A 144,179-nucleotide genomic window follows, 5' to 3' on the forward strand; every position below is an offset into this window, starting at 1 on the left:
ACTGTACTACTAACATAAAACAGATCCTAATAACTGCCTGCATGTAGAAGCCATTAGGAAAGCAGGCCGTTAAGTAAGATGTCTGGAGCCAATTAAACCTTTCTAGATTATTTTATGTAAAACAGATTAATGTTTATGGCTTGTCTATGGTTACAGTTATACAATAACACATCATCGAGGTTTTGTAAAGTAGAAGACTGAACATTTAACATATTCAAATTGGAATGAAGAAAGAATTGGAAGTTCCACACCATATAACGACCTGAAACATTTTTTTCTTTGCCTAGTGCTTGGTTTTCCATCGGTAATGGGAGGTCAGGGGCTTTACCAGGAACAAACTTTAAGCATTTCTTTTCATCTGCAATGTTATTATTTTATGTCCAGATAAAAAAAACAATTTATATTGTTTTCCTAAATATTAACACTTTTGAGGAGCTTCTCATGCTCATGATGGTGGTTTCTTCTACATGCATAAATGTGTGCAAGCCATAACTTACTCACAGTGGTGCTAAATTAGTACTTGGGCTTGGGTGTAGCACCCCTTGTGACCATGGCAGTTGTTTATTGAGCATCCTGACTTTCTTGCTCAACCTATACATTGGGGTTGATTTACTAAAATTGGAGAGCACAAAATCTGGTGCAGCTGTGCATGGTAGCCAATCAGTTTTTAACTTCAGCTTGTTTAATTAAGCTTTGACAATAAAACCTGGAAGCTAATTGGTTTCTATGCAGAGCTGCACTGGGTTTTGTCCTCCCAAGTTTTAGTAAATCAACCCGATAGCCTCAGAAGCAGACAGGGTGATCATACACAGGCAGATCTCCTAATAAGAATGACAGGAAGTTAAAAAAATGCATCTGTTGTCATCCAAACCACAATGCCATGACTAAAGCCTCATACAGACTACTAGCTTTTTTATCGTTCCACCCAGAAAAAAAACTGACAGCTCAGGTCGGAGTGCCTGCATTAACTATCCGGCGTTAGTACAGTGATCTCCCCTGCTGTGCTATTGTGTTTTAAAAGGGGGATAGTAGACCTTTTTTGGTCATGACCCCTCAACAGAAGCCGGCCTGGCTGCCATACACACGGGCCATATGTCAGCCGATTTATATTGAACCAGCCCATGTTGCCTGACATTCGGCCCATGTGTACTAGGCTTTACAGTGACCACTGGGCTGACATGATAGAGTGAAAAGATAAAATGACTGTTACCTTTCATACAGTCACAGAGATTTTCCACCATGTTCTGATATCAAGGGCTAATTTCCTCCCAGATCTTGCAGATCATTTATGGTCACCCTTGGCATGTGTGCTAGTCAAGGTGTCCCATATGGATGACAGTGCATTACCATAATTTTTGTAGATTACTACACCCCACCAATCCCTCATCTTCCACCCAAAGGAGATAAATTAAAGGAGACAGGAAATAAGTAGTATTCCCCACTTCCCGGCATTCTGTACATACAAAGAACTTAGTGAGACTTTCCCATAATCTTAGCAGGCACTGAAATCTGGTGGCAACATGATTGATGACCCATTACTGCAGATTAATTCTTCCTGATTCCTAGACTGGATAGCAGCATAAGAGGTGGGAAGGCAGACATGAAATGAATAAGCATATATCCTGCAAATTTATATGGTTTCCTCTACTACAGATCAATATCTATCCATATATAAACCTTTAAGTATATACATTAGATAGATAAAACAATTTAGATAGATGTGCTTATAGTAGACCTATTTACTACCAGTAGAACTAGGAAACACTCAACATTTTTGTATTGACATACTGATACTTAAGGCATTTAACAAATATTTTGTTCTTCAAAGAGCCGTATCTTCAGAGTCATTTCTTGGTCCAAAGAGCTTCTCAGACACTATTCGTCCATCATATTTTGGCAAATTTCCTCCAAAGTCAGCGGGTAGTATGTCAGCATCAATTTCCTTGTAGAAACTCTCCAGGTCATCCCCATGCACAAACACCTAGGCAAAATAAAAAACATTAAACTTGAATTTAGCATGTTTGTGTGTGAACATTGGCTGCCATTGTTGAGCTTGTTCTAGAAATAGGAGCCACATTAGATAATTCCAGGAGGCCCTGGGCCCTCTTATGAGGGCACCACATGCTAATTATATTAGAAATCCTTATGTTTAAGAGCCAGATTAGATCATTTTGGAATGTTCTAGATATTCTATTCACTGGCTGCCTCTAGCTGCTGTATTTTCTGAGAAAAATTAGGCAGTTGGCGAAGTCCGAACCTCTAGTCTGCATACTTGTTTTGGGTCAGTGTTTCAGAACGGAGTGAAGAACAAGCAAGATAGTCAACTAGAGTTTAATAGAGTTCTCTCAGCACAGTTTATTGTGAAAATTCCCTCACCAAAGATCAAACTCCATCAAGACTTCACATTGAGAGCCTTGTTCCACCAGGGCTAGTTTCCAGATTTAATTTCTAATGACAGATTTTCAAGCATTACACAATGTGGACACTAGCTCAGTAAAGTATTCTTTCTAAAAACAAGTCTAAAGTGGGGTACGCACTAGTAGAAAATCTGCCGAAAATTCCCGTCCGAGGTAAAATCGTACGATTTTCGGCTACTGTGTACACCACTTTCAGCAGCCGATGCCGACATTTTCAACGAAAAAAACGGAGGGACAAACACCAAAATTTTTATCGTCCGTCCCCAGACAACTAATTTTCGTTTAATGTGTATGCAGTACGTCCGTGAAAAATCGGATACGAAAGACCACGCATGATCTGAAGTTTCTGACAAAAACCGGAAGTCTGGGAACAAATGTCCCAAAAAAAAAAAAAAAAAACGGACGAGAAATTTCTTGAACATTATGCACTGTCAACTAAAAATGGTAATGAACGCTGAGCAAGAGAGAGAAAAATCGGAGGATGTGTGTACGAGCCTTTAGACTCATTGGCGGACCTCATATACCCATCTCATCTCATACTGGCCTAAGAGTTCCCCTACGTACATCAGCAGGCTGACACTTCTCAGATTTATACATCATTGCCATGAGCCACGAAGCCTACTTATTTCCATAATCACTTTCCAATGTTGGCCCTGTTCACACTAAACTCTGTTTGAGAGGGTGTGGGTGGGACAGCCTTGCACTTGTTTTGTTTTTAAAGCCCAACTCCAGGAAACGTGACAGTTTCCCTTGCAGTGGGACTGCACATGCACTGCAAGGGTTAGGCTGGCCATACATGGAGCATATTTCTTTCCTACAATCATGAGTTGCGAGAAAGAAATTCACTTGATTCCCCATCAACACAGAGTGTCGATGCAGGAATCCCTCCTGCTGGGCAATTGTCTTCTGCTGGTGGGGAAAGCCGATCTCACTGGAAGAAAACATTGATTATTGCCAGTGGCTAGCTATAGCAGCCCCTAGCAATAATCGCAAGAGAATCCAGCAGGCTGGTTATACCCAAGTTGAACGATCGATCAACTTGGTACATTCAGCCTGCCCCTCAACAGTTTGAATCTCGCCCATTTCCTGCTGAAGCGGCCAAGATTTGAACCATGTATACCTGGCCTAAGTTGCTTGTTTAGTCTAGGGGAAGTTAGGACCACTTTTATTGCTCCCCTGGCAGATGGCGCTCCTCCACACTCCGACAGTGGACTTTCCTACAGTATCATCATGTCCAATGCAGTGCTATGGAGTCTACATTGGTCTTAATGACGTTAGGACCTTACAACACTGGAGCAGGAGGAGAAAATGCTGTGGGGACTGATCTGCCAGCACAGATAATCAGGTAAGTAGGTCATCATTTCTATTTCCCTAGACCTAAACTTTATTAAAAGAAAGGTACTCAGTGGGTGATAAGGGATCACAGCATACAGACTGAGCATGTAGAGCACCGCTGCACACCAGACAGCCAGCCTGATGATGTCACAGGCCAGACCCATCCAATGCTTTTCATCTGCAAAAGGACATCGTCAGGGAACCGGATCTGAGACTTGATCTCTATGCTGCGTTACCTTACCACCCACTGTGGGTACCTTTGTTTTGATGAAGTGGTTGTTTTTAAATGGTATTACACAATGTGGTCTAATCTTGTTCTCCTCTTTTACCACCATTGATGTACATTGTGGCTTGGCGGAAGGAGTGGATTGAGTCCATTAGCTGGAAGGGGTTTCTAAAATGCTGCAGATCTCTTAAAACTTAGATCATTAATTTCTGGTAAGACGCTGGAGCACATATTGGTGGCAGACACCGAAGGAGGCACTGAAGTGTGGTTGTTTATTGACACATCACTTGTGTGTTAATAAAGACTTTCAAATTCACAGAAAATGTGTTTGTTTCTCACTTTTAATGAGTTACAGATATGTCACTTTTTAGCAGATGTCACTTTGCATTTTGCACAGATTTGATGTTATTTACTGAGCTGGTCTTAAAGTGACAGCGCATCTATTGTGTATAATTATTGTTTTTGTCTTCTATTCAGACTGTTAATGTGCTGCTGTTCTATCCAATTTTATTTTTTTGCTGAGTGCAAAATAATCCTCTTTGGTTTAGGTTTTGTGATATAGCTCTATGTTAAAACAACTAAAGAAGCAAAATATATTAATGATTAGGGTCAGATAAACTAAGCTTACAATCTTAAGGCCAATAATTTAACTATAAGAAGGGTATGTGAGCTACAATTTATGGTTTGAGATAATATTCACAAAGACTTGGTAAATTCTTGCTGACATCATCTTATTATTATGACCATTCCGGAAAACGTTTGAAGGCCACTTGCACTGCTGCTATAACTGCTAATTTGTTTACATGGTAAAAGCAGAAAGTATTTCTACTTAGCTATCAAAAACCTTTAACACCTATTTTAATAGAGCACAAAGGCCAGTTTAAGTAGCAAGTGGAGAAATTTGTGATTCCTACTGACTATCAAAAACGTTCAAATTTTGCTGCCTGTTTGCTTTTTATGTTCCCATTGGAGACTACTAAACTAAACACACTTCTGTGGGTGGGGGTTAACACACCCAGTTGGGGAGCCTGGAACAAGCTCTCTGTAGTGCCCTTCAATGCCCAAATGGCAGGCTGAGGCTGCTGTCACGTGAAATCAGTTTTAAGGCAGAACTCAATCTCAAAAGCGAGGCTACTCCACATGTCCTAGAGGCTCGTGGGCGAGCGACATAGCTCTACGTTGCTTTGCCCAGTAGGGGCTGACCGCCGCAGTAAATAGTAGTGCGGCGGTCGGCAAGTGGTTAAACTCTTTAGATTCCATCATAGACAGTGTCCCTTCAATGCTCCACACAGATTATCCCTTGATTGATGCAGCATTTCTTGGTTGGTGCCACAGAACCTCCACCCAACCCCACCAGCACAGATTCCAGTCACCTAACTCCAAATGACTTGGGCCCACACTAAACTTAACAAACAAAGCTAAACCATAGGAAGCTCGTTCTTACTTCACATACAAGTTTTTAACCCCAATGAATCACTCTTTGCTCCCGCTGTGACATACAGGCCGGGTCCCTAGGACATTCCATGCTGTGATATCTGACCCGGGATGTGGGATACTGAATGCTAGGGAAAAAGCCAAACTCATAAGCTCCTTCACTACCAGGGCACCCATTACCTAGGCCATGTCTGTCACTTTCTGTCTGCCTGGCTGCTTATACACCTGACATTGTTTCCGTTGTCAATCGCAACGTCTCTGCAGCTTCCGCTGAATAGCTATTAGACATGGATACAGCTCTTTCCTCTACTCCTCCCTTTCCCCATTTCAAGCCCTAGTTCTTTGAGATACACCATTCACGCACCCCTGTAGTGACTTCAGACCAGGCAGTTTAAAGCAGCAGTAAACCCATCAATTTAACAATTTCTAAAAACAGTTACATTTCCGGCACGTGAGGGTAATGTAACTATCACATTGGTTGTACTCTCAACCAAACCGTCAAATCATCCAATGGCTGGTGTCATAACTGATCACATGTGCAGTAGCATGGCAGTTGAAGATTAAACAGAGGCCAAGATGACCGCTTCCTAGGCTAAAAACAATAGGAGGGCTATCTTCCACCTTAAGTAAGAACAAAGTTCTTTTATTAAAGTGGTTAAACATAATACGTGAACACTTTCTTAAAGCTATCTTCCATACACATACCTGTACAGAGTCCTTTAAGTGCCTTTTAATGTATCTCTAGGTGCGCCATTGTGCCCCATGAGGTAGTCATGCATGAAGTAAGTGAAAAAATCCATATCCTTTGGAACCCCGACTGGACTTCCACAAGGGGTGGTTGTGACGAGACCCTTGCTCGCCCTGTCCGCTCTCCCGACACTCCTCTGTTTCTAGTCAGTCAGCTTGCAGATCGCATCGTCTGATGGTTCGGTCAACCAAGGATCCGGGATCCGAACTACAGCTATGTGCCGTTAGGAATCCATTAGAACAAACACCAAGCAGGCTGTATGTAAGTTCAAGCAGGAAGACAATTTATTGGAAGAACACAGCACACTTTATACAGAAAGTGGAATATCCATGCAAATGAGGGCTTGAAATGAGTCAACAGGGATTGGTCAGATAGCTTTGACCAATGCAAATGAGGGCTTGAAAATGAGTCAGTAGTGATTGGTCAGATAACTTTGACCAATGCAAGGAGACAGAACCCCAGGGGGCAATCAATGTACACAATAGTCAGACACAGAACAATGGTTGTCTAACGAGCCCTGAATACACATTACTCTGTGTCAATACCTCCCTTAGCAGACAACAGGTGCGGTCATTAGCATTAGCCCACCTGACAATAGTTGAATGGGGAGCCACCCCAGACAGTCCGGCTCCTCAGAACTTCCTGGGATGACCATATTAGGAGAGGGCTTCCTGCTCAGAAACCTCATGGCAAAGGGAACAATTGACCTTGCTGACAAAAATGACGCAATTCAACCCCTCACCCATCTGTCTTTAAATTCCAGTGATGGTGAACACCATCACATATCTTCCCCCGGGTAAACAGTCCAACAGCCACAGTGGGACCCCCAACGGGTCAACTCGAGGATGTTGGAAAAGTAGTCTTAAGGTTCTAGGTCTGTCTGCCGGGATAACCCATCCGCATTCCCATGTATATTCCTGGTGTAGGGGTGTGGGGCCTTTGTGTAATTGAGAAATCTACACGTATGTGTCTTCCATCAAGTTCCATGCCATTTGCATGTTCTTTTGCCTCCTTTGCGTCTTCAACATTTTCAAAGCAGACAAACGCGAAACCCCTGGAACGCCGAGACTGCCGATCATACACAATGGATACATCAGCCATTGGACCATATGTTGAAAATACTTCTCTTAGATCTCGCTCCGTTGTGTAACGACTTAGGCCAAACACGCCCAAACAGAAGTTAGGATCAGGATTTACCGGACATACTCTACTTCCTATATGCCGCCTTCGATTTGACATGGGAGAGCGACTGTGGCTGTGACGTCTGGTGGTCCCGGCCATGGTGGCCTCTGGGGCATAAGAGGAAGTTAAATGGCCCAAATTGTTTCCCAAAAGTACTTCTGCGGGTAACTCGCGTAGCAATCCCACTCGCACATATCGCTCCCCTGAGCCCCAATCCAAGAGGACTTGGGCGGTGGATAAACGTAGCACCTGGCCCCCTGCTACCCTGACTGCAACAGTCTGGCCGGTCCGGGCTGACTGGGGAATCATGTGAGGCTGGATGAGGGTAATCGTAGCCCCGGAATCGCGGAGTCCCTGGGCCGGCTGCCCATTAACCCATACTGCCTGGCGATGGTGCTGCCGATTATCTCCGGCAGCAGCTTGGACAGGATCCGCTTCGAAAAGTTCGCCGCACTCTTCCTGAACATCTCGATGGATGGGCTCATTCTGGTAGCAATGAGCCGCTGGTCTGGATGGATGATATGTCTCTCGATACCTCGTGGATTGGCTAGGGCAATGTCGTTGCAGATGACCAGTTTGGTTACAGGTATAGCACTTAGGTCCGGTAGGAGGGTTGGGTCGGGCTGGGGATCTCGAGGCAGACCACGGAGGTACTGAAGTCGGCTTAGAGGCTGGTAAACTGGGCCGAGATAGTGGATAGCGCTCATTTTCGCCTGACCTTCGAGAGTCCAGATATTCATCGGCCAGAGTAGCCGCTTGTTGTACCGTCTGTGGTTGTTTATCTCGCACCCAATCCCGTACTACCGGAGGGGTGTGGTTAAAAAACTGTTCTAATAGTACTAGCTGGGTGATGTCCTCTATGGTATGAGCGTGGCTTCCCTGGAACCAGCTCTTAAGGTTCCGCTGCATATGATGTGCCCACTCCACGTATGTTGTGTTGGTTTGTTTCCGGGATTCTCAAAACTTAATCCGGCTGGCTTCGGGTGTAATGGCAAATCGGGCTAGCAAAGCTTCTTTTACCCAGTCGTAGTCTTTAGCGTCTTCGTCCTCCAGGGCCCGAAATGCATCCGCCGCTCTGCCAGTTAAATTACTCGCCAGTAAAACGACCCAATCTTGGGACAGTACTTCATGTATCTGGCATAGTCTCTCAAAGTCCTGCAGGAATGCGTCAATTTCCTCCTCTCCTTCCTTAAATAGTTTGAACGCCCAAAAGGGCAACTTACGGACAGTCGCTGCATCTTTAGGCGTTTTCTCCGATTGACGTATTTCTGCCATTTTCTGCTCATGTTGCCGCTCTCGTTCCCTCTCTTGCCGTTCTCGTTCTTTGTCTTGTCGCTCTCGTTCTTTCTCTTGTCGCTCATCCTGCAGCTGGATGTCTCTAATGGCATTCTGTATGGCGGTCTCTGATGGGTTAGCACCATATAATGCCAACCGCTCCCGAACTCGTTGCTGAAAAAAGTCTTCAACTGACCGGGGTCCTGCATCACCATCCCTCTGATCCATCTCGGCTAGCTCACTGATCAGGGTGGCCTTGTTCTTTGTCCCACCGGTCCCTCCGCGGCTCTCAAGTAAGTCTTTCAGCGTGGCTCTCCTGCATGCTGCATAGCTGGTCATTGACTCTGGTGGTTTGGAGTGTCCCGGTAACTGGAGAGCAAATCCCACCGCTGCCAACCAATGTGACGAGACCCTTGCTCGCCCTGTCCGCTCTCCCGACACTCCTCTGTTTCTAGTCAGTCAGCTTGCAGATCGCATCGTCTGATGGTTCGGTCAACCAAGGATCCGGGATCCGAACTACAGCTATGTGCCGTTCGGAATCCATTAGAACAAACACCAAGCAGGCTGTATGTAAGTTCAAGCAGGAAGACAATTTATTGGAAGAACACAGCACACTTTATACAGAAAGTGGAATATCCATGCAAATGAGGGCTTGAAATGAGTCAACAGGGATTGGTCAGATAGCTTTGACCAATGCAAATGAGGGCTTGAAAATGAGTCAGTAGTGATTGGTCAGATAACTTTGACCAATGCAAGGAGACAGAAGCCCCAGGGGGCAATCAATGTACACAATAATCAGACACAGAACAATGGTTGTCTAACGAGCCCTGAATACACATTACTCTGTGTCAATAGGTGCAGTCATTAGCATTAGCCCACCTGACAATAGTTGAATGGGGAGCCACCCCAGACAGTCCGGCTCCTCAGAACTTCCTGGGATGACCATATTAGGAGAGGGCTTCCTGCTCAGAAACCTCATGGCAAAGGGAACAATTGACCTTGCTGACAAAAATGACGCAATTCAACCCCTCACCCATCTGTCTTTAAATTCCAGTGATGGTGAACACCATCACAGTGGTAATGGTAGCAAAGTAGCAATTACATCCTCAGCATCACTCTCCTTCTCTTCCCATGTAGAGAGCAACCAACCACACTGACCTAGATAGAGTTTTTCTTTTTTATATGCTTTGCCTTATCAGAAAAACCTGGGAATACCTGAACAGCAAGGTTGACCCTTACCTCTCAGGGAGCACCACTTCTGATGGGCACTTTAACTAAATATTGCAAGTTACCCTACATAAAATACATTTAAAGTGTTACTAAACCCAGGAGCCTGCATTCACTATATCTGTCTCCCACAGTACACAGAACATGGAAAGGCAAATATTTTAGTAAAGATAAACTGCTAAAGAAAAAAATGAGGTTGAAGGATTATAAGAGGTGCATGAAAGTCAGCCAGCCCCCAGTCTGTTGATGGGGGAGGTTGGGCTGTCTCCCTCTCACCTGTTCCCCCATCCATCCATTAGCAGCCATGTGCTCCCAGTGTGGAGACACTAAATTAGAAAGTGTTAGGACTGCAGATAAAACAGGGTGCCGTGTAGTGGCTCTGCAGCTTACGCATGCGTTTGCAAATGTGTGTCAACTAAACCCCTGTTCTTTGTATCATGAGACAGGTCTACTTGGTTGGTGACAGACTGTAGGGTGAGTACATCAGGCTGGGGGCTGGCTGACTTTAATGCACCTCTTATAATCCTTCAGCCTCATTTTTTTTCTTGATACAGGGATGGAGACGCCGGGCACCACCTGCTGGGGTCTCACTTAAAGTCCTACCTAGCCTATTGTGTTTATATAAACTGCTAAATACCTTTTCTCATCAGCAATATACAGCAGTCTTGTGACTTATATCAGTGTCTGGGTAAAGCTTGTAGGAGGAGTTTTCATTCTACTCTGACTGTCCTATGATGCTGCAGGACTCCTGACCCTCTGTCTGCACAGTGCTGATTGGCCCTGTGCTGATCACATGCACCTTCCCAAGAAAAACAAACTGTGCAGAGTGCCCCAAGGGAGATGGATTGGGGACTTTGGAAGGAGGGGAGGATCACAGAAGACATGATCAAATAGCCCTTTTACAATGCATAACCCCTTAGATTCCACAGTGAGTATTACAAGCATGCTTTACTGCATTTACAGCATCATTTTACTGTTGGGGGTTTAGTAACACTCTAATTAGAGAAATAATTAACACAAACAACACAATAATACCTAAGTAAGCACCTGCTTACACGTCTGATTCCAGGTGCCACGAAATGTGAGAAACCCCCTAAAAGGGCCGCAATCAACAAAAATGAGTTGACATCATTTATAACCCTTCCACACTATTCTAAACCTATTTTAATTTATTGCTGTCTATGTTCCTTTTTTCCTACAATTCCTGACCCTGAATAGAGTTTAAAAAAAGTTTTAATACAGCCTAACCTTTAGCGATTTCCAATTTTAGAACTAAATCGCAATAATAATTTTCACAAAGCTTCAACAGAAACACTTATCTCTCAAGGTTACTTTGTACTATGCATATAAAAGCAGATTTATTTTGGGAATATAATATCAGTGGTCCTTTATTGGGAGTCCCCTGTAATTTCTATGAAATAATGCATTTTATTGTCAATATAATGACCTTAGTGTTGTTTATCTCAAATTATGTTTAAATTAGCCTTGTATGCAGCCACTGAGTCATAGTAACATAATGCATAAGCAGCTATCAGTCCTGAGAAAAGTTTTACTTGCTTTTCACTGACTCACCCTTTCAAGGAGTTTACTCTTCAGAAATGGTTTAACGACATTGTAGGTTGTGGTGAAGTACCAGGGCTGGTGTATGAAATGAACAGCTTTAAACCTGGCAGGAAAGGAGTCCTGTTGGTAACAAATGTGGACAAAATATGAAGTTACACAATGCATACCGACTTTAGAAACAAAACCATATTTGTATGAAAGAGACACGGCTATGGCAGCAGGTGCTTAGGATTGAAAAGCAGCAGTGCACAATGGCTTAGTGGTTGGAACTTCTGCTATGAAACACTTAAGGTCATTCGTTTAAATCCCAACCAGCCCACTACCTGCATGGTGTTTTGATGCGGGGGTTTCCTCCGGGTACTCCAGTTTTATTTTTTACACATTTCAGTGACATGCTGGTAGGGTAATTGGCTCCTGTCTGAATTGATCCTAGTCTGTGTATGTAAGAACCTTGGATTGCAAGCTACTTGAGAGCAGTGACTGATGTGAATGTACAATATACAAAGTGAATCGTAAATGTTTGGCACTGTATAAATACCTGTAATAAAAAAAAATTAAAAAAGCATCAGAACAGACCTATACCTAAAGTGGAGTTCCACCCAAAAGTGGAACTTCTGCTCATTTGCTCCCTCCATCCCTCCGGTGCCACATTTGGCACCCTTCAGGATGGAGGGTGGAACGGGTACCTGTTTTTGACAGGCACCCTTCCCCACTTCCGGGAGATGGCGCTGCGGTGCTGTCCCTCGGAAGTTTGGCCCCCTCCTCCTTACCCTGCCGCCGAGCCAATCCGAATGCGCAGTGCGCTTCGCGCATGCACATTAGGGACCCGCCCGTGAAGCCACAAGGCTTTACTGTTGGGCTCCCTCACCGGCAATGGCGGCGGCAGCACCCGACAGCAGATGGAAGCATCGGCTGTGGTGCCGACATCACTGGACTTCAGGACAGGTAAGTGTCCTAATATTAAAAGTTAGCAGCTACAGTAGGTGTAGCTGCTGACTTTTAATTTTTGGAGGGGGAGAGGGGAGGCTGGAACACCACTTTAATTTGCAATGGTGCTGCTATATCTGAGTACTTAGTGCAACTTCATATGGGCCTCTCTGCTTCCCTCTGTATTTTAACAGAATGCCAGAATGAAATACTGCTCATGCACTTCTTTTACACAGGTACCCAGGGGGCAGTTGATCTACGTTTTTGCCGCCCCAACATGGTGCTGCTCAAAGGAGTACACATTGCCACAGTCGCAATGCTTTGCATCCTGGTGTGGCAATTTTAATGCTACTTGCAGATTTTGACAGGCAGCACGGTTACACCGCCTATCACGTAAACTAATAGGGCCTTGTCACGCCTTAAGTGACAGCCAAATGATTGTCTCGCAGGTAAGCATGGATGAGCATGCATGTTGGACATTGAGGTTTTGGCACCTAATTGACTATTTAAATTTGTACTGACGTTCAGAAGATTGTTGAGTAGTTGTCAGCTTCTGTGACTTGTGACCAAATCCTGTGTTTGTATCTGTGCTCTGACCCGGCTTCATCTTGACTCTGTTTGATCCCAATGTTCTGTTGTGACCCCAGCTTGTGACCCAATCCCGTCTTCTGTCTGTTGAATAAGTACTTTCTCTGCTCATCTGATACCGACCTTGGCTTGGCCCTGACTCTGATTCTGTTTCCTGATTCTGCACTTCTACTGCCCCGTTGTGGCTGATTCCTGCCTGCCTAACTATGCTTTAATATCCTGCATCTGCTAGCTCCTAGATTGCCTTCTGTATAGATTCCAGTCTTGTGCTCGCCGCATCTCCTGCACTATCCAGAGCATCTTCCAGCTAGTATCTTCTACAGGCACCTGTGCCACTCTGTGCCCTGTTATACCCTTAACTCCTGGGGTAACGGGATAGGAGGTGTAAGGGAAGCCCTCTCATCATCTTGACCTCTGCCAGGTACAAGACATTACGTCAGGTAGAATCTATTGCACCCTATGGTTTCAGTGTATCTCTTTTGAAAAAGTAGAGAACAATAGACAACCAATCAAAATATTCTAATTTCCAATTCCTACTGCCAGTGATCTGATGTCTCCTAATGTGACATTTTGTGGCATAAACACAGTGAGATTTTCAGCCTCAAGATTGGCATATAATATATTAAACAGTTTGGCCTTTCTCTCCTTCTTCCTTTGAATGGTCAGCTTTCCATAGCACTATAAATATACAGTATGTTGACTTCAAACCTTACAATGTTGGTACAAGCAGATGAAATTAAAGCGGACCTTTGTTTAAAAGTGATAATGCCACTATTCCTCCTCTCCCCCCTGTCCATAACACCTTTGGTGGTTTTTTTTTTTTATACAGGGATTGGCTACCATTTTGATAGTTATATACTCCTAATTTCTCAATTCTCACTGAGGTAAGAATGATGTCCACTTTGGCCTACCCCCTGCCCACACCCTCTGCCCGCAGCCTCCTGGGACTCATCACACTTCTGAGGAGGATACAGGATCAGTCCCACATTGCCACGCCGGCTGTGATTCCTCAGCAAGTCTCAGTCAGCTCCCAAATTCAAGGTGGCAGTGCTGGGAACCTGCAGCAAGTTTGAAGAACCACCTACGGGAAGACAGCACTGGACTCCAGGCATTGGTCCCTAATTTTAAAAGTCAGCAGCTCCACTATTTGGAGATGCTGACCTTGAACCCTCATGCATACTGGAAGGAAAAAAGCAGCATCAAAAGTGTGCTCAAAGCCAGATTTTTGCAAATGTGTTTAGGCACGTCAAGCGCTTGAGCATTCATTCATTTTATTATTTTATTTATGTTCATTTATTCTGGCCATTAAAATAAATATTTGCTTAAGCGCAAATCATGTTCACGCACTTTGGGATTTTTTTTGCAGCAAAACGCTTCTCTCATAAATGCCCTGGCTCTGGGGTTTTTTCTGCCTCTAAACGCCTGTAAATGACTATGTGTGCATAGGTTAACATGAAAGGGCCCTAATGCCAGAAAAAAAAAGTCAAACGCCCTTAAAAGTGGTGTTTTTGAGTGTGCATGAGGCCTAAATGTTTTTAAAGTGATTCTGTAAATGTAATCTCTTTTCAAGTTCAACCTGACCCCAAGACTTTCTGAACAATGTGAAGCACCTATTACATAAAAAGACCGATATGATGCTTTAAGAGGGGGAGGGCAAAGCCAAGCACATTTTTGCAGCCTTTATTTTAGCTGTCTATATTTCTGAACCTTCTGATTTTTTTGACATGTAGTTTTTACCAAAGATAGATAACTTTTGCTTATGTATTTTTATAACATGCGCCATCTGAATTGCCAAGGTTTATGCTAGGTTTACTTAAATGCCGAATAATGATAATTTTTTTGCAGGTGTTGCTGTTTTTGTCGTTATCTGCTGTCTTTAAATACTTCACACTACCAAATTTGTGAAAGGTTTGCAATGAGTGTATCAACCATCCAGGGTTGTGGCCCCTGTGAGGAGCCTACGGTCATAAAACCACCAAGAAATGGGACTTTGAAGGCAGTGATTAGTCTGGCAGAAAACAGATATTCGAGACTAATACAGTTAAAAAGATACAAATTGTATTACATATCAAATTGATCAAACATTAGGTCATGGATGCAGAAAAGCATCAGCTAAAAAAATAGTGTACATAAATTACACATAGTAATAATCAGAAACTACCAAATATTGCAGTATTCAGTGTGAATTTACCTGCAACATGTCCACCATCTTTTTCAGTTCATACGGTTTAATGCCAGAAGCCTGTTGCATTGTGAATCCTTTGAAGTTCTCTATAATACAGAAGCCATTGATCTGTGTTTCTTCATTTTCCAATAGATGCTCCAGAATAATACAGTAGGCACGTAAGATCTGAAACAGATCCAAATACAGAGTTTAAAATATCTGCTAGAAAGTTTGGAACAAAGTGCATATCTCTACAAAGGTAGCCAACTAAATACATACAATTTGTCTTTAAACACCATAAATATATCTAGAAGGTATATGCCGAAAAGGTTATTGGGTGGTGAGCCATATGGAACCAGGGAGCCCTCCACTGAACCAGTTTGAGGCATAGTGGGGCCCTCTTAGAAGAGAAGATATCTGCATGGTTCACTTACATCACATATACCATAAACAATGGGATTATTTCTCATTTTGGGGATACAGGGCATAGCTGTGCAAATCATTCCTTTTGCCCCTTGGCCAACTGCACATCCAGAAGTGCTAGTTTTACTTTTTATCATACACAGTCAGTGGCTGTTGGTGAAAATGTACCTAAACTACATTGGACATTATATAGAGTACGTCTGCTTGTTGTTTCTGTAAGTAACAAATGGTAGACCCTATGGATTAATTAGACCCTCTGCCAGGTATAGTTGCTGTATGAGTCCTCCACAGGAGAGATTTAACCTCTCTAATTGTCCTGGTGACCATCATCCCTTAGATAGAAAGTGGGAGGAAATCCAAAATTTTACACTTCTCAAAGGAACAGTAGGCGAGAGGAAAGCTAATAGGGCATCCATTCTGGTGTCAAATAATACAGGATTTCCCTTTGGTTTGGAGAGAGATCTCTTACTACTTATTGTACTAAAAGTGAAGTAAAAACTCCCCTATCATTCCAGAGGATCTGTGAACATCTATGTCTGTTCAGTTTTGTCCTCCCGGAGCTTAACGGACCCATGTTAGGTCAATCAGTAGGCAGAGTTGTATAAAGTACTCGAAACCCATACTTGAGTAAAAGTACTCGATCAAAAAGTGACTTGAGTAGAAGTGGAAGTACTCGATCAAAAAGTGACTTGAGTAGAAGTACTAAAGTATTCAGCATTTTTTGTACTTAAGTATTGCAAGTAGTTTTTTTTTTTAAATTTTGCTACTCAAGTACTGAAAGTAAAAGTACCAGTAGTTTTGAAAAAAAAATTACTACTCAAGTACTGAAAGTAAAAGTACAAGTACTGTGTTATGTAGTTATTAAAGAAAGAAGTCAAAAGTTTGAGCATCATATTTTTTATTATTTCAAATGCAGCTTTTATTTATACATACAGTAGCTTTTATTTTCATATGCGCTGATAATACACATGTTTTGAGCTTCATGAAACCTGCCATCTACTGTTCTGGCAGTGGTAATTTTTATAATAGTAACGAGTAACTATGCAGCACAAAAAAAAATATCGGAGTAGAAGTATTGAAATCATTGAAAAAATGTAGTGAAGTAAAAGTGGAAGTAGGAGAAAAAAATTCTACTCCAGGAAAGTACAGATACAGTAAACCCCCGCTCCATCGCGGTTCAGTTTTCGCGGTCCCGGTATATTGCGTTTTTTTCTGTAATGTTATTTTACTATATAAATCATTACAATTTAAATATTGTTGTGTTTTCCATAGCTCTTGCTCTGTCTCTCAGTATCTTTTATGTGTTTAAATGAGTTTCTATGGTTTTAAAAGTGTGTTTAAAGACCTTAAAATGCTTTTAAAAGTACAGTGACAGTAAAAAAAAACCATGCCTACAGTGTATTTTAATAGGGTTTTTCTATTTTGCGGATTTTTAATTTTTGCGGCTGGGTCCGGAACGTAACCCCCGCAATGGAGGAGGGTTTACTGTACCGTCTTTCGGTACTTAAGTACAGTAGTGAAGTAAAAGTGGAAGTCGGAGAAAAAAATTATACTCCAGGAAAGTACAGATACCGCCTTTCCGTACTTAAGTACAGTAGTGAAGTAGTTCTACTTAGTTACTATACATCTCTGTCAGTAGGTAGATGTACATGTACATGCAACCATTTATACCCAACTGCCTCAGATCTGTAAGGTTTATTTCCATAAAAAATGGAAGAGGGCTCAGGATTTTTTTATTGTTTTATTCAGACCTAGATGGACTCAGAAGTATTCAGATGTAAATGGACACACGTTCATTTACATCTGCCTGACGATTAACTAACATTGATCTTCTGTTCAGATACAAAATACCAATAGAAAACGAAGTTGGGACTTTATTGGTGTAACCTCAAGAGGAGTGCACATATAAGAGAATTTGTTTAAAATCCAAAGATTTTTTAATCTATTTTATTCACAAAAAGCAAATAATAAAAGTCGAGAGGGGTCTCACCCACCAGTGAAGTGATCTGTTATACTAGGGTCACAGACTAAAATGTATATATTTCTCTTTTCATTGTATATGCATTTACCAATAGTAATTCATGACTGTAGGGGACAGGCCCCATCTAGGGTATTTACAGATGCCTAATTATATTATGTTTTAACTGTATTTTAGTACTTTCACTTTGTGATTAAAACAAATACAATTTTTTGATTTTATGCAAATTCTCCCATGTGTGCCTCTTTACACTGATAAACAGAGGCATAGTTTGAAGCTTATGGGCCCCGATGCAAAAGTTGACTTGGGGTCCTCCACAAACACCCGCCGCTTCCAAAAACTCACTGGGCCTGGAATGGGCCTGGGTGGGCCCCTGCCCAGCTGGCCTGGAAGCTCTGAGTTTATTGAATCACCTACGCAGGGTGATGCAGCTTTTCTCTAGAGATACAGTGTAAAACAGGGGTAGACAATCTTTGAGAGGTGGGGATCTACCTGAACAACATGAAAGAGATCAAAGATCATCGGTATTTGGTGCTCCTTTTTTTTTTTTTAACTAGCAAGGCCTCACTAAATATCAAGGAAACTATAATAAAACAGATGTCGCTGTAAACCTATAAACTTTGCCTACCTTTTTTTTGGCAGCCCTGTCGGGGTCTTTAGTGAAATATCAGGGGTCTAAACAGACCCCTAATCTATCACTTTTGAGACAGAGAAAGAGACTGAGGACAGAGATACCCCAGTCCCTTTCTCTGCAGCCTCAGCTGCACTGGACGCTAAATAAATGTCAAGTGTTTTGCGCGGCTTCCTGTTTATTCGCAAGCCAAAGCATAGTAATCACAGTTTACTATGCTTCAGTTATGAATAGACACCATACTGATCACTCACTGTGTTCCACTGCTCTCCTTCCTGAAAGCATCCCCTGCAGCAACTGGCAGTAGAGGAGAGAAAAAAGGCAGCAGCAGCACGGAGTGGCGGGCAGCAAGAGGAACTGGAACAGGAGGGGCGGCAGTGGCAGCATTTACTAGACCCAATCAGCTGTACTTTCCTGCAGCACCTGAATGCTGGCAGGATTTGGGGGGAGGAGAAATGGGCTTTCAGCAGCTGCAGGAAAATACGGCTAATCAGGTCTAGTACATAATGCCCCTGCCGCCCCTCCTGTTCCTGTTCTTCTTGCTGCCCGGGCCCCCTGGAGCATGAGCAGGGTCACCGTTGTGACTCCTATAGCTTCGCCAATGCTGATAAAGTCCCATCTTTATTTTCTATTGGTATTCTGTCCTGGGCTGATTCTGGGCTGTGATGTTTTTGTCCACAGATCACCTTAGTATCTTTTTGCTTCTGTTCAGATCCATCTGAAAAACTGGCAAGTGGATCTGATCAGGCTGCTCAGTTGAAAGGTCCCTGAGGTTTTAACCATTCCTTACTCTTTTTGAAACAAACAATGCAATCAGTCCCAAATATAGCTCAATTCTACACAGCACATTACATATATATGATACATCCAGATCAGTCCCTGCCCTCAAGGAGCTTACAATCTAAGGTCTCTATCTCACATTCATATATACACATACTAGGGCCAATTTAGACATGATCCAATTAACCTACTAGCATGTCTTTGCAGTGTGGGAGGAAACTGGAGTACCCGGAGGAAACCCACACAGGAAGAACATGCAAACACCAGGCAGGTAGTGCTGTGGTTGGAATTCAAACAGACGACTCCAGTGCTCCTAGGCGGAAGTGCTAACCACTTAGCCACTGCTCTGCCCAAGTTAGGAAAATCCTAACACTAGTCAATACGTTTGGTCTGAATAGAGTGGGAAGGGGTCTGAACATCTGTAAAAAAAATGTTGCCATTTGTGTGGTAACATTTCCCTTTTACTCCTAGTGACAAAGTGTTTCAGGGCCTGAAAGTGATAGATAATCACAACAAGGCAAAAGCATAAACTTTTTTTGTGTTAAAAGGGTAACCATTTCTCCTCATTTCTGGGGAACAGTCCTCGTTGTGAGAAATTTGCTCCTCGGAAATGGTTGTTCCTAGGGAGCCCGGCGAGTAGTGCAAACCTTGCCTTGTTTCTAACTGGTGCCAATTCAACATTCAGTTAAAAATGGTGCCTCTGGACAACCTAGATTGCCCCACATGCAACTCCAGCAGCGCTGTTTTGGATTGACACATTTGCACGGTGCAACTGTTGAATCGGCACCTGCACCCTGCTTGGTTTACTTTATGCTGCTGGTTGCCCCTGGGACAATGCCAGGGGTGGCCACCATTAGGGATGATCGAACTTTTGAAAAGTTCGGTTCGACCAGAACACCCGAACTTCACGAAAGTTCGGTTCGGATTTCAGAACCCCATTGAAATCAATGGGACCCGAACTTCTGTAATCAAAAAACACCATTTTTAAGCCCTAAAACCCAATAAATGCCCCTAAAAAGTGCCTAGGGTTCTGGGTCATGCCCCAGGGACTATTAATCACACAAAAAAAAGTTCTTGAAAATTGTCGTTTTTGATAGATAGCCAATTATTGAAAAAATTAAAAAAAAAAAAAGAGATTTCTTTGGATTTAGTGTCTGGGGGGTCTAAAAGGTGTACCTGTGACGTTTCAGCTCTGTAGCATGTCCAGAACCAGAATTACAGCATACCAAACCTTCAAAAATGACTTTTTTGCTTAACCGCACCTTTCTTTTGCTCCTAATCAACGGCTCAGCCAATGTGTATGATGGGGACATAATGCAGTGCACTGGGAACAAGATTAGAGGTTTTTTTGGAAAAAGGTGCTGTCTCTTTAAATGTGCATATAATTAACGGGTGTATTTCCACAATGGGGCTTTTATTACCAAATGTTTCAAGAAGTCCAAAGATGTATGTAATTGCACTTTATTTCATGTAAAATGGTGTTTGGTGCACTTTAACTTGAATTCTCACAAGAAACAGACATATATGCACGGATACATTGAGGGTTAGGGTTAGGGGTAGGGGCCACAATGTAGTGCAGAGTGAACAAGATTAGAGATGTTTTGGATGAATACTGTTGTCTCTTGACTTTGAATAGAAGTAAAGGATGCTTAAAAATTGGGCCTTTGGTGGTGCGGACGATGCCTTGACACCATATCCCTATGAAAGTGCTGGTAATGAAAGCAATAATTGCCTTTGTAAGGAAAAAAATTACAATGATATGCATCTGTGTGACAGGTGCGCAAAAATTGTTGTTTGGGTGTTGGCGGAGCCATACCACTGTAAGCCCAAAGAGCTGGTGTTGAAGAAGGCGTAAAAATTATGAAGGTGTGCACCTGTGGAACAGGTGCGCAAACATGGTAGTTTTGGTGTTGGCGGAGCCTCCCCACCATAACCCCAAAGAGCTGGCTTTGAAGGAGGCCCAAAAATTGTAAAGGTGTGCACCTGTGGAACAGGTTCGCAAACATTGTCGTTTTTGTTTAGCATAGCCTCCCCACCTTAACCCCAAAGAGCTGGTGTTGAAGGAGGCCCAAAAATTGTAAAGGTGTGCACCTGTGGAACAGGTGCGCAAACATTGTCGTTTTTGTTTTAGCATAGCCTCCCCACCTTAACCCCAAAGAGCTGGTGTTGAAGGAGGCCCAAAAATTGTAAAGGTGTGCACCTGTGGAACAGGTGCGCAAACATTGTCGTTTTTGTTTTAGCATAGCCTCCCCACCTTAACCCCAAAGAGCTGGTGTTGAAGGAGGCCCAAAAATTGTAAAGGTGTGCACCTGTGGAACAGGTGCGCAAACATTGTCGTTTTTGTTTTAGCATAGCCTCCCCACCTTAACCCCAAAGAGCTGGTGTTGAAGGAGGCCCAAAAATTGTAAAGGTGTGCACCTGTGGAACAGGTGCGCAAACATTGTCCTTTTTGTTTTAGCATAGCCTCCCCACCTTAACCTCAAAGAGCTGGTGTTGAAGGAGGCCCAAAAATTGTAAAGGTGTGCACCTGTGGAACAGGTGCGCAAACATTGTCGTTTTTGTTTTAGTATAGCCTCCCCACCTTAACCCCAAAGAGCTGGTGTTGAAGGAGGCCCAAAAATTGTAAAGGTGTGCACCTGTGGAACAGGTGCGCAAACATTGTCGTTTTTGTTTTAGCATAGCCTCCCCACCTTAACCCCAAAGAGCTGGTGTTGAAGGAGGCCCAAAAATTGTAAAGGTGTGCACCTGTGGAACAGGTGCGCAAACATTGTCGTTTTTGTTTTAGTATAGCCTCCCCACCTTAACCCCAAAGAGCTGGTGTTGAAGGAGGCCCAAAAATTGTAAAGGTGTGCACCTGTGGAACAGGTGCGCAAACATTGTCGTTTTTGTTTTAGCATAGCCTCCCCACCTTAACCCCAAAGAGCTGGTGTTGAAGGAGGCCCAAAAATTGTAAAGGTGTGCACCTGTGGAACAGGTGCGCAAACATTGTCGTTTTTGTTTTAGCATAGCCTCCCCACCTTAACCCCAAAGAGCTGGTGTTGAAGGAGGCCCAAAAATTGTAAAGGTGTGCACCTGTGGAACAGGTGCGCAAACATTGTCATTTTTGTTTTAGCATAGCCTCCCCACCTTAACCCCAAAGAGCTGGTGTTGAAGGAGGCCCAAAAATTGTAAAGGTGTGCACCTGTGGAACAGGTGCGCAAACATTGTCGTTTTTGTTTTAGCATAGCCTCCCCACCTTAACCCCAAAGAGCTGGTGTTGAAGGAGGCCCAAAAATTGTAAAGGTGTGCACCTGTGGAACAGGTGCGCAAACATTGTCGTTTTTGTTCTAGCATAGCCTCCCCACCTTAACCCCAAAGAGCTGGTGTTGAAGGAGGCCCAAAAATTGTAAAGGTGTGCACCTGTGGAACAGGTGCGCAAACATTGTCGTTTTTGTCATAACCAAAATGAGGTTCTGTGAACGTAAAGAGAATGAGAGGAGGGTTTGAGGGTGGCACCATGGTCCAGGCTTAAACTGAGGCTCAACTGCCACATCACAACGATAGCCTAGTCTACAAGGTCTGCATCAGGTGCATCAAAGCTTGATATCCACGACTGATTCATCTTAATGAATGTCAAACGGTCGACTGAGTCGGTGGAGAGTCTAGTTCGATGGTCTGTGACGAATCCTCCTGCTGCGCTGAATGCCCGTTCCGATAGGACACTGGAAGCAGGGCAGGCCAACAACTCCATGGCATACTGGGCCAGTTCTGGCCAGTGGTCTAATCTTAAGACCCAGTATGCCAGTGGATCGGATTCGTCACATGAAAAGCCCTCTGTGTCACTTTGTGCCCTCACGTAATCGTCCACCATGTGATGCAGACGGTGTCGATGCGATGTGGCAGCTGAGAGGCCTGGGCGGTGAGGACTAAAAAAAGACCGAAAGGCATCCGTCAACCGCACGCCTTCTCCAACGCTCCTCTCGTGACCACCAGTAGAATCCATGGTAGGTTGTCCCCGCCCCTGCACCCTACGGGAGTCGGGGAACATGTTCACCAGATTCCTCTTGAGACTGTCCTCAAGGGATTTGATCCTGTGGACTCTATGGGTGGATGGGAAAAGCTCCGAGACTTTACACTTGTACCGGGGGTCAAGTAGGGTGGCCAACCAATAGTGGTTAGTCTCTTTAATGGCCTTGATTCTGGGGTCCTTTCGCAGGCTCTGGAGCATGATGTTTCCCATGCGTCGCAAATTAGCGAAGGCCTGAGAAGCTGACTCCTCGGGGTCACTCATAACGACATTATCTTCAACGGGCTCCTCCTCCTCCCAGCCACGTACTACTCCAAAGTGTCCCGAGGGAGTCAAACTAGGCCTTGCAGATTGCCGCATGTCTTCCTCCTCCTCCTCCTCAAACCCTGCAAAAGTTCCCGCAGAATCGTCCTCCTCCTCCTCTTCCACCCCTGGATCCTGCTCGGGCCTCTGGGAGCTAGGCATAATGGGGTCAGGATTCTCAGGATAAAGGGGGCCTTGAGAGGCAAGGAAGTCCTCCTCTTCCTCCTGCTGCTCTGCCTCCAGTGCCCTGTCCATAATGCCACGCAGAGTGTGCTCCAACAAAAACAGTACCGGTAGGGTGTCACTGATGCATGCGCTGTCCCGGCTGACCATCCTTGTGGCCTCCTCAAATGGCGAGAGGACAGCGCATGCATCCTTAATCAAAAGCCACTGCCGTGGTGAAAAGAAGCCCAGGCGCGCAGAGCCAGTGCTGGTGCCGTACTCGCATAGGTATTCATTGAGGGCCCTCTGCTGCGTGTACAGGCGCTGCAGCATAGCCAAGGTGGAGTTCCAGCGGGTGGGCATGTCACAGATGAGGCGGTGTACCGGCAGGTGAAACTCGCGCTGCACTTCGGCCAAACGTGCAGTGGCACTGTACGACCGCCTGAAGTGACTGCACACCCTTCTTGCCATCCTTAGCACATCCTGCATTCCCGGGTACGAGTTCAAAAACCGCTGTACCACGAGATTCAGGACATGCGCCAGGCATGGCACATGGGTTAACTTTCCCTGACGAAGGGCGGCCAGGAGGTTTGACCCATTATCAGTAACCACCATCCCTGGCTGCAGCTGGCGTGGTGTCAACCACCTCTGGGCCTGTGCCTGCAGAGCCCCAAGAATCTGAGGGGCAGTGTGCTGCCTGTCCCCTAGACACACAAGCTGCAGCACTGCGTGACACCTTTTGGCCTGAGACATAGAATAGCCCTTTGAACGTTTACGTGGTATCTCATCATATTCAAAGGACCATTCTGCAGAGGAGGGCATGGAGGAGGTAGAGGAGGAGGAGCAGGAGGGGGTAGAAGTGATCGATCTACCCGGATCAGCGACACCACCAGCTGTTTGCAGACGTGGGGGCAACACTGGCTGCAGCACCGAGCCCTGGCTACAATCCCTTCCACTGGCAAGCAGTGTCACCCAGTGAGCAGTGACAGAAATGTACCGTCCCTGCCCATGTTTGCTTGACCAAGTGTCAGCCGTCAAGTGTATCTTACGGCTGACTGACTTGGCCAGGGATGACACTACATTGCCTTCCACATGTTGGTATAGGGATGGCAGGGCCTTACGGGAAAAGTAATGCCGACTTGGCACCTGCCACTGTGGAACTGCACATTTTGCGAAGTCACGGAAGGGAGCAGACTCTACCAGGTTAAATGGTAATAGTTGCAGAGCCAGTAGTTTAGCCAAACTACTGTTTAGACGCTGGGCATGTGGGTGGCGGGGAGTATACATTTTTTTTCGTTCCAGCATGTGTGGAATCGAAATTTGGCGTCTAGATGATACAGCTGGTGGTGTGCTGGAGGTAGATGCGACACTGCCTGCTATATCATCATCCCTGCCAGTGGAGGCTGCCAACAGGTGACGAGTGACTATAGCAGGGCCAGGAACAGACTGATGTGCAGGTGGAGCAGGTGGAGCAGATGGAGCATGAGGAGGAGCGCGAGGAGAACTAGGAGGCCGACTGACCAATCTTTGGCCCTTTTGTGGGTTCTTTAAATGCTCCTGCCAACGGGCCGAGTGGTGGGTTGTCAAATGCCTGTTTAGGCAGCTTGTACCCAGGTGGTTGACATTTTTGCCACGTTTTATACCCTTCTTACAAATCTTGCAGATCGCAACTGTTTTATCTGCATGGGATGTCTCAAAAAAGGCCCAGCAAGATGAGGTGTGTATAGTGGCCCGGGAGACAACAGGTGCGGCCTTAGATGGAGTAGGCCGTCTGCTCTCCCCTCTTGCTTGCTCTGCCTCCTCCTCAACCTCAGACCCAACATCTGACTCCATCAAAGACTGAGCATCAGGCCTGGCCTGGGAGACAACAGGTGCGGCCTTAGATGGAGCGGGCCGTCTGCTCTCCCCTCTTGTTTGCTCTGCCTCCTCCTCAACCTCAGACCCAACATCTGATTCTATCAAAGACTGAGCATCAGGCCTGGCCTGGGAGACAACAGGTGCGGCCTTAGATGGAGCGGGCCGTCTGCTCTCCCCTCTTGTTTGCTCTGCCTCCTCCTCAAACTCAGACCCAACATCAGACTCCATAAAGGACTGAGCATCAGGCTGGAGTAGATGGCCGACACTGTGGTCAAACAGCTCAGCTGACTCCTCTGCCATGTCTGAAATTGGGTCTAAGGGAGGACATGAGGTGGACATGGACTCATCTGTATTTGTTCTGACAACTGCAGAAGACTGACCACTTTTCTCTGCCTGGGTCACTGTAGTTGCAGATGATGCCGATGATGAGGGTTTGGTCATATAGTCCACCACCTCCTGTACATACTGTGGACGTATAGCTTGGCCACTGCCGGAGAACAATCCAAATGGTGGCCTGGCTGAGGACTGACCACCACGTCCACCCCTGCCTCTAGACACCCTAGAAGCTGTGCCCCTTTCCGCAGCAGGGCCACGTATGCCTTTTCTTGGTCTACCAGGCATATTTCTCAATGATGCGTTGGCAACTGTGTGCGGTGAAAAACGCACACTGCTATGCGACCCACAGTTGTCGCTGGATACAGCACAGCAGTTGCGTGTCACGCACAGTTGCAAAGGCTTTTGTACAGTGCACCTAACGCTTTGAACAACAGGCGTTAAGTTGTCACTGATGCGTTGGCAACTGTGTGCGGTGAAAAACGCACACTGCTATGCGACCCACAGTTGTCGCTGGATACAGCACAGCAGTTGCGGTTCACGCACAGTAGCAAAGCCTTTTGCACAGTGGACCTAACGCTTTGAACAACAGGCGTTAGGTTGTCACTGATGCGTTGGCAACTGTGTGCGGTGAAAAACGCACACTGCTATGCGACCCACAGTTGTCGCTGGATACAGCACAGCAGTTGCGTGTCACGCACAGTTGCAAAGGCTTTTGTACAGTGCACCTAACGCTTTGAACAACAGGCGTTAAGTTGTCACTGATGCGTTGGCAACTGTGTGCGGTGAAAAACGCACACTGCTATGCGACCCACAGTTGTCGCTGGATACAGCACAGCAGTTGCGGTTCACGCACAGTAGCAAAGCCTTTTGCACAGTGGACCTAACGCTTTGAACAACAGGCGTTAGGTTGTCACTGATGCGTTGGCAACTGTGTGCGGTGAAAAACGCACACTGCTATGCGACCCGCAGTTGTCGCTGGATACAGCACAGCAGTTGCGTGTCACGCACAGTTGCAAAGGCTTTTGTACAGTGCACCTAACGCTTTGAACAACAGGCGTTAAGTTGTCACTGATGCGTTGGCAACTGTGTGCGGTGAAAAACGCACACTGCTATGCGACCCACAGTTGTCGCTGGATACAGCACAGCAGTTGCGGTTCACGCACAGTAGCAAAGCCTTTTGCACAGTGGACCTAACGCTTTGAACAACAGGCGTTAGGTTGTCACTGATGCGTTGGCAACTGTGTGCGGTGAAAAACGCACACTGCTATGCGACCCACAGTTGTCGCTGGATACAGCACAGCAGTTGCGTGTCACGCACAGTTGCAAAGGCTTTTGTACAGTGCACCTAACGCTTTGAACAACAGGCGTTAAGTTGTCACTGTATTTTGCTGCCTAGCAAGCACGTATACCTGCTGTGATAGAGCAGCACTGTGCCACGTGCTCACTAAACAGAACCCTCACACTTTCCCTACAGAAACTAAATTTTCAAATCTAACTAATGTAGTACAAAGTTCCCTAACTACACTAGATATCCCTTTCCTCGCACTAAATAGAAAGCTCCATACAGCAGAAGACTGACACTGTCCCTTAAGTTTTTTTTTTTTTTTTAACTCTAAGAACCAGCACAATCGCTGTATCTAACTACACTGGCTGTAAGCTAAATACAATTCTGCTATATGGAGCTTTAGAACCACTCGATATGTAGGAAATGTAGTGTAGCAAGCAGGAGTCAGACAGAACTGCTTCAACTCTCTTCAACAGGCTCTGGATAACTGTGCTAGGGGTTAGGCGGGGCCATCTTATATAGTGTGGGGCGTATTCACTCCTGATTGGCCTCTGGTCCCCGTAGTCACTCCAATCACGTTCCTAGGAGACTCCTGCCCCCTCATTGGCTTTTGCAGACGTTTCTGGGCCAATCACGGGCTTTTAAAGCCCAGTTCCTGTCCCAGTGCATTTTGGGCGGCTCTGGTGGCCGAATACCGAACTTTTGCCGCAAAAAGTTCGGTATTCGGCCGAATATCGAACATCCAATGTTCGGGTCGAACCGATGGTCGACCCGAACCGTTCGATCATCCCTAGCCACCATACAGTGGGTATATAAAAGTAGTTAAAATACTAGATAATTATTAAAATACTAGTAGTTAAAAAACTAGATAATAATAAAGTAGTTTAATACCCCATTAAAATAGTCAATTTTGTTGCTTTGCAGCCTGAAATGAAGACAGATATGCAGCGTCCCACTCAGGACACGTGGGAACTGCAAATGTATTACTACTTTGTCATTGCTATATTTTGCATGTGCATTGCTACACCTGTTAATCCCTGTTCATAGGCTGGTCAAGTGTGCTTCATACTTCCCACCACAAGATGGGGATAGCACCACCCTGGGATATCTATCCCAGCTCAGGTTTATCTGTGGTCAATTGTTCAGTTCAGGAAGTCAGTGTACAGAGAGAAGCACCATGTAGAAGGTTAGAGAAGGTCAGTCCAGAGAAGGGACAAATTGGAACTGCAAAAATCAAAGGGTAAAAGCCACCAAACGGCAGCAAAGACCTTTGAGAATAAAGGTGAAGGAATTCCTTAGCCACTGGCAACCTCACCAAATTTCACTGGATTCAAAAGGTACCAGAAGCCAGATCACAAACAAGTAAGCATTACACTGAATCACAGCCTGAGTCCAGCATTACTAAAGCCTATTAACAGTGGATCAGCAGAATTCCTCTATTTACCCAGAGACTGTATTCTAACTGGATGTTTGTACTGCAACCAAAACCAGTCACAGTAAAAGTTGTGAGTTGTATCCTACCACTGTCTACCTCATTCTTCACTATTGCTATCACAACTGGTTGTACCACCATTAACGGTACTGGCGTCACGACAAATACCATCAAGGGACCCAGCCACCACAAGCACTCTAAACACCCCTGTCATCACGGGCACCTCAACCACCATCTTGGCTGGCGTTTCCCTATCACAGAGCGTGCCCCGGAGGATTTCGTGCTGTCTTCCTCTTCACTGTGCGACCAGCCCAGGGAGGCTTTCTGCTAACCGTGAGTAAACCGATGAACTGTATTATTGCTGTCTCTCACCGGCCCACCGTGCACCTCACGTGTCACCCCTGTGGTTCTGGCTCGTCACATAAAAATTTGGCGTCACGAACAGGATATTAACCCCTGCGCCTTATCTAAAAGACTGTCGCATCAGAATAAGCCCCTTGCTTTATTGAGAGACTGTTTACTTATTGCACGCTGTGTGGGGCCACAGAACTGTTTAAACTGTTTCAAAGTCGCATGGAAGTGTTATCCCAGTTATCAGCATAAAAATCGCAGCATCCAAAGAGAGGAAATCAGACATTTGTGTGTCAACAAAACTGCTTGCTGTATTTGAATTGACTGTTTCTATTCACTTAAAATGGCTGCTGGAGGCCTTCCTGTTCAAAAATGTCTGTGCCATCACTGTGGATAAGTTAGTGACACGCCCTGAAGAGCGGGAAATTTTGTTGCCACCCATTTATGCAAAATTGTCCGGCCAGCCAGCCTTACCTTTGCTGTGTCAATCCTGGGTGGAGAGTGTGACAAGCGCATGAGCATGCGAGCAAAAGAAGAAAAAATAATCGCATTGCTTGCCGTCCGAGCAGTAATCGCAACCTGGCAGTTGCCTCTACTAACCATAAGGAGCACTAATAGCAGGAACTCTGCCAGAGACCCAAAATCAACATTGCTGCAGCATTGTATTCAGCTGACATTAAATTCTTAAAGGGCCATACACCCGCAAGACAGCGGTTGTCCATAGCAACACTGCACAAAAAGTGTCTAAAAACGCATTTGACTTACCTAACTAGAATTCACCTACTGTTACCATGTCTGTGCATGAAGATGACGTGCAGCCTGACCTCAGCAGACCCCCTGCAGCAGCCGCAGTCGGTCCCAGTACAATCCCAACCGCTGCAGCACCAAGCTTAATGCCTTTAACCATGCCTTATTATTTTGGGGCCCCCTGGTTCCCACGATATTCTGGAGAAATTCATACTTTAAGGGACTTTAAAGAAAAAATTCTTGCTGTGTTCAGATTGTACCCTGTATCCTCAGAGCAACAGATGGAGATTCTTCTTGCGCAATTGGAAGGAGCTGCGCTCAGAGAAGTGAAATCTTGGCCGAGCTCAGAGAGAAAGACCATTGAGCAGATTTTTGAACGTCTCTACACCACCTTTGAACCCAGAACCGTGTCAGAGGTCAAGATGAGGTTCTTCAGCAAGAAACAGCAATCTGGTGAGTCACTCAGAGACTTTGCATTATCTTTGCAGGAATCCCTTAGAGCTGTTGTCCAAGTAGACCCCCGTGAGGCAGAGAATCAGGACAAAACCCTGAAAGAACAATTTATTGAAGGCGTCAATACAGACAATCTAAAGAGCCAACTAAGAATGTTAGCCGCCCAACATCCAAGAGCTACCTTCTTAGATTTCAAAGAATTAGCTATCAGCATACTGGGAAAAAACCCACCAACAGAACCTGTTAGATCTGTTGAAGTGCCTGTATCACAGCTGGTTACCCCTGTAAAGTCTTTACCTATAGTCAGTCAGGCAACCCAAGCTCCAGTTACTGACGCAGTTGCCGCCTTGACTGAGCAAGTCCATTTCCTGACTAAAAGTCTGGAGAAAGTCCACCAAAAGTTGGAACAATGGGAGAAACCATTAATGCTAGAGGATGAGAAACCTGTATCCAGAAGACTCTTCCCCTCTAATTATAGAGAGACTTATTCCAGAAATTCTGGCGGACGCCCCCCTGACCGCACTAGTACCCCTAAGCGGCCTATCTGCACGTACTGTCACAAGCCAGGCCATACAGAAGCAACCTGCTGGCAGTTAAACAGGGAAACCCCCGAGGCCAAGGACCACCCCTCGGGAGTTAAACCAATAGGTCCAGAAGATCCCCACTGGATGCCAAGATACGTTGGATCCCGTCCTGAAGTGGCACTTCAAATAAACGGTGTTCCTTTTGTTGCCCTAGTTGACACCGGATCCCAAGTCACCACTATCCAACAAGCAGCCTTTGAAAAATACTGGGATCAAAATCAGCTTACCCAGCCTCCAGAATCCTGGCTGAGTCTCATAGCCAGTAACGGCAAACCCATACCAGTCCATGGTTATTGGGAACCTACCATTCAAGTAGGAGGAACTACACTACCTCGACAAGGCCTTATTGTGGTACGAGTCAAAAGCAATAACCCTAACCCTCCAATAGTCCTAGGAATGAATGTCCTCAGGAACTGTTATGTTGAGATGCTAGAAGCCTTGCACCAGTTAGTGCCTACTGCCTCTCTTGATTCTAAGAAGGTGATCCAACAAACCATCCGTGTACTAAATGCGCAACAGAGATTCACCAACGAAAAAGGAGAAATTTGCTGTGTCCGCATCCGGGATAAGCAACCTGTGATCCTCAAACCCAACACCGAAACTCTCTTGTGGTGCCGAGCTGTAGTCGGAATTCAAGGTCAAGACTACCAAGCCCTGGTAGAGCCTGTTGTTTTGGAAGACTATCCTCTAGTTAGAGCTGCAAGGAGCCTAGTGACCGTCTCTGAAGGTAAAGTGCCTATTCGACTCCTAAACTTGAGTGATAGCAGTGTAACACTAACAAAACACCGTCCTATCGCACAGCTAATCCAAGTCACTTTTCAAGATGTCATCAGTGTGGCTACAGCTACCACAGAGCAAATTACCAAGAGACAGAACCCACAGGACCAACATGTGAACACATCCTGGTGGAAAGAACTTCATGTGGGAGATGCTTCCACACCAGCAAACCAAATTGAGGGAGTACTAAAAATTGTGAAGGAGCTTCACCATGCCTTCAGTAAGCATTCTACAGACTATGGAGAAGTGGATATCATCAAGCACTCCATCCCTACAGGTTCACACCCACCGATCAAGGAAAGATATCGGCCTATACCACCAACTATGTACCAATCTGTAAAGCAAATGATCCAAGAGATGAAGGACTCCAATGTCATTAGAGACAGCCATAGTCCATGGGCTGCACCTCTAGTCCTTGTCCGTAAAAAGGATGGTAACATCAGATTCTGTGTGGATTACAGAAAAATTAACCAAATCACCCACAAGGATGCTTACCCTTTACCACGCATAGAGGAATCTTTGACAGCTTTAGGATCTTCAGCCTACTTCTCTACCCTTGATTTAACCAGTGGATACTGGCAAGTACCAATGGCACCTGAAGATCGTGAGAAGACTGCATTTACCACCCCTATGGGCCTATTTGAGTTCAACTGCATGCCTTTTGGACTTTGCAATGCGCCCGGAACTTTTCAAAGATTAATGGAGCGTTGCTTAGGACACAAAAATTTCGAAACCGTCCTGTTGTACTTAGACAATGTCATCATCTACTCCAAATCTTATGAAGATCACTTGAAACATTTGGCCGAAGTTTTTCAAGTCCTCATTAAACATGGACTCAAAGTCAAACCATCTAAGTGCTATCTACTGAAGTCAGAAGTCAAATACTTAGGGCATATTGTAAGCTCTGAAGGTGTTAAACCGGATCCAGAGAAGATAGCCGCAGTCCGAAATTGGCCTACTCCTTCTACAGTGAAAGAAGTGAGGAGTTTTCTCAGTTTCGCAGGATACTACAGACGCTTTATTCCTCATTTTGCCCAAATTGCGGGGCCAATACTAGAACTTCTGAGAGGACATCCTAAGAGGTACCAAAAGTCTCCAATACCAGTTGAATGGAACACAGAAAGAGAAATTGCCTTCCAGATCCTGAAGAAGAAGTTAACAGAACCACCAATCCTAGGCTATCCAGATTACCAGCAGCCATTTCATCTTTACACAGATGCTAGTAAGAAAGGTCTGGGAGCTGTCCTGTCGCAAGTACAAGAAGGTAAAGAAAGAGTTATTTCCTACGCTAGTAGATCTCTTAGAGGTACTGAAAGAAACGACCAAAACTATAGTTCCTTCAAATTGGAATTCCTCGCACTCGTGTGGGCTGTTACAGAAAAATTTAAAGATTACCTTGCCGCAACACCATTTGTGGCCTTCACAGATAACAACCCGCTAGCACATCTTAATACCGCTAAGTTGGGAGCATTGGAACAAAGATGGGCCTCACGCCTAGCTAACTACGATTTCACCATAAAATACAGAACAGGAAAAGCAAATGAAAATGCGGATGCATTATCTCGTCTGCCTACCCAAGAAGACCCTACTACACAGGAAGATGTTTGGGAAGAGGTAGAAATGCCAGCTTTTTACAAAAATTTTGCCCAACAAGACATTATCACCATCCAAGGAAGAAAAGTCCTCAACCTTCAACAACAAGTGGATCCAAGATCCCAAGTGGACAAAGAAAAGTGGATCAAGCTGCAAAATGAAAGCAGAGTGTTGGGAGAACTGCAAGATTTCTTCACCAGCGGAAGAACACCTGAAAGAATTCGCAGAAGAAATGCTGATCCAGAATTGTCAAAACTTTGGAGACACAGAAAACATCTCTTCCTACAGAAGGGCCTACTATTAAGAAGAACTTTAGACCCAATTACCTGGGATCGTCTATACCAAATCTTAATACCACGCCGGGATGCAAGAATCATTCTTGAGATGTATCATGACCAATCAGGACACTTTGGCGTGCAGAAAACAGAAGCCACCATCCGAAGAAGATTCTACTGGATCGGGATGAGAGGAGACATTCAAAAGTGGTGTCGAGAATGTTCCACCTGTGCTGTTGGAAGAAATGAAAAACATGACCAAAAAGCACCCTTACATCCCATTGTAAGCAGAACACCGCTAGAAATAGTTGCAATTGACCATGTGAAGCTGGAACCAAGTCGCTCAGGTTACACATACGCCATGACCATCATTGATCATTATACCAAATTTGTTGTAGCCGTACCTGTCAAGGACTTGACCTCTAAGACAACTGCAGATGCCTTCTGGAAACATTTCCTATTGCCATATGGATGCCCAGAAAGAATCCTTACAGATCAGGGATCTGCCTTTGAGTCGCAACTCTTCAAAGAACTGTGTACACTTCACAATTGCCAGAAAATCAGGACCACAGCCTACCACCCCCAAGGGAATGGACTTTGTGAGAAAATGAACCAAACTTTAATTGAGATGTTAAGAGCAGTACCACCTGCTACAAGAAGTAATTGGCCTACTCTATTGCCTCAATTGATGTACACCTACAATAACACCATTCACTGTTCTACTGGGTATACACCTTATTATCTCATGTTTGGCCGACAAGGTAAACTACCTGCTGACCATACTTTGGGCGTACAAGTGCCTGATGCAATCAACCCTCTACCAAAGACTGATTGGGTGAGTGAACACCAAAGACGTCTAATTGATGCACAAGAAATTGTTCAACATCGCATGGAACATGCTCATGAAAAGCAACAAAGAGATTATAACCAATCTGCCAAAGCAGAACCTCTCAAAATTGGTGACCATGTATGGTTAAAAAACGACCATCGCACCAGCAAGTTAGATAGCAAATGGGAGAGAGAACCTTACACCATTACAGCTATTCTCAATCCAGAGACTCATACTTATGAGTTCACCAAAGAAAACAAATCACGTGTAGTACATCGCAATCGCCTTAAGTTATGTCTCAAGGAAAGTACTCAAGAAGAAACTCTTCAAGAAGAAGCTGTCCAAGAGGAAACTCAATCCATAGAACCAGAGCCTACAAAATCATCTGATTCAGAGGGTCCACTACAGTCTTTTGGAAAAGCATTATTAGACTCTGATCCTTTACAATGGTTCCTTACACCATGGCTCAATATCTTAGTGCCTGCCAAGACCAATACAACCACACTTCAACCAGAGGAGCTATCTCAAGAAGTGTCTACTAGAGCTCAAGAGACATCAAGTTCCCTTGAAACAAGGCCTGTAGAAACTCAGCCGCTACGAAGATCTGACAGGACTACAAGAGGACAACCACCTGTCCGTTATAAGGATTTCCTACACCAGCAGTCGAGAAGACAACTACCAGCCCTGCCATCTCATCGTTGAATGCATCCTTACATCGTCTGAAGTTCCAGAGTGAGAAGACTGACTTTGTGATGTCATGTTCATTTCCTTTAAAGGACTTTTTAAAAGGACTACTTACCTACTGTTTTGCAATGTGCACCCGGAGATAGACTTTCACGTACCTGAGCCTCTGTGATATTCGTCTGTTGACATTTTCCTGTGCCCAGGGAACGGACTCCTACCCTGTGAGCCTCCTGAGATGTTATTTTTGTTTTGTTTTTCCTTTTTCCATCTCATCGTGGACTATTCTGGTTTTGCCATACATCACCAGTCTTCAGAGGAAAAGCTACACCCCTTTTTGTCACCTTTTGACACATTTCGTTGTTGCCTGAGATATGTTTACCTAACCCATTTTACTTTCAGATACAAGAAGTACAAGAATGGGGTTATGTTGTTATTTCCTATGCATGCATGCTTTTCCCTTTCTCTTATATCTTACAGGAAGACACAACATCGAGTCAAAATGTGTCGAGGTCGACACACGTTTTACCATGGGGGAATGCAGCGTCCCACTCAGGACACGTGGGAACTGCAAATGTATTACTACTTTGTCATTGCTATATTTTGCATGTGCATTGCTACACCTGTTAATCCCTGTTCATAGGCTGGTCAAGTGTGCTTCATACTTCCCACCACAAGATGGGGATAGCACCACCCTGGGATATCTATCCCAGCTCAGGTTTATCTGTGGTCAATTGTTCAGTTCAGGAAGTCAGTGTACAGAGAGAAGCACCATGTAGAAGGTTAGAGAAGGTCAGTCCAGAGAAGGGACAAATTGGAACTGCAAAAATCAAAGGGTAAAAGCCACCAAACGGCAGCAAAGACCTTTGAGAATAAAGGTGAAGGAATTCCTTAGCCACTGGCAACCTCACCAAATTTCACTGGATTCAAAAGGTACCAGAAGCCAGATCACAAACAAGTAAGCATTACACTGAATCACAGCCTGAGTCCAGCATTACTAAAGCCTATTAACAGTGGATCAGCAGAATTCCTCTATTTACCCAGAGACTGTATTCTAACTGGATGTTTGTACTGCAACCAAAACCAGTCACAGTAAAAGTTGTGAGTTGTATCCTACCACTGTCTACCTCATTCTTCACTATTGCTATCACAACTGGTTGTACCACCATTAACGGTACTGGCGTCACGACAAATACCATCAAGGGACCCAGCCACCACAAGCACTCTAAACACCCCTGTCATCACGGGCACCTCAACCACCATCTTGGCTGGCGTTTCCCTATCACAGAGCGTGCCCCGGAGGATTTCGTGCTGTCTTCCTCTTCACTGTGCGACCAGCCCAGGGAGGCTTTCTGCTAACCGTGAGTAAACCGATGAACTGTATTATTGCTGTCTCTCACCGGCCCACCGTGCACCTCACGTGTCACCCCTGTGGTTCTGGCTCGTCACAGATACAGTTTATATTTTATCCAGCTGTATTTATTTAGTGAAACTTACAACATCCAAGTGAAACATAAACCACCAACATGTCAGAAAAACATAAAAACTATTCAAAAACAGAATTACAGAGTTGGAAAAAGGATACCCCCCCCCCTTTAAAAATTACTTGTAAACTCTCCATCGGGTGTAGTTAATCACCTTTTCAATGGCACACAAATCCATTTGCTGTGGTCATTTTGATTAGTTCAGCATGGAAAAAGCTTTCCTGGAGCATTTCAGTTCCTGGTAGGGCAAGGCACTGTCAAAAGATCTCCAGGATAAAGTTGTGGACAGACACAAGTCAGGAGATGGATATAAAAAAATGTGAAGGCTTTATGAATGCCTAGAAGCACAGTGAAGTCTATTATTAAGACGTGGAAGGTATTTGGTACAACACAGGCCTTCCCTGAATCAGGATGTCGCTCCAAACGGGATAAAAGAGCCAGGAGGAAGCTGGTCAGAGAGGCTACCGAGAGGCCTAAAGCAACTCTAAAGCATTTGCAGGAATTTATGACAAAGAGTGGTGATTGTGTGCATGTGACAACAATATCACAAATTCTGCACAAATGTGGCTTGTATGGGAGGGGTTGCAATAAAAAAGCCACCCCTCAAGAAAGGCCTCATGCAGTCACGACTGAGCTTTGCCAAAATGCACCTTGAAGATTCTGAGGTCACGTGGAAAAAGGTGTTATGGTCAGATGTGACTAAACTGGAATTATTTGGCCTCAACGTCGAACGATATGTCTAACCAAAATCCAAAAAAGTTCACCATCCAAATAACACCATTCCTACAGTAAAGCATGGAAATGATAATATCCTGTTATGGGTTTTTTTCTCTGCAGCAGGGACTGGAACACTTGTCAGGATAGAGGGAAAAACGGATAAGCAAAATACCATCAAATTCTTGAGGAAATTCTGCTGCCCTCTGCCAGAAAGTTGTCAATGGGAAGGAGGTTTATCTTTCAACATGACAATGACCCAAAGCACACAGCAACAATGACCACACAATGGTTGGAGGAGAAAGAGGTGAATGTCCTTGCATGGCCTAGTCAGAGCCCAGACTTAAACCCCATTGAAAATCTGCAGAATGACTTGAAAACTACTGTCCACAAACAGTCACCCTCAAATTGAATTGACCTTGAGCAGTTCTGCAAAGAAGAGTGGGCAAATACTGCAAAGTCTAGATGTGCAAAGTTAGTAGAGACATATCCCAACAGACTAAAGGCTGTAATTAAAGCAAAAGGTGGTTCAAAAAAATATTGACACAAGGGGGTGATCCTCTTTCCAACTCAATGATTCTGTTTTTGAGTTTTTATTTTTTCTGACATGTTGGTGTTATATCTTCCACTTGTATGTTATAAGTTGCACTGAGTAATTACAGCTATATAAAACAAAAACTGTGTCTGTCTTCATTTCAGGCTGAAAAGCAACAAAATGTAATTATTTTAAAGGGGGAGTGATTATTTTTCTTTACCCACTGTACATTCTGGGTAACGGGCAAGAGCCAGACTTTCACATGGGGGAAATCAGGAACAACAAGTGAGTCCCCAGGCCAGATGATGAGGTATATTTTCAATATACTTCAGTTCAGTTGCACTTATTACCCTGCAACTTGTGTGTTACTTGCTCCTGGCCTGAACACAGCATTCTCTGATCTCAGCAGTAAGTGTGTTACTTACGTTACTCCTATTGTCTGCTCTCCATGCAGTACTTACAACAGTCTCCTGCACTCTGAGCATTACTTACCTCTGACCTCTGCACTCTGCTCATTACACACTCCTGACACCAGCACTCTGTATTTTACTTACACCTGACCCCTGCACGCTGTGTGTTACCAACTCCTGGCCCATAGCAGCATAGGATTAGGTTTTATTTACCCATATCCCTTTAAAGGAGAAGTATAGCCAAAGCTCGCTTGGCTGTACTTTGTCTGTGGATCACAGGAGTGCCGTTTATTCTGCACTCCTTTGACTGGCTGACGACACAGAGTCAGTCCAGGCTCGGGCAAGATTGCGACAATGGAGTTGGGATATGCTCACATGCTTGGACTGGCACCCGGCTCAGCCTTTCAGTGAGCCATTGGGAGCCTGAGCTGGCCGCTCCCCGCCCCCTCCAAAGCCCATGCTCCATTGAGCGCGGAGAGGCAGAGCAGAGAGAGGTGAATGACAGTCAGCAGCTCTCTGCTCAGGGAGCTGTGGGAACCGAGCAATCAGCGGTGTTCAGTTGCTCAGTTCTCAGTGTTAGAGCCGGCTGAGGACAGATGCAGCATCCACCTAGGTAAGTATGATTCCAAAAAAAAAAAAAAGAAGCTATACATCTTTTTTAAGCCCCCCCCCCCCTCTGTAACAGCAATGTGACCACACCCACAATTCACTGCTGCATGCCACCTTCTTTGTTCCTTCCTCTGTTCATGGTGCTCAAGGCATTTTGTCTTTATACCTTGAATGCCTACCTTGTTCTACAAGTCTGACACCAGTTGTTTCCATGTGTAAAACAAATAGGTGCGCAACCCAAAAAAGTAATATAGGCCAGCGCTAAATATTTAACAAATAACTCCATATACAGCATCTCACAAAAGTGAGTACGCCCCTCACATTTTTGTAAATATTTTACAAAATTTTTTTCACGTGACAACACTGAAGAAATGACACTTTGCTACAATGTAAAGTCGTGAGTGTAATGATATCCTGCACTGGATATACGAAAAGCTGTTGCAAGCAGCCATGTTGTTCAGAAGCAGCTATGGCAGTCTGGCAGACCAGATATACACACACTGATATTCTCCCCCCTCTCCACCTCAATCAACTCATGGAATGCATAGGTTTTACACTTCAAAAGAACCGTTATCTCAACTCAGAGACATAAAACCACTAATTGATCTCTGGCAGGATGTTGTTTCTAGGGATGATCGAACTTTTAAAAAGTTCGGTTCGGCCAGAACATCCGAACTACCCGAAAGTTCGGCCTGGATTTCAGAAACCCATTGAAATCAATGGGACCCGAACTTCGGTAATCAAAAAACACAATTTTAAAGCCCTAAAACCCAATAAATGCCCCTAAAAAGTGCCTAGGGTTCTGGGTCATGCCCCAGGGACTATTAATCACACAAAAAAAAGTTCTTAAACATTGTCATTTTTGATAGAGAGCCAATTATTGAAAAAAAAAAAAAAAAAAGAGATTTTTCGATTTTGACTTTGGATTTAGGCTCCGTTCACATGTTAGCGTATGGATCGCGTGCAGAACCGCCGCGGTTCTGCCCGCGATCCGGAGATTATTGCAAATCGCAGGACGCCTGTGCGTTGCCCGTTGATTTGCAATAGACCCCCAAACGCTGAGCGATGTTGCCGCGATTTCCGCCTGCCGAATCGCGGTAACATCGCGCAAAAAAAAAACGCGGGACGCATTACGACCAAAAAAGTACAAGAGCTTCTTTGGAGCGTATTGCGTCCCGCGATTTTTTTGCGCGATGTTACCGCAATTCGGCAGGCGGAAATCGCGGCAACATCGCTCAGCGTTTGGGGGTCTATTGCAAATCAACGGGCAACGCACAGGCGTCCCGCGATTTGCAATAATCTCCGGATCGCGGGCGGAACCGCGGCGGTTCTGCCCGTGATCCATACGCTAACATGTGAATGGAGCCTTAGTATCTGGGGGGTCTAAAAAGTATACCTGTGAAGTTTCAGCTCTGTAGCATGTCCAGAACCAGAAAAAAAGAGATTGTTTGTATTTTGTCACTTTCAGAGCACCAATATGGCTCCGCTCCCGTCAGCATTTTTTTTTGCTGCAGGCGTTAATAGTGCTTTTTTGAGGACATGATTGGAGTCAGGCATGACATCTGAACATGTCTATAGGGGTATATATACATACACCCATGTCTGTATATATACACCTGCACATATATAGGTGTTAAAGGCGCCAAAAAAAAAAAAACGCCCAGGTGTGTTGTTGCAGGCATTTTTTGGGGTTTTTGTGGAGGCAGGCAAAACATCTGAACTTGTGTAGAGTGGTATATATACACACATACTTGCATGTATTTTTACACTTGCACATATATAGGTGTTGGGAGCATAGCCATATTAGTGCAAATGATTTCATTAGCAAAAGTATAGTGTTCTGCTCCTTTAACACCTATATATGTGTATGGGTATATATACATATAAGTGTGTGTTTTGCCTGCCTCCAAAGAACCCAAAAAAATGCCAGCGCCAAAAAAAAAATGCCCAGGTTTGTTCTTGCAGGCATTTTTTTGGGCATTTTTTGGGGTTCTTCGGAGGCAGGCATGACATCTGAACTTCTGTATAGGGGTATATATACACACCTACACATATATAGGTGTGAAAGTAGCACAACACTATACTTTTGCTAATGAAATAATTTGCACTAATATGGCTAGGCTCCTAACACACCTATATATGTGTAAGTGTAATATACATATAAGTGTGTGTGTATATATATACCCCTATACAGAAGTTCAGATGTTTTGCCTGCCTCCAAAGAACCCAAAAAAATGCCAGCGCCAAAAAAAAAATGCCCAGGTTTGTTCTTGCAGGCATTTTTTTGGGCATTTATTTTGGGTTCTTTGGAGGCAGGCAAAACATCTGAACTTCTGTATAGGGGTATATAGATATATATATATCTATATACACACACACACACACACTGATATGTATATTACACTTACACATATATAGGTGTTGGGAGCGTAACCAGCAAAAGTATAGTGTTCTGCTCCTTTAACACCTATATATGTGCAGGTGTATATATATATATATATATATATATACAGACATAAGTGTGTGTATATATACCCCTATAGACATGTTCAGATGTCATGCCTGACTCCAAACATGTCCTCAAAAAAGCACTAGCAACGCCTGCAGCATAAAGAATGCTGACGGGAGCAAAGCCATATTCCTGCAGCGAAAGTGACTTCAGAGAAACTAGCTTTTCTCTATAGCGGTCACCCTGACATGGAAGGGTTTGGTCACCCTGCAATAGCAGTCAGTGTCAGTTCACCCTACACTACATTACGGTCACCCTACACTACATTACGGTCACCCTGGCACTTAACACTTTCCCTACAGAAACAAATTTTTTGCATCTAACTAAAGTGTAAAGGAGCACTCTAACTACACTAGATATCCCTTTCCTCCCACTAATAAATGCTAAATGACACTTTTGAAGCACATTTAACAGAACTGCTTCCATTCTCTTCCATGTCCCTGTATTACAATGCTAGGAATTTGCCGGGGCTATCTTATATACTGGGGGGGCGTAATCACTAATGATTGGTCTAGGGACCCCCTAGTCACTCCAATCACATTCCTAGCATTCTCCTGCCCCTCAATTGGCTTTTACTGATGGTTCTGGTCCATGGGCTTTTAAAGCCCATTTCCTGAACCATTGCATTTTGGTCGGTTCTGGTTGCCGAATTCCGAACATTTTGGGCAAAAAGTTCTAAATTCGGCCGAACCTCGAACAGCCAATGTTCGGGTCGAACCAAACCGTTCGATCATCCCTAGTTGTTTCTTCCAAAACAAGCCTGTCGTAAAGCTTTGAACAAATACATTACGGATATCCAGCTGTTCATTAGAAACTTAACAAATACACACACGATTCATAAATGCAGAAAGGAACATGACACATTAACATTAAGTATATATTTGGATGAGAAATGTCATACTGATCAAATTAAGACCATGCATGACCACTCTATCATATATAGAATAGCAGATAGCTGCCAGATATTCCTTGGGTGACAAGTTTATCTGACATATTCTGTGTTTGGTATTCCTGGATGCAAAATTACATGCTGAATGATAAACTATCAGTTTAAAGAATGTAACCAATACATATTTCGAGATATGAATAGTGGTATAAAACTGTCCAAAGAGGAAGGTCCTGATATTGTCATAACCCCAGAACAGCCCATGGCCACTCCATTTTAATTGGTCAGGGGCATCTGTCAACACCTCTTTGATCTCAGAGAGAAAAAGGGAGACTCCTACCCAGTTATCAGAGTTCTCATGGTAACATCAAAGAAGGAACATCTATCAAGTTTGAGAACCGATCACAACTGGCTCGTCGATTGAACTCTGATAACACCCAATACATTGAATGCAAGTATTCTTACTTCTCAATTCTACCTTATTTTTCTAATTGCTGAATTGTGTCTCTATTTCTTTGAAACACCTTTTTTCTGTAAATATTTTATTTGCACCAACTTTGACCTTTTCATTATTAACCGCTTGCCGACCGCCGCACGACTATATACTGCGGCGGTCAGCCCCTCACAGGCAGAGTGACGTATCGGTACGTCACTAGCCTGGGAGGGTCTGGGGAGCGAGCGCGCGCCGCCGGCGGCGCGCTCCAGCGCGGTCACGGACTCCCCCGCGCGTGTGACCGGTGGACCCGATGTCCTCCGGCCACTCTGCGATCGGCGGGGGAGAGGGAGAGGGAGAAAGTCAGGCAGCTTGTGTAAACAAGCTGCCTGTCATTCTCCTTGGTGTAAAGACACTGATCACACGGATCTACTATGTAGATCCGTTGATCAGTGTCCTTACAGCTCAAGCCACAGCCAATCACAGTAGAAAGCACGCCCCTAGGGACACACACAGCCCCTCCCTCCCAAATAAAGTTAACCCCTTCACTTCACCGCAAAAAAAATCGCAGATCGCCGCCATTATGCGTTAAAAAAAAAACAACAAAAATGACAAAAATCTTTCCCTTTGTTAGTAAACGCGATAACTTTTGCGCAAACCAATCAAAATACGCTTTTTGCGATTTTTTTTTACCAAACATAGGAAGCATAAAACAAATTGGCCGAAAATGTTAAAAAATTTTGATTTTTACATTTTTTTGGGGGGGAATTTCATATAAAAAAATGTGAAAAATATTGCTATTTTTGCAAAATTGACGCTCTTTTTTTGTTTATGGCGCATGATCAAAAAATCGCACAGGTGATCAAATACCACCAAAAGAAAGCTCGGTTTGTGGGAAAAAAAGGACGCCAAATTCGTTTAGGTACAGCGTCGCACAACCGCGCAATTGTCCGTTAAAGTCACGCAGTGCCGAATCGCAAAATACCCCCTGGACGTTTAGCAGCCAAATCCTCTGGGGCTTAAGTGGTTAAACTTTTTTTTGAAAAGTGTTAACCTTATCCCTAAGCGCTTAATGCAAGCTAACAAAGAACCTGTCTCTTGAAGAGTGCTACTGTATATAATAAATCCTATGAACATTCCTGTCTGTGGTGACAGTGTGTGTTACAGACGATTATTCTAAAATCATAATTGGTATTTCTAAAATTACGAGCTTCCTCTGGGCTCATAATAACGCAGAGGTGGTGGCATTGAAAGGGTTAATTGCTTAATTAGCCCGGTGACAATCGCTCTCAGCCTGCTGGCACCTAGATTGTGGTCCCGTAAGCTGGAAAATCTTTGTGCAGGGTGCAGCTGAGAGTGGCATTGTTATGTAAGTGACGGCAGAGTGTGAGATTGGCTGGTCCTTTGTTACTAGTTAGTGAGAAGGGCAGGGATCTGATACCCACGTTCGTCACAGCAAGTGCCTTGCTAAAGAAGCTGAGGGTAAAGATGATGGACTGGCCAAGCATGTCTTCAGACCTAAATCCTATTGAGCATCTGTGGGGCATCCTCAAACAGAAGGTGGAGGAGCGCAAGGTCTCTAACATCCACCAGCTCTGTTATATGATATAAGTGAAGAGTGATTCAGAACAACATCAGTGCTTCACATGGTGCTCTGCTCTCTCCCACAGAAACAACTGCACGCTTCTTACCAGAAAGGCTGGCAAGTTATAGGGATCTATCTCGCTTGTGTCAATATAAGCCAGCTGGAGTATTCCACTCCCAAAGCTCAATGAGAAACATTTCTTCCTGGTAAGGTGTCAACTTCACTCAAGTGGGTTGTATTTTTCAAATATCCCCGGCTCCAAGGATGATTCTGCCACAGATATTCTCTTCCGATGGCAAAGGCACTGGATCCTCTTCATTCACTCCTGCAAAACTGCTGTGGTTTCTGCCCTAATTGCTGCCATGCATGTAAAAAATGGGAGTGTGCTTTTGTGGGTGTCATTTAAAAGTGGACGTGGTCAAAAGAGTGTCTCTGGATTTCATTTTTGAAAATCTGATAACCTCAGTACTTGCCATCTTTTCCAGAAACATGTGATCCCTTGTTTCTTGTTCTGACATTACAGAAACAGAAAATGTTTGTGTGCTGGGGAAATCTCTATAATTGAGATGCAGATGGCAATTAAAAACAAAAAAAATAAAAATTCTAACTCTGACAATTCAGGAACAGAAAGCATTTGTGTGCTAAGAGAGGGAGTCTCTCAATAAAGGTACAGGCAGCGATAAAAAAAAACAATAGAAGTTCTAACTCCTTCTCACTCTACCCCAAACTAAAACAAAAGTTTGGGTTGTCAATGGGGCTTACAATTTTATTAAAAACCACTAAGAGAAAAGAACCTACTCCAGAGGAGACATCTAAACTCCACTGTTGATCATCACTAAAGAGTATAGTAATATATAAAAACATCAATCTTCAAAATACAATTTAAAATACAACCTTGAAATATACAGGTCATAAATGAATTTCACAAAGGAAAATAAATCTATTGAAGTGGCTACAGATCAGTTTTAATCAAATGTATTCAGGTTCATTTTGAAAGAAAATTTGAAAATTGCTATAACCATGGCAATCAATGGGAAGTTAAAAAATAAATAAATTATTTGCTATTTCTGAATAAACCAGTTATACGCTGCACTACAAGTTAAAAAAGTGTATATTTATCCTTTCAATAAAAGTTTGTATACAAAAAAAAATGTATATTTAACAATATTTCTCTATAGCCACAAAGTATATAAATCCACTTTGTGTGCGCCAAATGCCTTTCCAAACCCAGATATTTTCTAATGTGGCATAATCATTGTACAGCTCCACCCACTACAGGCTGCCTGTGGAAAACTACAGGAGGGGGCAGAGACATGACCAGTCAGCCTGGGCAAGGAGAGAGATCAACAATGACTGGTCTTTATTATAGAAAGCTCCTGCATAGATCTGGAAGAAATACACAATGCAAACCAAGATTTAGCTAATGATGTGCATGCCACAACATTTGCTTATCCCTTGGTTCAGCTTTAAGTCTCTTATATTACTCATTCAGCTTGCCTCTTTTGTTATATTTTACTGTCAGACAAACCTCATCGAAGGTGATCTCCTCATAGTCCCAGTTCTCAATGTTAAAAAGAAGAATGACTCTTCCGTTCTTGTCTCTACTGGTCAGAATTCCTGGATATCCAGCGTCTATTGTGCTCCGTACTGCCTCTGGGGTCAGGTTTTCAAACAGCTCTGGATATTGTTGACGGAAGTTGACATAACCTGCATGAAAAAGTATTGGTAAGTAGTCAGTATAGCCTCTGGGTGACCAAGTGTAGTAGCTCAGAGTTAAGGGCTGAATCTAATATGGGAAAGAACAACAAGTTGGTGCCTGTGTAAAGTACTGACAAAAATGTTCTTTAAAAGATCTACAATCTGGGATGAGAACACAAAAACCTGCATGTACTTTGGGCCATGTAAGGCTTTCCTGGTGGATGATAACGAGCTATCCCAATTATTGGAGGTGGTCATTATTGCACATTGCTTGCTGAGCTTCTATAAAGGCTTGAGGAGGATGTGCCTGTTCTTACGGGTGGATAGATATCTGCCTGTCTCTGATCAGTCTAAAGCTGGCCTTACACCAGAAGAATTTCTTTCCAAAAACATTTTTCAAATGTGTGCTGTTAGTGGAGTCAACTTGACATTTATTTCCTCGACCACAGTGATGAGAAAATTTAAAAGGATCAAAATGGTATTTTTTTTTCTTGAACAAATGCAACTCTAACTGTGAATGTGGTTTTCGTTTGGGAAGAATCGTAATGCACATGTTCTAGGCACAAAAAGAAACCCTTGTAATACATCTGGCATTCCATTCAAGAAGCAGCTCTGGACAAAATATTAAGATTTGTCAAACAAAATTGGTTGACTCAACAACAGCAAGATCAAATGCTCTGAGGAAAGATCTTTCAGAATTTCCATATGAACATTCAAACCAAATTCTACTGGTGTATGACCAGCTTCCATGACAACTGCTTAATCTTATTTTAACCTCCAGATGGTAACAGTTGTGTTTATATAAAAACAAATCTGTTTATTCTTTAAAATATGACTGATCAAAACTTAATTAATTTAAAATTTAGCTAAAGCTAATTTTTTTAGAGTAGGGAATGGTTAAAAACCCATCATTTTTTTTCTCTTTTACCATTGGGGAGAATTACCCTGAATTCCTGTTCCAAATACACCACAGGAATTTAGAGGAAATCTCTCCAAAGTGAGGGAAATGCCCTCAGTTGTCAATTGAACAAGTGTCCCATTTGGAAAAGTTCTGATTCAATAGGAACTCAAAATATTGGATTTTTCACTCACTTTCAGTCCTTATGACAATGATCATTAGGTCCAATTGAGAGGGTGACTTCCCAAAGCCTCGTACATACTACTAGGTTTTTTTTGGCTGAGAGCCCTGATCGGGAGACGATCGGCAGACTCTTTCCAGGCAGGACTATTCGACAGAAGCTGGCTTCTGTTGGACCAGCTGCCGTACACACGGGCCGAATGTCGGTCAGTCTCTTTAGAACCGGCGGATGCTGCTTGACATTCGACCCGCGTGTACTAGACTTTACAGAGCAATAAAAACCTGACAGGTGTTCTTTAATCATGTACATCGGTGGGAGCCAGCCCTTTAAGCAGGGTCTGACATGCATGGCTGGTAGGATGAGCTCCCTATTATGCAGCATTGTGATTGGCTGCACAGTGCCTACATCATAGGGAGCCGTCCTACCAGCTCCCAATCATTAATTGACCATAAGCTGTTCATGACAACTTGGTGACAGTTCTTTGGGCTGAGAGAGAGAGACACCAGGGTCACATGGTAGCATGTATTTATTAGCTGGATCAACTGCGGGTAAAGGGTTCTGTAAATGGAGGTTTTCTAATATATATATTTTTTTCTATTGGTTGAACTAAATGGACATGTGTTTTTTTTTTCAAATGGGACAAGTGGAACGTCCAGGGTCCAGGGGAAAGGGAAATCACAGTCCAAATGGGAGACAGGGCAAATGGACAGGCGTCTTAATGAACACCTCAGGAGCACTCCATAAGAGAGAGGCAAAATTCTGGTAAAGGTAGAACTTGAAAAGAAGGTGCTTTTAAGTGCAGTATAAAAAGATGGTCATGAAGAAGGAGCTATTGAGCATGCCCTGAAATGCATCACCGCCCCCTTTGACCTCACACCGGAATATATGCGTTCCACTCTGGTCCTGGCAGCACGGCTGTCCTTCCTGGATATTTGACACGCAGCTCCCCACCAATGGTCGACCGGGATTTGTCACCATTTCTGCCATATCTTTTGGGAAACCTTCTGCTGGACATCCTATGTGACTTAATAAGCCTGTGTACATTTTATTTCTCATAAGAGCCCATTCACACTAATACGACTTGTCAGGCGACTTGTCAGACAAGTCGCGGTCCCTTGCGGTCCCATTGTGTGGTACAGGAACCGTTCTAATAGGAGCGACACAAGTCGCTCCGACTTAGAAAAAGGTTCCTGTACTACTTCGGGGCGACCTGGAGCGACTTGCATAGACATTCATTCTATGGGAGGAAGTCCGTGCAAGTCCCCCTGAAGTCGCGCTGCACGCAACTTCACAAGTCGCCCCCGAAGTCGTGCCGCGTTGGTGTGAACCGGCACTAAGTGTTTTATTTATCCTTTGGGCAATAAAAGTCTTGTTATTACTGCACATAGGAGCACCTTCTTTTTGTGTTCCTTTTTTCAACTGGACTATGTAACTATGTAAAAAAAAATATTGGTTTTAAAAATGTTCTATGACTGATTATAGGTACCCCAAAAATCCCATTATTTTCTATTTTCTTTCATATATTACACCTAGATGTTGGTCCCATCAGCCAGATGATTATATTGAGACCATACACTATATGTTTGTAATGAAGTTACAGACTTAGCACAATATTCTCCAAATGCCCCCCAGCTTACAGGCATGTTATTATTTCTAACAAGGGTCATCTGTGTGTCAATGATAATTTCTTGGAAGTAAAGTTAATAGTAACTGTCTATTCCCCCATGCTTACCCCACCGCTCTGCTTCCTGAGAGTCCTGCTACCCGTGTGGTAGAGCAATAATAAAATGGAAGCAACGGAAATTATTTCTGAATGAGGAAATCCTTCAGAAGTTGGTTACAAGATGGTAAATGCCTCATTTTTTTTTAGATTTGTGTTTGGTTAGTAAGGGGAAACTTTGGTCCCTGGTCTCAGAAGGGGGATTTGTAGCTCCCCCAAGAACACAGTTCACAGTCTGTATGGAGGGACTGTGTCCTGCTACTGCCACTTATATAGTGAGCTCTTTATATTCATTGAGTCAGCTTCTGTTTTATTATGTCTAATTCACGAGATCTGCACGTAATAACGGTTCCTCTGGGTTTTCAACATTAAGACCTCGTTTTTAGAAAGTTCCAACTTTTCAAGGAAAGCCATTCAGAAACCCGTTATTTTAATGGAACCATTAAACGTCTCAAATGCTTTGATGACTCAACTACTTTTATAAAGAATTTAATTTTTTTAGGTGTTTAGATATTCTTCCCATTCCTGATCTACCGTGGGTATGAAAATTGACGTGGAGGCTGCTTAAGTTCATAAAATGTATTTCTTTTTACATTTCTGACATTTTCCAGCTGGTAGAGAAGAGCTTTATAAAAAGATCCAGCCAGCAGCATTATGGCACAGGTATTACTTCCATAGAGTGCCATGTGTTCTGCCTAATAAAGTCACGTTATATGAAAATTAGATGTAAATAAAACAGGTGGTTTCTTTTACTTTTATTAAGATGGCAGCGTTCCAAGATGGAATTTCTGTGTAGCAAAATGAATAGGGTAGTTCTCTGCATTTGGGAAATTCAGTCATAACCTTTTTTTCTATTTTATTGTCACAATCTTGTTTGCAGGAGAATTTCAGGCACAATAAAAAAAAAAAAAAAAGCAGTCATAAATATGTAAAATTTATAGCAATTCATCTGTGTCTGCTTGCTATTGTTGCAAACATAATTTTGGAGAAAGGAATAAAGGTAATATACTGTAAGTCATATTAAACTCTTCTTTTTTTTTATTCTCTGCAGCAGAGTTCCTTACTTTCATCAGTTGCTACTTTTCTTTCTTCTAAGTGCGGGTTCACACTGAAGCGGCATGACTTTCGGGGCAACCTGTGAAGTCGCGTGCACCGCGACTTCGGCGCGACTTGCACGGACTTCTTAAAATTCATGTCTATGCAAGTAGCTCCAGGTCGCCCCGAAGTAGTACAGGACCCTTTTTCTAAGTCGGAGCGACTTGTGTCGCTCCTATGAGAACCGTTCCTGTACTACACTATGGGACGCGACGGTGCGTGACTTGTCAGGCTGACCAAGTCGCCTGACAAGTCGGACTAGTGTGAATGGATGTAGAAAAGTAACACCTAATAAAGCGTACTCCCCGTGCCTAGGAGTTAATATTTTTTAAAAACTTTAACAAAATGTGAAAAATTGTGAAAATAATAGCAGCAGCAGTAGTGTAAGGTTATATGTGAAAAAAAGTCCTGGTAGGGGCTATCTACAGCGCTTGCTAAAAATTATCTAAAACATAGATATGTGCAAAAGTGAGAAAAATTGTGCAAATGTGCAAAATTACTAAATATGAAACCGTTGAAAACGTCACCGGATGTGACGAAACGCGTCAGTCCGTGGACCGCACAACATGACACTTACTTGGAACGCAACCCGGATTCACCTCCGCTCGCCACTCTGCATGTTTGTATCCGTTTGTCACGAACGTTTCCGCAAATATGATCCTTTGTCGGATCATTGCAGGATTTTATTGAACAGTGCTATTTTATGGGAATAAAACCCTTTTTAAACAATATCACACCATCTGGAGCTTTTATCTTTCTTCTCCCAAAAACCACATTACATGCTGCCTTATGGAATGGTGAGGAGGAAACCACCATCAGCACAACCAGGAGGATTTAAAGGGGACCTACCAATAAGCGCTATTGGTCTCAATACTGTAAGGTATATGAGATCCACTTCATTTGGTAAGTCACCCATTTCATAAATAGTTTCACGGGAAGAAGGCATTCAGCACCTGCACTTTACCAGTCACTATTGGAGTGTTTATTTTGAGCACCAGCACAGTTCTTGAAATAAGGAATAATCACGGAATATTGGATTTTGTCACATTTTATTTTATTTATAATATGAGATGAACTTTAAGTAATCGGCCATTGGAGTGTTTTACTTTTGAGCACATGTAAAGTTCCTGAAATAAGGAATAATCACGGAATATTGGATTTTGTTATATTTTATGTATTTTAATATGAGATGAACTTTTAGCAATTAATGTTTTCATATTTAGTAATTTTGCACATTTGCACAATTTTTCTCACTTTTGCACATATCTATGTTTTAGAGAATTTTTAGCAAGTGCTGTAGATAGCCCCTACCAGGACTTTTTTCACATAGTGTGAATGGACACTAAGCAGTGTTGGGGGTAACGAGTTACAAAGTAACGGATTACAGTAACTACATTACTTTTTTTGGTAACGAAGTAATGTAACTAGTTACAATACTAATATTGGTAACTACACTACTTTACTAGGCTATAGGAGGTAACTACACAGCTTTACTAGGCTATAGGAACGCGCTTTCCTGCGTTACCCAAGCCGTGCGATACAATCGTTATTTCGAAGAATAGAGAGGGATGAAGTTTATGACTTTTTGTTGCACTTTATGTTTTATTCAGTTTTTTTCAGGTTTTGTTCTCATGTTTCCCAAAAGCTGTGTTTATACAATAAACTCTATGCAGAAAGAGTGTCATGTATCTTCTTCTACACGGTCAATTAGGAAAGAGGAAAGTAAAGTAATAAGTAGTGAAGTTATTTTTCAAATGCAGTAACTAGTAAAGTAATCACGTTACAATTTACAGAAGTAACTAGTTACATTTTTTGAGTAACTACCCCAACACTGACACTAAGGCCCCATGCATGCTGGGCTTAAAAGGGCCTTTTTTTCACAGGTATTTGATGTTTTTTTTTTTTTTTTTTGCCAGTGAACTTACCACTACATTAGCCCGTGCGGCAGATTTACTAAAATTGGAGAGTGCAAAATCTGCTCTAGCTCTGCACAGAAACCAATCAGCTTTCAGATTTTATTGTTAAAGCTTAATTGAACAAGCTGAAGTTAGAAGCTGATTGGCTACCATGTACAGCTGCACCAGAGTGCTCCAGTTTTCTTAAATCTACCCCTATGTGTCTATGTACAGTACACACAGGCATTTAAAGTGTATTAGAAGAGGATCGTTGCAGGCAGGAAATAAAAACCATCACCAGCGCATTCAGGAGAGGAGCTTTTGGGTAGAAAAACCGCAGAATGTGCATAAACGATAGAAGCTTTTAGGCACATTTGTGCGATATCGCATTTTATCAGCCAGATTAATTGAATATTCTGGCCAATAAAATGCATTTGCACATTAACTTGTGTGCAATACATAGCTTTTGCTGCGTTTTTTAAAATGCTTTTTTCAAGCCAGGAGAAAATGCATTCAGAGGGGCTGAGTATATGCTCTGTCTCAGGAGTCTCCAAACTATGGCCCTCCAGTTGTTCAGGAACTACAATTCCCATCATGCCTATTCATGTCTGTGAATGTCAGAGTTTTACAATGCCTTATGGGAGGTGTAGTTCCGCAACAGCTGGAGGGCCATAGTTTGGGGATTCCTGCTCTGTGTGCATGAGGCCTAAAGCATTCCTTTCATCCTTGTCTAACTGGTAGGCATCATTGCTGTACCACCTTTCTTGTTCTTGAGTGTCTTCTTGCTCTAGTAGTGTCCTATGCAGACACCCGTTCATGCCTGCTCCTGTGCTTGGATTACAGCCTAGCGTGATGATGCTACCTGTGCCGACATGCAAAGTCAGCTGGAGAGAAAATCTAAAAAGTGATATCCTTTTTTTTTTTTATTTCTCTGCCACAGAATTCCAGACGTACATCAGTTGCTACTTACCTTTCTTCTTGAGCAGGGGTCTACAAACTTTCTAAACAAAGGGCCAGTTTACTGTCCTTCAGACTTTAGGAGGAGCCAGTTTATGGCCAGTGTTAGGGGGGGGGGGGTGGAAGTTTAGAAAATGTGTTGGTGTGTCAGTGTGAGTAAAGTATACCTCAGGCTTGGTGGTCAATGGGAGTAAAAAAAATTGAGGGGGAATAGTGCCTCATCATTGGTGTCAGTGGTAGGAATAGTGCCTCATCATTGGTGCCAGTGGGAGGAATAGTGCCTCATCATTGGTGCCAGTGGGAGGAATAGTGCCTCTTCATTGGTGCCAGTGGGAGAAAAAGGGCCTCATCATTGGTGCCAGTGGGAGGAACAATGGCCCATTATTGGTATCAGTAGGAGGAATAGTGGCCCATTATTGATATCAGTAGGAGGAATAGTGGCCCATTATTGGTATCAGTAGGAGGAATAGTGGCCCATTATTGATATCAGTGGAGAGCCAGTGTCCCATCACTGGTGTCTGTGGGAGGTATACTGACCCATTATTAGTGTCAATTGGAGAAATAGTTCCCCAATCGCCGGGTACAGGCTGGCAAAGGGACGCATCTAGCCGAGGGTGGTGGGGACTACTGTTCTAAAGCATTCCTTTTTTTCTTGTCTAACTAATGCACTTAATGCTGAACCCTCTTTCCTGTTCTCGAGTGTCTCCTTGACCTAGTAGGTCCTACGGAGACACCAATTCATGCGTGCTCCTGTACTTGCACTAAAACCTGGTGTGTCGATACTCTCTATGCCGATATGCACAGGCAGCGGGAGGGAAAAGCAGGCTGAAAACATCCCTGTGCTCCTCATCCAAAGAGGTTATGGACAGCGCCTCCAAAGGCAGTGTCCTCACATACATTTTTTAACAAATTGGCAAATTGGTGCAATAAATCATGGGACATGTGGTCCCAAAGAATGCTTGCCCCCTGACTGGAACTTCAGGGAAGATGCACTGAGAAAGCTCTGTACTGTGACTGGAGACTAATGACATTCTGAGTTTAAAGTGATTATAAAATAAAAAATAAGTTATACTTACCTGCTGTGTGCAACGATATTGCACAAAAGGGTCTCCTACCTCCTAATCTGGAATCTCCTGCCCCTCTCTCTAGCACAGTGCTAGGGGAGCACCCATGCAGGCATGCTCCTGAGCCAGTTTGTGTGCCACCCCTCCCCTTCTCACAGGATTTGATGGACAGCAGGAGGAACCTATCGCTCCCACTGCTCTCAAGAGTCTTCTGTGAGACAAGGAAAAGGGAGCAGCAGTGCTACAGACGGGACAGTACTAGATCGATGGAGTCAAGTAAGTGTTTGGAACAACAAATAGTGTTAAATTTTTACCTTAATGCAGGGAATGCATTAAGGTAATAAACAATTAGACTGTAGAACCACTTTAAATGGACTGTGCTGTACAGAACATTATATGGCAATGGGCTTTTCGAGTCAGACTGATTGGTGGGTTTAGTACTACTTTAAAGTAAAAATTACCCATTTCAAGGTTACATTCTCACAGGAGCAGAGCCCCATACAGGGTGAAGAATCATTTTTTTATATTTTTGGAGTAGTAAAGAGCTGCATGCAGGCATCCTATTTCAGTGAATGGAGGCGTGATGATTGTACAGACTAGCCCCACACAGCCAAGTTGACAGCTTTGCAGGGACAGGTGCAGGGCACTGGTTGCACAGTCTCTGTGTCAGAAACCATGCACCCATCCCTGTGTATATGTGCAACTTTACTGTGTGGGTGAGTCTGTATAGCCACCACGTCTCCATTCACTTATATAGGCTGCCTGCATGCACCTCCACACTAAAAGGTAAACAAATGTTGTAAGGGCCCTGCGCCCATGTGAATGAGCCCTTAAGGAGGAATTTCACTCTGCCTAACCCCCCCCCCTCTTGAAAAAAAATCCCTATCACTGATCCTTTTCTCAAAACAAAATAATTTACTTATTAGGCAATGGAGTCCAGCCTTCCCTGGGCTCTTCCTTCGCCCCACTTCTTCAACTCCAGCATCTCTACTGGAGATCTAGACACATGCAAACTAGAGATTGACTGATTATCGGCAAAGCCGATATATCGAGGGCCGATCTGCACTTTCCCCGATATATCGGAATCAGCCCCTGAGGTTACCGATATTGCCGATATTTCGGGAAAGTGCATGTAGCGGAGTGATGCCTGCAGCTAGAGGCATCACCCCAGTACCGGCGTCCATAGCCGACGGTCAGCTGTCTTGTAATAACAACTGATGCGGCTGAGAAGCCACTCGACTGTCATTACAAGGAGTGGGAAGGGACGCCCCCCCTCCCACCACCTTCCGCGGCTCGCCCGGGTCTCCCGTCCCACCGGGAGACCTGGGGCAACCATCCTGCACGGCCGCTGAAGAGAAGACCCCATCAAAGCCACATTCGATTCTGATCGGGTCTCCATGTAAAAACCCGAAAGTGATGTCATGACATCACTTCCGGGTACTTGGCGCCAAATTAAAAAAAATGAGAGCATTCAAAACAGCCAAACTTGGCGTTTTGAATGCTTTTAAGTGCAGAGGAGGGGTTTGGGGTCTTTTAGACCCCCAGATCCCTCCACAAGAGTACCTGTAAAAAATAAAAAATAAAAAAAAAAAAATTTTTTTAATGTTCGAAAATATCGGCCGATATCGATATGCGAAGACCAAAATATCGGTATCGGCAATAAAAAAAACTATATCGGTATATCACTAATGCAAAGCAATGCCCCAAGAACCTGGCAGAGATCCTGCAACATGTCTGCGGGGGGGAATCACAGCCAGAACAGCCAAAACTTCCTACATTCAACAGGAAAAACAAATTGTTAGCCCAGCTCTACTGCTAATGTGCAAGTCCATGAACTGTAATCCGGTGCTCGAGCCATGGCGTTCAGGTCCTATGGGTAGAATCCTTGAATCAGGAAGGCTGGCAACTCGGATGCTTTTAAATAAAAGTACTTTATTTGTTACATGGGTAAACAGGTACAGGCTATAAACTGACGCGTTTCGGCTATGGACCCTTCATCAATGCATGAAGACTCCATAGCCAAAACACGTCAGAATATAATCTGTACCTGTGTACCCATGTAACAAATAAAGTACTTTTATTTAAGAGCATCTGAGTTGTCAGCCTTCCTGATTCAAAGATTCCTACAGTAAACATGGCGGCGCTGAAGACCTAAAGACCAGGTGAAGAACTGCCCTGGGTGAGGACAGCACTGGATCTCTGGACAGGTATTGTCTGTTTCTTAAAAGTCAGCAGCTACAGCTATTGAATTTTACTTTTTTTTAAAAAAGCGACTTAAAGCAGAGCTCCACCCAAAGGGGAAGCTCCACTTGTTTGCTTCCTCCCCCCCGCTTCACATTTGGCACCTTTGGGGGGAGTTTTGAAAGGTACCTGTCCCCACTTCCAGGAGACCTCGCCGCAGTGAGGTTCCTCGGAAGTTTGCCCCCTCCTCTTTCCCCAGCCACCAGGCCATTCACAAAACGCAACACGCTTCACGCATGCTTAGTAGGGAGCCGGCTTGACGGTTTCTCTTACAACGAATGGTGGCGACAGAACCCGAGAGCCGATTGGAAAATCAGTTGGGGTGCCAACATCGCGGGATCTCCTGACAGGTAAGTGTCCTAATAATAAAAGTCAGCAGCTACAGTATTTGTAGCTAAGACAAGAAGAGAGGCAGCGCCATCTAAGAGTAGCAGTATGAGACTTTAATAGCCATAATAAGTAAACAACTCACAAGATGATGGTAATGTAAGTGCTCGTCAAAAGAATAGGAGTCCCCGCTGTGTACGACTGGATGGTTGGCAATCCTAGTCCGGGAGGCCGGATAGAACCTTCGGCTATGTTGTATTGGTAGCTGGCGTCTTTAAATTTTTGGTGGGGGGGGGGGGGTGCAACTCTTTTTTAAGATCATCTTTAACCACTTCCTGCTTTCGGCTATAGTGCGGGCTTAGTTTGCCGGTAGAGCGGATATAGACGTCCTCCTGTGATCGCACTGCCCGCGCGCCCCCTCCCCTGATCAGAACAATCACAGATCGGGCTAAAGGGCCACTCCCAGCAGCCCTTTACCACGTGAGCATCTGTGTCCAATGACAGCTGATCACAGGATGTAAACACGCACTGTCCTAATGCTGACGGTATGAGGAGAGAAAAAGAGAGCCGATAATTGGCTTGTGTTAAAGGGATATCAGTGCAGTACCACCAGAGCTGCCAATCAGTGCCTGTCAGTGCTGCCAATCAGTGATCATCAGTGTCACCTATCATTGCTGCCTATCAGTGCCCATCTGTGTCACCTATCAGTGCTACCTATCATTGCTGCCTATCAGTCAGTGCCCATCTCTGTCCCCTATCAGTGCTGCCTATCAGTGCAGCCTCATCAGTGACACCTATCAGTGCTCATCAGTGTCACCTATCATTGCTGCCTATCAGTGCCCATTGGTGGCCCCTATCAGTGCCGCCTATCAGTGCCCATCAGTGCAGCCTCATCAGTGCCACCTACCAGTGTCCATCAATGCAGCCTCATCAGCGCACGTCAGTGAAGGAGAATAATTGCCTGTTTGCAAAATTTTATAACAAACTGAAAATTGTTTCTTTTTTTTTCAATTTATTTTGTTTATTTAGCAAGAAATAAAAAACCCAGGCGGTGATTAACTATTACCAAAAGAAAGGTCTATTTGTGTGAAAAAAATGTTAAAAATTTCATTTGGGTACAGTGTTGCATGACTGCGCAATTGTCTTTTTTCAAAGCGTGACAGCGCTGAAAGCTGAAAATTGGCCTTGGCATAAAGGGGGTAAAAGTGCCCGGTAGGCAAATGGTTAAGTTGATCAGCTGCAATATTTGGGGAAAACTCAGATCCCTTCTTCAGACTTCATAGATTGCATACATGCATGTATTATAGCCTGACAATGGAATCTGAGTTATCCAGAAAGCTTGCATCTTCAATAACTCAAGTTAGCCAATAAATGGAATTTCTTAAGCGCCAAACTAAATGCTTTCTGTTCTGTACAATTCGTTTAGCTGTAAAGTCTTAGTTATACAATGTAAGTGATGGCTGTAAATCACTATGTGCAGCTTCTTGCACAACTTAAAGAGCAGCCGGGGATCACATTAGCAGTTTACTGATCTCTAAGCTGATCTGCAACGCCTCACCAGCCCACCAGTCTCTGCACACCGCTGAGAACACCATAGGTGACCAGGGAGCAGTAATCAGTATGCTGGCCAAGGTCAGGTCACTTGTGCAATCCCACTACTTTTACTTGTTATTTAATTGACTGACAAATCAATATCAGATCCTACAAAGCACATCCTGACTTGAGGAGGAGAAACCCATCAGAAACCAATGGAGGCCAACGGAGAGAAATGAGAAACCAAGGCAACTGTACAACTCACTGGAAACCAGAGAAGTAAGGAAACCAAGGCAACTGTACAACTCATTTATATTTTATATTAACAATGTCTGGTAAAGCGAATGAAAATACAGTGCCTTGCGAAAGTATTCGGCCCCCTTTAACTTTTCGACCTTTTGCCACATTTCAGGCTTCAAACATAAAGATATAAAACTGTAATTTTTTGTGAAGAATCAACAACAAGTGGGACACAATCATGAAGTGGAACAAAATTTATTGGATATTTTAAACTTTTTAAACAAATAAAAAATTGAAAAATTGGGCGTATACCCCTTCATGGAAATGGTATTCCCTGATGGCAGTGGCCCCTTTCAGCAGGACTATGCACCCTGCCACACTGCAAAAAATGGCTTGAAAATGGTTTGCGGAACACAATAACCAGCTTGAGGTGTTGAGTTGGCCTCCAGATTCTCCAGCTCTCAATCCAACCGAGCATCTTTTAGATGTGCTAGAAGAACAAGCCTGATCCATGGGGGGCCCACCTTGCAACTTAGGCTTAAAGGGTCTAAGTACCAGCATACCTTCAGAGGTTTAGTGGTGTTAAAAAAATACCCAGGATTCCCTGCAAATCAGAGGAGGAGATAGTGAGCTTTTCCTGGGCAATTATGCAGGGATCTGAAAAGAACAGTACAGAGATGCAGGCAGTGTGGGCCTGCGCTGGGGTGCAGACACCAGAGACACAGCCAGGGAAGGCTGCTGCATGGGATAGAGGCTGAGGACTGAGCCACTGGAAGCCTCTTGTGCTGAAGACTGTGGGGTGCGGACCTGCTGCCCCTATCAGTCTGTGCCTGCACTCTGAGGGACTGAGCCTGAGAGAGGGAGCCTTGGGACTGCACCACAGAAAGGTCTTTGGCTGAGCTGGGGGCAGAGCTGGAGACACTTGTTAGCCCCAACGTTAGCCGGCTAATAGTGACAATTAGGCGCCAGGTACTTGTAGTCACCTCCAGGGGTATCCCTTTTTCAGGAACGTATACACCCATTCACTACTGGGGCAGTATGCGCAGTGTGCACATAAGGAACTTTATTTTTGGGTTAAATAATGCCGCTACTTTTAACCCTGTTTGCACCAGTTATAATTGTGTTTAACATTACTACAGTTCAGTTTCCATCTTATAAGTCAGTGCTCACATTGTCTAATACAGCATCTGTTTACAATGTGAAGGCTGTGATTAGACACAACCGTCACGTGATTTGGAGGGTCAATCAAAGCGCCCATATCCCAATCTCGTCTTGGCTGTGACCTTCACAGGTTTGTCGGGAACGTCCACCTGGCCGTTTATTAAAGTGGCAGGGTGGGAGGAGGTTCAACATGTTTGACTGTCTGTTTATAAATTCATGCCTTGTTTAACTACCTTGCCATAATATAGGGTTATTCAAAAAGATGGAGCAGATTTCAACTTTATATTTCAAACAAACTGTAAGGAATAGAAACTCATTTGGCACATCACTCGATAGAGGAAGGTTCAAAATGTTATGGTCCTTGAGGTTGCATGCATTCAATATGAGCACCATGTGCTGTGGAACAAACATCAAAATGGTAGACCATTTCTTGCCACACACAAACCAACTGGTCACTAGTTATTGAATTTTCCAGCTTCAACAATTCGATGTCCCAGATCTTGAAGAGTAGCAGGCATAGGTTGGACAAACGCCCTTTCTTTTATGTACCCCCACAGTTGCAGGGGGGTAGGTCTGGTGACCTGGGAGGCCACAGATAATGAACAAGATCTTGTTGTCCACCTCTTCCAATCCATTGTCCTCGAGTGGTGTTGTTCAGATAATGCCAGACCTCCATGTGGAAGTGAGCTGGGGCACCATCTTGCATGAAAATGAAGTCATTTGAATCTTCTTGAAGTTTGGTAGCATGTCCAGATATTAAAATCCTGTCACAGTTTGCTTGACAAAAAAACAAAAAAGGTTCATAAACTTTGCTTACAGAAATGGCGCAAAACACATTCAACTTCGGTCTTCAGTCTTTTTCATGTTCGACAACTAGACAAGGATCTTCACTACCCAAATTCTAACATTGTTGCTATTTACCTTACTAAAGAGATAAATCATTGATTCAGCTGAAAAAAATGGCATTACCTCTTCCATATCCTGCGGAATTGCAGCGCAAAATTCAAACTTTCTGTTACAGTTCCCAGGATGCAATTCCTGTAGTAACTGAAACTTGTATGGCTTGCAGGCGGTTTTTAAGAACACACGATAATGCTGTGTGGCTTGTTTGAAATTAAAAGTTGAAATCTGCTCCATCTTAATGAATAACCCCGTACATCAGGGGTCAGCAACCTTTTTTCCACTTAAGGGCTGGATTCAATGTATGTGAATGCATGAAGGGCCGCATTCACCTGCTAATAAATGAAGATAATAATAATCCTAACATAGTAATAATAACAGTATAGGTTTACCCAGGGCTTTTTTTCAGCGGGAACGCGGGGGAACGCAGTTCCGGCACCTCCAGGATTGAATGTATGTAATGGCAAGGGGTGCTGGAGGTGTTATGCAGGGTCTGTTGATGCTGGTTGCTGGGGATCTATTGTCACTGGAGGGAATCTATTATTGCAGGGGGGTCTGTTGCTGGGGAGATCTGTTGTTGCTGGCAGGGGATCTATTGTTGCTAAGGGTGGGTCTTATGTTGCTGGGGGGGGGGTCAGTCGTTTCTGGGAGGGATCTACTGTTGAGGAAGAGGTCTATTGTTGCTGGCTGCTGGAAGATCTGTTGTTGCTTTCGGGGGTCTATTGTTGCTGAGGAAGGGGGTGGTATTTTCTTGTAGGTGGTCCATTGTTGCTGGGGGGGAGAATTTATTCTTCCAGAGGGTCTGCTGATGCTGGCTGCGAGGAGATCTGTTGTTGCTGCTAGGGAGGGGGGTGTTTTGTTGTGAGTGATCCATTGTTGCTGGCTGCAGGGGATCTATTCCACTGCTTTTCTTGTTATCATTACCAAGCTCAATACAAATTAGTTAGTACCACAAATGTTACTGTATTATCTAAAAGGGGTGGTCTTGGGAGGTGGGTAATGGGTGGAACGAAGAAACGGTGCTCGGAGGTGGGTAGGGGCGGAGAAAAGTGGTGACTTGAAAAGGGGGAGTTCCTGCACCTATTCTCTGTGAAAAAAAGCCCTGGGTTTACCTCACTTTAAGGTGCTTCTTTAACTACTTGCCGACGGCTCACAGTAATCCTATTGCGGCAGTGTGGCTCCCCTGGGTCCAGCAACGTAGACCTACATCACTGGACTCCTAGTGATTCTGGGCGTCGCGCTCGCCAGAGGTCGGGCCAGAGTCGGGCCGGGCCGGAGGAGGAGAGGCAGCGATTGCCGCCTCTCTTCCCCGATCGTCTGGGAAAGTGTGAGAAGATCCGCCCGCTTGTGTAAACAAAGCAGGCAGATCTTCTCAGTGACAGACAGGGAGAGATCACATGATTCAGCATAGCTGAACCTGCTAACTCTCTGTCTGTGTCACAGAACCCCCTCCCCCCACACACGTCAGTTAGCATGAGGCGTACATCTAACCCTTTGACCATCCATAGGGTTAACCCCTTCCCTACCAGTGTCATTATTACAGTAACAGTGCATATTTTTAGCACTGATTACTGTAGTAATGTCACTTATCCCCCCAAAAGTGTCAAAAATGTCAGTTAGGGGTCCGATCTGTCCGCCGCAACATCGCAGTCCCGCAAAAAAATTGCAGATCACCGCCATTACTAGTAATAAAAAGAAAAACAATAAATATGACATAAATCTTTCCCGTAGTTAGTAAATGTGATAACTTTTGCGCAAACCAATCAAAATATGCCTATTGTGATTTTTTTTTTGCCAAAAATATATAGCAGAAAACAAATTGGCCGAAAATGTTAAAAAATTGTGATTTTTAAAAAAAAATTTTGGGAATGTTATATATCAGAATGTAAAAATATTGTTTTTTTTTTTTTTTTCAAAACTGTTGCTATTTTTTTGTTTATAGTGCAAAAAATAAAAATCGCACAGGTGATCAAATACCACCAAAAGAAAGCTCTATTTGTGGGAAAAAAAGAACGTAAATTTTATTTGGGTACAGCATCGCACGACCGCGCAATTGTCCGTCAAAGTAACGCAGTGCTGAATCGCAAAAGAGGGCCTGGTCAGGAAGGGGGTCAAATCTTCTGGTCTTAAAGTGGTTAATACAAAGCCAGATCACCCTGAGGGAGCATGTGGCTGGGGATTCGGATTTTACTGCACCCTACCCCATCCTGTCACCCAAGGGTGGCTGACGCCAGCCCTGCCAGCCAGTATGGTCTGGCGATGGGGTTCCTGTCCCTAGGGAAAATGTGGTTCCTGCCCTTAGGAGAGATAGGGTCCCTATCCCTAGGGGTGGTGGGGTCCCTGTCCCCAGGGGTGATGGGGTCCCTGTCCCCAAGTGAGAAGGGGTCCCTGTCATCAGGGAAGATGGGGTCCCTGCCCTCAGGTGAGAAGGGGTCCCTGTCCCCAGGGGTGATGGGGTTTCTGTCCCCAGGGGTGATGGGGTCCCTAATAGGGTTCCCCCCATTACAGTGTCCTCTGTACCCCCATAGCAGTGTCCTCTGGCCCCCTTCACATCACTCCCATAGTGTCCTCTGCCCCCTTCCCCCATAGCAGTTTCCTGTGCCCCCAAAAGCAGTGTCCTCTGCCACCCCCCCCCCCCCACACACACACATACACACACCACACACACACACTGTGTAGGTAGAACTCTCCTACCTTACACAAGTGTATAGCAGAGATTGGCTGGTATCACAGGGCTAGATAGGGACAGGAACTGCTGAAGTTAAATTTTCACATTAACAGGCTGGTGGTTGGTTGCTAGGATCACTTGGCAACCAATCACCTGCTGTCTAATGTGAAAAGTTACCTCCAGCAGTTCCCGTCCCCATCCAGCTCTGTAAAAACAGCCACTGTCCAATGAAGAGGAGAGTGGCGAAAATGTCCATGGGCCAGGTGCACGTGAATTAATTATGGGCACTGATGGGCCGGACATTAAGCGGTGGTGGGCCGGGGCGGGCCCACGGGGGCCGCAGGTTGCCAACCCCTGCTGTACATCCTTTCAATCTACCATCCACTTGCTTGTGGCCTAATTTCTGTGCATTATTATAGAGTGGTAGCATACTAACCTAAAACGTACCCAGGTGTGTTGGTGGGGAACGTGCAGCTTATAGAGTTGTGGCAGAACAGAGAACCCATCATACCAAGTGGTTGCTGTGGGGGTAGTGTTACATATTTCCCTGGGGGCTCAAAGCGCTTATCAAATTAAAGCGGAGTTCCACCCAAAAATGGAACTTCCGCTTTAGGTATTCTAACCCCCTGACATGCCACATTTGGCATGTCATTTTTTTGGGGGGGGAGCGGGTACCTAGTTTTGACAGGTACCCGCTCCAACTTCCGCTCGGAGCGCCGCGGCGCCCTGAACGGAAGTTCTCCTCTCCCCCTCCCTCCCTGCAATCTTCTGGGACATGTCAGAGGTCCCAGAAGATTGCCGGCCAATCAAGACGCGCAGCGTGACTCGAGCATGCGCAGTGGGTACCCAGCTGTGAAGCCGCAAACTGTCACAGCCAGGTGCCCACAGCAGTGATGCCGGCGCTGAGGGAGAGGATCGAGGCTTCGGGCAGCCGCATCGCTGGACCGTTGGACAGGTGAGTGAAATGGCTGGAACTCCGCTTTAATGTTAGAGTTTTTGAAGAGAAGGATTTGTCAATGTATTACTACAAGCACGGATGTGTTTTGAGTCGCCTTTTCCGTTTCAATTTGTGTTATTGGACATATCAAGAATAGTGATACAAGTATCCATCAATATAGAGTTTCACAGAGGTACAGCGATGGACCGTAATATGCAATACATATGTGATAAACTGATATATGAAGGTGCGCTAATAGAAAAGGTGATCAAATACATAGACTATATAGTGATTAAATTGATACAAAGCAAAATACAAATAAGAGAAAAAGTGTTGCAAAAACAACATATTTTCAATTAAACCAAAAATAGTAAAGAAATTAAGTGCTGAGTGAGCTGAAAAAAGTCCAAAGTAAGAAGCCTCTTAGAATGTGAAATATTCAGGCAAGTCCATAGGATTTCAGACTGCAATGAGGGTAAAAAGGTGGTTCACTTATTTAACCCCTCGAGTGCTGCATGCAGATCCCCTGTGTGCACACAATAAGGTGGCTGCTTATCAGATACGAGTATCAATGGGCTAATAGAAACATAGCCTCGATAGCCAAGCTGTGGGATGTTCATCAATACAGCAAGTATCGCTCAGAACTGCAGGACGAAAACGCCACTCCTGCACCATGCCGGGAACCGGCAGTAGCTTTCAGCGTCAGCCACAGACTCTCCGCAGTAGCACCAGGAAAACCAGATGGAATGCAAATAGGAAACAGAGAAGCCGATAGTGCATTACCTTTTAAACATTTATTTAAAACATAAACGGTTACACTTACATTCAGATGATGAAAACTTCGCTAAACAGACAGAATATTGTATGGATTGCTCAGGCGCCAGCAGTGTGGACTGAGCAGTGTGACGGTACAGCCCTCCACCCGACGCGTGCTGTGTTTCTCCAAAAACCGGCGTCCACTAGGATTGTACCAGGAAGTGACGTTACAAGCCATACTCCAATCCCCCAATGTGATGTCTTGAGTCTGGGAAGCATACAGGAAGGATGCTTCCCAGACAAATGGATGGGAGTGAGTTCCATATTGTGGGTGCTGTATAAAAGAGTACGATCTACCGTTATTACACTCATTGCCTGTTGTAATGAGTGCTCATTTGTCCTGTCCTGGGCCCTCGGAGTGACTAGAAGTGTTATTGATGGTAACTACATTAATGGTTTTCTTTTTTGGTGCATATATAAAACTATGCTATAGCAGCTAAAGAAGTCTGTCCTTTGCACTTGGAGGAACTTATGCTACCAGTTACAATATTGAAACTGTGTCATTGCTAATAGTTTACTTTACTTTTACAGCCTTATGGTCGTTCTTTTTCTCCTGCCATCATTTTCTTTTTCATACTATGGGAGATTCATGTACTCTAATTACCTGGAATGTTTGGGGAGTGAGTAGTGGAGTGAAACATCTAGCCATTTTTAATACCATTTTGCCTATACAGGCCTGCTGTTCTATGCTTGCAGGAAACTCACCTGTCTAAAGATAAAGATTGTGGAAGGTTAACCCATTCTAGTTTTCTCTTTTTCCAGAAACTGACAGGGTTCCCGATGCCCTGAGCCTGTTCCTTCAACAAAACAATGGTTCGGCCCCAGTTGGTGTAATTTGGGAGGCAAGGCTCACTTGAGAGGACTCATCATTAAACAAGTAACATAAAAACCTCTACTAAGGCATGTGAGATGCAGGTTCTTACTAAGGCTAAGGAGTTGGAGGAGGCTTATGTGGCAAACCCAACAGCCAATACAGAACGAGGATTGTTGGATGCCTAATCCCTCTATGCACAAGTATCTCTCACAATTGCAGAAAACAAATGGCTCTTCACACAACAGAAATATTTTGATCAGGGGGAAACTACGGGTCATCTTCTTTCTGGAATCGGTAGATCTCAGCAGGAAGTTTCCCATATTGATGCTTTAACCGATTCTACTGGTAGCCTGGTACATCAGCAAGATCAACTTTCTGAAGTATTTTGCCAATTTTATGCTGACCTGTACTCTTCTAAAGTATCGCCTGCCTCTGCTGAACTGAGCCAATTTTTAGATCGCTGCCTTCTCCCACAAGTTAACTCTCAATATCATAACATGTTAAACGCCCCTCTAACCCTGGAGGAACTTTGCTTAGCGGTGTATGGCATGGCCAATAGCAAATCCCCAGTTACTGATGGACTCCCCGCTGAAACCTACAAACCTTTAATGCAGCTCTAGATGCGGGTAAACTTCCAACTTCAATGAATAAGGCCATCATTGCAGCAATTTCTAAACCTGACAAGTACAAGTTATACCCGGACTCTTACTGCCCGATATCATTACTAAATACTGATGTTAAGGTATTGGCCCGTGTCCTGGCTACCCGAATGGCTACTACGGTATTCGAAAATTAATACATATAGATTAATCGGGTTTCATCCTCACAAGATCTACTGCCCTAAACATTAGCCGTCTATATCTAAATATGGAACTTCCTCTTGACAACCCGGGTAATAGAACGGTCCTTTCCCTTGACTCTGCTAAAGCATTTGATAGCTTTGAGTGAAATTATCTATGGGCTGTGCCTAATTAAATTCTCCTTGGCCCCAGTTTATAGCCTGGATAAAAATACTTTATGCAGAGCCAGTGGCAAGACTACGTATTAACAGCTCCCTATAGGATACTTTTTCTCTGGGCCGGGGCACTAGGCAGGAGTGTCCATTGTCCATTGTTGCTTTTTTCTGTTCCTGGAACCCTTAGCAGCACTGATTAGGGCCTCCCCCCGTATAATAGGTTTCAAAAGAGGAATATGGGAGGATAACATTTTATTGTACGCAGACGATGCTCTTTTATATCTGGGAGACACCGCTGGCTCCCTGGAAACAGCAATGAACCTTATTGAGGATTATGGATCTTACACTGGATTTTCAAAGGGTTGGAACAAGTCTGTTATCCTACCATTGGATCCTCTACCTGCTACCCTGCCGGCAAGAACCTCCCAGATATATGTAGTATCCTCCTATCCTCCTTTGGATATTTAGGTGTTGTAATCACGCCCGATCTGCAAGATTATCTTTTGTTAAATCTTAAACCTATTCTACAAAAATTTAAAGGTAAATGTGCTAGTTGGTGCAAACTCCCACTGTCAGCAAATGGCCACGTTAACTTAATTAAAATGGTGTGGTCACCCGAATGCTCTATGTTTTGCATAATTGTCTTTCAAAAAATATCTGGTTCTTGCAAATAGATTCGCAGTTCAGAGAATTAATTTGGAAAAAGGGACCTGCTAGAATCAAGCTCTCTACCCTACAATACCCCAAAGATTAGGGAGGTATGGCAGTGCCTCATACTCAAACTTATTTTTTATGCAACTCAGCTTCAGCATTTGGTGGGTTGGGTCTTGCCTAACACCACAGATCCATCTCGTAATCTGCTGAAAAGTTAAGACACAGTCTATTCTGCTTTCTCACATTTAGAAATGGGGGAGCCTGCTGTCCCTCCCCATTGTCTCACAGTGAATCTGCTTCTCTATCTATGGCGAGTGGTCAAACGAAAATTAGGGTTGACACGGTTCTTCTGTTGTACCCCTATTTGGGGCAATAGACTCTATGCCAAATTGTACAAATTGACAGACACTCAACACTGGGCACTTGCCGGAATTACATTTATACCTCAACTCTATAGGGGAAATGTTCGGAAATCCTTTGACCAGCTAGGGGAAGAGTACAACATTCCTAGACGCTCCTTTTACCAGTACCTACAATTACGGCATGCAGTACAAACACAGGCTGGGGATTTGGCTTTCCATCTGACCGAGTCTAATTTTTTTAACTCTCTTATGTCGGAAACTGATAAAAGGGGAGCCATAGCTAGAATCTACTCACACCTCCTGATGAAGACTCAGTCAGGACTCGGCTTTGCTGGGGAGTGGAGGGAAGTGGGATGTGGATATAGGACCCATAGATGGAGAAACTTAGGAGGCAGCGTTGGGGGGCTGTGCCATTGGTGTTGGTGTCAGCTGCACCAAAGCTGTCGCAGTTGATTATTTTGCACCTCACTTATCGTACGCCAAAACAGTTGTTCACCTGGGGAAGAAGAGAATCTCCTATTTGTCTTAAGTGTAGAGCTCATAATGGAGACTTTATACATACAGTATGATCTGTAAATGTCCCAAACTTGTATGTTATTGGGGAGAAATACTTACAGTAATTAACCAGACATATGATGTACACCTCACTATGGATCCACTCATCTGCCTTTTAGGCGCACCTTTTGAAGAACAATACACCCCAGGCACCTATATAGCTGTTACCCGGCTCCTATAATTGGCAAGGAAGCTTGTTGCACGCTTCTGGCTCTCCCCCTCCACACCGAGCCACACACAATGAATTGAACATATAAACCATATCCTTATTAGGGAAAAGAACTAATAGCATAGACGTTCGCCCAATAAATTCTAGTCCATATGGCAACATTGGCTTCACGTTCGGGGCTTAGCCCCTAAACAGCTTATTTTAGATTGCACATTTAAGGTTACCAATTTCTTATGGTTCTAACTGCTTATGATTATGATTATACTTTTGTCCTGTAAAGTGGAATATGTACCAAAGGCTTACCCCATTCTGGCCAAAGGCTAACTTATTGAGTGCCTTTTTGCTCCTTTGTTTCACACTCCAACTGTTTGTTGCTCTATAGCATGGGTGTCCAACCTTTTGGCTTCTCTAGGCCACATTGAGTGTAGAGAAATTTTCTCGGGCCGCATAAAAAAAATATATACTATAGTTAAGCCAGGTATATAAGTAATAAAATGGCGCTGCGCCCTTCCCGAGCTGCTGCGCCCCCCCCCCAGCACTAATTTAACACAACTAGTGGATGATCCCCTCCGAGGCAGCCTCTGCCTACACTTAGTTGGAAGCCGCCGTGGCCATGCCCCTGACTCAACTTCCTTCCTCCCCAGCAAAAAAAAAAACAATTGTCAGGGGGCAGTGGGCCGCATTGCCTGCGGTTCTGGGCCGCATGCGGCCCCCAGACCGCAGATTGGACATGCCTGCTCTATAGTATGTTAGTTGGTTTTTATTCCTTTTTTTTTTCTTACTTTTTTTTTTTCTTTCATTTTACCACAATTTGAAATGAGGGATATTAGCTCTGTCATACATTCTTCATTGTATGACATGTAACATACTTGATGAATATTATAACCCTTTATGATATCAATAAACCTTTTTTCTTACTTAAAACAAAAAAACAAAAAAAAAAACAGAGGCCCCAGGGGTAGCACAATAGGTACCAAAAGGCCGCATGCGGCTCCCAGGCTACAGGTTGGGCACCAGGGGCCCCAGACTATCATTTACTTTACAAGTGCTATGAATTCAGCCTGTGTTATGCATCAGGAAAATCGCAAGCATTGCTAATGGATGAAAAGTAAGATCACAAGCCAGTTAATCTCTTTCATTTGCTAAGCCTTAGACTATCTGTGCAGCGATCACATGCTCCTGGCATGACCTTATCACAACAGGAAGAGGAGTTTGTCATTTACAGTGTTACAATACGTTTTACTATACACTTGGAGTTGGATTTTACTAGTTACGCATCACATGTGGTGTGCTTGGTGATTTTCCCAGGAAACACATGGAATATCTCCCCAGACCGTTGCAGAGAGATGGTCCTGACTCCTGGCTTTATTTCTGAAAATTTGTAACTGAGGCCCAAACAAATCTCGCACATGGGGCAGTGATGCTAATAATTTCACATACACGCAAAATAACGCGTTTTTCACTACATAGGGTATACACACGCAGTGCTTGTGTCATTATCTACATATCTAACATTGCCAGGTATTCTGACTTTCTCCGAAAAAGAAAAATATGCAATAACACATGGAATAAAACATATAATTATGAACCAACCAAACTCAATATGTTCTCTGAAATGTCATTTTGGAGAACTGCGGTATTAAACTGCTACAAAATGTTATAGTTTTATGCTGGTACATTAGTGCCATCTAATGGTCAGACATTTAAGTAATTAGATCCACCTTTATGCTAGAAATTGAATGCATGAAACCAAGTTGTTTAACCACTTAAGCCCCAGGAGATTTTACCCCCTTCCTGACCAGGGCCTATTTTGCGATTCGGCACTGTGTGACTTTAACGGACAATTGCGCGGTCGTGCGACACTGTACCCAATCGAATTTGATGTTATTTTTTTCCCACAAACAGAGATTTCTTTTGATGGTATTTGATCATCTGTGCGATTTTTGATCATGCGCTATAAACAAAAAAAGAGCGTCAATTTTGCAATTTTGCAAAAATAATATTTTTCACATTTTTTTTATATGAAATTCCCCCCCAAAAAAATGTGAAAATCAAAACTTTTTAACATTTTCGGCCAATTTGTTTTATGGTACATATGCTTGGTAAAAAAAATCGCAAAAAGCGTATTTTGATTGGTTTGCGCAAAAGTTATCGCGTTTACTAACAGAGGGAAAGATTTTTGTCATTTTTGTTGTTTTTTTTAACGTGTAATGGCGGCGATCTGCGATTTTTTTTGCGGTACTGCGACATTGCGGCGGACAGATCGGACCCTTGACTGACATTTTTGACACTTTTGGGGTTACCAGTGACATTACTACAGTAATCAGTGCTATACATATGCACTGTTACTGTAAAATTACACTGGCAGTGAAGGGGTTAACTTTTTTTTGAGAGGGAGGGGTTATTTGTGTACCTAGGGGCGTAATTCTAACTGTGATTGGCTGTGGCTTGAGCTGTATGAACAGTGATTAACGGTCCTACATAGTAGAACCGTATGATCACCATTCATACACAGGGGAGAATGACAGGTGGCTTGTTTACATTAGCCGCCTGCCTTTCTCCCTCTGCACCGACGATAGCCGAGTGACATCGGGTCCGCCGGTCACACGCGCGGGGGGGTCCGTGACCACTCGGGAGCGGGAGCGCGCCTCCGGGGGCGCGCGCTCGCTCCCTAGACCCTCACAGGCTAGCGACGTAGTACTACGTCACTCTGCCTGTGAGGGGCTGACCGCCGCAGTAAATAGTCGTGCGGCAGTCAGCAAGTGGTTAACAACAAATGTGTATTTAGAATGTTATTTTGCATTGAAACCTGCATACAATCGATAAGGGGGTCACAGGCAATACTCTGGATCCTGGAGACTATTCATCCAGCTGCAGGTCCACACCAAGGTACGGACCTTCAGTTATGGGGCTGGAGGAAGAAGACATTTATTTTTATTTATTTTAGGTACTTATATAGCGCTGTCAATATACACTTTACATATATATATATTGTACATTCACATCAGTCCCTGCCCTCAAGGAGCTTACAATCTAAGGTCCCTAACTCACATTCATACACATGGTAGGGCCAATTTAGACAGGATCCAATTAACCTACCAGCATGTTTTTTGAGTGTGGGAGGAACCGGGAGTACCCAGAGCAAACCCACACAGGCACAGGGAGAACATGCAAACGCCAGGCAGGTAGTGTCGTGGTTGGGATTCTCACCAGCGACTCTTTTGCTGCTAGGCAAAAGTGCTAAGCACTACACCACCCAAGTGGAAGCATAGTGACATTACCCCACTCCTGCTCCATTGAGCGCTTAGTCCCGATTCACACTGGGGCCGTCTGACAAGTCACGCTTCATTCAGTGCAATGGAACCATTCTAATCGGAGCAACTCAAGTCGCTCCAACTTAGAAAAAGGTTCCTTCACTACTTTGGGGGCGACTTGCATTGATTTCTATTAGAGAAGGCATTTGCAAGACACGCTGAAGTCACTCTGCACGGGGCGGCTTCAGAGTCGGGCGACTTTGAAGCTGCCCCAGTGTGAACCCCTCTGCCACAATGAAAGTTGGGTCATGTAGTTCCCTTATTTGCAGATCTCTATATATAAATCTTGTAGCTGTGTGGGCAGAACCACTCACAGTCGTATGAAATTTGAATAATGACAGGAGCAGGTGGGGACATGAACCCCCAGATTCTGTAATTGGGAGCAGTTTAGGGGGCGGAAGACTCTGACCATGTGATTGTAACATTACTCATGATAGAAAAGGTGAGCTTCTCTTTTAAGCTGTGTTCTTACAGAAAAACTATTATTTGCGTAGAACCAATTTACAGAATAAACACTGATTATGACTGAGAGTTAAAACCTAGGAGTTTTGGGGGAAAATCCAGTTTGTTTTTAGAAATATACAAAAGCCTGTGATATTGATAATACTTAGAGCCATTGTATACCCCGCTGGTGATTTTTGCCCACAGGTAATCTTATAATAAGTCTTACCTGTAGGTAAAATGAAGATCTCCTCAGTGTGCACAATTTAGGAGATATTCACCCTGCATGCAGCCACTGACATCAGCGGCGCATGCACTCTGAAGGTCCAGCGTATCGTGCCGGAACCTTAGAGTTCCTTGTCGGAACAAAGAGCTCCCGCCACTCACAGCGCCGGAGCCCACAAACCCGGAAGAATCACCGCAGGAACATGTCAGCCCCCTAAGCGTTGACAGGGCACCGCTGTGGGGGCTTCGTTCTAAGGTAAGTATGTCATAATGTGCTAGTATGCAATGCACACTGGCACCTTATGCTATTGTCTTGCAGGTTTTTTGTTGTTTTTTTCCAGCGGTTTACTACCGCTTTAACTTCTGCATAAATTAACTAGAACTAGATGAGGGCGCGCTTCCCTACGCACCAAAAGGCCACTTATCTAAAACTTAACCTTTATTATAAATCATAAAAGGTATGTAAATGACCATAACAGGTATCCCTATAGGGTGAGGTCAATGTCATTATACACTATATTACGAAAAGTATTGGGGCGACTGCCTTTACACGCACATGAACTTTAATGGCATCCCAGTCCTAGCCCGTAGGATTCAATGTTGAGTTGGCCCACCCTTTGCAGCTATCACAGCTCCAACTCTTCTAGGAAGGCTGTCCACAAGGTTTAGGAGTGTGTCTATGGGAATGTTTGACCATTCTTCCAGAAGCTCATTTGTGAGGTCAGGCACTGATGTTGGGGAGATTGCCTGGCTCGCAGTCTCCATTCTAATTCATCCCAAAGGAGTTCTATCGGGTTGGGGTCAGGACTCTGTGCAGACTAGCCAAGTTCCCCCACCCCAAACTCGCTCATCCTTGTCTTTATGGACCTTGCTTTGTGCACTTGTCCAAATCATTTGGTGGAGGGGGGATTATGGTGTGGGGTTGTGTTTCAGGGGTTGTGCTTAGCCCCTTAGTGCCACTGAAGGGAACTCCTAAGGTGTCAGCATACCAAGACGTTTTGGACCATTTCCCACTCCCAACTTTGTGGGAACAGTTTGGGGATGGCACCTTCCTGTTCCAACATGACTGCGCACCAGTGCACAAACAGATCCATAAAAACATGGATTAGCGAGTTTGGGTTGAAGCAACTTGGCTGGCCTGCACAGAGTCCTCACCTTAACCTTTGGGATGAATTAGGGTGGAGACTGCGAGCCAGGCCTTCTCGTCCACATTAGTGTCTGACTTCACAAATGCGCTTCTGGAAGAATGGTCAAACATTCCCATAGACACACTCCTAAACCTTGTGGACAGCCTTCACAGAAGAGTTGAAGCTGTTATAGCTGCAAAGGGTAGGGTCTTTATCCTGGTTTGTTTTGGCGAGTAGACCTTGAGTTTACATATCCTCTAAATAAACTGGAGCCTTTATATTGAATGTAAGAGGATATAATAAGCCTCATATTGTCTATATGTCTGTATCAAGAGAAGTTTAACCAATTCACTTGGAGGATGTAAATGTTACCACATAAAGATAGAACTTTGGTTAATAAATAATGGTGTTGACCTCTATAGGACTAACTGTTATGGTCATTTACATACCTTTATGATTTATAATAAAGGTTACGTTTCACATATGTGGCCTTTTGGTGCGTAGGGATGCGCACCCTTGTCTAGTTCTAGTTCAGTTTGGCTTAAGGTAGCATTTAGAGGAGATTAGCTTTGTCCATTCTGGGAAGAGTAACAAGACTGCCGATAGCCCTCTACTCCCCACTTAGGTATATTTAAAACAACACCTCTTGCCCACCACCCTCCTTCTCTTATTCTCTCTGAACAGTGTCATATGGGTATGGTGGTGTAATAGGTCAAGGACAGCACTAAGTGAAAAAAAAAAACCTTAGTCCAAAACCTTTATTTGTTCATCTGGTTACAACAAGCAATAGTACTTACAACTGCTTAGGGGTACTTCTAAGTCTATTTACCATTCTGCTATTTCCCCCAGCCTTGATGAAGGGGCATTGTGTGGTGCCCGAAAGGCATTGAAGGTCCTTGGCCTTGCTGTTGTAACCAGTTGAACAATAAAGGATTTGGACTCCTAAGGATTTTTCATTTAGCGCTCTCTAGAACATATTACACTTGGATTTCTCAAGTCAGATGAAATCCTCCCCTGGGCTGGGGGGGGGGGGGGGTTCACGTCTTTGTAGTAAGATGCTGAATACAGGTCAAGTAATGACTTTGTCCGCATTCTGATTATCTGTGAAAATCCATTCTCAGCGCTGCTCTACCACTACCACTTGGCAGACATGGGAGTAAGTCACACATGTGCAAGTCACAAGCAAGTTTTAAGTCTTAAGCTTCAAGTCTCAAGCAAGTCCCAAGTTACTGTGGCGAAAAGCAAGCAAGTCAAGTCGAGTCCCTGCTAGAAGTCAAGCAAGTCAAGTCATTTATTTTGGTCAAGTCACAAATCAAGTCAAAATACTGATCTACCCCAATTTTCACCTTTAAATCAGTTAAAAGTCAGTGGTCAGAAAAGGTTTTGTTTTATTTTCAACATTAACAAAACTGCTTAGTGCTTTTTTCTTGGCATATTAAAGAAAACTTTGAATGCCCAAACAGCTCAAAATCCTTTATCCGGTCATGTTTCAACACCGCAGTCACTAAAAACATGTTAAGTATTTCCATCGTTAAACAGCCAGTGTCCTAAAAATCAGAACACACTGAGGTGTTTTAAGTGACTGTGGTGTCAGAAACATAACAGGCACATTAATTTTGCTTTAACACATCTTGAGAAAATGCAAATATTTAATAACTTAAAAAAGTAAAGTCATTTCGAGTCATATGTCTCAAGTCAAAGTCAAGTCTCAAGTCATGAATACCAAGTCAAAGTCAAGCTGAGTCTTTTATTAATTTTAGTCAAGCAAGTCTCAAGTCCTCAAACTGGTGACTTAAGTCAAGTCATGTGACTCGAGTCCCCCCACCTCTGCCACTTGGATATGGGTACAGGGGGAACAGTGATGTTGTCCACCTGTTTGAGCTCCAAACCCATCAACATCAAAGCTTACTCAGGTCAGGGAGGACTCCTGGGAAGGTGACAGCATCTTTTAAATTGTAAATAATCTTACCAATGTCTGATCATGTATTGAACACCTTATAGTTTAGTGATCACAATTCAGCTTCTTGGATGAATATTATCCTTACCTTTTATAAGGTCATAAGCTCGGCTGACATCATATTTTCTTGCCCGTATGAATCGCAGAAAGAAGCCATCTGCCTTCCCGGCCACCTTCTCTGCTACAGCTTTACAGAGGTCATCTCCAGTGTTGGCTTTCTCCTTTACTATTGACCGCAGCTCCTTCACTGCTAATTCTTTGCTCTCATCTGTCTCATTTAATTCATCTTTAGCCTTGCATAAAGAATACAAAAAAATTAATCATACATAATAAAATAATTATTCTCCATGCTGCTAAAGATTACTTTTACAGGTGTGTATAACTTTACAAACAAAACTATTCATATTATTTTTTGTTATTTGTGATAAGTTATAGCGTTGTCAACAGACGCTCTGTGTACACATTTTACACAATTCTTTTAGGCTCCATTCACACTTGTGCAACTTGTCATGCACCTTTGGACACTAAAGTCACATGACAAGTCACACCCCATATAGTTTAATGTCAAATGTTCAAAGATGTGCAACTTAAATTTGCAGAAACCTAAAAAAGGTTCCTTCAACGCTTTGGTCCATGAATAAATTAAAAGACAGCTCTTAAAAGATGAATACCTCTAAAGTAAGTGAATAAATGAAAAGTCAGCTGCGCTTTCCCTCTATTCCGCTGGAAAACCACTTACATGTATAAAAAATTAAACAACCATATAAATCTACAAACGATATTATACAAATAAATCAAAACGCATGTCATGCAATGCTCAATTGTGTGTACCAATATTAACCACTTTACGTCTGCTCACAGTAATATTACTGCGGCAGAGTGGCTCGTTATCGTCTGACGACGTAGTACTACGTCGTCAGACACTCCCCCGTCTGGGCGGCGCTTGCGCGCCGCCGGAGGCTCGCTCCCGCTGTTTTCATTCACAGCGGGAATCGAGCCAGGGGAGGAGCAGCGGCGATCGCCGCTGCTCTTACCCGATCGTCGGGGATCGAGTCTGGAGATCCGCCCGCTGTGTGTAAACACAGTGGGCGGATCTCCATAGTGACAGGGAGTGACAGATCGGACTGTTCAGCATAGCTGGACATCCGATCTGTCCATGACTCACTCAGTCACCTCCCCCCCTACACGTCATACATTAACCCCTCCCTCTCCAATAAAATTAACCCCTTCCCAGCCAGTGTCATTTTTACAGTAACAGTGCATATTTATAGCACTGATTACTGCAGTAATGTCACTGGTACCCCCAAAAGTGTCAAAAATGTCAGTCAAGGGTCCGATCTGTCCGCCGCAATGTCGCAGTCCTGCAAAAAAAAAATCGCAGATCGCCGCCATTACGCGTTAAAAAAAAAAACACCAAAAATGACAGAAATCTTTCCCTTTGTTAGTAAACGCAATAACTTTTGCGCAAACCAATCAAAATACGCTTATTGCGATTTTTTTTTACCAAACATATGTAGCATAAAACAAATTGGCCAAAAATTTTTAAAAAAATTGGTTTTTACATCTTTTTTGGGGGGAATTTCATATAAAAAAATGTTAAAAATATTGTTATTTTTTCAAAATAAACGCTCTTTTTTTGTTTATAGCGCAAAAAGTAAAAATCGCACAGGTGATCAAATACCACCAAAAGAAAGCTCTGTTTGTGGGAAAAAAAGGACGTAAATTTCGTTTGGGTACGGCGTCGCATGACCGCGCAATTGTCAGTTGAAGTCGCACAGCGCCGAATCGCAAAAAGTGGCCTGGACGGAAGACAGCAAAATCCTCCGGTGGTAAAGTGGTTAAAGTGCAATAAGTTCATAAAGAAAGTGCAAGTGTCCAATAGTGCTGTGTGCCAGGGCTGCTGTTAGAAATCACGGGGCCCCGTACAGACTACCTGGCAGGGCCCCCCCCAGAAAATATTAACAATATATTTAGCTAAAATTACAACAGAATCACTATTAGCAGACACAAATATAACATAACTCACATAATTCCTGCTAAATCTAAAAAAAAAAACTATGTTAAATAAAAAAGAAGTTCTGCTCGTTCACAATCGGGTACGCCCCCTTTCTATTGTATATTTGAATGTATACAGGTGTGTCATTGGCTGATTCTCTTGTGTCATGTGACTGTACATTTGGAACTGATTGGCTGATGTTGTATAGCCATCGCTTCCTGCTGTTATCCCTGTGTTATCCCATTTATCCCATAAATAAACGGAGCTCAATGCTTTAGGCAGGGCATTCTATCGAGCATCCAATGTGATAACAGCCCCTGTGTCTGTATTACTGGGTACTGCTGAACGCGCTCCATTACCTTATATAAAAGAGCAAAATTTAGCCCAATGGGATTAATTGTGCTTGGCGTATATTAATATCCAAAAGTGCACTTATTAGCGCAACAGAGTTACTTGCGCATCAAGCGTACATTAAGATCCAGGACAGGCTTTAATAAATCAACCCCATAGAGTATGTAAACCCAACATTTCATATTCATGATATGGGCCTTGCACATGTATGAAAAAGTATCCTGCTCTCTTTGTATTGCTTCTTTTGTATGTAATCCCTGGTGTTCCTGCTAGTCCCTCTGCTTTCCTATCAAAAACTGATCGCACTAGGCATGAAAACACACTATGGACAGTTCTCTAGCTATGCTTGGAACTCAGCCTACTCTCCTCCAATGATCAGACTTGTCCCCCCCCCCCCCCTCCCACACAAACACACACACTCGCACAGCCATTCACTGGGAAGATCAGTGTGCTGGTGATTCTCCTCCCCTAGCTCTTACACTTCTAAGAACAGGGGGAATGTGATCCCTTTTAAAAAGGGGGGGGGGGGGAGACATTTATACAGTTTTCTCTATCTATACGCAAATGTTTAGTCTTTTATTTCTATTTTAAACTCAATAGGTGCTTTTAAAAGGTGAAGGTTTACTTATACAGTACCTTAAAGATGAATTCCAGATATTGATATTTTATGCATAGTTACCTTGGTCCAGCTTGGCCGATGCCCCTGGAAGCTGGAAATCATTGATCACTAATTGTCCTGCTGCATTATGACCACAGGAGGTTGGCTGCTCGTCCCAGGTTCCATTCAGAGAATGCTTTGCATTTCCTGAATGAATACAAAGCGCTCTCTGATTGGATGAGGCGGAGAGCGTAATGTCAGCGCCCCTCCACTTTAAAGGTGAATTTTCAAAATTTAAACTTTCGGGAAAAAAAAGGTTTCCCTTGCAATTGGGCCCTGCCGTAATGCTAAGTCTGGAGGTAGAGGAATAGGGTATAATAACCTTACTCCTTGCTTTGGAGCTCCCTGACACTCGGGATTGTGGACAAGCCCTCGCCATCCTCACATACAACGCAAAACCACATCCGTGTGGAACCATTGGCCACAGTGTCGAAGAGAAGAGGCTTTGTTGAACTGCTTGTACAGGGAATCCTGCCGGAGCGAGGTATAAGGTAAGTATTACACCTTATTCCTCTCTACACCTTGACAAAATGTAGCATTTAATCCTCGCAGAGTCAGGGGAAAAAATGTGGTTGCTGTCTGAAGTGGGGCTTTAAATGTTATATTAGAGCAAATCAGGCACTAGATTTGGCAACAATCTACATTTAGGGAGTTCTTTATAAATAAACTTTATAAAAGAGACTGTGAGACTCCATTCACACCAGCGCGACTTGTCAGGCGACTTGTCAGCCTGACAAGTCGCACTCCCTCGCAGTCCATTGACTGGTACAGGACCCGTTCTAATAGGAGTGACACAAGTCGCTCCGACTTAGAAAAAGGGTCCTGTACTACTTCGGGGCGACCTCGGACGACTTGCATAGACTTCCATTATGTGAAGTCCTTGCAAGTCGCTCCGAAGTCGTGGTGCATGGGAATGCACAAGTCGCCCCCGAAGTAGTACAGAGTCGTGCCGCCCCAGTGTGAACCGACTCTTAATAAGGTTGCTCCTGGGGACTAGTTAGATATATTTTCAAACAGTCTGAATGGTCACCATGGGCAACCTCACAAATTTTCCACAGTCCCATTTTTTATAAGTAGACCTCCATGGTCAAGGTTTCAGTTTTTTTCTATCTACAGCTTGCTTACCTTCTGCACTGTGTGTTCTGGAACCTTCTCACATTTGCCAAACACTGGGCCATGGTCTTTGGTTGTCAGACGTTCCAACTTGGCACGGAGGGACTGTTCCTCCTCAGTTACTATACGGTATGTTCCTGTCTGGAAATAGAGAATATACATCCTCAGTGCAAGGCAAGAAACATTTTATTAGGAAAAGGCAGTACTGGATGAAGTTACATAGTGGAGTTCTGAACCCCAGTTGATTGCCTTTTTGGAACATATAATACAAGCATATAAAAATACATAATCTATATAATATCTCTTAGTTCAGCAAAAAATAAAAACACCTCTCTTCTCTGGCACCTTCTAAAATCTGTTATTGCATTTATCTTGCGTCATAGGGTTAGCGTGTTAATGACTTGCCATTTTCAATTGACATGATCACAGTGCTGAAGGACACGTACCATTATTACCTGATTTATAGTTTGTATTGTTCTAGGTCAGTGGTCTCCAAACTGCAGCCTGGGGGCCAGATCTGGCCTTTTGCTTGCCTTTATCTGACCCTTGGGGCACTATTCTTCCTGATGGCACCAACAACGGGGACACTATTCCTCCCACTGACACCAATGATGGGGCACTATTCCTCCCACTGACACCAATGATGGGGCACTATTCCTCCCACTGACAGCAACAATGGGACACTACTCCTCCCACCGACATCAATGGTGGGGCACTATTCCTTCAACTGATACCAGTTATGGGGCACTATTCCTCCCAATGACACCCTTGATGGGGCACTATTACTTCCAGGGGCACCAATGACGAGGCACTATTCCACCCAATAATACCTATGATGGGGCATTATTCCTCCCACTGACTCCAGCAATACCACACTATTCCTCCCACTGACACCAATGATGGGGCACTATTTCTCCCACTGACACCAATGATGGAGCACCATTCCTCCCACTGACAGCAACAATGGGGCATAATTCCTCCCACTGACACCAATGATGGAGCACCATTCCTCCCACTGGCAGCAACAATGGGGCATAATTTCTCCCACTGACACCAATGTTGGGGCACTATTCTTTCCACTGACACCAATGGTGGGGCACTTTTCCCTCCACTGATACCAGTTATGGGGCATTATTCCTCCTACTGACACCAATGATGAAGCACAATTCTTTCCACTGACACCAATGATGGGGCACCATTCCTCCCACTGACAGCAACAATGGGGCACAATAACTCCCACTGACACCAATGATGGGACACTATTCTTTCCACTGACACCAATGGTGGGGCACTATTCCTCCCACTGACACCAATGATGGGGCATTGTTTACTCCCATTGACGCTGGGGCATTTTCTACACTCACTGTCTACAGTCTGGCACTCTCAAGGTTTAAAGGACAGTAAACTGGCCCTTTATTTAGAAAGTTTGGAGACCCCTGTTCTTGGCTATGGAGTCATAGGGATCACAATAAAGAATCAACTTACTTCTTTTTTCTACTTTGCGCAATATGGTCATAGACTTTGAAGGGAGGTGGGACATAAGGACATAATTCCAATTCAGGCTAATAAAGGAGTCAACTGTTGATTTATTGTTTTTTTTTTTTCAAATGATAACTCCATGTACATTCATGTTCACATTGCATAAAGATGCATGTTTATACAATGGAGGATTGTAAGCAGACGACCCCAATACCAACCTTATCCTAGCCTACCTGGCCAAGAGACTAATCCCACTGATTAGGTATCCATTAAAAAGGAAGAAACTGCGGCCGTAATGCTGCATGTTCAAAAAGCTTTCCTTTTTTCCTCAATCAGGCTCCTGTAATGTATACCACATTAGAAACGTGGGTGGAGTAAGGATCGAAGGAGTTTAATTGGATGCCGAGCAGGTCACATTCTCAATATATACGAGAAGTAAACATACGGTCACATGATCCCCTGATGACGTCAGCTCGTACTGACGAAACGTGCGTGGGGAACGTGAGACCGTAACCACTTCCGGGTTGGAGGAGCGCTGGCGTTCGGCAGTGCTCATCATCCCGCTGCTTGTTATTTGTGACAAAGCGATTGATGCATGGAGATTCTAGTAAGTTTAAACCTTTTTTAAATAAAGTGACATGTTTAGACTTACTGCACCATGAGAGTCTCTTTTTGCTCTATCTATGTCCGCCATGAGATCCGGGCTGTATTCTAAAAGCTTGCCATAGGAATATGTACTGTGGAGCTGAGGAGCTGAGGATCGTATACTGAGTGGATTTCATGTCTATGTGATCCCCTATAATCAAGGGGTCATATATCTCCGGTAAGGAGTACCTTGCTTGAGCACTGGGTGAAGTGTGGAGGTGAAGGCTTTTTCTGCACCATTATCAAGTCTCTGCTATACATAGTGACACCAATGCTATATGGACTTTTGTTTTTCTGTTGCTGCATATGGATTTTGCACTTTGTGATACTTAGCTTTGATTGATGATTTTCCACATCATTTAGTATTTATTATTTTTCATTGATTATACATTTATGTGAGTCTATGTGAAATTCATTATCTCCACAAGCACTTTAAACACATGTTTGAGTGCAACATCCCCCATTTTTTAATCGTTATAGCACTACAGCTTTTTTGTTTGCCGCTCACAGTAAGGAAGAAATTCCTTAAAAAGCCATAATAAGATACATAGGTTTTGTATTTTATTTATTTATTTATTCATTTATTTAATAATTTTTCACAACATCACGGTTTTAACCATTTGCGCAGTTTCTTTTGGTCTTCACCAAATTTTTTTCAATTATTCTTTGCAAAGTGAAGCCTTACCTGATTTGTTCTGGAGCAACTGCACTTGCAAAGGGCGCAGTCTATTTCCCTCTAGGAAATCTACCTCATAAAGTCACATGACAAGCCGCAGCCCATTGTTTTCAATGGCACCCAGCCCAGGGCAAGTATGCCAAACTGCGATCCCCCCTTCAAGATGTGTGAGCATTATGTGTCAGCAAAAATCCCCCCCAAAAAGTTGAGCACTAATATGCTTGCTTACCCCCTAAGCATTAATTTCCCCAGTACAAATCCACCCCCCTGCTGAAATACCCCTCCCAGCACAAATCTTTGCCCCCCCATCCCCAGAACACAAATTCCCTCCTCAAAAAAAGTCACCCCTCCTATAACAAATCCTCTACACCTCAAATTTACCCTCCGAGTACACATCCTCTCCCCTCTCCCCCCCACTCCAAATCCCCCTTCTAGCACAAATCCACCCCCTAAAGTTCCTCTCCTGCCACATACCCCCCCAAACAAAAATTTCCCCTCCCCCTTCAAGCACAATTCTCCCCCCCCCCCATTTCCAGCACATATCCCTCTCTTCTAGCACAAATCCATTTCCCCCATACCCCCCTCCCAGCATAAATCACCACTCCTAGCAATTCTTACCCCCTACTGCCCCCCCAATTGTCCCTCCCAACACAAATCCCCCCTTAATCTTCTCGCAGCACCCCCCCACCTCGCATAAATGCACAGTGCCCAGGGCATCCGCTCCCCCTTTCCCACCCCTTGTCCCCGCCCTGATGGCAAATATTTGGACCAATGGGACTTAAAGTTGCAGTTACTTTAAAAAGGTTCCTATACTACTTTGATGCAACTTTTGTGCCAGAGAGTGTAAATTGTAAACTGAGCCTAAAGTTGAACTACGGGGAAAAAGTGTATTTCTGCCATTTTCCATGTAAAAATAAATGACCTGTAATGAAGGGGGTCCTTTACTGGCTGCTGCTGTGCTTAGTGAAACTCTTACTCTCATTCAGCCCGGACACCAATGTAAACCCCAAACTTCCAACGCAGAATCTTACAGTCCTAGGCTCTACTATGCTAATTATAGTGGGTTGCTGACTGTACTCCTCCTTCATTCAGAAAACGTCTTGCATTATGTGCACAGACTGCAAAGCATTCTGTAATTAAAAGCAGATCTTCACCCATTTCAATGACTTAGCTCCTCTGCAACCCACCCACCTTCCACTGCCCATATATCGGGTTCTTTTTGTTTACTGTTTTATTTTTTTTTCTAATTTAGTTTTGCCCCGCATTCTCCTAGTGGAATAACATCAGTGCCCTCAGCACCTCCTGGGATATGTGACGTGCATATCCCCGGTGGCACCAGGACCCCCATAAGTCATCCTATTCACCAATGTAGGAGGGGGGCTGGACCTAATGGTGCGTCATCTGTTCGCTGTGCCAAAACCCGGAAGAGCCGACACAGCCTTCTGATGACATCACAGATAAACATGCCGGCTTGGTTCCTGGTGGTGGCTGAAGAGACGGGGACCTCAGCAGGACAACAATGGATCCTCTGTGTGGGTGAGTATCTGACATGTGGCCAGCTTAGCATCAGGTAAGCAAAGGAGCAAGAAAAAAAATTATAGGGGAGAATGGAGAAACTTCTCTTCAAGGGGGGGGGGGGGTGGGGGGATTGTGATGTTCATCCGCACCTCCTCCATTCACAGAATACCCTGAATTCTGTGAAAATCATGCAAGACCTTTAATAGATGAAGGAGGGGGATTATGATGTTCATCTGCATCTCCTCCATTCTCAGAACACAAAGGATGCAATATGTTTTGTGAATTGTGGAGGGGAGATCATAATGTCCATCCAAACCACCTATAATCACAAAGCGGTTTGCATTATTTGAAAACAATGCAAGATGTTTTGTGAATGAGAGAAAGGAGTTTGCGGGAGGCAGGCCATAGACGGTGCAAATTTTTTCCCTGCAACCACGGGTTGCGGGAAAGTAATTTGCATGATTCCCCCATTAACACAGACAGTGGTGACAGGGGAATCCCTCCTGCCGAGCCATTGTCTTCTCCTGGCGGGGCAAAGCCGCCCCCACGGGAGAAACAGTGAGTATTGCTAGCGGCTATAGAAGCCGCTATCGATTATCGCAAGGGAATCCGGCAGGCTGGTTGTACTCAAGTTGATCGATTAACTTGGTACATTCAGCCTGCCCATACACAGTTCCTGCTGAACCGCCTGAGATTCGAACTGTCTATGGCCAGCCTAAGAGTTTCACTAAACGCAGCGGCAGCCAGCAAAGGGACAACCATTGTTAGGGGTCCTTTATTTCTAAATGACAAATGGCAAAAATATTTTTGGCTGCTCCAGGCAACAGTTCTAACTTCGATCCAGATTTATTTGCTCTTGTTTTAAAAATTACAGTTTTTTTTTTTTTTTTTTTTAAGAAAAAAAGAGACTCATGATGAAGTACTTATTTTAACACACGTTTTTTGCTTCTTGTATAGCTAAAAGCTCAGTGTGGCTATTAGCCTCTGCAACCATCAGGAAAATCCATTTGTCACATGACCCAACACACACAAAGTACGAGATCCTACAAGACATGGAAAAGCATTCTTGCCAACTAAAATGTATTTGTTTAGAAAACAAATAAAAAGTCGGGAATGGAAAAAACACACGACGGAGTGAGAATTTACGGGTTCCAAGGAAAGCCTCAATACTTACAATGTCTGACATCTCACTTCTTCGATGTCCACGCAAGAAGCTGGAGAAACAATTAAAGAGAAGGAAATAAAAAAAATAACTTGTAACATTACACAGCTCATTATATAACTGTTATGATACACATTTCTCCTTTGTTATAATACAGTATGTGCAGTATAAGTACTTCTACAAGCCCCATCTTTTAAAGAAAAAGAAGGTATCTTCTCATTATTTAACGAAAAATGGCAACTAATGCAATTTAGGGCTTATTTATATAGCACCTACCCCCAGAGGGGCCATTGGACGCGGCCCAGGTCTCTCATAAGCTGGCCATAGATGGATTCAATTTCAGTTGGTTTAGCAGGAAGATTTGATCCATCTATGGGCCGGCTGGTTGTACTGAAGTTGATCCATCAATTGACTTCAGTAAAACCAGCCTGCCCATAGATGGATTGAATCTCAGCTGGTCCTCGCTGAAATGGCTGAGATCCGATCCATCTATGGCACATAGCTTTAGTCTAGGGCACATGTGTCAAACACAAGGCACGGGGGCAGCAGGGGTGGAAATGAGATATGGACAGCCTGTGAAAGAGAGCTAATCTGTACATGCTGTGCATAGCACACCCCTAAACCCTACACACTTTATGTAGTGCACTTCTTAACACTGCACTTAGTACACAGCGCTCCCCTGAACTCTGCACACTGTATGTAGCGCATCTCTGAGCCCTGCACTCTGTACATAGCGCACCCCTAAACTCTGCACACTGTACCTAGTGCACACCTGAACTCTGCACTCTGTACGTAGAGCACCCCTGAACTCTGCACTCTGTACATAGCGCACAGCTGAACACTGCACTTTTTATACTACGCACCCCTGAACTCTGCCCTCTGTATATAGCGCATCCCTGAACTCTGCACACTGTATGTAGAGCACCCCTAAACCCTGTACTCTGTACATAGCGCACCCCTGAACTCTGTATGTAGCACACCCCTGAACTCTGCACACTGTACGTAGCACACTCCTGAACTCTGCACACTGCACATAGCGCACTCCTGAATGCTGCACTCTGTATATAGGGCACCCCTGAACCTTGCACTCTTTAAATTGCACACCACTGAACTCTGCACTCTGTACCTAGCACACCCCTGAACTCTGTACACTGTATGTAGAGCACCCCTGAATCCTGCACTCTGTACATAGCGCACCCCTAAACACTGCAATCTGTACTTAGCGCACCCCTAAACCCAGCTTAGGGAAACCTGGCCAGACCTAGATAATGGATTGCCACTGAGTACAGCAGAGCCCATAAAAAATGTTTAATTTATCCTGACTAGGGCAGGGAGCTACATCTACACAAACATTGCCTCCTGAAGAGTGATGGATCACTTTTAGGTTTTAAGAGGGCTTTGACAGGCATTGAGGAGGCGATATGTCAGTTGAATGGGTAGTATTTGGCAGGTATTATAGCCCCAATTATTGCACCACGATGCACAGTGTCATATTAGCTGCTGGTGTATAACCTGGTAGGGCTGCATTTGCCACTTAAGAGGGTTGGTGAGGGGGGGGGGGGGGTAAAAACTTGGCTCAACTGCCTCTTTTTACTGCCTCCCCAACTGCAAGCCTTATACCTAGCCTTTAAAATAAGGTGCAGATGGGAGGGCTTTGCACAGTGCTAGCTAACTAGTAAAAAAAACAATTATGGGGTAGTGGCAAAAAACATGCCACCCCGAGTACGGAGACGGGCACGTTATCTTCTAACTGAAGCTGATTATTTTGTATTTTACTGCAGCTATAGCACCACTTTGTAAAATAACTGTGTTAATCTGCCATATATATCAGTAAAGCTACCAAAACTGGTCACCCAGGATGATGTCATGTATGATGTGCTATGATGTGAATGTGGATGTGCTGCATACACAGAATGCAGGGCCGGCCGTGGATGGATGTGCAGATTGCAGGGCCGGCCACAGGTGGATGTGTGGGATGCAGGGCCGGCCGTAGCCGATGTGCTGCATATGCAGGAGGTTTGGAAAGAGTCTCACCATTCCCCCGCCCACCAAGCTGCTATATGGCAACCTAGGTCGCCGCTGAACCGAAGGTCCTGGTTTGCACATGCGCCTTGCAGCCGCCGGTCACCTGGCAACCAGGATGCCAGGCGAGAAGAAGGGATGGAGAGGCTGAGGCCTTCCACACCACCACCTTCCGTATATGCGGCTGCAGGACCTTGCTGGCTTTCATGTGCGGGAGGCAGATCTCAGACCCACCTCCTGCACATGAAAGCCAGTGAGGTGCTGCAGCCACCCATAGGGAAAGCAGTGCAGCTGGAGTACCCCCACCCCTCTTCCCTCCCACTTCTTTTCCCGCTTGTGAAGGGGTTTGGATGGAATGCTCCAAGGCCAGATAGTGCTACTTTGACAATGGTAATTAAGCTCTTTTTTTCCTATTATGTGACAGCAGTCTTCTAATCAGCCAGCTCATGGCCAGGATATTCTAATTAGTATGCACCTGCTGTCTCTGGGCAGTGGTGTAGCGTGGGGGGTGGGGGGGTCACCCGGGCTATGATCCCGTGTGCAAAATTTAGAGGGGCGCTGTCCCAAGTGTGCTGCCCTTGATGTCATGTCAGGTTCTGTGTTGGCGGGAGTGTGGCACCGTGGCGTCCTCCGGGTGCAGCCCTCTATCTCCAGGCAGCAAGTGGGCAGCCCCGCAGATGGAGGCCCTGTGAAAGGTGAACACTGGGCCTTGGAGCCCAGAAGGAAGAAAAGCTTCACAGCCTCCTTGACCCCCCGATTAGGTGCAGCATCCCGGCACCTACCAAAGCATAGACTCTGTCTCTTTGAACCCCATCTCTGCTCCAACATCAGCAATGAGGACAAGGACAGGCTGGAGGCGTAGGCTGCCAGGGAGCCATTGAAAGGTGCAGGCATCCTCCAGGACAAGGAGACTGGCATTGAAGGTGCTGGCATCATACATTGATACACAGACCTACCTGCAGACACAGACTAGGATAGGGGGCAGAAAAGAGACTGCAGATAGGGACAGTGCTAGGGGTCTCTCTCTCATCTCCCTCCTCACCTCCCTCTCTCTCAGCCCCCCTCTCTCTCAGTCACACCTCTCTCTGCCAGCCTCCCCTCTCTCTCAGCCCTCCTCTCTCTTTCTTCCCCCCACCTCTCACCCCCCTCGCTCTCAGCCCCCCTCTCTCTCTCTCACCTCCTCCCTCCCTCAGCCCCCCTCCCTCTCTCAACCCCCTCTCTCTTTCTTACCCCTGCCTCTCAGTCCCCTTCTCTCTCACCCCCTCTCAGCCCCCCTCTTTCTCTCAGCCCCCCTCTCTCTTTCTCACTTTCACCTCCTCCCTCTCTCAGCCCCCCTCTCTCTCTCTCTCTCTCTCTCTCTCTCTCTCTCACTTTCACCTCCTCCCTCTCTCAGCCTCCCTCTCTCTCAGCTCCCCCCCTCTCTCTCAGCCCCCCTCTCTCTCAGCTCCCCCACTCTCTTTCAGCCTTCCCTCTCTCTTTCAGCCTCCCTCTCTCTCTCAGCCCCCTTTCTCTCGCGCTCTCTCACTCCCCTATCTCCCCCACCTCCCTCTTTCAAACCCCCCCTCTCTTTCCTGTGAACTGGACTGGTTAACTCCTTGAGGGAGTGAAGGGGTTAATTCATTAACAATGTCATTAGTCAATTAAGTACAGCAAGAAGGGGTTAATGTTCTCTCACTGGTCACTGGTGCATTAGTGACCAGTGACCATTATTTAACCCCTTTGTGCTGCATTAGTGACACCAGTGTCAGTGTTATTTAACCCCTTTATGAAGGGGTTAAAAAACACTGCTAGTGGCCACTAATGTAGCACAAAGGGTTTAATTACCTCCACCAATACTCACCAATAGGGAGGGATTAAAATAGAATTTCTATTTTAAACCGAAGCAGCCTTAAACATTCTTCCATCCCCCCTCCTAATGCCTACGCTGGCTAACCTGTGTAGAAAAGATGTATACATTTATGTTCAGGCTGCTCCAGTCCGGTCACATTATGTCCTGTGTGAGCCAGTGGTGTATGCAGGGGAGAGGAGGAAGCACCAACAACAGATGGGAGATAGGAACCTATGAATGATGTCACCGCTCCAGGCCTTACCGGCCATTGTCAAGCGCCTTCTCCTCTCCCCTGCAGCCACCACTGACTAACACAAGGGATCATGTGACCAGACCGGAGCAAGCTGGTGCCGGAAGATCCTTTGGACGGCTAACACGGTCACCCTGCGTTCCATCCTGCGGTCCCAGCCTCATTTTCACGCCCGTGACACCTCTCCATTTCCTGCCGGACAGGAACAGGAAGAACTGAGATGACAACAGACCCTCAGTGGTGACTCCAAGCCCCAAGCCTCCACACGGACACCGGAAGGACCTACCTTGCCTACTATCACTTACTTTGATGTAAGTTTTTACTATTGTTTGCCAATTAAAACTACAGTCTTTACTCAGAGGCGCCTGTTTCTCTCTTTGTTTTTGTTTCATGTCTGGAGATCGCTTCCGCTCCCTAATAGGCTTGCCCTGAGCGTATGGACTGTTCCCTGATTGTATCCAAGACTTTTATGATAGCCATACGGGCTACTATATGGACTACCTTTTAATGTAGTGCTATCAGCTTTGCGCCACTTTGTTATTTTTTTACCCTGAAAAGTTGACTATGGATGAAATATTTAACATGCTTTGTAAGCACTACTAAAAGTAATACTCAAATGTAATACTCAAAAAGCTAGTTATAAAGCAATACTCTATATATGCTCCAACAGAAGAGCTACTGTAGCTCAAATTACAGAAAAGTTAATGCTTGTCCTAATTGTAAGGTGTTAGGACACATGTTGCATCGCAGTTTGTTGTGTATGGAGCTGCGTAGCTGCAGACCGGTCAGGGTGCCCATGCTGAACCATGTCCACAGCCAAAAGTGCCTACAATGGGCATGTGAGCATCATAACTGGAATATGGAGCAATGGCAGAAGGTGGCCTGGTTTGATAAATGTGGCCTGGTCTGATGAACACACAATGCATCTTAATGTGTTGCATATGGGGCTTTGTAGGGGCTTTGTAAACTGGTCAAGGTACCCAAGCTGACCCATCTCCACAGAAAAATGCCTACAATTGACCTCTTACCATTATAATGGGGCCATGGAGTGAAGGAAGAAAGTGGCCTGGTCTGGGGAATTTAAGAATGGCTTGAGCATGTGATGTGCTGGAAAAACAAGTCCAATCCACGGAGGTCCGCACTGTACAACTTACATTACTTAAATGATCTGCTACTGATGGCTTGGTGCTGGATACTACAGAGGTCTGGTAGAGTCCATACCTTGACAGGTTATGGTGGGTGGTCATAATGTTATGGCTGATCAGTGGAGGCTGTGTCTATTTTTGTCACTTCTATGACTGATATGGATGTTACAACATAGTATATTTTTTCTAACCTTACTGATTGGGCCAAATTCTAGTAACTCCCCATTCTAAGCATTGGTGGGTTTGCTCCAACTTATTTTGGGGCTGATTTATGAAAACTGGAGCAGTAGCAGTCTGGCTGCACTGGGAACATGATATTTGTTGCTTGCTAGGACTGGCAGTTTTTTATTTCTTTTATTTTTCCATAAAAAAAAGTTTTCATAACCAGCCACAATGTCCTTCGGAGTTTGCCATACAACATCCTACTCAGGTGGTGGAGAGTTTCTGATGTTTTCACCGGAGGCTGTTTGTAGGTTATAACAGGTTACAGGTTAAGCCCCATAAAAATGTTCTTTACTGTTTCTATAATCCCATGTTATTTAGGAAATGCCAATGTATTCTGCAGAATGTACCAAGCATTGTTCAACACTTGAATAAAAAGGGCATTTTGGCACTGAGGTCACTTTTTAAACGGTATGTGCCCACTTGCTAAAATTACAGAGTACACAATGTTCAAAGAACCTTGAAAATAAATATAAAAAAAAAACCTGTTAAAAGGATTAATGTAAAATAAACAAGTATATTGTAAAAAATATATACTTTAAAAAAAAAAGTATTTTGTACAAAAACGATATTTTAAAAAAATCTCTAAAGTGAAATGTGTTGTGTATATCGATGAAAGCAACCCCCAGTGAAGCCAGAGAATATTAAATATAAGAAATGCATATTATTAATGTAACTTAAATTTTCCTAGAATATGCGCTGTTGGAATTGGTGATCATTACAGGTCTGCTGTAAACTACTATTTTATAACTGACTGTCTTTAAAGCGCTATTAAACCCAAAAACAGATGCATCAGATTTATAATTTGGTACACATATCCCATATTCAGGTCATATTACTGTTCCTTTCCATGCAAAGAAAAAAACTATAATTAGATGGAGTCTATAAATCATATTTATTTGGATGACTGCAGCACTTAAAGCGGTATTAAACCCAAAACTAAAAACTTAATATATTGCAGTTTATCAACCCAAATGTGGTGGCTGCATTCGTTTTCTATTTTAGATATTTTCATCTGATGATCCGGCCAGTAAGTTTTCTTTATTTTTCAACTTCTCTTAACAGACCAAGCTGTCCAGCAAAAGTGGAAGTTAGAGGGTTAAGACAGCCATTTATTACTGACAGGGGTGCTTACAATGGACAGCTTTTATTTTTTTACTGTATGTAAAAACTTTAAACCAAAAGAAAAAAAAACTGTTGTTTAAAAATTGCTAGCTGGTGATTGGCTTTAATTTGTTAGTCAAGTCCATCTACATCTGCTAGTAGATCTAAAGCTGGCCATAAATGACCTGAAATTCAGCAGGGTCTGGACACATTTTGATCCATGTATGGGCATTGTGCTCTATAGATCGACTTCTGTACAACCACCAAGTTGGTTTTCCCCCACTCAATCAGTGCTGCAGGCTATAGCCTGCAATGCTAATCACTGTATGCTGATGGCAGGGAAGTCGTCCCACTGTCAAAATACAATTGCAAATTGGGGAGAATTCCCATCCACATCAAGTTTGTGGATGGGGGAATGGGGTCAGTTTTTTTGTTTTCATTCAACCCAATGGCTGAATGAAAAAAAATGAATCATCTCTGGGCCGCCGAACATTCCCCTCTCCCCAGACTGACAATGCTGCTCTCCAAAGGTGTCTCCATTGCTCCTGCATTTAGAGTGGAGCCACCCTTATACAGGAAGTGTGTTACTGGTCAGATCACCAGGTGAAAAAAAAAAAAGGAATAAAAAGCCTAAAAAAAGAAACCCAGTGCAGCCACCACATTTAGGTAAAGGTAAACTATAATATATTACGGTTTTTGGGTTGGCCATTAAGTTTGCATGGGAATTTGCACCAGATTTGCTTGGTGAATGTAGTGAAATTTCACTTTGCAAAGAATACCCAATCCCATGCTTGGAAATGAAAACATGACAGTATCTTTGCTTGCAAATGATTGGATGATGAAAGTCAGCAGAATTTTACCTTATTCGCTAAGCTCTGGTGCAAATTACCCTTGCAAAGTGAAAAGCCTGTTTGCCTTTTGAAAACCAACCCCTACATTTCTTTTCATATGTATGTATTAGAGGTAAATCAACAGAACTTTTACTTAAATATTATATGACCCGGTCCTGAGGAAGCACCAATTAACTGTGAAATGCATTGAATAAAGGGTTTTTGGTGTACATGTTATCCATGAATTTGTATATTTTATGGAATATACTATTACTTTTTAAGGACGAACTGAATAGGACAATGCATTTTAAAGTTTTTAGGTGTTACACTGTAATTTTTGGTTGTAATCTGTCTCTTGAATACACTTAAAGTCCTCATCATTTGCTTCATATATAGCACTCTAAATCTCTATAGCAGCATTTCTCAACTATAATTCCTCCAGAGGTTGCTCGGGGTTCCTTGATCAATGCACAGTTTCTTTTGCTTAGATAAGTAACCGCCGATACCACCAGCTGCTGGCAATGACCACCAATGTAAGAACCATTAATCCCACTGACAAGAATCATTCTCCCCAATAATCTACATTGTAAAAAACATTTTTGTCATTGACCACCAATATAAGGAGCATTCTTCCAACTGACCACCAATATAAGGAGCATTCTTCCAACTGACCACCAATGTAAGGAGCATTCTTCCCACTGATAACCAATGTAAGGAACATTCTTCCCACTGATCACCAATGTAAGGAGCATTGTTCCCACTGACCACCAATGTAAGGAGCATTGTTCCCACTGATCACCAATGTAAGGAGCATTCTTCCCACTGATAACCAATGTAAGGAACATTCTTCCCACTGACCACCAATGTAAAGAGCATTATTCCCGTTGACCTTCAATGTAAGGAGCATTGTTCTCACTGACCACCAATATAAGGATCATTCTTCTCACTGACCACAAATTTAAGAAACATTCTTCCTACTGACTACCAATGTAAGGAGCATTCATCCCACTGACCACCAATATAAGGAGCATTCTTCTCACTGAACACAAATTTAAGAAACATTCTTCCTACTGACCACCAATGTAAGGAGAATTCATCCCACTGACCAGTGTTAGGAGCATTCTTCCCACTGACCACCAATGTAAGGAGCATTCTTTCCACTGACCACCAAAATAAGGAGCATTCTTCCCACTGACCACCAATGTAAGTAACATTCTTCCCACTGACCACCAATGTAAGTAACATTCTTCCCACTGACCACCAATGTAAGGAACATTCTTCCCACTGACCACCAATATAAGGGACATTCTTCCCACTGACCACCAATATAAAGGGACATTCTTTCCACTTATCACCAATGTAAGGAACATTCTACCCACTGACCACCAAAGTAAAGAGCATTATTCCCACTGACCACCAATATAAGAAGAATTCTTCTCACTGACCACCAATGTGAGGAACATTCTTCCCTCTGACCACTAATATAAGGAACATTCTTCCCACTGACCACCAATGTAAAGTGCATTATTTCCACTGGCCACCAATGTAAGGAGCATTCTTCCCAGTGACCACCAATGTAAGGGACATTCTTTCCACTGACCACCAAAATAAGGAACATTCTTCCCACTGAACACCAATGTAAGGAGCATTACTCCCGCTGACCACAAATGTAAAGAGCATTATTCCCGCTCACCACCAATGTAAGGAGCATTCTTCCCACTGACCTCCAAGATAATGTATTCAGAGCTGTAGCTATACAAATCATTTGCCAGGGTTCCCTGAAACCGGAAAGTTATTTCAAAGGTTCCTCCGTGTTAAAATGTTTGAGAAAGACTGCTATACAGTCCATAGGATGGTACTTTTATAGGAAGTAATTTGAGCAATACAAGAATTCCACTTCCTTTATTTTCAGAATAGGGAACTGTAGAGTCAAAGATAGAGAGAGAAAATGGTAATAGAGGCAGAAAAGGCTTATAAAGGCAGAAAAGGATGGATAATAGACGGAGAAAAGAGTAATAGAGGTAGAAAGGGGTAATAGAGGCAGAAAAGGGTTATAGATGGAGAAAGGGGTAATAGAGGCAGAATAGGGTAAAAGACAGAGAAAAGGGTAATAGAGGCAGAAAAGGGTAATGGGCAGAGAAAAGAGTAATAGAGGCAGAAAAGGGTAATCAAGGGTAATAAAGGCAGAAAAGGGTTATAGATGGAGAAAACGGTAATAGAGGCAGAAACAGGTAATAGAGGCAGAAAAGGGTAATAGAGGCAGAAAAGAGTCATAGACAGAGAAAATGGTAACAGGCAGAAAAGAGTAATAGATGGAGAAAAGGGTAATTGAGGCAGAAAAGGGTAATAGAGGCAGAAAAAGTTAATAGAGGCAGAAAAGAGTCATAGACAGAGAAAAGGGTAACAGGCAGAAAAGAGTAATAGATGGAGAAAAGGGTAATAGAGGCAGAAAAGGGTAATAGACGAAGAAAAGGGTAATAAAGCCAGAAAAGGGTAATAAAGGCAGAAAAGGGTAATAGAGGGAGACAAGAACTTTCTATTACTAAAAAAAGCCAGGGAACCCAGGGAATGCAACATTGCTATTATGTATTCCAATTTATTAGGAATAAAAAGTATATTGATACAGTATGTAATATAAACTCAGTATAGTCAGACCCAAAGAGAACAGAAACTGTCCATCTGATCTAAAGGAACATATGGTAAAGCGTATAGCTCTGGTAAATAAAATAACTGTATCTTCAAACTGAAAAGCGCCTGTTTCCTATGCTGCCATATATCCACATTAGGACATAGGAACATGATAACCAAATGGCAAAACAAAACCACACACACCAGACTGGGAAGTCTCACAGTCTGACTTTCTAAAGCAATTAAGATCGATCAAACTTACCGTTGAACAATGTCGATGAAATCGTCAAAGATAGTCAGTGTTGGGTTAGGTTAAACTTGAAAAAAGCTGATAAACAGGGGAAATTAGCAGAGATGGATGAGCTGTAGCCTAGATGTGTCCACGGGATGCCAGCCCAAAGCTTCTATAGTCATCGGGTTGGGATTAGGCGTCACAAGGCATTACTCAGTCAGGCTTATTAATTAAATCAGCACAAAACATTCAGGAGATGCCATTAGATGCTACAGAAAAGGAGGAGAGAAGTGGCTGGTTGAGTGGAGCTTGGAACAATAACTCTTTAGCTGGCCTTTGATTCCTAAAATACTTTTATATACCATTTAAAAAAGAAGCTTTGCCAGTATGTCTGCTACAGAAAGATTAGGGTAAGAGAAACCTGTAAAACTATGGTCTTCTTTTTATTACTTTAATTTAAAAATCAAGTTGGGGGCCATTAGTTTATTTTATTTTTTTATATGTGGTAGAGGTAATAGAGAATTTTTTTTTAGGTGGGAGTTAGCTGGTTTTACCAAGTTTCTCCTTGACTTAGTCTTTTACTATTTGATAGCTTTAGGAACTTTATACATTACCAGTAATAAGTGCCAAATAAGACCTGGTTAAGCTTTGGTTAAAGAAGAATTCCAGTCATGCCATATTTTTACATAGGTACATTAGTCCAGCTTACACCAATGTACCTACAGTATGTACCATATACTATACTTGGCCCATGCCCCTGTACGCTGGAAATCACTGAAGTAGACATTTCATGTGATCTCCACTAGCTTCCAGGTCCCGTGCTGAGAAGCTGGCCTGAAGTATGCTGAACACAGGAGGTTATCTGCCCAGCACAGGTGCCATTTAGATACTGCTTTGCATTTTCGGGATGAATGCAAAGCCTTCTCTGATTGGATGAGGTTGAGAGCCAGACATCACTGCCCTGCCTCGCCACCTCATCCAATAAGAGAACAGTTTGCAATAATTGAGAAAATGCAAAGCATTCTCTGAATGGTGCCTGTGCTGAGTGGCCGACCTTCTGTGTTAGCAATGTATCAAGCTGGCCGCTCAGTACGGGACCCAGAAGCAAGTGGAGATCACTGGAGTAGTGATGTCTACTTGGGTTAGTTCCAGGGACATCAGCCAGGTATGGTATATAAAATAATAACATTGGTCCAAGCTAGACAAATGAAGATACACCATACCTGGAATTCATCTTTAATGAACAATGTCATGAAACAAGTGAAATCCAAATGTGAACTCTTAACCTCCCTGGCGGTATTCCCGAGTGTGGCTCGGGGTGGGATTTCACTGCCATAAGCGGTAACCCCGAGCCACACTCAGGGTACCACCAGGGAGCATCGCTAGATCCTTTTAGAGGGTTACTTACCTTGTCACCGGGATCCAGCGATGTGTCCCTTCGGCATACGGCAGTCGGATCTTCCGCCCGATGCTTGTGAGCCCTGGCTTCCGTCTCCTGCAACGTGACGCTTGCAGGGGGGTGGAACCGGCAGCAAATTTGAAAAGTAAAAAACACAAACACACTGATTTCATTACAAAATAAAATTAATTGATATTAGTTTGCCCCCCAGTGCCCTTTCCTGCAGTTTTACTGTACTTTATATATATATATATATATATATATATATATATATATATACAGTATATATATATATATATATATATATATGTGTGTGTGCATGTACAAATATATATATATATATATATATATATATATATATATACATATACACACACACACACATATATATATATTATATGTATACATATATATATATATATATATATATACTTTAACTTATTTATAGTTATTTATTTTATTATAATTTTTGATTTTGTGTTTCAAACTTTATCATACCCGAGATGTTATAAAGAAGAACGCACAGTAAAAAAAATCATATGTAAATAGTTGGTTTGGGCTGCTCATCATTAAGAATTACATGCAAAATAATTGTACCGCTTTCAACACCTAAAATCGGAAAGAATCATACCGCCAGGGAGGTTAATGTACTAAAGGGAAGTGTCCACTTAGGTCAGTTTCCAAATAGCTCCCCAAATGTGGTTTGGTGAATACTCTTCCGGGGATGTGTGCTGTGTTATTTCCTTTCTCTCTGCTGGCCACATGACCAATCAAAATAAACAACACAAAGCAGGGTTGAATCTGATTGGTGACAGTGGGAGATAAAAGGTTACACTTTTGATACATTAACATGGAGCGTAAAATGGGTGTGTTTAGGAATACCTCTACCGCATTGCAAAAAGTTAAGCAAAAGGGGTTCCCAGATAACAGATACTGAAAAGAACAGTGTAGAGTTGAAGGTGTGCTAAAGCAATGGCTGGGTGAAAAACCAAAGCATTAAGAGGGTAGATTGTGTTCCTTGCATACATTTAAAGCTTCATTCTATGTATTGACTGGCATGTACTGCTTCCCACCAATTGGTTTCCTAGAAATCTCAGGAGCAGGTTACTCAATGTTATATTATTGTGGGTTGAGAAGAACAATGACTTAGTATGCTGCTGCTCCTTTATTGCCTAATCAGTAGTAGGCTGAGGGTATGTTCTTTTTTATGCATTTGTTAAGATTTTTTTATTTTCCAGGAAATAATAGACATACATATTTCACTTGGAAAAAAAATATGTAACATATGAAAAAGGTTACAAAAGTGCGCTAACATGAAAACAGGAGAACAATAACAAAATGTCCATGAGTGTAAAATCAAATGAATCAACAAATTGAAATAAAGTCTGTTTCATCCAAAGAAAAGTGTTCCCAAGGTGATACGTGCAGGAAAACCAACTGATGAATGACGAGTGATATGGAATAGGTGAATTAACCTCTTACCAAAAGGCAATCCATAAACGTGACTTTAAACAAAAATACAATCTTGTGATGACACCCAGTGATGTGAATGGACTCTTACCACAATTGAGAGAGAATGGAGCATACACTGTGGTAGACAGCGAATAATCAATATGGTCACGGAGCTCCAATCCCAGAAGCCGACTCATCAGTAGAAACGCATCGGGGGGAGCCAGCCGTGCTGCAGCATGTCCCGGATCGCACTGCAGGCGACCGTGACCATATTGAGTATTCGCTGTCTACCTTTTTGGATGTTGTAAGTGTTTTTACCTTATTTTACTAATAAATCGTGGGTAATGCACTATTAGTCCCTTCCTCTTTTATTGCGGTCTCCTTGTTGGCATCCCTATCCCTGGAAGCCTCCAGACCCCCCCCCCAACCGGGAAGCTGACGATCCATCCATCCATCCCACTTGAGATTCCAACTTATCTGGCTGATCAATTGGATTCCCTGGTACCACAGTGTATGCTCCATTCTCTCTCAATTGTGGTAAGAGTCCATTCACATCACTGGGTGTCATCACAAGATTGTATTTTTGTTTAAAGTAACCTTTATGGATTGCCTTTTGGTAAGAGGTTAATTCACCTATTCCATATCACTCGTCATTCATCAGTTGGTTTTCCTGCACGTATCACCTTGGGAACACTTTTCTTTGGATGAAACAGACTTTATTTCAATTTGTTGATTCATTTGATTTTACACTCATGGACATTTTGTTATTGTTCTCCTGTTTTCATATTAGCGCACTTTTGTAACCTTTTTCATATGTTACATATTTTTTTTTCCATTTACATTTATCACAGTGCTGCTTTTACACTCATTTATATTGGTTCGCGCACCTTTTTACTCCATCAATACTTTATACATATTTCACTTACAACACTATAAATACAAAAACTTGGGGGTCTGTGCCTAACCAAAATGCACTGCTATTAAAAAAAAAATAAAAAGAAGGGCTCATGCACACGGGCCTACAGTGTAAACCAATGGATGTATTTTAGTGCCTGGGAATCAGTGGTGCTGCATTCAGACACCCCTAGACATAAATGGGTATGTGAAAATCAGAAAAAGAAAAAAGAAAAACTGCGCTAAATATCAAGCCCTAGTAGCAGCAACTTAAATGTGACAAACATAAGAATAACAAATTATGGGAAAAAGCTGCGCTAAGTGACCTAGACCATAGATGATATGATCTAAAAATATTAATAATAAATGATATAAAAAGTCCCAGAAAATTAAAAGTCCCAAAAAATTCAATGATGGATAAACAGCTGAAGTCCAGTCCAACAAAGCACAAATGCAATCAGTGTGTATAGATACTGCTTACCAGATATAGCAGTAAGATGAGCATTACTGTGTACAGAAGCCAAGCCAAATGGAATTCTGCAGGGGACTCCTCCCAGATGGTAACCAGCTCAGAGATGTAGATCGGTGAATGTTGTAATAAAAAATAAAATAAACATAGCGTGATACTGTATAAATAATATTAACTCCCGTGTGAGCCAAGGAAATAGATGTGCACCACCACCAACACAGGCTGCTTACCAGAAGTAAGAAAAAGTGAGCAAAACAGATCTTAAGAGACAAGTTGAATGTGAGAACCACCACCGTGCTCCCAATCAAATTACCAGAAATCTGCAGGTAAATCGTGCAATATTGATCACTCTGAAAGACAGGACCACCACCAGAAATCCCTGCTTACCAGATGTCGGCAACAAATTGCATGTAACCGGTCAGGGTAAAGCTGATGTATGGCAGTCCACTAGTATGGAATAGTATGGAATAAACGCTCCCTTAACAGTGAGGCTGGTCCGCACAGATACTCCGATGTTTACATGGAATGAATGATAAGGGGAGAGCCCATAGCGTAAAACCATTTATTTAAAAAATAAGTAAAACAAAGGAATGCACTTACAAGAGTACAAATGAAATAGCGCTGAATTGGAGCCGCCGGCCAGTCGGCTTCAAACACCCGCCTGAGTCTCGTCTCGTAGAGGTGACGTCAGCACGCCGCGACCGACGTACGTTTCGTCAAAAACTGACGTTCTCAAGGTACTGTATGCTGTAATGCAGATTAACACATAGTTACATGGATACTCAGATTTAAAAAAAGACATACTGTATGTCAACCAAAGGACAAAAAAAAATGTAAAATTTAAAGTTAAAAAACTTGTTCTTTCTCAGGGATATTTGTTATAGTCTATGCATACTCAAAACAGTTTTTCTTTTCCAGTAGAGAGTGTTTTATAGGTAGGGTACAGCAGCCATTCTCAACCTTTTCACCTCAAGAACCCTTGAACTCATTTTCAGGTCTCAGGCAACCCCATGTTACGATAAGTCCATTGGGGGGCCATTGGGAAAATGCCTTTTATATTGGTGGTGGTAACTAAAAATAATTCTCCCCTTACAGTGGTGGTCAGAATGCCACTCTTGCAGTATTGTCACTGATTCTGCCAAGTGGCGTTGGACCTGGAGCTATGATCAAACGAGAGGACAGTTAGCCACAGATCAAAGAACCCCTAGCCACCTCTGGAGGAACCCTGGTGAAGAATAGCTGGGTTATGGAAATTATTAAACCCATGTCAGCTTATTTTTTGTTGTTCATGTCCTAAAAACACAATGGGAAATTACAAAAAATATTTCAAAAGTGAGGGGAATTTACCCCTTAGACAGCTGTCACTGGAACAGGTGTTTCCATTGGAAGATTCCCCCTCGCCCACTGTTCTCCAACACTTTTTGGCTTTCCCATCTATTTTGCATCCCAATAAAAGCCAGTATAGATAAAGTGTCTAAAAAATTTGCTGAATGGTCTGACATCTCAACGGCAACATGAGACACTTTGAGAAGTGCTACCTATCGTGAAGTACACGTGACCATCAGGGTAAATTGGCTGTGGGCAGTCGAACATAGTCAATGTGAGAGGTAAGGTCACGGTGTAATGGAGCAACGAGTGAACATCAACTTCTGCTATCATCGTGGAAAATGGCGACAAAGACGCATGAAATGTTGGTGAAAATGTAGGGAACAGAAGTTGTGAGCAGAAAATGTGTTTAAGACTGGTTCAAATGGTTTCGTGACAGGAAGGAGAACGACTGTGGATGAACCCCGTTTGGGTCGGCCGTCGACAAGCAAAACCCATGACATGATCGAGCGAGTGTGACAAATGCTTACACAAGATCAGTGACTGACTCTACGATTGATGGTGGAGGAATTGGGCATCAGCAAGAACCATCCGCATCATCGTCCACGAAGATTTGGGTTCCTGGTTTGTGCTACACAAGCTGGCAGATGAACAGAAAGCACAACAGATGGAAACCTCTGGAGATTTCATTACCATGTGTGACCGGGATCCATCCTTTCTGTGAACCATTGTCACAGGGGATGAGACCTGGTGCTTCCAGTTTGATCCAGAATCCAAGCGGCAATCAATGGCGTTCACTGTCTTCCCTGTGACCCAAACAGAGTCGCGTGCAAAAGTCCAAGGTAAAGAAATCATGAAAGGCGCACATTTTGTGCACGTCGCGGCAATCAAAGAATGTGTGATAGCGGTTTTGCAATTGATTCCTAAAGAGGCCTTTGCTGACAGTTTCCAGAAACGTTATTAATGTTGCCAAAAGTGTGATGTGAAGGATGGCAATTATTTTGAAAGGCCGATAAAGGTAATTTGTTTGTCTCCTCTGCCCTGTTTCCCCCGAAAGTAAGACATCCCCCGAAAATAAGACCTACTTACAGTTTTGTCTCCCGCTGAAATTATAAGGCATCCCCCCGAAAATAAGACCTCCCCGATAATAAGGCCTCCCCCGACCATAAGGACTCCCCAATAATAAGGCCCCCCGAAGCTACTGTAACTCTGGACCATATCGGTGGGCGCGGCCGCACAGCTCATTGTTGGCTGCAGCGCACCCGGATCAGACAGGAAGTGCAAGGTCTCTTAATGAGAGAGCCCGCGCCCTGCCAGGACAAGCTGCCGCCTGCTGCTCGCTCTGCCCTGACGGAGTCTGGCTGACTCACAATTAGACAGTGAGTAGTGCGGGGCAGGAGTCGGGCACATTGTGTGGACACACAGGGGTGACTGAGGTAGGGGGGAAATGTCTGATAAAGGGGTGGGGGGGATGTCTGTTGAAGGTGTCCACTGGCACAGGGGTGGGGGGAGTGGGATCACTTAAAATGACCCAGGAGGATGTAATTTGCTGGTTTGTGATGACAACTACTACCGTACCGTATACAGGTAATACATTTCCTTTTTTTTTGTTCAACAATAAATGTGTACCATATTCTTCTTCATGGAAAAATAAGACATCCCCTGAAAATAAGACCTAGCGTATCTTTTGGAGCAAAAATTAATTTAAGACACTGTCTTATTTTCGGGGAAACAGGGTGTTTTGTTTGTTTTCTGATATACCATTCACCAAACTTTTTAGACACACCTTATATACAGCGCAGATTTGGTGTAATGAACCATAAAGTGCTCAACGTGGCTGAATATATATAAATAATATCAAGTACAAACTATATAATAAAATTATAAAATTATGACACCCCGTGAAGTGAATAAATGAAGTTCATAAAAAATATTAATAGTAATAAATATTAAATCTCAGATGACAGTCCAAAAAAAATTATCAGTCCAAAAATATTAATTCAATGCCTCAGCAAGTAGCCAGTGAAAATTCCTGAAAAAAGGTAAGGTGCTCAGGTGCTGGAAATCAAGTGAAATAGCATGCTGCAATGGTGTGGTGACAAGGTGACTTTATCCTCTCCCTTAGGTTATTCCACTTACCGGACTGAGTGGACCCCCAAACTTTATAGTATAAGGGTCACACAAGCTGAGTCCGGCATGCAATTCCGGTTCCACGCCTTTCGTGACGTCATTTCCGGTAGCGGTGGAACGCACGCCGGAGCCAAGGGAGCCCGCTGCACACCGTAATCCTAGAGATCTACCGATCTATGACATTCACCGCCTGTATATATCGTATTAAATGTGAGTTTTTTATCTTGGATTCCTTAATAAATATTGTGTAGCAATATTACGCTATTGGGATTTTTTTCCTTTCCATATGGTCATATCCTGCCTGGAGTCCATAGGAGACCCTTAGTGGTCACAGCCAAGATCTAAGGATCACTGCCCGGATTGCATGCCGGACTCAGCTTGTGTGAACCTTATACTATAAGGTTTGGGGGTCCACTCAGTCCGGTAAGTGGAATAACCTAAGGGAGAGGGTAAAGTCACCTTGTCACCACACCATTGCAGCATGCTATTTCACTTGATTTCCAGCACCTGAGCACCTTACCTTATTTTCAGCAATTTTCACTGGCTACTTGCTGAGGCATTGAATTAATATTTTTGGACTGATAATTTTTTTTGGACTGTCATCTGAGATTTAATATTTATTACTATTAATATTTTTTATGAACTTCATTTATTCACTTCACGGGGTGTCATAATTTTTTTTAATTTTATTATATAGTTTGTACTTGATATTATTTATATATATTCAGCCACGTTGAGCACTTTATGGTTCATTACACCAAATCTGCGCTGTTTCTTTGCATCAACATTTATTAAATCCTTTTGATTTCACGCACAGCAGCACTTTTGGAGGCACCTTACACATCGCCATAGCGCAGCATTAACCCTTTGTTTTCACACCTTATATACAGACAGCAAAAAAATCCTGAAAGGGGTTCTAATTCTTACCTCTATCCAAAGTAAAAAAAAAAAAAAACATTTTGGCAATACATATACAGTATTTCGAAGGGTAAGGAAGCTTTCCTACTAAGACCCCCATACCTTTTTGCATCCACCCCCTACCTAAGTCTAACCTACTTCCACCACCCACACAAAATGCTTTAATTATCTAGATCTCACTCTGAAAGCTGTGGCATTGTTTACATTTTTCTGACGACTTTCTGATCCAATACCAGTGCCTGCACAGTTCACTCCTATAGACTTCTACAGGGCTAGTAGTGGGGCAAATAGTAAACTTTGTGGGAAAGTTTTCTTACCCTTTAATGCAAAAATAATTATGGCAAAATAATGCTTGTAAAAAAAAACACAAAAATAATGATTGTAAAAAAATGCAAAAATAATGATTGTAAAAAAATGCAAAAATAATGATGATAAAAAAAATGTACCAAGCAAATTGGGGTTTTAGATAAAAAAAAATGACCAAAAAAAACACCAAAGGATGCAAACATAGGACAATAAACAAATGAACTCTATTTTATGTTCTTGAAGAGCAGGGCACCAAGTCTAAATAAGAGGACCTGCCCCATATGCAGTGTCAGCAGTCTGATTCCCACAGAAATCCCAGAGCAATGAGTTTTTGTAAAGCCGCAGATTTGATATTCCCCATAATGGCCCTTTACATGCTTGCTGATTCCATTGTGCTAGGTAGTTCAGTAAACAATGTAGTAAATAAATGCTGGGATGCCACTAGTCGTTTTGCTCAATGGCATTTTGTGTTGCAATAATGGTTTGGTAAAAGCTTCTTTCAGTCCAAAAATGAGGTTTGAGACAAGTTGTCTCCTCTTATGTACTTACAATGTTGACTGCTTTACCTCCTATTCACGCTTGGTACATACAGTAAGTTTTGCATTATTATGTCTTTTCAGAAGAGACAAAGGACGTCTTTCATCAAAATAACTCATTGTTTTTATATTCAATCTTGGTAATGGTCAGAATCGAGGAGGACTGAACTAATAGGCTTACAGACCTAAACTCAAGAATATTTTGGCATCTGCCATGATTCCTATCTTCAAGAGCCAATGAGTAATGTAAAAAAAATACAATCATTAAAAAAAAAAACTGCACTTAATATTTTTGCTACATTGTAAGTAATAGTAGAGCAAACATTTTATAGTCTGGTTTCAATGACTGCATTAAACAAGTATTTAGGATTGAAAAATAGATAAAAAGTCTGTAGCCATTCTTTTTTTTTTTTTTTTATGTTTTATTGAAAATAAAAGAACAGTACATTGTAATGACCTTGTACCTCGTCAAATAATGAAAATCATATTGTACATGTAACAATTGCAAGTTAGGCAAAATATAACATCTTACACACCCAAAAGTCTAAATCAGGGGTCTCCAAACTGCGGCCCGAGGGCCAGATGTGGCCCTTTGCTAGTCTTTATCTGGCCCTCGGGGCACTATTCCTCCCACTGATATGAGGCACTATTCTTAGAATTCTTCCACCGATACCAATGATGGGATACTACCCCCCCCCCTACTAATAGGGGCACTGTTCCTTTCTCCTATTGACCACCAAACCTGAGGCCATATTTATTCTAATTGATGCCGAGCCCAGGACATTTACTGCCCCTGCGGGCCACAATCCGGCCCTCCAAAAGTCTGAAGGATAATAAACTGGCCCTTTGTTTAAAATATTTGGAGACCCCTGGTCTAAATGATCAAGACTAACCAATTATAATAGCTGAGGGAAGGACCCATCCATGGTACTCCCCATAAGAGAAAATGGAGCCTATTACTCATGATAAGCTACACAATGGTAATGTATATAACGTAGTTTACTGTTAAGTTGTTTTATGTGGGCTGGGTCCTAGAGGGGTTGTTTGTCTATTCTACGGTTGCTCACTCTGAGCTACTTAATGATGTAAGATGATAAGATAAAGGAAAAAAATAAGTGGTGTATGGAAATAAGGAAAGTCAGGGGATGTATTAAAGAGGAAGGGCTTTAAGGGAGAGGGGAAGAAAGAAAGCGAGGGATGGAAGGAGGGAAGGGGGTAGGGAAGGTATTACCTCCTCAATCTCCATCAGAGGTTTAGTCATGTCACTTATGGCACTTTTCCACTGCAAGAACCGGCTCGGCTCTACTCGGCCCTGCTTGGCCCTGCTTGGCCTGGTTTGCTTTTCCACTGCTGGTACCGCATGGTACGGTGTTGGAACGGTTCGGTACGGTACGGTATGGTACGGTATGGTATGCTTTTCCACTAAAGTAGTACTAAAGTTAAGTGGGTGGGATAACAACGGGGTGGGTGGGATTCTCTGACCAATCAGTGGCTAGTAGTGACTGCATGCAAAGGATTGTGGGATATGGTACCGGGTATGGTACCTCTTGGAACCACAATCGAGGTGGTACTGTTTTTGAGAGCCGTACCATTCGGTTCCATGCAGTGGAAAAGCGCCGCCGTACCGTACCGTACCGAACCGTTCCTACACCGTACCATGCGGTACCAGCAGTGGAAAAGCGCCAACAGTCCGTGGAAAGAAGGTGTCATGAAGCATTTATGATCTATGGTCACAATATATATCATTGAATGGTGTTCCACTGTGGTAGCCATTCTAACTCCATCAAATAATACAGAGTTTCACCAGAGGTAGTTTGTAACTAAACTTCTGTGCTAAACACATCGCTCCTAATTTAGTGGATTCCTTTTTTTTTTTAAATTAAATTTATGGGTAAGGAGAGAGAAAACAGACCACACATAAACAAACTCTCTCTCGCTGTTAAACTACACTCCATCCAAAACTGAGAAAGAAACCTTAAGATGTGTACAGGGAGCATAGCCCACCAGTTCAATACTTCTTCAACTACACCCAACTGTAGTGCACCAGTGCAATCCATGCCCTTTTTTTTTTTTGGCAAACTGGACTGGTTTTCCTAGAATGCTTCTGCTTGTGATGTTGAAACAAACACACATTATAGGACCTACACTCAAACTCACATATAGAAAGAAAAAGATCTGCTTTGTAATTTTGAATGTGATTGGAGTTGGAGGAAGCAGAGAGAACACTTCACAAAGCACAGACAGCAATAAAATACACTCCCACTACTTTCCTGTCTATCCTATAATGGGCAATGTTTGCTTGCGAGTGCAGTGGATTAAGAAAACCAATGAGGCAAAAAGAGCTTAACTCTAGGGAAAGGTAAAACGCTCCCTCCAGGCTGTAAGACCTCCACTTCCCTACGCTCTGGCAGTCACAGGTCTTCTGATGTTATTAAGTTCAATGTGCATGTAAACTCTTAACAATGAGCTTCTTTTATCTGAACCCATTTTGATCTGTTAAATATACAACTGAATGTATTTTTATATCTTTTAAGAAAACGCAGAAATATTCACTACCGTGAGGCAAGATGAGAACGTTTTTCTCAGGAGACACCTAGAGCGGTGCTGCACGGAGAAGGTTTCCACCTTGCAACATTTGGCACTTTTCCACTGCAAGTACCGGCTCGGCTCAAGTCGGCCCTGCTTGGCCCGGTTTGCTTTTCCACTGCTGGTACCGCATGGTACGGTGTTGGAACGGTTAAGTGGGTGGGATAACAACGGGGTGAGTGGGATTCTCTGACCAATCAGTGGCTAGTAGTGACTGCATGCAAAGGATTGTGGGATATGGTACCGGGTATGGTACCTCTTGGAACCACAATCGAGGTGGTACTGTTTTTGAGAGCCGTACCGTTCGGTTCCATGCAGTGGAAAAGCGCCGCCGTACCGTACCGAACCGTACCGAACCGTTCCTACACCATACCATGCGGTACCAGCAGTGGAAAAGTACAAAAGCGAGCCGAACCGTTCGGTTCCATGCAGTGGAAAAGCGTCAATTGTCCGTTGGTTGCTCTTTGACAACTAAAGAAGCACATATTTTAGTAGAACTTAAACCCACAAATATATAATGTATAAAGTAGCTAGAACAGCCAAAATAAGAAAAGTGAGGAGCTTATCAACAGCGCCTTTGGTTTTATGCCAGGGATGGTAGAGTGCAATTTGAAGTGCTTCTTTAGGTAGGCACAGAACCACTGTTTCACTGTAAATGTTGCACTGGTATTTTTGAGGATCTGTAAACTGCAAACTCTGCAAGTGCCTATACAAATCACAACATGACAGGTTGATTTGTGCCCCACCATGTCAGCCACCAGACCCTAACCTGGGCTTGGGCTCTCAGACCTCCAATCAGAGCACCATTTGCAGAGCTGAAGGAAATCCTAGGCCGCTCCTTGGCTCTGACATGTCATATGGCACAGCTCAGGGGAGACCTGGAGGATTTCCCTCACTTTGCCAAGCGCTGCTACATCTGAGGTCTAGGAAGTGATTTAAGCTGCTGGAGAGAATTTGTGCCATGAAACTCTGTGTTACACAATGGTAACTTTTTTTTTTTTTTCCCATAATGTTTTATTTAGATTGTAAGAAGGGTAATACAGGTACATCGTAATCATACAAATGTCTAGTCCAGTTCACATTTGTGGAAAGTAAAAAAACATAGTAGAATTAAAATATGTAGGAGTCAAATATAAAGGGAAGACAACGCAGGAGCAAAAGGAAAAACTCCGTAATGAACAAGAACATTTAGTGTAACATTTTAACGTAACATGGTACATGTGTAGTGCAAGTACACAAATTGAAGAGATAAAATGCCAAAAACGTATCCAACGGCTGCTTCTCAAAACTCAAGGGGATGGACGTGAGTATAAGTTTGATTCTGGAAGTGTGCAAGTGGGACAGCAACAAAAAAAGGTAGGTGCGCATATAGACAAGAGCACGTTTCATCTTGTCCCGTAAATGATAGTATTGAAGAATGTGTATTGATTGTAACGATGTTATTGAATCAATGTAGGTGGATGTACATAGAGGGGGGAGATAGAGAGAATGAGAAAGAGGAGAGAGGAAGAGAAGGAGAAAAAAAAAACATACAACCACAAGGGGGTAGGGGAATTGACAGGGGGTGTGCTTGGTTTAGGTTATAGGGACTTGTCTCCCAAATTGATTAATCTGTCATTGAAATTGTGGGATATCCTAACATACCATATATGGTAAACGGCTGATGTCTGAGTATATCTAAGTGTCTGGAACCTCAATGTGGATATAAGGAATGTAAGCAAGGAGGGTATGGGTGTTTGATCAGTGTAGTGGGTTCATCGTTGACCGGTAATCATCCATTGATTGGAAGTGGATCCAGGTAGCCCATGTGGAGATGTATTTGGAAGTGGAGTCTTTAGCTGTTGCTATCAGTTGTTCCATCTCAGCGATTTTATTTACGCGTTTGAACCAAGCTTGGAGCGAGGGTACTTGAGTTGAGCCCCACAGAACCGGAATGCACATTATAGCTGCGTTAATCAAAATTTTCGATAGAGATTTGGACTGAAATCCCACAGGAGATGAAACTCTGTGTTACCTGCAACTGACCCCTGCACTCTACATTACTCACTTCTGACCTTTCGTCTCTGCATTACATACTATTGACCTCTACACTCTCCATTATTTAAGGCTGGTACACATGGGCCCAATTATGGCCGGTGCAACAGAAACCGTCCGACATTAGGCCTGTGGGTACAGCAGCCTGTCTGACAGAAGGCGGTCTAATAACTGGCTTATATCAAATGAGCATGCAGGAAAACCAGCATCTGATCAGAGCTCGCAGCCAACAGCTGTGAGCTCTGATCAGTGTGTACTGGCGAGGGGGGGCAGTCACCTTGTCATAGCACAATAGCTCAGCAGGGGAGACCACTACACTAACTTTGTTTAGTCGTACGATGACCTTCTCATTTTTTTTTTTGTTCAGCCCACTGGGTTGAAAAAAAAAACAAAAAACAAGCTCCACGTGTGTACCTGGCATTACTCCTGACCAGCACTGCTTTACATTCTACCAACCTCTGCACTCTCTGTTACTTACTACTAACCCCTGCACTCTGCTTTACTTACTAATGACCTCTGAACTCTGTGTTATTTACTGCTGCCCCCTGCACTGTCTTGAGTAAAATGTACATTGTTCTATTCTAGTGGGCTGAACCCAGTCAGCTAGGACAGAACTCAAACCTTTTAGCCAGGCCAAAACTCAGGTCAGGCAGCCAGCTAAGCCAGAACTCAAACCAGTCAGCCCAGCCAGAATTCAACCTAGCCAACCAGGGCACAACTCAGCCCAGCCAAAATACTCTGCAGGTATAAAAAAAAATGTGTGATTGGAAGTGAATGTCAAGTTTCTTCCTGAGGCTAAAAAGAGAGGACATGTTTGCATTTTTACAGTAAAGTTCTTTGACATACCCTTTCTTTCCTTTTAACCACTTTACCAGCGGAGGATTTTCCTGCTTTACATTCGGCACTGTGCGAATTTAACTGACAATTGCGCGGTCGTGCAACGCCGTACCCAAACGAAATTTACATCCTTTTTTTCCCACAAACAGAGATTTCTTTTGATGGTATTTGATCACTTCTGCGCTTTTCATTTTTTGCGATATTAATAAAAAAAAGCGTCAATTTTGAAAAAATAACAATATTTTTCTACTTTGACAGTTAAAAAATATCCAATATATTCAATTTTTGTCATATATTTAGGCCAAAGTGTATTTAGCTACATGTCTTTGACAAAAAAATTCTCAATGAGCGTATTTTTAACTGCTTTAAGACCGGAAGATTTTACCCCATTCCTGACCAGGCCATATTTTGCGATTCGGCACTGCGTTGCTTTAACGGACAATTGCGCGGTCGTGCAATGCTGTACCCAAATTAAATTTATGTCCTTTTTTCCCTATAAATAGAGTTTTCTTTTGGTGGTATTTGATCACCTGTGCAATTTTTACTTTTTGCGCTATAAACAAAAAAAGAGCGACAATTTTGAAAAAATAACAATATTTTTCAAATTTTTTTAAATGAAACCCCCCCCCCCCAAATGTAAAAAATCTAAATTTTTTAACATTTTAGGCCAATTTGTTTTCTGCTACATATTTTTGGTAAAAAAAATAACAATAAGCGTATTTTTATTGGTTTGCGCAAAAGTTATCGCAGCTACTAACTACAGGAAATTTATGTAATTTTTATTGTTTTTTTTAAACTAGTAATGGCGGCGATCTGCAATTTTTTTTGCGGGACTGCGACATTGCGGTGGACAGATCGGACCCTTGACTGACATTTTTGACACTTTTGGAGGTACCAGTGACATTACTACAGTAATCAGTGCTATAAATATGCACTGTTACTGTAAAAATGACACTGGCAGGGAAGGGGTTAACTTTTATTGGTGATCAAGCTATGCTGAACCCTTCAATCTGTCCCTGCCTGTCATTTAGGAGATCCGCCCGCTTTGTTTACACAAGCCGGCGGATCTCCTCACTCGATCCCCGACGATCGGGGAAGAGCGGCAGTGATCGCCGCCGCTCCTCCCCTGGCCCGACTCCCGCTGTGACTGAATACAGCGGGAGCGAGCCTCCGGCAGCGCGCGCCGCCTACAAGGGGAGGAGTCCAGCGACTTAGTAACCACATTCCCTCTGTTCTCAGCTGCATAAAAGCTGGGGAAGGAGAAGATGCAGCACACTGAGCTTCCCAATGAATGGCTGTGCAGTGGGGGCGTGTCAGGACAAGTCTGATTATTAGAGGAGAGCATCACTAATTCCCCAGCACAGCTAGAGAACTGATCACGGTGTTCTCATGCTTAGTGCGTTTAGTTTTTAATATGCAAGCAAGGGGGCCAGCAGGAACACCAGAGGTTTCACACAAAGGAAGCAATACAAAGAGAACAGGATACTTCTTCATACAAGTACATGGTACAGCAGGCACATATCAGCAATATGAAGTGTTGGGGTAACAAACGCTTGAAGGGGAGGCCCAAAGTCCAATCTACCACTATGACAGGCACATTTTATCATAGCTATGCATGGCAATGGTTTCCCAGAGCCTTATGTAGCTGCCCATGGTAATTTGACTCTGCCATGATATGCCATGAGATATAGAGTTTTCACCAGAGCCATATACATAATTTTGTAGGTAATTTATCACATACTGTAATTAAAAAAAGAAACAAGTAGGCATTCTTAGATAAGAAGAAATATCACTCTATTCAATCTATCCATGTTTGTGCTGTTAGGTCATAGCACACAATGTGTTCTATCTGTAACACTATATTCCTCTCCTTTTCTTAGATCTACTCATACATTTTTTTTATGATAATTGTGGTCTGTGACTCTCTAATAATATATTTATTGCTTTGCGTGACATGGCGCATTTCTCACTGATGTCCTTCGGAGTCCATTGCATAGGTATCCATCACTGTTATCTAGTTGTTCAGCTATTTTTTGTTGTATAACTTTGCTCTGTGTATACATTTGTGGTCTTCAAATCCAGTGCTATGTATTGACATACAGTATGATGAAACCTAATGTGTTTTGAAAGATATTAAAATATGAAGTTACCACAAGAGTATAAGAGTATCCCTTATGATATTAGACTAGCATGCAAAAAAAAAAAATGGACGATCATTCGTCGGATATTCTCATTGTATGTACCGGGCTTAAGTCTAATTTTCGGCCACATATATTTATTTAAAATGGTATGAATTACATATACCTGGCAATTCGTTTTACCATAACTGTGGATTATGTCAGACAATTAAACAGTATCATTGAAAAGGATAATGGATGTGATTTTACCGGCACCAAAAGATTACAACCATAAAAAGTGCAAAAAGTTTATTGATTAAAACCATGGTGAATCCCCTGAAGAAGATAATAATTGTTGAAACGTGTCGGGGTGCATTTCCACACTTTAATCCAAGTGTGGTTCTTTGGGGTACACATGTAATTGTATATACAGTAAAACCTTGGTTGCGAGCATAATTCGTTCTGGAAACATGCTTGTAATCCAAAGCACTCTTATATCAAAGTGAATTTCCCCTGAAGAAATAATGGAAACTCAGATGATTCGTTCCACCAGTCCTTCGGTTTATAGTCTATATACAAAGATTATAGCAATGTGATAGGTTGTGTAACCATAAAATGTCCATCCATAATATGCAGCCTTCCCAAGGGGATTAGAAGCAAAATCTAGCAGAGCTACAGAATATAAGAGAGATGAGAGGAGCCTCTAAGTGTAGCAGTATGGTTCCATTTAATGAAGGCTCAACATTTAGCAACTCACATGGTTGATGATTAAAATAGGCACACCTAAGTATGCAGGCATCCGGGGTAAAGCTGACCACATAGACCATCTTCTGAACCACCGGCTCTCACCACTGTCAGTCTGCAATCCTGACCGGGAAGAATAGCCTGCAGTAGAGTGATCTGAAAGTGAGGCTTTGAATCACTCGTGGAGTGCAGCGGGGAAGGGAGGATGAAGATGGCTGTGCAGATAATGGTCTATGTGGACAGCTTTACCCCAGATGCCTGCATACTTAGATGTGCCTGTTTTAATCATCAACCATGTGAGTCGCTAAATATTGAACCTTCATTAAATGTAACTGTTAGCTCAAATCTCGTCAGGAGGCAATTTACAAGATGATATACGGCCCTTCAGTCCCAATCTCCCTAGATAGTGAATTCTCTCTCCTCTGGCCAGGAGACATAACGACACACAGCACTCAAGCTTAGCGTAGGAACATCTGATTTTATTACAAGTTTAGCTCATATTTAAGGCAAGTTTGAGCGGGAAAAACTGCTTTAAACTGGTTTACAATTCATCGGTCAAATTAACAATAGAACATATCTCACAGAAACAGTACATGAAAAGGTCCTTGTGTTCCCTAAACACCTGTGTATGTTTGGGGTGTCGTGTGTTGGAGATTGTGTTTGTGGGAGAGCTGCTCTGTCTGTGTTCAGCTGTCATGTGTTAATGTAAGCAATTGTCAAATGTGTTTAGGTGGTGTCAGTAATCTCTATGCGCAGACTTAACTTTGTCAAGTGTCTAAATGAATGAATGAAAAGGTGTTTGACATGTAAACTCCTATCAATGTCTTGTCGTCTAAATGCAAAATACACCTGTCTGCTGTCCAGGGCTCGTTACTATGTAAATACAAGGGACCACATTCCATTGACAAGTGGGCATAAGCTGAAATATATATGAAATATAATAAGGCATGTTAATACAATCTTTCAGTAACCATATTGCTACACTTTAGAGGCTCCTCTATTCTTTTTTATACATGACGCTACTTGTATATCAAGAAATCGCTTGTATATCAAGTCAAAATTTATTTTAAAAATGTGCTTGTCTTGCAAAGCGCTCTCAAACCAAGGTTTTACTGTATATATATATATATATATATATATATAGATATGTGAGAAAAATATACCAAGGTATATTTCACGCGCCTAGGAATAATCTAATGATAAATAGTAATTTATAAATAATATGGTATAGAGTACAGCAGCTGCTGTAGAAAAATGAATAAATTAGAGGTTAATGGTCTTAATAAAAGGCCAACTACAGCGCTTGCTAGTTTAACCCCTACTTAACTAACAGTAATAATAACTGAAACAGCTGATATGTGATAAACATAAAAACTGTATATATATGTGACTCATGTACAAGGGGTTAACACTAGGGGTGATCAAGGGGTTAGGTGTGCTCCCAGGGAGTACTTTCTAACTGTGTGTGGGATGGGTGTGCTAGAGCAAAAGAGAGCTCTGTGTATCAGCTTAGCTTAAACACAAGATCTCTCTCTGCCTATGTGACAGAACAGCCCTTGTTTACATACGCAGACAGCCATTCTGTCATTCCCCTGCATGAACGCGGGTGGCCGGCGGCCATCGCGTCCGCCGCACCCGCTGATTGGCTCCCGCTGTGCTTGATCACAGTGGAAGTGGCGCCCCTGAGAACCCCTGCACAAAATCACGTACCTATACGTGATTTTACGCAGCCGGGCCGCCCTGCCGCAGTATATATGCGGTGGTCGGTCCGGAAGTGGTTAATCATGATGTACAATAGCATTTTTGCTCTTTTTATGGTTGTAATCTTTTGTTGCCGGTAAAATCACATCCATTTTCCTTTTCAATTAAACCATAACTGTATTTCTCAGTCTGCCATGGCCCCTCTGATTATCATTTAGATGATCCGTGCCTTGTTTTGTTTCTTCCTGTGGAATACAAAGCTTGCATTGTGCCCACTTCATGCCATGTCTGAAAAGTAGGGTAGACGAAATCTAACTAGCTCTTTTGTTTTTGACATCAAGAGGGTGAATCATTTCTAAACAAGCCTTGACATTCTGATGTATCAGAAATCCATTGTTTTTACTCATTTGTCAGCACAATTATGAAAGCCAATTGATAAGTTCATATCTCACCTCAGAAAATGTAACTGGGGCAGTTATCTCCACAGGCCCCCCAGAATAGAAGCAGTATTTGACATAGCCTGTTATTTTTGTGTTATTACTTACATGTTTAGACTAATAAGAGAAAATCTACAAATTACCTAACAGGCATCAGAGCAAAGACTTATCTTGTATGTTATGATTCCAAAAATATACTAAAACATACAAAATTTAGATATTCAAAAAAACAATTAGTGCAATAATTTAAAAAAATACAAAAATGTCATACTTAGAAGCCCCTTTTTAATTTATCTCAACCCTAAAGAGCATAGGAAAAGTTGCAATGGAATCTGTTTAGACTAAGGCAAGTCAAACACAGGGCTTACATGACAGCTATGTGTTGAGAAGGGTATAAGGTATTGAAGATGACCTCTCCTATTACAATTTCCAGTTGCCTGGCTGTCAAAATGATCTTCTGGCTTTAAAGATGAACTCTACATTGTTACCACCTTCCACTCTTCCAGAGGTGACTCCCTGCAACAAAAGAAAAGAAATATACAGTAAAATCTTGGATTGCGAGCATAATTTGTTCCCGGAAACATGCCTGTAATCCAAAGCACTTGTATATCAAAGCAAATTTCCCCATAAGAAATAATGGAAACTCAGAAGATTCGTTCCCCAACCATTTATTCATAAGTCCTTTAGTGCATAGTCCATATAAAAATATTATAGCAATGTGATTGGTTGTGTAACCATAAAATGTCCATCCACAAATGGCGCCTCCACAAGTGGATTAGAAGCAAAATCCAGCAGGAGCTACAGAGAATAAAAGAGAAGAGAGGCGCTTCTAAGTGTAGCAATATGGTTACATTTAATGAAGGTTCAACATTTAGCAAATCACATGGTTGATAAATAAAAGAGGCACAACTAAGTATGCAGACATCCGGGGTAAAGCTGTCCACATAGACCATCCTCCGCACTGCCGGTTCTCACCGCTGTCGGTTTGCAGTCGTGACCAGAGGTCATTGTAGCCGTATTAGTGCACTTGCGACAGAGACAATTGAGTACTGTCCGTGATACTTTTTTTATTTGCACTAACATAAAATTTTTCAGGACAAGATTTCGGGGTATGTCCCCTTCTTCAAGATCCAAGTAGTACTCAGTACTGAGTACTGCTTGGATCTTGAAGAAGGGGACATACCCCGAAATCTTGTCCTGAAAAATGTTATGTTAGTGCAAATTAAAAAAGTATCACGGACAGTACTCAATTGTCTCAGTCATGACCAGGAAGACTAGCCTGCAGTAGAGCGATCTGAAAGCGAGGATTGAAGCGTTCATGGAGCGCAGTGTGGAAGGGATGCCTTTGATGGCGGTGCGGAGGATGGTCTATGTGGACAGCATTACCCCAGATGCCTGCATACTTAGATGTGCCTGTTTTAATCATCAGCCATGTGAGTTGCTAAATGTTGTATCTTCATTAAATGTAACCATATTGCTACACTTAGAGGCACCCCTCTTCTCTTTTATACTCAGTTGTGACATGACGCTACTTGTATATCAATTTTTTAAAACATGTTGCTTGTCTTGCAAAACACTCTCAAACCAAGTTACTCTGAATCCAATGATTTACTGTACTGTACATACCTTCTGCCCAGTCCAGTAACATCACTGATCCTTCTTCTGATCTGGCCATTACGACTGGACTGAATAGCACTTTGAGCTCAGGCTACCTGGTGATGCCAGTCCAAGAAGAAGACTAATGACAGCCTGGACTTTTATTAGGCTATTTATTTAATACTTACATGAACATGAGATATTTACTGAGATCAGGAATTCTGACTTCCCTAGATGCATGGTCTTCTGAGGTCAGTGATTCAGATTCCCAGTTTTGTACATTACAGCTTTTGGAGACACAATGCTGCAGAGGAGAACTTTAATATTCATTATATGATATAGGTTCAAAGTTATCCATTTATGTCCTAAAGTTTATGGAGTTATTAGGTATATTAAAGGCTGTAAAGGGTTGATCCCAATAGTATTATTTCGGTCATAGCTGGAAACTGGAACGCCCTTTATTTACAAAGCGCATGCACACCAAACCAAGAAAACACCCGGCTTGGATGGCTTTCCAAACTGGTATAGTGTGTATAAACTCTAAATGAATAAACATCTCCTTATACCTTCAATGTGGCTCTCAAGACAGGTAACAGTCCCCACTCTAGGCAACTTTCATTGTATGAACTATTATTATCATTATACAGGAATTATATAGCACCAACGTTTTAGGGCAATAAGTACACTTACGATGCAATTATATTAGAAACAAATGTGAATCCTCCTACCCTGTTTAATTTAATAATGAGAATAGCTAAATTCTCGCTAGGATCCTGGCCATCTGAATTACTAAATACATTAACATGTTCATCAACAGGGACCAGATGGGTTTCATTCAAGGTAGGGCCACCCACATTAAAATACATAGACTGTTTACTAACTTACAGAACTCCCATGTGATGGTCTTTTTGGACACACACAAAATATTTCATAGTGTTTGAGAGGACCTATAGTTTTAGAAAGACTGGTGAACTTCCTCATTTAGCTCAATGCATGTCACCTGAGTTTCTCACACTACCAATATTACCCATTGGACTTTGTTGTAAAATGCCTACACCAGCTATTCACTTCAGGTTAATTTAGGTCAATGGAAATGTTCCAAGAGGATTTGGGCTTTTTCTGATGCTCTTATTTCCAGTACCACCAACTGAGCCATGTGGTTTGGTTGGTTTACACAATGTAGTCTTGGAGTATCTACTCTTAGAGCAAATCCTCAGACAAACAGAGCTAACTAAACTATTCTCTAATTACTATTCTGCCTTCCTAATGGAACACCCCTCTAAACACAACAGATCCAAAGAAAAATGGAAGAGTTAGATGACTTCATTCTGTGACCTTGAGTGGGCAGAATTTGAATCCGCTCATATAACTAAATTGCTATTCTCTAAAGCAGGGGTGGGGAACCTTTTTTTCTGCCAAGGGCCATTTGGGTATTTATAAAATCATTTGGGGGCCGTACAAAATTATCAACTTAAAAATGTGCCTGTTATATTTGGTCAAACATTTAATTAACTCACCCCTAATGTGATGGCTGCAATTGCTTCTCTTTGGTGAGGTGTGTGATGTTAGCTGGTATTGATGATGTTGCTACTCACAACTGGTTTTCCAGGTTTGTGTCGGTTAGTCTGGAGCACAGTCGACTCTTTGTGGTGATAAGTTTTGAAAAGAACTGCTGTCGGGTACTGCTAGTGGGTACAGCTGGCTGGTACTGCTGGTGGGTACATCTGGCTGGTACTGCTGGTGGGTACAGCTGGCTGGTACTGCTGTGAGTACTGCTGGCTCTGGCTGGTACTGCTGGTTCTGGATGGTACAGTTGTGTGTGCTGCTGGCGGGAAATGCTGGCTAGCAGCGGCGCTGAACTGGAGGAAAAGGCGATGTTTCCTGTATTGGTCACAGGTGGAGTGCATTTGATATCACTCCACCTGTGACTCACTCAGACTGTCAGAACGGAGCCGAAACTATACAGGAAGCATCAGCTCCATTCTGACAGATCAGCTGAAAGACACAGACTCAGCTGCACGGGGGGCCGGACCAAATGACTTTGAGGGCCACATACGGCCCCCCGGCCATAGGTTCCCCACCCCCGCTCTAAAGACTGGGTGATTCAGCTGAAACGGAAGAGTCAGGTGACTCCATTCTGTGACCTCAAGTGGGCAGAATTTGAATCCGCTCACATGACTAAATGAATATCCTCTAAAGACTGGGTGATTCAGTTGAAAATCTTTCACCCGGCCTATTACACCCAAGGTAAACTACATAAACTAGGCCTTCAAACCTTCTCCATATATTTTAGGGTCGGAAAGAAGAGGCTGATTTTATACATGCTTTATGGAACCGTAGATACATGCAACAAATGTGGTCAAAGGTTAACATCATTGTTGAAGTGATACCATTAACCTGATAAATTGCCTCCTTGATGTCCTAATTGACTTACAAATGATGTAATGATGGTACTCTTCACATGGAAGTGACAAACCTTCCCATCGCTGTAGGAATGGAAACTGCTTATATATATTGACATTCAAGTTTAGTTAAACAAAAAAAACAAATGAGATTCTTAGCTTTACTCTACTATACAGTTCTTGACTCGACCACCAGGAATAAAGACTCTTCATACTCCTTATGTAAAACCATTGTGTTCCTTACCAATTAACTGCATTGAATACTGTATAAAGTGTGATCATCATATATAAGGCTTGATTCACACTAGTGTGACTTGAGTCACACAGAATCGAATAACAAGAAAAATCAAAATTCATGTCATCTATCAATAAGACTCCTTGCAGCGTGATTTTGGAAAAGGTTCCTGTGCTACTTTGGTGCAATTCAGCTCTATAGAATATGAAAACCACATCCAAAACAATACCAAAGTCACATCAATGTGGCACTACATAATCGCACTGCAAATTGCGTCAAAATTGCATCACAATAGTATGAACCGAGTCTCATTTGCTGAAGGATAAAGATGTATCAATTAACAATAAGAGGGAACTTTGTTGCTTCATAACTGTTTATTGTTGTATACTTTATGCAAAATGTAATCTTTAATCAGTTTATTTTAGGTTAATAAAAACAGAATGGTGTAGCGCTAAATTATGAATGACAAACACTTAAACTGAATTAAAGTATGATGTTAACATATACAGTCCAAAAAATGAACACTGAAGTCCACAAAGGAAGGTATTGGCTGAAACAGATTCCCAGGAAAGGAAAAGCTCCAAACAAATGAAGAAAGGTGAAGATCAGGTGTGCCCAGGAGTAGAAATTAATCCACCAGACAATATAGTGAGAGATGGCTCCTTACCAAATAGCTCTTGCCACTAGATTATAGGTGGCTGAACGCTCATATGAAAAAGAGATCCTCCAATGTAGTGGAATGGCCAGGCAGGAGCATAGGTCACTCTCTCCTGGGACAACCAATCATAGATCACAGGGATATCCAGTGTATAACCATGGAAATAAAAAGGGGAAACACTCCCATAGTGCATTACCAATGTATAACTTTAATAAATAAAAAGGGATGCACTCACATGTAAAAACTTCGTATGTCAGCGGAACAAACAATGACATGGAGCCGCAGCGTTCCTGCAGAACATTCCTCCTCGGATCGTGGGTCACCCGGCAGTATGGTGGAGAGCTAACGCTGATGATCCATCTAAACACCAGGGACCAATACGAACTTTCGCGCCGCCAGGATAAACCACTACATGTTTCGTGATAACTCACGTCCTCTGGGGGTTGGTCCAAGGACGAGGAATGTTCTGCAGGAACGCTGCGGCTGCATGTCATTGTTTGTTCCGCTGATATACGAAGTTTTTACATGTGAGTGCATCCATAGTTACATAGTTAGTGAGGTTGAAAAAAGACATCAGTCCATCCAGTTCAACCTATGATGTGTGTGTGTGTGTGTTTGCTGTTAACCGTACATTGTATACCCCTGTATGTTGTGGTCTCTAAGGTGCCCATCTAATAGTTTTTTGAAACAATCAATGCTTCCTGCTGATACGACTGCTTGTGGAAGAGAATTCCACATCCTTACTGCTCTTACAGTGAAGAACCCCTTACGCATTTTAAGGTTAAACTGCCCTTCCTCTAGTTTTAGTGAGTGGCCACGTGTCTTATTGTATTCCCTTACTCTGAATAGTTTGTTCCTTATGCTAGGGTCGCCAGTACAGTATTTGTACATTGATATCATATCCCCCCTCAATCGTCTCTTCTCCAGAGAGAATAGCTTCAGTGCCTGTAGTCTTTCCTCATAGCTGATGTCCTCCATTCCCCTAATTATTTTTGTTGCCCTTCTCTGGACTCTTTCCAATTCCTGCACATCCTTCCTGAGGACCGGTGCCCAGAACTGGACGGAATACTCCAGATGTGGCCGGACCAGAGTCTTGTATAGTGGGAGAATAATCTCTTTATTTCTGGAGTGAATCCCCTTTTTTATACATCCCAGTATTCTGTTGGCTTTGCTTGCAGCGGCTTGGCATTGAATGCCACTGCCAAGCCTGTTGTCTACCAGTACCCCCAAGTCTTTTTCCATCCTAGACTCACCCAGAGGTTTCCCCCCCCCCCCTAGTGAGTAGCTTGCTTTCTGGTTTCTGGCCCCCAAGTGCATTACTTTACATTTTTCAACATTAAATCTCATCTGCCATGTAGTTGCCCACCCCGTTATTTTGTTCAGGTCCGCTTGTAAGGTTTCCATTTTTTATTTATTAAAGTTATACATTGGTAATGCACTATGGGAGTGTTTCCCCTTTTTATTTCCATGGTTATACACTGGATATCCCTGTGATCTATGATTGGTTGTCCCGGGAGAGAGTGACCTATGCTCCTGCCTGGCCATTCCACTACATTGGAGGATCTCTCTTTCATATGAGCGTTCAGCCACCTATAATCTAGTGGCAAGAGCTATTTGGTAAGGAGCCATCTCTCACTATATTGTCTGGTGGATTAATTTCTACTCCTGGGCACACCTGATCTTCACCTTTCTTCATTTGTTTGGAGCTTTTCCTTTCCTGGGAATCTGTTTCAGCCAATACCTTCCTTTGTGGACTTCAGTGTTCATTTTTTGGACTGTATATGTTAACATCATACTTTGATTCAGTATAAGTGTTTGTCATTCATAATTTAGCGCTACACCATTATGTTTTTTATTATTTTATTTGGAACTTGTACTATTGTTTCAGGTGTTAGCTGCTTCTCCTAAAGCGCAGTGTTTTTTCTGTTTTTATATAGTTTATTTTAGGTATTGGGGTCTTTTAAAAAATTAATTATACAATAGTTCTCACTGAGGGTGATGGAATGCGGCATTAATTTATCTTGATTTTGCGGATTAACTTGCTTGACCTCATTCCTTTACCAAACTATCGTTTGCACAAGAGAAAGAATGATACAGAGTTTACATACACACACTCTGAATCTGGATATACAGTATAATATATAATAGTCTATCAATCCTAATCTGTCCTGATGGTAGGAGGTAGACTGATTTTAACACTGAACCCTTGCTACTGCTTGTACGCTTCTATTCAGATATTTAACACCAGACACAAGCTCCTTAACCACTCGCCATAAAGCAGCTCTATTAATAAAAGGTTCCCCTTGTTCATGAGAATTAACCTTTGTTTATGCATAAGAAGTTTATGCAAAACTGTTACCCAAGAAACATGTGAGCTTTAAAACCAGGGATGGCAAAGCGCAGAGGCCGGCCGGCCAGCCATGCTTTAACCCTTGAAAGTGACTGAAGAATGACAACAAACATAGTCTGCCACGAGGCTATATAAACAATGGCAGGGGGCAGCTGTACTTTTTGCATATTTTAAATGTGCACATACAGTGTAATATCTGTAATATCTGTAACAACTACTTTAAGTAATGTAAAAGTAATTTTTACATTTGTATATGCTTGTTGTACTATATTTCCATGATTGTAATTCACACAGATTTATAGATTCTCCCTGCAGTGGTTATCTGCATTTAATCACCCATCTTCTATGGTGGGAGGTGGAGGGCATCGGGGATGGAAAGGGGACTGGTCAATCATTTTAGGTGCAGGCAGAGTAATTCTTTGTGGAAGGGAGGGAGACAACGGGACCACTCTGGTGAGGTAAGTTCCAAGAAGGTTTAATTACAAAGAAAAGTAAAAAAAAACACACATGATATGTGGCAGAGCGTTGCCCTGCCAGGGTCTAGAAAGGTTCCCAGAGTGACCCAGAGTTCTCAACCAGATGGGTTGAGGGGCTCCACGGTGCTTGTGACATGAAGACGAAACTGGCTTTTCAGTTTTTCCTCAGTGTTTAAAAAAGTCAGTGTTGGGTGCTTGCTTCGGTAGCACATATACTAAAATTGGAACGATAGAGAGAAGTTTAGCATGGACCCTGCGCAAGGATGACACGCAAATTCGTGAAGCGTTCCATATTTTTTGATATTAGAGAGGTTGTTTCATTGGTAAATGAAATACAAGAATGGGAACAAATTCTGCCATATAGGGATGGGGCATTCACCAAATTTGAAGCATCCTGGAATTTATGGCAAACAAAGACACATCATTGTTAAAACCTTTGCCCAAGTCACTCTTGAGTAGAGTAGGGTCATCTGCTCCCCAGCTCAGTTTGATCCCAGAGGGGGTGCATGGGGGGTAGAGAGACCCCGTATGTTGTACATCACTTTAAAGCTGTGACTCAATACAAGCAATCAGGGATCTACTTGGTTCGGGCGTGGTGAGCTATAAGGAAACAGAAAACTGTTTAATATTGGTCGTGTATTTGACATATATGATACCGCTTAATGACTGAACTGTTAAATGCGTTCCTTTTTCTTTCCTTTCTTTTAATAAAAATTGGCGAGGAAAGCCCTTAAAGGGAAGAAAAGCGAGTGGCAGTGTTCTGTGAAAGCTCTACATTGGATGCAGGCCCCTGCAATATATATGGGAGTTCATGGGAGAGTTTGAGCCTGTGGTGGAACTACAGTCATGAAAGGGTGCAGCTGAATGGATGATGAGCTGCTACAGGAGCAAAGTCTGGATCTCTGTGCCACTGACTGGTAATAGGTAGGGATGAGCGAACACGGACTGTATTATTCGTGTTCGTACCGAATAATTGGATTTTTGTTACCCGAACACGGACCCGAAAACTTTACTGTATGTTCGGGTAAAAATCCGTGTTCGTTCGTTTTATTTCCGTGTTTTGCATGCATTGGCGCGCTTTTCATGGCGGGCTTTCAACAGCCAATCAACAAGCGTTTAACTGGTGTGCCTTAAGCCATCCCAGCCATGCCTACAAATGTATTAGTAGCTGTGATTGGCCATCTGAAGCATGTGACCAAGTCTTTATAAGTCCGAGGCAGCGCTGCTGCGTCATTCTGCTGTGTTAGTTCAGGGACAGAGCACACATCATACGTGCTGGCTGCTGATTAGGGACAGACAGGAAAAAAAAAACATTTGTGTCCGGATATAGAATTGAGGGACAGGTCGGAGTGTGTTAGGCAGGGCGAGTTGTAGGCATTTTAGGGCGAGGCTGCTGATTTTTAGGGTCAGTTTTCTACGATCGATTTTGCTGTGTGGGAGGGGTTTTAAGTGACCGATCTACGATCTTATCAATCCTTTTAGGGAGAGGCTGCTGCTGATTTTTAGGGTCAGTTCTCTACGATCGATTTTGCTGTGTGGGAGGGGTTTTCCGTGACCGATCTACGATCTTATCAATCCTTTTAGGGAGAGGCTGCTGCTGATTTTTAGGGTCAGTTTTCTACGATCGATTTTGCTGTGTGGGAGGGGTTTTCAGTGACCGATCTACGATCTTATCAATCCATTTAGGGAGAGGCTGGAGATAGGCAGGTGTCAGTGGTCCACGTCGATTTTGCTGTGTGTGGGGTGCAGTGAACACAATTTTTTTTGCCCACTGAGGAGGAGGGAGAAAAGTATTTTTCTATCAGTCACTGTGTGCAGCATTTTTCCTTCAGCTGTGCTGTGCTGACTGATCATACACTCCTGTGTTCAGTTCACATGTGCTATTATTGAGTGGTTTCAAAAATCATACACTTTTTTCTATTCCACTATTCAATATACAGCCTTGGGTTAAAAAAATTAAATTGTGGCCTGCAGCAGAGCTGAATGATATTTGGGGTTTTTGGGGTTCATCTCATACTTCTGAAGATTTGAGGGTGCTGCCTGTTCCAAACTCCTCCTACTCCTCATCCAGCCTTTTAGGGGTACAAACAATAGTAATTGGGGCCTAGTGTGGTTCTGTACATGTGAGATACATACACTTTTTTTGATCATATTTTCTATTCCGCTATTCAACAAAAACCTTTGGGTATCAATTAAATTGCGGGATAGTCTGTGTTGGTACGTGTGCGATACACCTTTCCAAGTTTTTGGGGTTCATCTCATACTTCTGAAGATTTGAGGGTGCTGCCTGTTCCAAACTCCTCCTACTCCTCATCCTGCCTTTAGGGGTACAAACAATAGTAATTGGGGCCTAGTGTGGTTCTGTACGTGTGAGATACATACACTTTTTTTGATCATATTTTCTATTCCGCTATTTAATCAAAACCTTTGGGTATAAACAATTAAATTGCGGGATAGTCTGTGTCGGTACGTGTGAGATACACCTTTCCAATTTTTGGGGCGCATCTCATACTGCCGAGGATTTGAGGGTGCTTCAGTCTGCCTCCTGCCTGTTCCGAACTCCTCCTACTCCTCATCCTGCCTTTAGGGTACAAAAAATTGTAATCGGGCCTAGATTGTGTTTGTACGTGTGAGATACACCGTTTTGTAAAATTTGTCCTATTCCGCTATTCAATATACACCCTGTTTGAGTGTAAAAAATTAAATTGCGGGATAGTCTGTATTGCTACATGAGAGATACACCTTTTTAAATTTGTTTGGCGCATCTCCTTCTACCGCCGAGGATTGCAGGGCGCTTCAGTTTGCCTCCTGTTCCCAACTCCTCCCACTCCTCTTCCTCATCCTGCCTTTCGGGTACAAAAAATTGTAATTGGGGCCTAGTTTGTGTTTGTACGTGTGAGATACACCGTTTTGTAAAATTTGTCCTATTCCGCTATTCAATATACACCCTGTTTGAGTGTAAAAAATAAAATTGCGGGATAGTCTGTATCGGTACATGTGAAATACACCTTTTTAAATTTGTTTGGCGCATCTCCTTCTACCGCCGAGGATTGCAGGGCGCTTCAGTTTGTCTCCTGTTCCCAACTCCTCCTACTCCTCTTCCTCATCCTGCCTTTAGGATACAAAAAATTTTAATCGGGGCCTAGTCTGTGTTTGTACATGTGAGATACACCGTATTATAACATTTTTCCTATTCCGCTACTCAATATACACCCTTTTGGAGTGTAAGAAAATTAAATTATGGCATAGTCTGTATCGGTACGTGTGAGATACACCTTTTAAATTTGTTTGGCGCATCTCCTTCCACCGCCAAGGATTGCAGGGCGCTTCAGTTTGCCTCCTGTTCCCAACTCCTCCTACTCCTCTTCCTCATCCTCCCTTTAGGGTACAAAAAAATTTAATCGGGGCATAGTCTGTGTTTGTACGTGTGAGATACACCGTTTTTTTATCCTTTTTCCTATTCCGCTATTCAATATACACCCTTTTGGGGTAAAAAACATTAAATTGCGGCATAGTTTGCATATTTGACTGTGAGATACACCCGTGCGATACTGTTGTTGTTTTGTTTTGTTCAATAAACACCTTTCTAGGGCAAGCTCATAAATTACAGAAATATGAGGAGACCGTCAAATAGGGGCCGTGGCCTGGGTCGTGGTGCTGCTGGTAGAGCTCCTGTTGCAAGGAGAGGACGTGGTCGATCTGTGCCAGCTACACGCACAAGTGAAACACCTTCCTCAAGTGTGAGTAGGCGACAGAACCTGCAGCAGTATTTGGTAGGGCATAATGCGCCTCTAGACGTGATGAGGCCTGAAGAAGTACAGGCGATAGTAGATTGGGTTGCTGACAGTGCCTCCAGTTCCTTCACATTGTCTCCCACCCAGTCTACTGCAGAAAGGTCAGAGTTGGCACCTGCAGCCAATGTCCAACCGTCTTTCACCTCACCCCCTTGCAAATCAGGCAAGCAGTCTGAGCCCCAAGCCATACAGCAGTCTCTTCTTCTTTTTGAGGACTCTGTTAGCAGGGTTTCCCAGGGCCATCCACCTAGCCCTGCCCCAGAAGTGGAAGAGATTGAGTGCAGCGATGCCCAACCACTTATTTCTCAAGATGAGTACCAGTGTTAATTTCGTCGACTAAAACCGACTAAAACGTTTTCATCGACTAACACAATTCAGATGACTAAAATACGACTAAAACTAAAATGGCATTTTAGTCTTAGACTAAAATACGACTAAAACTAAAATGGCATTTTAGTCAAAAGACTATAACTAAAACTAAATCGAAATTTGCTGCCAAAAATTAACACTGGTGCATGCTCAAAGCATAAATAATAACATATTAGATTTTTCACTCCAGGACCAGCAGTAGTATATAATGAGTTTGGAAATTGTAGAGAAATGCTTAAATAATGCATTACAAATTACAATTGAACTACACCCATTTGATTATAGATGACTAAAATGCGTTTTAGTCGACTAAAATGTAGGGCGTTTTAGTCGACTAAAATATACTGGAGTTTTAGTCGACTAAATACGACTAAAACTAAAACACTTGCAGAAGACTAAAATAGGACTAAAACTAAAATGCCATTTTAGTCCTAAGACTAAGACTAAAACTAAATTGAAATTTGCTGCCAAAATTAACACTGATGAGTACATGCAAGGACCATCGCAGCATGTCTCAGATGATGACGAAACGCAGGTGCCAACTGCTGCGGCGTTCAGAATTGTGGAGACCGACAAGGAGGGCAGGGGTGAAGACTGGGTGGAAGATGATGTGGAGGACGATGAGGTCCTCGACCCCACATGGAATGAACGTCATGCAGGTGACCTGAGTAGTTTGGAGGAAGAGGCGGTGGTCGCACAGAGCCACCAGCACAGCAGAAGAGGGAGCAGGGTGCAGAAGCGGAGCGGCCGTGCCCTAAACACTACGCCCGCTACTGCCCAACGCAGCAAGGGAATGAGCGCACCAAAGTCAGCTCAAAGGAGTTCTCTAGCGTGGAAGTTCTTTAGAAAATGTGCTGATGACAGGACACGAGTGGTTTGCACCCTGTGCAATCAGAGCCTGAAGCGAGGCATAAACCTTCTCAACCTGAGCACAACCTGCATGATCAGGCATCTAAGTGCAAAACACGAGCTGCAGTGGAGTAGACACCTTCAAAACCAAGAAACGTCTCTGGCTCATCCTCCTTCCTCTTCTGCTGCAGTCTCGGCCGCTCCAGCCACATCTGTAGTGATACCGGCACCTGCCATCCCGCAAACAGAGGATCTGTCAGCAACACCACCACCTGGGTCACCAACCATCTCCACAATGTCCCGTGGAAGCGTTCAGCTTTCCATCTCCCAAACACTTGAGAGGAAGAGGAAGTACCCCCCTACCCACCCGCGATCCCTGGCCCTGAATGCCAGCATTTCAAAATTCTTGGCCTTTGAAATGCTGTCATTCCGTCTGGTGGAGACGCACAGTTTTAAAAACCTTATGTCGGTGGCTGTCCCACAGTACGTCGTGCCCAGCCGCCACTACTTTTCCAGGCAAGCCATCCCTTTCCTGCACAACCAAGTGGGGGAAAAAATCAGGTGTGCACTGCGCAACGCCATCTGTGGCAAGGTCCACCTAACTACCGATACGTGGACCAGTAAGCACGGTCAGGGGCGTTATATCTCCGGCACACTGGGTAAATGCAGTGGCGGATGGGCCTGAGGCGGATAGCAATTTGGCGCATGTCCTTCCACCACCGAGGATTGCAGGGCGCTTCAGTTTGCCTCCTGTTCCTAACTCCTCCTACTCCGCTTCCTCATCCTCTACCGCCTCCTCATCCGGACAGCGTAACAAATTCACCACCAACTTCAGCACGGCCAGGGGTAAACGACAGCAGGCAGTTCTAAAACTTGCCTGTTTGGGGGAAAAACCACACACCGCGCAGGAGTTGTGGAGGAGCATGGAACAGCAGACAAATGAGTGGTTGCTGCCAGCGAGCCTCAAGCCCGGCCTGGTGGTGTGCGATAACGGGCGAAATCTCATAGCAGCTCTGGGCCTAGCTGGTTTGACGCACATCCCTTGCCTGGCGCATGTGCTGAATTTGGTGGTGCAGAGGTTCCTTAAAAACTACCCTGATATGTCAGAGCTGCTGCAGAAAGTGCGGGCCGTCTGTGCGCACTTTCGGCGTTCTCACCCTGCTGCTGCTCGCCTGTCAGCGCTGCAGCGTAACTTCGGCCTTCCCGCTCACCGCCTCATATGTGACGTGCCCACAAGGTGGAACTCCACCTTGCACATGCTGCAAAGACTGTGCGAGCAGCAGCAGGCCATAGTGGAGTTTCAGCTGCAGCACGCACGCGTGAGTCGCTCTGCGGAACAGCACCACTTCACCACCAATAACTGGGCCTCCATGCAAGACCTGTGTGCCTTGTTGCGCTGTTTTGAGTACTCCACCAACATGGGCAGTGCCGATGACGCCGTTGTCAGCTGAACTATCCCACTTCTATGCCTCCTTGAAAAAACAATTCGGGCGATGATGGAAGAGGATGTGGCACAGGATGAGGAGGAGGAGGAGGATGAAGAGGTAACATTTCCAAGGCTTTCAGGCCAGTCATTCACAAGGGGCTCCGAGGGTGGGTTCCTGCACACACAAACGCCAGGGACACAATTGTCCAGCAGGGGCACAGTTCTGGAGGATGAGGAGGAGGAGACAGAGGAGGAGATGGAACCATGTTCACAGCAGGGTGGCACCCAGGCCAGCTCATGGCCATCACTGGTGCGTGGCTGGGGGGATACAGAGGACACGGATGATACACCTCCCACAGAGGACAGCCTTTCGTTGCCTCTGGGCAGCCTGGCACACATGAGCGATTACATGCTTCAGTGTCTCCACAACGACCGCCGAGTTGCCCACATTCTAACTTGTGCTGATTACTGGGTGGCCACGCTGCTGGATCCCCGTTACAAGGACAATGTACCGTCCTTAATTCACTCACTGGAGCGCGATCGCAAGATGCGCGAGTACAAGCGCACGCTGGTAGACGCGATGCTGCTGGCATTCCCACCTGACAGCGGGGCCACAGTGGAAGCACAAGGCAGAGGAGGAGGAGGAGGAGGAAGAGGTCGCCAACGCAACCAGGGCACCGCCAGCACCTCAGAAGGCAGGGTTAGCATGGCCAAAATGTGGTAAAGCTTTGTCAGCACGCCACAACAAACAGCAGCACCAGCAGCTCATATGGAGCGTCTTAGCAGGAGGCAGCATTTCACCAACATGGTGGAACAGTATGTGTGCACACGCCTAGACGTACTGAATGAGGGGTCTGCCCCTTCAACTTTTGGGTCTCCAAGTTGGGCACATGGCCTGAGCTTGCCCTTTACGCCTTGGAGGTGCTGGCGTGCCCTGCAGCCAGTGTATTATCTGAACGGGTATTTAGCACGGCTGGGGGCGTTATCACAGACACGCGCAGCCGCCTGTCCAGAGACAATGTGGACAAGCTCACGTTCATTAAAATGAACCAGGCATGGATCCCACGGGACTTTTCCGTACCTTGTGCAGAATAGCGATGGATACCGACCTTACCCAGCCATTGTTCCATTTTTGCTCTTTCTCACTCTTTTGGGGTGTACCCTCATTTAAAATTTGTGAAAAGAAGCAGTGTTGGCTACCTCGTCCTCCTCAGGGCCAGATTAACGTAGGGGCTATTGGAGCTGCAGCTCCAGGCCCCTACCTTTATATAGGCCCCGGGTTGGCCATATTCACTGTTACCGCTCTTCTGTCACTTGTAAACACAGAAGTCTGGCTTCTATGCTCGCTTCCCCAGGCAGCTCCCTCAGAACCTCCCCACACAGCACGAAGGCCGGACAAGGAGGGACAGTTGCCGATGCATGGATGTGTTTATGGGCTTCAGAGACAGCATCCCATGTTGAATTAGGCATGCATGGCTGCACCCTTCCTCCTCTGGGTGCATGCCAAGGCACGGCCCTTAAGGCCCTTCAAAATCCTCAGCACCAAGCCCATGATGCTCTTAATCCGGCCCTGGTCCTCCTCCACCGCCTCTTCCACCTACACCGCCCATAGGTGTGCGCAGCCTATTGCATTAGGGTGTGCACCCCAAAGTTGAAATACACATGCATGTGTTTGCCTACATGTACATGGCCCCGATACATTACTCTCCCTGCTGGCAAAGAGAAATAGAGCAGAGCAGGTCCGAGGGAGATCTTTCCCATCTCCTCACTGGCAAACAGAGCGATAATGCTATGTGCCCTAGGTGATTAGGGTGTGCCCAGGCACATCCGGCACACCCTGTGCGCACGCCTATGAGACCGCCACATCCACCACCACCTCAACCTCCCTCCTACTCCATACGGGCCTCGTCCTTCAGAGATGAAGAACATTGTTTTATTTTTCTGTTTTTTTTTTTTTTGTTGTTTTAAGTTATTTCCCTATCCACATTTGTTTGCAGAGCACTTGCCATGCTCTTAACAACATTTTGCTGCCATTTGCAGCACTCTAGCCCTTTCCATTGGTGTTTTAGAGCCATTTTAGTGCTTGAAAGTTCGGGTCCCCATTGACTTCAATGGGGTTCGGTGTCCGGGAAAAGTTCGGCAAAAGTCCGGGACACGGACCCGGACTTTTTTTTAAAGTTCGGCCGAACCCGCCGAACACGGACATCCAGGTGTCCGCTCAACTCTAGTAATAGGGAAAAGGCTCTGACAGACCAGCAAGCATGTGTAGTGCCACGGCTTCCTCCTTCCAGATGAGGAAAGGAAAGGTCTCTTGAAACATGTCTTGTGACTTTGGTTCCCAGGTGGACATTACCATCCATCGGTCTTTGACACTGGGAACAAGGAAGCCATGGTACTACACATGCTTACTGGGCTGTCAGAGCCATTTCCCTATTAACAGCCAGTGGCACAGAGATCCAGACTTTGTGCCTGTAGCAGCACATCATCCATCCATCCATCCATGCCTCCACCACAGGCTTACACTTTCCCATGTACTCCCATACATATATATATGTGTAGTTTTTATACTTTTGTGAGTATTCATTTTTAACTTTTCTTAGTAATTAAACCTTCTTAAAACTTACTACACCAGAGTGGTCGCACCTCTCTTCCCCTCTCTTTGTTTTACAAATGGAGTCCCACCTCTGATTTGACAGCAGCACCCCTAGGTCGTCAATTCCTTTTGTCTAGCCATAAGGGCTACCCACTCATAAAGCCCCCCACCCCCCCCCCTATTTTGGTCTGTATTAATTGTCTTTGTTCATTTTATGAATTATTTTTTAACTGCATCATTCACATTTCTCATAAGTGGTTGAGTACTGATAACCTAGTGCCATACTTGGGAAATAATATTCTTTTATATTTAGAGTATTTATTTGTGCCCTGGCTCCCAACAGTTACATTTAAAGCGGAGTTCCGGGCACAAAAAAGATTTTTTTTTTTGTGCCCCTCCGCTAGGTATGCCGCACCTGAAAAGGAATTGGATAGTTATTTTTTTTTTTTTTGTTTACTCACCTTTTTATTGACGATCGTAAATACTCACCTATGACAGCTTCCTCCTCCAGCGCCGAGGCTCACCCCGTCACTTCCTGCCTCGCGATGATTCCTGGGAGCTAAACGTCATAGCTCCCAGGAATCAATGCGCCGCACCGGCCCCACTCGTCATTTCCGGGCGAAGCCGCATTCCCCTGCTAAACAGCTTCTGGGCATGCCCAGAAGCTGTTTAGGAATGCGGCGCCGCGCCGGAAGTGACGAGAGGGGCCGGTGCAGTGCATTCTGGGACACGAAGACGCGGAAGAAGACAGAGAAGAGGACCGCGCCGGCTTCAGCTGCCCACAACAGAGATGGAAACGCTGTGGAAGAAAATTTCTAAGTAAGTATTTCTTCTAAAAGGTAAGTGCGAACCGGGACAGATCAGAGGCTAGCCATTGTGGAATGTGCTAGCCCTGACTGTCCCGGGGGTATGTTCAACAAAAAAACGTTTCTCTGCCCGGAACTCCGCTTTAAGTTCTGGTCTCTTCTTCTATATCAATAGTCCGCTGCAGGAGGGAACTTTTATTTGATCATTGGGAGTTGCAACATGGAGGATTACTCCGCCTTTACCCAAAAATTATTAAATAGTCCCCTCTCTGTCTCTCACCTGCTGAACTGATGGGGCCTGGGAATTTTTCTAAAATTGCTGGGATCTGCAAGATTGCTCCACCTGTCCAAAGGTAATTAAGGAACCTCCTCTCTGTCCTCAGGACCCCAGCACTCTGTATCTAACATACGCCTAACCCCTGCACTGTGTATATTACATAAACCTGGCCCCTGTACACTGTACTTTACATACACCTAAACCCTGCGCTCTGTGCATAGGCTTAATTTTAAGCCCCTTCCACTGCACTACTTTGATGCACCCACAATGCACTGTGTACAATTCACACACCTGGCCCTTGCTTTTTGTATGCTACATATTCCTGATCTCTGCTCTATATGTATATTACATATAAATAACCCCTCCACTCTATGCATTACCCACTGCTGATACCTGCCTTCTATTTTCAGGCTCAAGTCTTAAGCCCCTTCCACTGTTAGCGTTATTTTGCCACACCCGCAGTTTTGCAGTTGTGAAAATAGTTAAGACACAGCCTCTCTGCCTGTACTTGGTTTTGGGAAAATACAATTTATGAAAATAAAAGTATAAAAAGTGTGCCAAAAAGATAACTTCCTATAACAACCAGTCTCTACTCTCTCTCACTACTCCCTCTAGTGTGGTACAGGAAGGCGCAGTGCCCTTTGATTTGCTTCACCTTTGCTCCAGCTTTTTTTTTTTTAAAGCCATGCAAAGAAAATCCACAAGTAGGCCCCCATATATTAGTTTCAGAGAGTTGCCCTAGAAAAAAAGAAGAGAAGCTTGACCGATAATTCAAGACAGTGCTGTTGATGCAGCGATAAGCTTGCTGATAAATGACCCTGGGTACATTAATCGGTTTTTGTTAAGCTTACTTGTCACATCATGCAAGACAGATTTGAATATGCAAACAGGAATTAAGAGTCATTCAGGCATGAGGCATGGAAAAAATTTTCTTTATATGTTTAATGGTATTGTTATAGCTTGACCCGCTTTCTGAAACCCAATTCTATAACTGCGCAATACACAGCAGTGAGAATTAAATCCCTAACCATGTACCCACAAATTTAGTGCACTCACACAAATTAGAAGGCAAAAGCTTCACTCTAGCATAAAACATGTGCCAGGCACATCTCCAGCACCCCTACAAATGGTCTACTTATTCTCCAGAAGCAGTTGACAAGCTCTCGTAATTAAAGGGCAGGAGCAGGAATCCTGTTCTGTAATTTCACAGAGATTTGAAAAGAGAATGGACTATTCAGTAGCACAGTGTGGCTTTGTTTCTTCTCTGTGTTCTCCTGGGATCTGTCTGCTCTTTTGTACAGGCTCCACTTGAACATGCGCTTAACATCTAAGGTGTGACACAGATCAACAGCTCCAAAAGGAACAGAGGAAATCAGAGCCAGGATGCAGCCCGAATCTGAAGGAGATTGTAGAAACCACACTAGTTTGTCAAACACTTGGGAGCTGACATCAAGTCAACAGTGAAACCACTATATTAGGAAGAAGTAACAGAGGTCGAACTGATAAAGAGACCTTGATGGCTCATTTAGAATTCTGTTGGAAGGAAATACCATTGTTTACACATAAAGAAAGACGTGCCCAAACCACCAACCAGAATCCAACGGCCTACACACTACCAGAAGCTATTATATTCTTAGACAGATAAAGCAGTGTATAATATATATATATATATATATATATATATATATATATATATATATATATATACATAGTATCTCACAAAAGCGAGTACACCCCTCACATTTTTGTAAATATTTTATTATATCTTTTCATCTGACAACACTGAAGAAATGACACTTTGCTACAATGTAAAGTAGTGAGTGTACAGCTTGTATAACAGTGTAAATTTTCTGTCCCCTCAAAATAACTCAACACACAGCCATTAATGTCTAAACTACTAGCAACAAAAGTGAGTACACCCCTAGGTAAAAATATCCAAATTGGGCCCAATTAGCCATTTTTCCTCACCGGTGTCGGTGTCACGTGACTTCTTAGTGTTACAAGGTCTTGTGTGTGAATGGAGAGTAGGTGTGTTAAATTTGTTGTTAGCGCTATCATTTTCTCATACTGGTCACTGGAAGTCCAATATGGCACCTCATGGCAAAGAACTCTCTGAGGATCTGAAAAAAAGAATTGTTGCTCTACATAATGATGGCCTAGGCTATAAGAAGATTGCCAAGACCCTGAAACTGAGCTGTAGCACGGTGGCCAAAACCATACAGTGGTTTAACAGCACAGGTTCCACTCAGAACAGGCCTCTCCATGGTCGACCAAAGAAGTTGAGTGCACGTGCTCAGCGTCATATCCAGAGGCTATCTTTGGGAAATAGACGTATGAGTGCTGCCAGCATTGCTGCAGAGGTTGAAGGGGTGGGGGTCAGCCTGTCAGTGCTCAGACCATACGCCGCACACTGCATCAAATTGGTCTGCATGGCTGTTGTCCCAGAAGCAAGCCTCTTCTAAAGATGATGCACAAGAAAGCCTGCAAACTGTTTGTTGAAGACAAGCAGACTTACTGGAACCATGTCCTGTGGTCTGATGAGACGAAGATAAACTTATTTGGTTCAGACGGTGTCAAGCGTGTGTGGCGGCAACCAGGTGAGGAGTACAAAGACAAGTGTGTCCTGCCTACAACCAAGCATGGTGGTGGGAGTGTCATGGTCTGGGGCTGCATGAGTGCTGCTGGCACTGGGGAGCTACAGTTCATTGAGGGAACCATGAATGCCAACATAAACTTTGACATACTGAAGCAGAGCATGGTCCCCTCCCCCGCCCCCCATCGGAGGCTGGGTTGCATGATTCCAACATGATAAGGACCCCAAACACACCTCCAAGATGACCACTGCCTTGCTAAAGAAGCTTAGGGTAAAGGTGCTAGACTGGCCATGTCTCCAGACCTAAATCCTATTGAGCATCTGTGAGGCATCCTCAAATGGAAGGTGGAGGAGCGGAAGGTCTCTAACATCCACCAGCTCCGTGATGTTGTCATGGAGGAGTGGAAGAGGACTCCAGTGGCAACCTGTGAAGCCCTGGTGAACTCCATGCCCAAGAGAGTTAAGACAGTGGTGGAAAATAATGGTGGCCATACAAAATATTGACACTTTGGACCCAATTTTAGCATTTTCACTTAGGGGTTTACTTACTTTTGTTGCCAGAGATTTATACATTAATGGCTGTGTGTTGAGTTATTTTGAGGGGACGGGAAATTTAGTTATACAAGCTGTACATTCACTACTTTACATTGCAGAAAAGTGTAATTTCTTCAGTGTAGTCAAAATATTTACAACAATGTGAGGGGTGTACTCACTTTTGTGAGATACTGTATATATAAGCAATGTACTGATACCAGTATCAGTGCCGATACTAAGCATTTGCTTGAGTACTCGCAATTGTGTAAATGCTCCGATACTGAAACCGATACCTTCAGGTCCGCAGACTGTAACCACCTCCTTTGTGGAAAGAGACGCAGGAGGACATTGTGAAGCGGCAGTGTGAGATGCGACATCTGGACCGAAGAAGCTCTGGCAAGTGATCTACTGTTACACCACCGGGCAGATGCAGGTGAGCTGGGAATTATGTGTATAAAATAAATGCATCATAGGTAAAAAAAATAGGTATCAGTAATTGGTATCAGTGAGTACTTCAGGAAAAGTATCGGTACTCGTACTTGGTGTTACATAACTGGTATCAGCGCATTCCTAATATATATATATATATATATATATATACAGTGGGTACGGAAAGTATTCAGACCCCCTTAAATTTTTCACTCTTTGTTATATTGCAGCCATTTGCTAAAATCATTTAAGTTCATTCTTCTTCCTCATGAATGTACACATAGCACCCCATACTGACAGAAAAACACAGAATTGTTGACATTGTTGCAGATTTATTAAAAAAGAAAAACTGAAATATCACATGGTCCTAAGTATTCAGACCCTTTGCTGTGACACTCATATATTTAACTCAGGTGCTTTCCATTTCTTCTGATCATCCTTGAGATGGTTCTACACCTTCATTTGAGTCCAGCTGTGTTTGATTATACTGATTGGACTTGATTAGGAAAGCCACACACCTGTCTATATAAGACCTTCCAGATCACAATGCATGTCAGAGCAAATGAGAATCATGAGGTCAAAGGAACTGCCTGAAGAGATCAGAGACAGAATTGTGGCAAGGCACAGATCTGGCCAAGGTTACAAAAAGATTTCTGCTGCACTTAAGGTTCCTAAGAGCACAGTGGCCTCCATAATCCTCAAATGGAAGACGTTTGGGACAACCAGAACCCTTCCTAGAGCTGGCCTTCCGGCCAAACTGAGCTATCGGGGGAGAAGAGCCTTGGTGAGAGAGGTAAAGAAGAACCCAAAGATCACTGTGGCTGAGCTCCAGAGATGCAGTCAGGAGATGGGAGAAAGTTGTAGAAAGTCAACCATCACTGCAGCCCTCCACCAGTCGGGGCTTTATGGCAGAGTGGCCCGACGGAAGCCTCTCCTCAGTGTAAGACACATGAAAGCCCGCATGGAGTTTGCTAAAAAACACCTGAAGGACTCCAAGATGGTGAGAAATAAGATTCTCTGGTCTGATGAGACCAAAATAGAACTTTTTGGCCTTAATTCTAAGCGGTATGTGTGGAGAAAACCAGGCACTGCTCACCACCTGTCCAATCTAATACAGTCCCAACAGTGAAGCATGGTGGTGGCAGCATCATGCTGTGGGGGTGTTTTTCAGCTGCAGGGACAGGATGACTGGTTGCAATCGAGGGAAAGATGAATGCGGCCAAGTACAGGGATATCCTGGACAAAAACCTTCTCCAGAGTGCTCTGGACCTCAGACTGGGCTGAAGGTTTACCTTCCAACAAGACAATGACCCTAAGCACACAGCTAAAATAACGAAGGAGTGGCTTCACAACAACTCCGTGACTGTTCTTGAATGGCCCAGCCAGAGCCCTGACTTAAACCCAATTGAGCATCTCTGGAGAGACCTAAAAATGGCTGTCCACCAACGTTTACCATCCAACCTGACAGAACTGGAGAGGATCTGCAAGGAGGAATGGCAGAGGATCCCCAAATCCAGGTGTGAAAGACTTGTTGAATCTTTCCCAAAAAGACTCCTGGCTGTATTAGATCAAAAGGGGGCTTCTACTAAATACTGAGCAAAGGGTCTGAATACTTAGGACCATGTGATATTTCAGTTTTTCTTTTTTAATAAATCTGCAACAATGTCAACAATTCTGTGTTTTTCTGTCAGTATGGGGTGCTATGTGTACATTCATGAGGAAGAAGAATGAACTTAAATGATTTTAACAAATGGCTGCAATATAACAAAGAGTGAAAAATTTAAGGGGGTCTGAATACTTTCCGTACCCACTGTATATACCGTATTTTCCGGCGTATAAGACGACTGGGCATATAAGACGACCCCCCCTAATTTTCAAGGTAAAACATAGGTTTTGGGCTATACTCGCCGTATAAGACTACCCCCCTTCCGAAGCAAGGCAACACCATTGAAAAACATCAGATTTCTCATAGATCACCAAGGTACCCCAAGTACTGTAATGCATGTAATCTCTCATAATATCTCCAAATAATTTTGTCATATAAATCATCTATCCCAGGATGTCAAAGTAGGCCACATGCTTTTTTTATTGTATTTACTCTTATATCCACTACTTACTGTTCGCAATGTCACTTAGTCCCGTGTCAACTGGTGCAGACCACTATAGTAGCGATTCCTACTACCATGATTTCTAGCTTCTAGGGGGATCGGCTCAGCATGTTTTATGTACAAATATCTATAACTGAAGTTCAGCTTTAAAAAAAAAAAAAAAACGTGTATATATATATATATATATATATATATATATATATATATATATATATATATATATATATACATACACACTGTATTTTCTGGCGTGTAAGACTACTTTTGAACCTCAATACGCTGAGTATAATATCTCCAAGGTAACCTAAGTATAAGTATTACCAGTAGATGTAATCTCAAGACGCTGGCTGTGTGGGAATCCTGTACCGGTATACCGTATGTACCGTAGCTTCGGCTACATACAGTATACCGCGCTGAGCCAATCACAGTGAGCGATGTATTCTATTATTGAATGCAAAGCCTGCTCGGATTGGCAGAGTCAGAGAGGCGGGCTGAGGTTACTCCGCCAATCCGAGCAGGCTTTGCATTCAATAATAGAATACATTGCTCTCCCTGATTGGCTCAGCACGGTACACTGTATCTAGCCGAAGCTACGGTACATACGGTATACCGGTACAGGATTCCCACACAGCCAGCGTCTTGAGAGATTACATCTACCAGTAATACTTATAGTTAGGTTACCTTGGAGATATTATACTCGGCGTATAAGACGACCCCCCATTTTTGGGGGATTTTTTTGAGGTTTAAAAGTAGTCTTATACGCCAGAAAATACAGTGTGTGTGTATATATATATATATATATATATATATGTAAGTTTTTTTTTTTTTTTAAAGCTGAACTCCAGTTATAGATATTTGTACATAAAACATGCTGAGCCGATCCCCCTAGAAGCTAGAAATCATGGTAGTAGGCATCGCTACTATAGTGGTCTGCACCAGTTGACATGGGACTAAGTGACATTGCGAACAGTAAGTAGTGGATATAAGAGTAAATGCAATAAAAAAAAGCATGTGGCCTACTTTGACATCCTGGGATAAATGTTTTATATGACAAAATTATTTTAGGTAATGAGAATTAAATAAATAAAATAATAGAAATGGCCAAAATAAGTGCAAACCATGAAATTTGTAACGCTTCCTCAAACTGATGGTCAATGAATTGTCCATTTACACTGATGGTAAGTATAATGCACTATTAACATTTGTGGTCAATGTAGTGCTCACTTACATTGGTGGTCATTGGAGAAGGCCCATAGATTGGTAATCGGTAAAAGAAAGACCCCTTTACATTGGTAGGTAATGTATAAGGGCCCCAATAACACTGGTGGGTAATGAGAAGTTTTTTTGAAGGCTGGCTAGTAAGTGTGCTGGGAAATTTTTGATTGTTTGTGATATGCATTGCCCTTCCATGTGCACCTTGCTGCAAAGGTTAGTTATAGGTTGGGATGGGCACCACTTGTTTGTACAGTTGGTTGAACTTGATGCAGGGACTCACTGGATGCCTTCAGCTGCCATCGTGCTCTTGCTGGGCATCCCATGCGTCCCTGTGCCATGCTCCCTCCAGGAAAACCTACCCCTAATCTATTCACTGCTATATATGCTTCCACTTGGAGACTCTTAAAACTAGAGAGTTAGGACTGCAGTATACAGAGGAGCCTTGGCGTAGGCACTGAGGTTTTTACATATATTTGCAAATGTGCACAACTAAACCCTCTGTTTTAAATGTGAATTGTTAGACGGGGTCATTTTTTTTTTTTTGTGCAGACTGGCTGGTAAGTGTCCTGGGAAATGTTTAGTACGTGTAGTGAGAAGAATACTCAGTGATCAGTGGAAATAATGTTCTTTACACTGTAGTCAATGAAGAAGGACCAGCATCATGATACTGGTGGTATGTGGAAAAAATGTCCCTTTACTAATAGATGAAAAGATCATTGATCAATGGCAACTTATCTCAGAAAATTGTTTACTGCTTACTGCTATTGTAAAGGATAAAAGCACAGGGCTAAAAATATCAAAATGCATGTACCAGCATTTAAACAAATTACACCAATAATAATAATTATACATAAATGAACATGAAAGTGTGAGCAAATTAAGATCCAAAGAAAAGTCCTTAAATAATGGCTCAGCAGTGAAGTACATGAATGAGAAAAATATTTTTAATCCCATAAAGAAAATACTATGCGGTTGATTTACTAAAACTGAAGAGTGCAAAATCTGGTGAAGCTGAGCATAGAAACCAATCAGCTTCCATTTTTTTTGTAAAAGCTTAATTGAATAAGCTAAAGTTAGAAGCTGATTGGCTACCATGCACAGCTGCGCCAGAGTTTGCACCCTCTAGCTTTAGTAAATCAACCCCTATGTATAGTGAAGAAAGTTCATGTACCAAAAGGCTCCAACCAATAGGAAGAGAACACCTGGTTCAGAACGTACACTACAGCTCCTTACCAGACTAAAAGAACCCCTGTGCAAACAGAAAGGCCTAACAGCGCTTCAAGGGACTAACTAATCTCATCTAAAGACTTTCTCCAATCGATGGACATGAGAGCATGTCTCCAAATTTACTCAAAAACAAAATGCAAGAAATGATCTCATAGTCTAAAAACATCTAACCAAGTTTATTAAGAAATGGAAATGACACTCACATTTTAAAAATAGCCAACAGGCTTCACAGGCATTGCCTGAGATTGTGTATGGTGTTCCTATGGGCTGTTGCGAGTTGGACCTGGCCATCTCTCATCTAGACTCCTTGTGCATGAAGACGTCACTGTCCTAAGCCCCACCCTATGCGTTTTTATCAGAGATAATGCCATCAGGGTGACGGGCTTACTGCTGTTTCTAAAACCCTTAGAAACCATTGGAGGAAGGCTGGTTGAGAAAGACTTCTCTATGTTATCCAAAATTATATTTATAAAAAGGCTTGGCTATGCAAGATCACTTTTAATCTATGGTGAGGCTAGTTGTTTAAAAACAAGTTTTGGAATTTTAAAAAAAAGTATTATTTCTGTCATTGGAATATACAAAAACAATACTAGGGGAACGGTATCAGCAAAAGGAAGCATTGCTTGCCCCAAAATAAAAAAATAAACATTAGTTAATTTCATAAATAATGCTAAATTAATAGGCCGTAACTGAAATATGAAGAGAACCAAAAGGGCACCAGATCAGCATAAGGTCAGCCTTATGCTGATTTGGTCCCCTTTTGATTCTCTTTGCATGTCTACGAGAGATTTCCATACCTTTTTTTTTTTTTTTATATAATCTTTATTTAAGAAAATAAAAGACATGTAACAATAAAGCAGGATATGTATAGTAAACAAAGAGGGGGAACAACATAAACCCCCGGTAGTCGACTGTGTTGCATGAGCCGGAGGGGTGAAGGGGAGCAACAAGGCACTAATAGACATCATTAACATTTTAATAAAAAGAAAAGAGAAGGCGCCTGGCCCTTTAAATAAAAGATTGTTGAACCTGCTGCCCTTTTAATTGTAATAAAACAATAAATAGGTATATATCATAGGTAAAAAGGCGCTGGTAATCTTAATATATCACGTGTTATAAAAATTAATAGGTGATTTAAAGTGTAATATATGTGATTAAAAATTGCTACAAATATATATATGATCTACTATTGGTGCAATTAGCAAAGAAAAGTGCATACCAGTGCAATTTCAATTCAGAAGTGTTTGTGCTTCTCAAAGTAAATTAATCCACAAAGGTGTGGATCAGTGAACCAATAAATAGATATATAAAGAATTCCATACAAAAATCACATAAGAATATATAAAAAAATATAAATATATAAATGTGCTCCAAGTAGTGTTTAAAAATCCAGGCAATAGCATGCAATCAAAATTGTGCTTGGTGGATTCTTATTAATCCCTTCACAGTGCTCCAGGTGCTGGGATGTGACAACCGTCAATTAAGAAGTGCTTGTGCTTCTCAAAGTAAATTAATCCACAAAGGTGTGGATCAGTGAACCAATAAATAAATATATAAAGAATTCCATACAAAAATCACATAAGGATATATAAAAAAATCACATAAGAATATATAAAAAAGTATAAATATATAAATGTGCTCCAAGTAGTGTTTAAAAGTCCAAGCAATAGCATGCAATCAAAATTGTGCTTGGTGAATTCTTATTAATCCATTCACAGTGCTCCAGGTGCTGGGATGTGACAACCGTGGCCTCTTACCAGCTAGCAGCAGGTCACAAGGACCCCCAACGCCTGTGATCCCTTTATTGGGTGGATCAGACCTCTCCTCGATTGCTTGGATCTCTGGCTCCTATATTACTCGAGTTGGACCATGTAGTCCCCCCATACACATAAAGATATAGAAGAACAAATAGCCTCCAATAGTGAAATACTGTTTTATTCTCCAAAAAACATACACTATAAGGTGACAATTAGCCTCTTACTATTTGTTGTGCCCTCCTGGCACTGGGCAATTCGGCAGTACAAAATCGTTTTTTTGGGTCTTAGGAAGATATTCTCCGGGGATCTGCAGCACCCTGTATCTCCTTTCCCCCTTTCTTTGTATTGCAGCGGTGGATGTGTATCCCAGCCTCTGTTCCGAATGCCTCTGTGTGTTACTTCCGGGTTAGCATTGACCACAATGCATTTCGCTTAACGAGCGTCCTCAGGCAGTCTATGCTGGCCCTGTCAGTCACATCTTAAGTATCGCTATCTCTATTATGATTGGCCGGTGTTTAATTTTGCTTTTGTAGCGCCATTCATTTATTTTTATTGACATTAAGTGCCGATCTGTATATTTAACAGGATGGTATCGATTTATTACGTGACCCTTTTATTTTATGTGTATTTGACATTTGCTGCAAATCGCCCGGGTATATTCCTATTCCCCGCATTATACAAACAGCAATTCACATCCAATAATTCTTAAAAACACATAATGTATTTCCCACAATTATAAAACTATTTATATCTAGTATTAAATCTTTATTAATAAAACATTATAAATAAAATTGAAATTAGACATTATAAAATAAAAAATAAAAAAATATATATCTTTAATTGACGCCATCTAGTGGTCATCTAATTTTTCCTACATTCTTTTTAGTGTAATTTGGGACTATAACTCCATCTAGTGGCCATATATAGGAACAATTATTTTTTATTTTATCATTCTTATGGACATAGATATTAATTTATAGGGACATATGCTTATTAAAAAGGTACAGTGTACATTATAAATTTTTTAAAATAATATTATCTATATAAAAATCCATAATTTGTAATTAAAAAAATATATATATAAAATGGATATATAAAATATAAATATGAGATATATTATCTAAAGGCAAGGGATATAATCAATTAAATTCCTAAAAATTATTTAAAAAGCAATTAAGGTCTATGTCTGCATTTAACCCCATGGGTTTTAATGTTTTTAGTCTATGGATCCATGCGGTTTCGTTCTGCGATATCATTTTTCGCATATCTGAGCCTCTCCAATGACTGAATATTTTGTCAATTCCACAGAACCAAAGGAGGGAGGGATCTTGGTTGTGGAAAATTCTGAAGTGATTGGACAGGCTGTGCTTTTTGAAGCCTTTCTTAATGTTATCGACATGTTCTCCTATCCTAATTGCTAAAGTGCGGGTCGTGCGTCCGATGTATTTTAATCCGCAAGGGCAAGTACACATGTATGTAACAAATCTAGTGTCGCAGGTGATGAATTTTTTAATCTCAAATTCCCGATTGTCCGCGGAGAAGAACTTGTGTTCAATCCTTTTCTTAAATCTGCTTGTCCTGCATGCTTTACATCTTCTGCACCTATAGAAGCCATTTTTTGCGAAAAACATTTGTGGTTTTTTTGGTGGGTCTGGAACATTTTTTGATAGGATATTCCGTAGTCCCGGGGCTCTTTTATAAATAAATTTTGGATTCTTTGGGAGGAGTGTTTTTAAAGTGTCATCCCTTAATAGGATGTGCCAATTTTTCTTTATGCATTTTTCAACCTCTTTGTATTGGGTGTTGAATCCCGTAATAAAAGCTAGTTCAAAGTTTGGGTTTTCTTTCTTCTTTTTCTTCTTATTCTTTAGGAGGTCTTCTCTCTTCAATTCGGATATTTTCTTTTGTGTGATTCTCAGGTCTTTCTCTTTGTATCCCTTTTCTCTGAATCTTTCTATTAATTTATCTGTCTGTGTATTGTAGTCTTTTAAATCTGTACAATTCCTTCTAATTCGGGTGAATTGCCCTTTTGGTATCGCTTGTATCCAAGCCGGGTGATGGCAACTCCTCTTAGAGATGTAGCCATTAGTATCCACCTTTTT

General features: G+C 43.2%; 1 protein-coding gene across 1 annotated transcript; it reads right to left on the reverse strand.

The window, feature by feature from the left end:
- Nucleotides 1-1,533: 1,533 nt before the first annotated feature.
- RLBP1 (retinaldehyde binding protein 1) lies at nt 1,534-94,687 on the reverse strand. Its single transcript, XM_082255406.1, has 8 exons — nt 94,528-94,687; nt 84,249-84,288; nt 78,769-78,897; nt 74,727-74,931; nt 45,263-45,441; nt 15,114-15,272; nt 11,417-11,527; nt 1,534-1,981 (listed from the first exon to the last, which is right to left on the reverse strand). Exons 2-8 carry the CDS (start codon nt 84,258-84,260, stop codon nt 1,823-1,825), a joined length of 954 nt encoding a protein of 317 aa, XP_082111532.1. The 5' UTR covers nt 84,261-84,288; nt 94,528-94,687; the 3' UTR covers nt 1,534-1,822.
- Nucleotides 94,688-144,179: the final 49,492 nt, after the last annotated feature.

The sequence above is a fragment of the Pelophylax lessonae genome (genome assembly GCF_965119305.1).
Source record: "Pelophylax lessonae genome assembly, chromosome: 4".
Taxonomy (NCBI): Eukaryota; Metazoa; Chordata; class Amphibia; order Anura; family Ranidae; genus Pelophylax; species Pelophylax lessonae.

What these genes read in the sequence shown, in the direction of transcription:
- RLBP1 (XM_082255406.1), bottom strand. An exon ending in AGGAGATCACCTTCGATGAG is followed by an intron (nt 15,273 to 45,262) that starts GTTTGTCTGACA and finishes GATCTGTTTCAG; the next exon opens with ATCTTACGTGCCTACTGTAT. An exon ending in AGAGTAAACTCCTTGAAAGG is followed by an intron (nt 1,982 to 11,416) that starts GTGAGTCAGTGA and finishes TATTTTGCCTAG; the next exon opens with GTGTTTGTGCATGGGGATGA.